Below are 140,861 nucleotides of genomic sequence, written 5' to 3'. Positions count from 1 at the left end.
AACATTCAGGCTTCAGCTAAACCAGTTTAACTGCTTTGAAACTCTCCCGATAAGCATTCTGAGGAGACGGCCCAAGAAATTAAAAAAAAAAAAAATGATTGGCAGGCTGACAGCTGATTTGGGCTCTCGGGATTTTTCTCTAAACATAGCTTAAAGTCTATCCGTGTAGGCCCCACCTCGGAAAGGCAGAAGCCGCTGCAGTTCAGCCCTAGGTGAAATGGGCAGTGCGCTCGTACCTTGTATGTAACCCACAATCAGCAATTCAGCATTTTAAACCTGTTTGGAATGAGCAGGTTCTGGCACCTTGGAGTCTGAAAACTGGAGATGTTGGTTCGCTGAACAAAAACTATATATACATACTTGTAACTGGAACTGGATAACGGAAAATCGAAACTGTCAATCAACTTCCCAACTTCAGAACCTTTAGCCGTAGAACTGTGGGTTAAAGTGAGACGTTTGTTGTGGGTTCCATATAAATATGAATACGATCAGTAACTGAACCGAAAGAAACACTCTACATGTGATAAATCCAACAAAGATATGTTTATATGAGAGAGATCAAGGAAAGACTTGGCAAGTTGCGAGCCCCAATTGCCATAAATGCAAAGGAATTATAACTAACGTACCATGGACATATTTGATCAGGATTTGTGATAGCCTACATGTATGATTAATTATAGTGCTATTATTAATGAAACCTGGCTAAATAATTCTTGAAGGCTGCCAACTAACATGTTTTTCCAACAATGGAAGAAAAGTAACGGTCATATGGATCAGAAAGATGATTCAACCAAGCAAATAACAAGTAAAGAGTTACTCATGAATCTCTGGTTACAATCCATATGTATAGCATTACGCTGGATCATTGTTATCTATACAAAGCAAGATGGCATTAGTACATCAAAAAGAAAAGTAGGAACATTGAACTGGCTGCAAAGATGTTACATGATACATCTACGGACATGGAAAGGACAAGCACCATCCTCTGCTCCGATGTTATCGCACAAACAAGCTCGAGGAACTTTATTTACACTCTCCTAGATAAACTTTTTTTCTCCCGGTACTTTGAAACCAAAGACCAACTAAATTTTATGGGCTTTCACAGAATTCCATCTCCTGATGTTCATGCAACAATCAAATAACAAACAAAAGAATTTCAGGTCATATGCCATCAAGTTATAAAGGAAACAAAACGAAAAGACTCTAACACGTCTACTGTCAAACAAATATTCAATGAACTTGTAAGTTGAAAATATGCAGCCAATAACCTGGTATCTTTCTCTTATTTCCTAAAAGTTGTAGACAAATTTGTCTAAATGCCTTATTGCACTACCCTCCTATCCCGGTGGAGGAATCATGAGGCCATTTGATCAGTCCCAGTTGATATCAAAACATTGTACCCTACTAGCCCATTCAAGGAATCATATAGCCAGTCCCCCATATGTTTGAAATTCCTCCATTGGTATTTGAGAAAAATTTAAATAAAAAAGCCAAAAAAAAAAGAAATTCAACTTAAAGTTGCTACACGAGAAAAGAGATAGTTGCAGAGACATGGAACCTTTCCCAGTCACCAACCAACCAACCATGTGCAAGATTCCTATCCCACCCAGTGCCTATTTACAAAATAAAGTGTTTCAACAAATATGAGCATTCCTTTCTATTGAATTAAGAACCTTTTTTTGGGTAAACGAATTAAGAACGCAATATTGAGGCATGCCAATGTGAGAAAAGGATAATTTTACATTGGGTAAACAACATGAAAAATGTTTATACATTGGGTAAACAACTTGTTTAGGCTTGAAAAATGTTTATACTTTATACCAGTGCCTATTTAATTGCTTTTTACCTAACGTGGACTTGTTTAGGCTAGCCTCAAGGGGTGTGGCACAAAGGCAGCTCGTAGAATCAGGAATGTAATATGTTCTAGATTACATTAGCTACGTGAAGTAATGCAATTGAGTGAAAAAAGATATTAGAGGTTTTAAATGCTTGAAAATGTTTTTGATTTTATTTTTAAATTCTCATTTGAATATGCTTTACACAATTACATCTTATGTTTATGTATTTTAATTTTAGATAATAGGTTTTTTAAAACATTATTTTAAAAATTAAGTTTATATTTTTTATTAATACTATGTTTAGTACTTTTTTAATTTTTTTATTTTTTTTGAATTTTCTGACATTTTTTTTTATTTTTTAGCACTTTTTTTATAATTTTGCGCCTTGCTTCAAAAAGGCACACGCCTCGCCTTGCGCCTCAGGTGCAAATTGACCCCTCCGCCTTTTTTGCGCCTTGCGCCTTTAAAACACTGATATGGCCCCCTGAAGTTCTCTGACATGCATATTGGATGAGAAAATATTGTCACTATAAATCAGAATAGAAGCATTGGATAGAACTGCCAATCAAAGGGACACTTTGACTCAATTATCCATCAAATTCATTACTCCTGACACAATCATATGGAAGAATCAAAAGGAGCCTAAAACAAGAGTGATATCTTGTCTCTGGACACATTGACGCCCTACTCTGTGTTCTTTCAGGAAAAGGAGGGAGAATCCATTTTGGCTGTTTTTTTCCAAGTTCCTCCTCACCTCCACTGTATATTTTAGATATGCATGTATTTCTTTATTTTCATACATTTTGTTTAAATAGGCATAGCCCTTTCAACAAGCTCAAAACCACTGACATCTAGACACAGTGCTTCATACCTACATAAAACTGGCATAAACTCTTCAAATCCTTGTGCATCTTATGAGATATGAAACAAAAATAAAGAATTAGTTTTTATAAAATTATAACTAACTTCTTTTCAAATAATATATCTAATTTGAAATTATATTACACGATGGAAAGTAATCTGATAGGTACCTTGCCACAGAGTGGACAATTTTCACTTCTTTCCATCCACTCATATATGCAGCCGAGGTGAAAATGATGAGAGCACCGTGCCACAATCTTGGGATTTTCAGGGGTATATTCTGCAAACAAGATACAAGTCATAGTTAAAATAAAAACATTAAATATAAAGATATGGTGCATTTTCCAGCTCTACAACCACTTAAGTGCAATTAAGCATCCATATCCAACAAGTTGAGAGGCCCACATATCAGAATATCGCTATATTAACATAATACTGTTATGAGATAAGAGTACATCCAAAGCATTAAAAAAACAAATGAAATTACCTTCAAGACATGTAGGGCAGACATCTTCATCCTCGGATGATGGTAGCATATAGGATAGTCCATGTGAGCCTTTAGTAGAAAAAACCTTTTCGGAGGACTCTGTACGGCCAACCTTACATTCTTCTTCAGACTCAATTCCATCCCATTTCTTCCCTGCACCCATTGGTTCTACACCAGAGCTACTGCTGTTTCTTCTAAGTGGCTGTGATTCCTCCTGGAAATGGGACATGGACTTCTCACGCCTCGATACTAATCCATCACGCTGCAAGCGAGCATACCTTTGTTCAGCATCATAAGATACTGGTCTAGTAACAGAATGGTACGTGTCAGTCAATGGACTGTCAGGTAATGGGCTGCCCACCCCAGATGATGCCAAAGAAGTAGCCCCTTGAACCGATGATGCCACTGGCCGCCCTTCAAGTCTATGGAACAATGTACTGTACTGCACATTAAAAAGGCAAGCCAGGTAAGAGAAAAATAGAGCACTAGATAAAATAATTATGTATGTTATACCTATCATAGAAAATAAAATAACATAATTAAATGATGGGTGTTGTTAATGTCATCTGTTTACAATTAGTGGTATTTTTGTCAGAATATTTACACAAACAGGGCTTTTTATGTCTTTGTATTTTTCATTTCAAGAATAATATAAAAATTGGAGAGAAGGATCAGTGGACCCAACTCTCACAATTGAACTTTCATTCTTACTCACAACTTGCAACTCGGTGCACAAAGTCTGGGAAGCACAAGTTGGACAAGGAACACACATGCATTCAAAGGTGAAATTCATGGTCAGAATAACATTGCCAGACCTTTAATATGAACAGCGATATCTATCAAAAAAATATAAAGTAAGCAACAAAATTAGCATCACTGCTTTTCCCCCTTCCTAGAAAATTTTAAGAACATTGATTACTCCCTCAGAATTTATATATAGATAGAAATAGATTCCCAAAGCATGTTATTTTCTAGGTTCCATTGCTTGGCTCCAAAAAGTAGGTTGCATGGAATATAAAAATAGCAGACTCTTTACCACATTTTTCATCGATTGTATTGATTTTAAAATGACAAGGGGGTTAATCACTGGAATCCATTAAACCATGGGTCCATCTTGTTTTCCACTTCCATCCAAAAAAGGCCTTATTCAATTGTTTTATTATAAGCATTTCCACGTTGTTCACTATAAGTTTTTTTAGTCCATTTCAAATTTTGAATTGTGTAAAAAATAAGAGAAAGAAAGATAAGTACAAATAAGCAAAAAGGCATAGTGGACAAACAAAATCTAACGTTTAATTTTCATTTACCACAATATTCAGGTGATTATTCATATGTCAAGGAATTTATTTTGAGATATGGTAGACAATGTAATCAGAAAGTGTCAACTGCATAGTATTTACTTTTTCTTTGCTATACAAAAGTGGGTAGCCTTCTTGCAAACCCCAAAATCACCCCAACCCTGGTGAAGGTGGGATCCACCCCCAGGTCTTAGCTTACCAGCAAGCTAGCTGTCACCTTCTAATAAATATTTATTACAATATCCAAATCAGTGCATATATCTCCCCTAAGAGAAAATTTATGGTTCCACCCTTGTGTTTGTGTTGTGTTTCTAACTTTTATAGAGCTTGTCAATAATTGTGTTATATATCCGATGTGTCATGTAATCACAACTATGAGGCGCATACATAAATGTGCCTATAATATGCATGTATAAATACATTATATACAGAAAGAGAGAAAAAACAGGTGCACATGCACAAAGCACATAAAGATCAAAAAATGTAAATGGTGTAGGTGTGAAGAAATCTAATTTCTATTGATTCCTTCACCAATAACACTTTTTGTAATTTTTGGGTGATAACTTATAGTCAATTTGAGTTTTCTAAGGTCAGTTCTAGTTTTTAGTGGTGTAGGAATAGGGTTAATCATTAGATATGCTGTAAGAATTTAAAGGGTCTTACCAATTCAAAAAAAATGAAAGAAAAGGTAGGGAAAAGTATAGAATTTCATTAAACCCAAAAGTAAAGAATACTATAGCATGGTACAAAGACAATGTGGCATACCCCCCCCCCCCAGTGGCACTTAGGCAAGTAGCCCTTGTTGCCTAACTCCAAACCCAATAATTTCAAAACTTTGACTTAATAGAATCAAAATCCTGATTAATAACAGCCCCCCAATACAGCTGGTTTCTAGTCGCATCTGTTTTGCTAGTGCATCAGCCAAACTATTGGCCGATCTTTGTATCCATGTGAAAGCCTCTCTTAATTCCCTGGCCAGCCATCTCACTTCTTTCATTGAGTTCCTGTGATGCCAAGTTCCAAAACTATCATTTTGTAGCCAGTCAATAATTACTCTAGAATCCCCTTCCATAAAGATTATTATTGTTTTTAGTTTGTATAGTTGTAAAACAATCAATAATGATTGACATAGGAAGGGCCTGCTCAATGATTATCCCTAGGTTTGAGAGAGTTATGTCTACTTTAGCAATAGGATGTCAGCCCAAAATGGAATGGATCTGTCTATTTTGGGTGTATATAATGGAGTCATTTTTTACTTATTTGATTAATGACTGAGACTTCTATGTTTATCTATGTGAAAGAATATGTGATTTGAAGTTGTTTTTTATTTAATTTACTGTAATAGGATTCGTAGTTGTTATTCAGAGTCATTGAGTTGAGTCCATATTTGAGCACTCCTATGGGTTATATATGTGGATTCATCTTAGTTGCAGTGCACTTAAGAGTTGTTTCTAGTCAGTTTTTGAGCCTAAATTAGAAATTTAGAGTTTGTAAAGGGAGATTTCAACCCTACATTGAGTCTCTAAATTGAGACATTCTAATGTTGATTTGATGAACAAAAGTAATTATTGTTTTTTACATAAAAGGAAATTTTTTGTTAAAATAGAAAAGCATTACAAGTTGATTGTTGATAAGGTATTACGTTCTTCTTCTTCCCTTTCTCAACCTCCTATCATTCCAAGTCAACAATTTCATTCTCTACTTCAAACTTCCCCCCTTCTTCCCTCTCTCAGTGACTCAACCCCCTATCATTCCATGTCAACAGCTTTGTTCTCCACTTACTCCCCCCACCCCCACTCATCTTCAACTTAGAACCAATTTCCTTCACTCGTCCACCACAATCCCTTCTTCCTGTCCTTATCCTTCCTCCAACACCTCACCCCCCTCCCAAGGAACTTTCTTTTGCTTGTCTTCTTATCTTCTGCTCCTTTCAAAATGTTCAATTGCTTTCTTAACCACCCTCTCCCCATCCAGGAAGAATAGACCAAGAGACTTTCCCACTGTCACCTGTCTCTTAATTAGTTGGTGAATGCCCACCCTTCCCTCATCAATATTCTCCTTACCTAGACAATTCATCTCCCTTAGGGTCCAATTTCTCCTCCTTGCCCCCATGTCTTCCTCCCTCAACTCCCCCTATTCAACGACTTCTCCCCCTTCAACACCGACCCCTCCACTTCTCTGTACTGAGATCCTCCTCTTCCTATTATGCACCTGATGTTGTTGATCAATCCTGACACCCACACTAGAACGTTTTCTCTTCAATCTGCTTCCTATTCCTCCCTCTTTACCAATCCTCGTCCCCCTACTCTCCTCTTCCTTATTAGAGTCACCCATTGCAGGTGAAGAAGACAAAGGGATAGAACTCATCTCAATGTTCAACAGAGTGGCATTATCAATAACCTTCAAACCAGACCGGATCCTCTCCACAATAGCCACTGTGGCTACACCGGTAATCAAGTTCACATGTTCACTCCTTCTAGCCCCACACCTACAGATTCACCGCTGTACACAAACGCCACCCCACTATCATCAGGGATGATCAAAGGTGAAGCTGCAGTCAACCCACCACTCTGATTCGAATCATTTTCACCCTGCCACTGAGCTTCCACTCTTGCCGATTGCGCACAAACTACATCATCCAACTTTGAATGGCCTCAAGACTGCACTTCTTCTACAAAGGAAGGATCACACCCTCAAATGGCCTTTCTCTTCTCTACAACTGCGAATTTCCTCCCATTCTTGAACCTCATAGGACCCAGACCCACTCCTCTTTCAAATCCTCAAATCCTATTCTCTTTTCTCTGCCAACAAATGAGCTCAAACCTTTCGAATAGTATTAGACCTTTCCAAAAACACCCCTCCCTCCTTCACCCACCAATGTGTGCCATAGTAAGACTTTCTCCTTGCAGTCCTACATCATTAAACAATCATTATGACATTAAACTTCAAAACAGGGCTTTTCTTTATATCATTTAGCCTGTCAATGAAATTGGTTAGGCAATCAATTTAAGATATGGTGGATCAATAACATGGTGGTGAAAATGTCGTCAATCAGTTCTTTAACAGCACATACCCCACTGAATAGCTGGAGGAGGAAGTACCGCACGCATATACAATGCCTGTATATGGAATTACTTGGATGAGCATACTCTTCGAACTCCTCACTGCATGGGCAGCAACAGAAAGCACCCATGCCTACTGCCCAGAAAATTTAACTAAAACACAGCCAATTAGAAGAATAAGTAATATGCTTCAGCAGTGCTGGAAACTAGGGATCTGAATGCAGCCTGCTCTTGATATTGGTGAGAAAGTTACTTCCAAATTTCAACTTCATCAACAGCAAACGGAATGTTGCGAGGGGTCAGTATATTCATACAAATTCTGTGATATCAAGGCCTCCTCAGCTGAATTTGTAAATGCAAAGGGACCAACTCAATGTATTATGCTAGACAAAAAATAAAACCTCTTTAGATACTTCCCATTAAGTAATGGTATCAACCGCACAGCCAGTCCTATAACTAGTGATGCAATGGATTGCCATACAATTCTTCAAACACGTGTCCTGCAATCCATACCAGGAAATAAAAGAAATTCATAAAACTAATATTAGATTACAAAGGAAAATTAGAGCGATTAAATAATCATCTTAATGAGAAGTAATAATACATAACTCAAGATATCACAAACTTAAGTGGAACAAGATGCATTTCTGAGTAACTTCTTCATTCTATTTTCTAGATCGAGCAAAACATAAGTAGCATAATTATTCAGAATATCAACATTGATGGTAGTAATATATTTTGTCCACCATATATTTAAAAACTAAGAAAATATGAGAATATAAACCTAAAGGATGGTAGTTATGCCTGCATGAATTCCAGAAATTAGCAGGGGAAAAACTGGTAAGATCAATTAACTAATAGGTGCAGGAGCATCATATATTGCAAAACGTTCATAAAAAAAAAAAAAAAAAAACAAAACAAAACAAAACAAAACAAAACAAAACAAACAAATAAAAATTTAAACAAACAAACAAATGGGCGTGAAGCATAAATGACTTCATTTAAATAGTGATCTTAATTTGCAGAATTTTAGTGCACCTGAATATGGAAATGCATATTTAAATGGAATCATCGCCAACGCCAACATGATACTAAAATTAGAAATGAAGTTACACATGTCCAAATTTTCCATCATTTTGATGATGGATCCATTCTGCGTTATGTACATGTCCAAATTATAAAAACCGGCATTCAGGTAAGAAGAGAAAAGTTTGGTTTATCATGATTTTCTATGTTAACTAAACACATTATGAATATCCACACAATGTGGATATACGACATAAACTCATCCAACTCAACCAGAAAGAACAAATATCGAGATAACCCACCAAGAAACCTAAAACCGATGAGTTGCTTTTTACCATTAAAATCGTTAATGCTGCACTAGAACCAATTCTTCTAGATAAAAGCACAACTATGAACAATATATCTGTCAACCATGGAATCGAAATCCAGAAGACCCAAAGCTAAAGATATTCGTAATCCGACATGATTCGTTACAATTCACACATTCCAACAGCTGCTTGCCCGCCTAAAACAAGATCAAGCCCTAGAAACCATCACGATGATCATGAATAATATCATTGGAAAGCATCAAATTTCGAGGCTATGCCCCAAAAAACCATTCAAAGGATATTTTTTTAGGGCTTTTTTATAAATTCCGCACACAATAAATTCTCGAAAAGCGTGAAAACAAAATGGATTTCGGATTGGTGAGACGGGATTCGATCTTCACATTTTACCTGCGAATGCAAATAACTGCAGGGGCTCCTCTGTTCTGCGCCTGGTAGATAAGGTCACCACTCACCAGAAACATCGGGTTTCTGGCTTGAGGAGACTATCTTGGATGAAAGGGAAGAAGGGGAAAAATGAGAAACCGGAACCGAGGAGAAGGAATACCGACTTACTGAGCGTGGATTTGGTGGAGTGTCGCATTGTTTTGATTATTTTAATTGGAAACCCGGAAAGTTTATTACCATTAGGTCCCTTGTTTAATTTCCATAATCCATACCACCTCTCACCGTTGTGCTGTTTGCATATTTATGGACCTTCTTGTCCCGATCAGGATCAGTGGATGAATTCCAGAAAGCTCTACTTTACCCGTCTGGTAAGAAACCAAGAATCTACTGTCTAATTCGGGTGATTTCTAGCAACCAAACAAAGTTTCAATTCCAAAATTTCAGGTTAAAATTAATTCGTTTTTCTCTCTTCTAATAAATTACATTTAAACGATGATTGCCTTCAAAAAAACATCTAAACGATGTTTACCACGATTGGAAATCAATTGAATTAAACAATTAATGAAACCTAATCATAAAATTTTGCTTGTACGCAATGGCACAAAGGGATTATGACTGTGAAACTTAATCACCAAATAAATTTCGGAGGAAGAAGAGCGGGAACCATCGTGAATCCCAAGAAAAAAGAAAAGAAAAAAAAAAAAAAAAAGAAGGCTTCTGTGTCTAGAACCATTAATTAAACCTTTGATCTTTCTGAGCAAGTGAGCAGAAGTGGAGAAATGGAATGCAATTCATTGCACCTTTTTACTCTCTTTTCTTCGTATTTTCAATCTTTTCCATATCTTTTTGGTGGAGTTGATCTTATAACAAGTCATCACTCTTCCATGTTGGGTTGTTTCAGATTTTGTGGCGGTGATGTAGTCTATAATATTTGCAACCCATACCACCTCAATGTTGCATCGTGTATACATAACCAATGGGTAAATTTGTCATAAAAATAATAACAACAATTCACTAGAGTAAATTTGCCTCGTATAGTAGACCGTTTTGAGCTGAGATCTTCTGCCAATAAAAGACGCTCTAACCCTCTACCAACTTCATCTAACATCGCACATTTCATTATGAGACCTGGACCCACCATTTATCGGTATAACTGTTTAAGATCATATTGATAGAGGGTCGGGATATCTTTTGTTGGCAGATGATCCCGATTAGATGCTTTTCTCATTAGACATTGATGATTATCTAATTCATGTATATAAAAGTAATTGGATCATATGAGATAGGTTTTTTGCTGACAACGTGCCAAACAGTTGTGATGAAGGGAAATTTGACCCGACCTCGCGATCACCCGACATGTGGCAAAGGCAAGCAGCTCGGGACAGTAGAGCGCCCAACGAACATCGGAAGCAAGTCCAAGCTCACTACCAAGCCCGAACTCCAGACCGCTGTACTTAGTCCGAGCTCCTTGTTAGGAGCGAGCTCCCTGTTAAAGGTTCGAGCTCCCTAAGAACCCGAGCTCCCTAAGTCCGAGCTCCCTACCAGGAGCCCGAGCTCCCTGTTTAGAGCGAGCTCCCCGTTAAGGGTCCGAGCTCCCTAAGTAAGAACCCGAGCTCCCTAAAATCCGAGCTCCCTACTAGGAGCCCGAGCTCCCTGTTAAGAGCGAGCTCCTTGTTAAGGGGCCGAGCTCCCTAAGTAAGAACCCGAGCTCCCTAAAATCCGAGCTCCCTATTAAGAACAAGCTCCCTACTGGGAGTCCGAGCTCCCTAGTAAGAGCGAGCTCCCTACTGAGAACCCGAGCTCCCTACAAGGAGCACGAACTATACAGGGCCCCAAGCCTCACAAAGCTGACCCGAGCTGGCCCATGGCAGCTTGGAACACTCCAAATCGAACTCAAGACACCTCGCTCGCCACTCCAACACCACTCCCAAAGCACCAAGCCAGCCAAACGTACCCGACACCAAAGACGTCCGTATCCAAGGGCGACGTACCTGACTGATTTGGGATCTGATGCCTGACAGCCGCATTTCAAACGGCTTCCTGCTACCGCCACCTGCAACCGTCGTCACTAGCCGCAGAGACAACTCCGACAAAAGGAACAGTGGCAGTTCTGCCCAGCCAGAGGAAATGACATCCGAACTGGCAGGAGTTCAGAAGTAATCATGCCCGACCTGATGGAAGCCTGGAAGTGAGTGCGCGAGGTGGTTATAAAAGGCTTCTACCCCCCGGGAACGAGGTATGCTAACTTTCACGCTATCTGGTTATTCTTGCCTTTGAAGGATTCTAACTTGAGCTTCGGAGCCCTTACGCCGGGTTCTCCCCGGAGCTTCTCTTCTCCTTCCGTTTCAGGTCCCTGTTACTCAGTTCAGAGGCAAGATCATCGACAGCTAAGACCGGCCAGATTGTGCATCATCAATTGGCGCCGTCTGTGGGAACGCTTCAAAAGGCCTCCCTCCAAAACTTTCATCCCCTTTTCTTCTTCTCTGAGAAACTCAATACTCGTGGCCTCATCCAGCAACGCCGGACGCGGCACAGAGACGAACACCACCGGGGAACATTCCCAAGTTCCCGTGGTGTGTGTTGGGCAGTTCACCATCCCCCTCTCGGTGGATGGAATCCCCAATCTGACTACGCCACAAGCAGTGGCGCCTGTAAGCCTACCTTCTGCAAACATCCCCTTCCCTCTTCCCCTCGAGACTACCTTCACTGAACCAACCGCCGTCCCCCTGGCAGCTAGCCAAAATCGGTTGGACGACTTAATGCAGTGCATGCGGGCAATGCAAGCCCAGATGCAGCAGTTTCAGCAACACCAGCTTCACCAGCACCAAGTGTTGCACAACCTCTCCCAATACCACTATCAACAGCAGTTCCCCCAACTGACACCGAACCAACCACTGCTCCCACCTCGCCACCCTGCCCCGAAGCCAGTCAAGGCCTCTCCGCAGGATGGGCGCCTCCACCAAGGAAAGGCCTCTAGGCCCCAGAATCCCCCAAACAACCAGGCCTCGTCCCCAGGCCAGAGAGAAAGAAAAGTCATCCCCGCCTCGCGCCTCGCAGGTGGATCAGGAACCTCGTCCGCAAGGTCGGCACCTCGGGTCTCCAAACCGGAGTCCCCACTGGTGGAAAACCGATTCGGCGCACTGGCAGCAGCGGACTACCAGCACTCCGAGCCCATCGAGCTCGGCAACACGGAGGCCAGCAGCGCCAGTACAAGGCCCACACAGCAGCGAAGGCGCCGTCGAAGTCGACGAACTGCCACCCGCGTCTTATCCGAGCTCGGACGAGGTAGGAGTCGCCCCGATTCTCTCAGTTCCTTCCCCCTTCGCCTCAGAACTCCTGGCAGTCCCCTTGCCCTGAGATTTCAAGCTCCCGCCCCTAGACAAGTATGACGGGTCCTTCGACCCCAACGATCACGTGGACACTTTCCAGTCCCAAATGCACCTCGCCAGAGCCAGCGAATCATGCATGTGCGTGGCCTTCACCACCACCCTCAAAGGGGTAGCCCGCACTTGGTACAGGAACCTGGCCCCCGGATCGATAAAGTGTTGGGCTCAGTTCATGCAGGTCTTCACTGCACACTTTGTCACCAGCAAAAGGTGCCCCAAAGTAGAGGAAAGCATCTTCGCGGTAGTCCAGAGGGAAGGAGAACCCATACGGGGCTACATCAAGCGATTCAACGAGACATGCTTACAGATACCGCGGTTAGACCCCGCGGTGCAGCTCGCTGTAGCAAAAAGAGGGGTGACGCACAAGGAGTTCAAATGGCACATGGTAGCCAACCAACCCGCGACCGTGGACGAGTTCCTCAAACTCGCGGACAAGTTCATGAGAACGGAGGAGGAAATCAACCAGCGAACCGAGGGTGGAAACGAGAAAAGAAAGAGGGATGGCGAGCCCTCTAACTCAGCCAACCGAAGAAACCCGGCCCGGGACCCAAAACTGAACCAGTCGTTCCGAGCTCCCCTGCCAGTTCGGACGGATTACACGCCCCTGAACACGAGACGGACCGAGATCCTAATGACGATCAAGGACGCCCCATACGTGAAATGGCCACCTCGCCTAAAGGGAAATCCGAACGAAAGAAACAAGAATTTGTATTGTAGTTTCCATAGGGACCACGGTCACAGTACCGAACAGTGCAATAACCTCCGAGACGAGATAGAGGGGCTCATCCGTCGCGGATACTTAAGAAACTTTGTACAGCACAACAATAATAGCAATAAAGCGGATCAGCCGGGCGAACACTTGAAAGACGCCCCGGAGACTAGCAGCAGGCCTGCCGAACCGATGCAGCGACAGCCTCCGGCAGAAAGGCCAGTTCGGGGAACCATCCATGTAATTATGGGAGGTTCAGTGGTGACGGGATGCACATCAGCGGCAGCCCGGACCTCAGTTCGTGAGGCGGTCCTCGAGGAGAGGAACCCCCCGAAAAGACCGAAGACCGAGGAGCCGATCCTCTTCACAGAAGACGACGCGCGGGGAGTTCGCTACCCTCACGACGACGCACTTGTCATTAAACTCAGGATCAGCAACTTCGAGGTTAGGCGCGTGCTCGTAGATTCAGGTAGCTCGGCGGACATCCTCTTCAAATCGGCGTTTGATCGGCTACAGCTGCCAAGGAGCGAACTAAAACCTGCAAGCACTCCCCTGGTGGGCTTCAGCGGGGAGAAAGTCAGGCCCCTTGGAAAAATAACGGTGCCCGTGGAAGTCGGCACGTGGCCTTGTGCGGTCAGACTCAACCACGACTTCCTGGTGGTCGCGACCCCCTCCCCATACAATGCCATCCTAGGACGGCCAATCACGCATATCCTGCGGGCGGTGGTCTCCACCTACTATTTGGCCATGAAGTTCCCTACGGACTTCGGTGTGGGGGTAGTGCGGGGCGACCAGTTCAAGTCCCGCAAGTGCTACGTTGCCGCCCTAAAGGGCAAGTCCAAGCCGGCCGGCGACCTCGATCTGGAGCGGCCTACGGAGCAAGGCGAAGAACGAGCCTCGCCAACAGAAGAAACAGTCGCGATCCCGACCTCACCAATGGACCCAGCTCGCGCACTCCAGATTGGTGCTTCTGTCAAGGAACCTCTACGGACCGAACTGGTAAGTTTTTTACTCCAAAATTTAGATATTTTTGCATGGTCCGCGGCCGATATGCCCGGTATTGACCCTAGTCTTATAACTCACAAACTTAAACTTAACACTGACCCTTTAGTCAGACCCGTTAGACAGAAGAAACGGAACTTAGCCCCGGAGCGCTGGAAAGCGGTCGACGAGGATGTCGAAAAGCTCCTCGCGGCAGACTTCATAAGGGAAGTCCATTACCCGAGCTGGGTGGCCAACCCTGTGCTGGTGAAAAAGGCGAACGACAAGTGGCGCATGTGCGTCGACTACACCGACCTGAACCGAGCTTGCCCGAAAGACTGCTTCCCCCTTCCTAGGATCGACCGCCTAGTGGACGCGACCTCGGGACATGAATTGCTAAGCTTCCTGGATGCCTACTCAGGCTACAACCAAATCTGGATGGACCAATCCGACGAGGAAAAAACCAGCTTCATAACCGAGTTCGGTCTATACTGTTACAAGGTCATGCCCTTCGGGTTAAAAAACGCCGGGGCGACCTTCCAAAGACTTGTAAATAGGCTGTTTCAGCCCCTGATCAGCACAAAGATAAAGTGCTATGTAGACGACATGGTCGTCAAAACACAGTTTTCATAAGAATTAATACAAGACTTAGATTCTGTCTTCCAAATCCTACGTCAGTATAAATGAAATTGAACCCCAACAAATGTGTCTTTGGCGTCACCTCGGGCAAGTTCCTGGGCTACGTTGTCAATCAACGCGGCATCGAGGCCAACCCAGACAAAATAAAAGCCATCATAGATATGAGACCACCTCGGAAAATGAAAGAAGTCCAAAGGCTAAACGGCCGCATAGCCGCTCTAAGCCGCTTCATGTCCAAGTCGGCAGATCGCTGCCTACCCTTCTTCAAAGCAATCAAAGGCAAAGGGTTCGAATGGACCCAAGACTGCCAGCTCGCGTTTGATGAGCTAAAAGGCTACCTCGCCAGTGTGCCAACCTTAGCTCAGCCCGAGGAAGGCGAAGTCTTAGAACTGTACCTCTCGGCTAGCGACGAGGTGGTCAGTTCGGTACTAGTAAAGGAGGCAGACCGGGTCCAACGACCCATATATTATGTTAGTAAAATCTTGCAGGGAGCAGAGACAAGGTACCCGCAGATAGAAAAACTAGCGTATGCCCTGGTGGTAGCAGCACGGAAACTCCGCCCGTACTTCCAGGCTCACACCGTCATCGTCCTGACCGATAAACCTCTGAGACAAGTTTTACTCAAACCCGAGGTTTCCGGCCGGCTGACGAAGTGGGCCATCGAACTCAGCGAGTACAATCTCCAGTACAAGCCAAGAACTGCCATCAAGGCCCAAGCCTTGGCAGATTTTATCGTAGAATGCACGTTTAGCCTCGAAGCCCCTGAGCCGGTGGAGCCCGAGATCCCCAGTTCGGGCGAACTCGGAGCTCCCAAGCCAAATGAGTCTGAACCCCGTGAAGTAGCAGCCAGTGTGGCATCCCTCCTGGTTAGACCAAGCGCGAATTGGGAGGAGGAGCCCTGGATCCTTCACGTAGATGGCTCCTCGAACCAACAAGGCAGCGGGGCTGGAATAGTGCTACGCGGCCCGAGCGAAACAAAACTGGAATACGCACTACGCTTTGAGTTCGCGGCATCCAACAACGAGGCGGAGTACGAAGCACTGATTGTCGGGCTAAACCTAGCGCACGAGGTCGGAGCAAAGCACATGGTTATCTGCAGTGATTCCCAGCTCGTGGTCAACCAAGTTACAGGCGAGTACGAAGCACGCGAGCTCACTATGATTGCGTACTTGGCAAAAGTAAAGGAAGCTCTGCTCAACTTCCAGTCACTTCATCAAGCAAATCCCGAGGTCCGAGAACACTGAGGCCGACTGGCTAGCACGAGCCACAACGCCAGGAGAACCGTGTACGTAGAGTACTTACCTCGGCCCAGCATTCTCGGTGGGGCAGAAGAGGTCGCTCCCGTCACCGAAGTAGAGCCGAGCTAGATCGACCCACTCGCGAGCTTCCTGTTAGACGGAACCCTCCCCGCGGACCGCAACGCAGCCAAGAGGGTGCAGCGCCAGGCAGCCAAATTCGTCATGATAGACGAACGGTTGTACCGACGATCCTACACGCTCCCCTATCTACGATGCTTGCGCCCAGCCGAAGCCGAGCTGGTACACCGCGACATCCATGAAGGCTTGTGCGGCGGACACCTGGGGGGCAGAGCCCTCGCCCAAAAGGCACTTCGACAATGATACTATTGGCCAACGATGAAGACAGAGGCAATCGAGCTCGTCAGAAAATGTGATAAGTGTCAGAAGCACGCCAGCATCCACCATCAGCCCGCCGCCGACCTCAAATACCTCACCAGCCCATGGCCCTTCGTCCAATGGGGGATCGACCTCCTGGGGCCATTCCCACCAGCGGCAGGCGGAAGAAAATTCCTAGTGGTGGCAGTAGATTATTTCACCAAGTGGATAGAAGCCGAACCCCTGGTAATAGTTACAGCCCGAAACATACAAAACTTCTTCTGGAAGAACATCGTATGTCGCTTCGGGCTACCTCGGGTACTGATCTCCGACAACGGCAAACAGTTCGAAGATATCAAGTTCCAAGAATGGTGCTGAAGTATGGGAATCAGTCAGAACTTCACATCGGTCGCACACCCACAGGCAAATGGCCAAACAGAAGTAATGAGTAGAGCCATCCTCCGCGGATTGAAAGCGCGATTGGACCGAGCCAAAGGTTTGTGGGCAAACGAACTACCAAGTGTTCTATGGGCACACCGAACCACGGAAAAAACTGCCACAGGTGAGACCCCCTTTAACTTCACCTACGGCACCGAAACAGTGATCCCGGCAGAAATCGAAGTGCCTACGTTGCGACTAGAAGCGTACGACGAACAAACGAGGGCGAGTTACGCACCAACCTCGACCTACTGGACGAAGTGAGAGACCTCGCGCACATCCGAACTGCGGCCTACCAGCAAAAGGTAGCTCGGTATTATAACGCGCGAGTAAAAAAGATGAACTTCCGCGTCGGCGACCTGGTTCTCCGTAAGGTCATGGTGCCTGAACCCGGCGTAGGGAAACTTGGACCAAACTGGGAAGGATCCTACTGAGTAAAGAAAGCACTCAGTGGGGGAGCATACGAGCTCGGAACCCTAGAAGGAAAACAAGTACCTCGAGCATGGAACGTTGTCAACTTAAGAAGGTACTACCTATAGGCCACCAAGGCATGTACTCCGAAGCCATTTCATGTTAGAAAAAAACTGAAGGACCGAAATGGTCAATTCGGCAAAAAACATAGCTCGAAGACAGGACAACCAGTACATGAACAGAAAGCCATTTCATTTCAGAATAGATGTGTACATTCAAAAAAAAAAATGAAGTGTACATTTCATTTCACAAGCCAGGGGCCACTTCATCATTATCAGAAGCCACTTCGACAGCGCCTGAAGGACCTGCCTCCCCCTCGAGGTCGGGGTACGTATTCCGGATCATCCACCGACTCAGCTTGAAACCCCTCCTGTAGGAGTCTACCATCAGGTCATCGAAATCCGGCGAAGCAATGTAATCGCTGACAGCCTTCTTCTTCACGTCTTCGATGCCTTGAGAGAAGATCTGAGTCCTCTCCCTAATATCCTCCTGAAGATACTCGACCTGGTGCTCCAGGTCCAGCTTCATTTCCGCCATACGCTGCACCACTACTCCCATAGCCTCGGCATCCCTCTGAGACCTCGCCTGCCTAGACCGCGCACGACGAGCAGCAGCATCAGCAGCACGAGCATTCTCCTCGGCAGTCCGAGCAGCCTCCTCGGCAGCTCGCACCTGCCTCGAGCATTTCTCCACTTGGTTCGCCAAGGCGTGAATGGAGGAGTTCACCTATCAAAGGAAAACGGGATCAAAGAAACGAATAAAAGAATAAAAGCCGAGCTCTAAAGAAGGGATCACTTACCACCATGGCATGAGTAACGGCACGGCAGGCCACTTGGTGCAGAGGGAGCTCGGTCCATGCCGCAGCTTCCTCAGGAAACATCGCCTCCTTACTCCGTTGAAGAGCATGAACAGGCGACAGCACACTCCTGAAGTCCCCCGGGGCCTCCGAGCCCGACAGCCCAGCTCGCATATGAGCGGACTCGGAATAGGCGGGAGCCCCCGTGTGTGTGGTTTCGGCATAAGGAGCCCCCGCCGGCTCTTGCATAGGAGGAACCATCTCGGGCTCCTCTGCCGGATAATCCGGCACCTCGGGCTCCGCAGCTCGGGATGGCTCGGCGCGAGCTCGCTTAGCCACCCGCTTTCTCCTCTTCATGCCCTCGAACAAGTGCCCACCTCGGGTCCCTCGAGAATCCATTGTACCTGCGAAAAGGAGTTCGGCATCAGTAAGACGTAAAAGAAGAGCAAGACAGGATCACTAGGGAAAGAACCTACCCGAACTCAGGCCCGCAGCAATAAGCTTGGCCTCCGTCAGATACCATTGGCAATCCAGCCCAAGCCGCGCCCATTGCCGGAGGCCCTTCGCCGTCTCCTCATCAAGTGTGATGCCGGAATCAGGAGCGGCCATCCCCCAGCCGGTCTGAAACGGCCACCCCAGCGCACTTCGCACCCCAAAATAGTCCCGCTTCCACGCCGGGACCTTATTGGGGAGTCCGTGTAAGAGCTTGAAGCCCGGGCGAGGGGACAGGTAGTATGCCCGCCTACGCCCAGGAAGGGGACCCACTTGCTTTTTCAACATTAAAATGGAAGAGAAAATCTCCAGATCCAGAGGAAAGTTCTCGTCGCAAAATAAAGAGATCGTTCCCACTAAGTTCCTAATGGAGTTCGGGTGAAGCTGGCCGACCGACACACCAAAGTGGTTTAGGACCTCGACAAGAAGAGGGTGGAAGGGCAGTCGCAGCCCCGCAGCGAGCTGTTCCCGGAAAATCACGATCTCCTCAGGACCATGTTCCCAAGGGAAGTTGCCCGTAGGGATAAAGTAACCGTACTCACTGGGCAAGTCGTAGTAGTCTACGAGGATTTGAAGTTCCTCAGGCGTCATAGTCGAAGGGCCGAACTGGTCTACAACCCGGCCACGACGGGAGGTGGACGCCGACCTACCCGAAGCACCTCGGGTGGTAGGCCCGACCCTTTCCTCAGGACCTACATCGGGCTCACTTGAACTACCGGGGAACGCAAACTGGTTCGTAGAACCTACATCAGACCCGCTTGAACAGTCTGAACCCTCCAAACCAGACATCGGGAAACGGAACGGGATTCCAAAAAACTCACCCGGGAAGAAGACTAAAGCAGACCACGAAAACTCGAACAAGCAAGGAAACCTGGGACGCGAGCTGAAAAGCCTGGACGCGAGCTCAAGATGTACAATAGTAGCAAGGACGCCCCCCCCCCCCGCGCGCTATTTATATCCATAGCGGCCGGAAAGCGACGGCCCAGATCGAAGCCAATCCAACGCCCCACAGCCACGCTAAGCCGCACGTCTTCCAAGACCAATCAACGCACGTCTTTCTGAAACTGACGGAGCGTCGCACACGTCTTGTCAAAGGACAGGTGTCGCACGCGTCTTCCCGAAACTGACGGGGTATCGGCGCACGTCTCCTCGCAATAAAAGCGACTGCAACGCAACTCCCGAACAACTGCCGCGCCAAGACGGGACCGTTGTCGCAGGGAGTGGGGGGCAATTGATGAAGGGAAATTTGGCCCGACCTCACGATCGCCCGACACGTGGCAAAGGCAAGCAGCTCGGGACAGTAGAGCGTCCAACGAACATCGGAAGCAAGTCCAAGCTCACTACCAAGCCCGAACTCCAGACCGCTGTACTTAGTTCGAGCTCATTGTTAGGAGCGAGCTCCCTGTTAAAGGTCCGAGCTCCCTAAGAACCCGAGCTCCCTAAGTTCGAGCTCCCTACTAGGAGCCCGAGCTTCCTATTTAGAGCGAGCTCCTCGTTAAGGGTCCGAGCTCCCTAAGTAAGAACGCGAGCTCCCTGTTAAGAGCGAGCTCCCTGTTAAGGGGCCGAGCTCCCTAAGTAAGAACCCGAGCTCCCTAAAATCCGAGCTCCCTATTAAGAACAAGCTCCCTACTGGGAGTCCGAGCTCCCTACTGAGAACCCGAACTCCCTGCAAGGAGCACGAACTATACTGGGCCCCAAGCCTCACAAAGCTGACCCGAGCTGGCCCATGGCAGCTCGGAACACTCCAAACCGAACTCAAGACACCTCGCTCGCCACTCCAACACCACTCCCAAAGCACCAAGCCAGCCAAACGTACCCGACACCAAAGACGTCCGTATCCAAGGGCGACGTACCTGACTGATTTGGGATCTGACGCCTGACAGCCGCATTTCAAACGGCTTCCTGCTACCGCCACCTACAACCATCGTCACTAGCCGCAGAGACGGCTCCGACAAAAGGAACAGTGGCGGTTATGCCCGGCCAGAGGAAATGACATCCGAACTGGCAGGAGTTCAGAAGTAATCATGCCCGACCTGACGGAAGCCTGGAAGTGAGTGCGCGAGGTGGTTATAAAAGGCTTCTACCCCCCGGGAACGAGGTATGCTAACTTTCGCGCTATCTGGTTATTCTTGCCTTTGAAGGATTCTAACTTGAGCTTCGGAGCCCTTACGCCGGGTTCTCCCCGGAGCTTCTATTCTCCTTCCGTTTCAGGTCCCTGTTACTCAGTTCAGAGGCAAGATCATCGACAGCTAAGACCGGCCAGATTGTGCATCATCAAGTTGGTTGATAAGGTCTCCTCTCCCACTTATATCTTGATTAGGGGGTTATGGGTTGGGGGATGGATTACCCCTCGTTATAAGAAATTCATATATACAATACAAAGATTTGCCTATTTATTTATACTCCTAAACTGAGCCATAATAAAAAAATAAAAATAGGGTTGATATGAAATGAAGGATCCAACACACTGATTGTATATTTCCAGTCCTACCCCCTTTCTGATTTCATTTTTTCAATCATATCTCCTGAAGAGAATGAGACAAGTCAACACCCTGATTTTATATTTTCAATCCTACCCCTTCCTGATTTCATATTTCCAATCATATCCCCTAAAGAGAATGGGACAAGTAGATTTTCATATTTACAATCGTATCCTTTGAAGAGAATGGGCCAAGTAGATTTTGGGCGAACACCCTGATTTTATATTTCCACTATTGCCCCTATACTCTAATTTTTATGGTAGATGGGTAATCCTATTATCTATTTCCTTTATTACTCTTCTTTAGTTATTATTATTCCAATTACATATCTATTTCTATTATTGCCCCCTTTAGTCATTGTCATTCCAATTGTATTTTATAATATTATATATAATATTTTATATTTCCATTATTGTCCCTCCTTAGTCATTGTACCCTAATTTCTCTATAACTCTATAATAAAAATGAGGATGATAACAATGTTTCGTCAAAAAGCTTGATTACACTTTCCCTTTTTTATAGGGATGCAAATGGATCGGATTGGATTCAAATCAGGGTAGATTCGAATCCGATCTGATAAATTATAGGTCTAATCCAATCCGATCGGATCTCACAAATATTGATTTAGATTCGAATTTGATAAGGATGTTGGATATTCAAATCTGATCCAATCATATTTGATTTTTTAAAATAATAAATTATTAAAAAAATAAAATTATAACAATTTAAATAAAGAAAAACAAAAAATGAAAGTATTTTTCAACTATTTTCATCATGTATACATGTTTTTTTTTATAAAAATATAAATAACATATTGGATCCTTTTGAATTGGATAGGGGTGATCCGAATCCGATTCAGTTTTTAATCGGATCCGATCCAAAAATCCGTAATGAAGATATCCAAATATGTTAAAATAGGATCAGATAGAATCATGATCCCTCTTTACCCTCTAAGTTTTTTGTTATTCCAATATTTATTAAATGTGATGTACACTGAAATAAAGCTTTTTCCAATAAAAATGAATGCTAACCATTAACATACTGACTATCAACCAAAGTTGCATCCTTTAATTTTTACCTTCATCATTTTTTTTTATGTTCCAATGTTTGATATCTCATAAATGTGAAACTATAAAGTGGGTTATACCCAACATAGCCCAGTCACTATAGCAATTGGGCTAAGTCCATACCCCCGAGTTGTGTTGCGTTTTGATTTTGAGGCTTGTGTGTCAACACGATATAGAACAAAAAAGTGGACCATAGCCCATCACCAAACAGGTATATATATATATATATACACACACTATTTTATTCAAATTATATTGTATTTTTTTTTAATTTCATGTATAAACAATTGTATACATCGAAATTCATAAGAATAAAATTTTAAAATTTTTTTTGAATTTCTTGTCTATTTTGTTAACTTATATATATATATATATATATATATTCATAAGTTCATTCTTTTTTCAAAATTGTAATAAAAAATTAAATCATGCCTCTCACACCTTGGCCTATGGTTGAGCCCGATTGGGCTTGTGCTACAGGCCTAATCTTTGAAGAGTTTCAGGCCAGGTAGGGCACGACCCACCTAGGACCACATGTTGGCACGGCACGACCTGTTAAAGCATAGACAACCTGCAAAATCGTGTCGTGCCGACATGACACAACCCACTTTATATTTTCTGATAAAGTAGTGAAAAGTGCAAATTAGATACAATACAAAAAAGGGCACGAAAGATAGTAGATAACACACATACAAATAGATGAGAAAGTAATAGCAAAGAAATAATTATAAATTGTAAAACATCAATCGAATCACTTTTTGATGGCCTAAATCCAAGTTCTTCCCAAATTGGGGTCAAGTCAATATTTTCATCCCAAATTGTATTTTCTTTATTATACTTGATTTGCATTAATGAATTTAGTTATAGTTTTAACTACTATTTTTTCATTCATTTTCACCCGTGCATCGCACGGGCTTCTCCACTAGTATATAAATAAAAAAACCATAAAAGTTGCATCTCAAAAAATAGTAAAAATCATAAAAGATGAAATATAAATATTTTAAGGAAGGTTGTTAGTATAATATTAAAAATAAATTATTAAAAAAGAAAATATAATAATTTAAATAAAGAAAAACAAAAAATGAAAGTATTTTTCAACTATTTTCATCACATATACATGCTTTTTTATAAAAAATAAATAATATAAAAATTTTATAAAAATATAAATAACTAATTGGATCGTTTTGAATTGGATAGGGATGATCCGAATTTGATTCAGTTTTTAATCGGATCCGATCCAAAAATCCGTAATGAAGATATCCAAATCTAATAAAATAGGATCAGTCTTTGGATAAGATAGAATCATGATCCCTTATTAAATGGGATGTACACTGAAACAAAGCTTTTTCCAATAAAAATGAAGGCTAACTGTTAACATATTGACTATCAACCAAAGTTGCACCCTTTAATTTTTACCTTCATCATTTTTGGATGTTCCAATGTTTGATCTCTCATAAATGTGAAACTATAAAGTGGGTTATACCCAACACAACCCAATCACTATAAAGTGGACCATGCTGGTATAGGTTTGTAGCCCATCACTAAACAGGTATATATATATATATATAAACTATTTTATTCAAATTATATTGTATTTTTTTTTATTTTCATGTATAAACAATTGTATACATCACATTTCATAAGAATAAAATTTTAAGATTTTTTTGAATTTCTTGTCTATTTTGTTAATTTATATAACTGCTCATTATTTTTTCAAAATTTTAATAAAAAATTAAATCATGCCTCTCACACCTCGTCATATGGTTGAGCCCGATTGGGCTTGTGCTACAGGCCTAATCTTTGAAGAGTTTTAGGCCAGGTAGGGCATGACCCACCTAGAACCACATGTTGGCACGACACGACCTGTTAAAGCATAGACAACCCACAAAACCGTGTCGTGTCGACACAACACAATCCACTATATTTTCTGATAAAGTATTTAAAAGTGCAAATTAGAGACAATACAGAAAAGGGCATGGAAAATAGTAGATAACACGCATACAAACAAATGGGAAAGTAATAGCAAAGAAATAATTATAAATTGTAAAACATCAATCGAATCACTTTTTAATGGCCTAAATCCAAGTTCTTCCCAAATTGGGGTCAAGTCGATATTTTCATCCCAAATTACATGTTATTTATTATACTTGATTTGCATTAATGAATTTAGTTATAGTTTTAACTGTTATTTTTTCATTCATTTTCACCCGTGCATCGCATGGGCTTCTCCATTAGTATATAAATAAAAAATCATAAAAGTTGCATCTCAAAAAATAATAAAAATCATAAAAGATGAAATAAAAATATTTTAAGGAAGGTTGCTATAATATTAAAAATAAAGAACGAAAAAAATATAAACAAAAATAATAAAATTGTTAAATTAATTAGATTAAAGAGTATTAAAAATTTAAAATTAATTAATTGATCTAGGTTCACTTGAGTATAATTTAAAAATTAAAAATTATTTATGTTATATGAATATAAATTAATTAATTAATCTAACTTATATTCAAAATATCACAACAGTGCTCCATTCCTACTCATTTTGCTTTTAGTATATATACATTCATACATACATACATATATATATATATATATATATATATATATATACATACAATTAATTGGCATGTATACTTGGATGATGATTCTAATATTTTGCAAGTAATTAAGCTGGGGTCATTGGACAAATCTGCCACAAATATGGATGGCCAAGCAAATTAAAGGTATTGCTTTTCTAAAATTGAAATGAAAAATCCAAATTAAAAGAAAAGAAAAACCAAAATTTCAATGTATTGTTTATCTATATGTATTTGCTTGATATATGATGTTATTCTATATTCACAATATTATAACTTAATTACCACTCTTAATACGTCTTGTATTTGAAAGGTCTTTGTGTGTTCAAAATCTAGTGTTCTTACCTATTTTATTAATTTCAGCCAATTATTTCTTAAAAATACAAGATAATTTTAGGTTGTACGTATTTGGATAAGATTTAATTTGTGTTCTTTTAAGCCCCACCCCCTAAAGCACAAACTCCCAACTTTAGGCTTTATAGTTTAGGCCCAATTTTTTTTGACTTTAGATTATGTTTTTAAAAAATACAAATAGCTTAAAACACTTTTTGTCACATTGTTATTTATCATAGCCGAAAACTCAAAAGCAAAAGCTTAGCCAAACATAACCTTAATGATTAGTTAACTTTTAAATGAAATTTATTTTGACTTGAATTCATAGTTTATTGTAGACAATTAATACAAAATCTTTCTATAACTGAAATTTACACATCATAGATCCAATGTAGGAGATCTACACTAAACCCAACTGAATTAGATACCTTTAAGCATCAAATAAATGGGCCATTTTCCAAAGAATATCATCCTTGTTTTCTTGACCATTAACCGATTAATTTATAGAATTGAATTGATTATTTTGTCCATAAACCATTAGTACACGGATCAATGTATTAATAGATTTTATGATATCATTGGTAGCAGTTCAAATATACTAGTCAGCTATCTATATTCTATAATGCATGCTCTTATTATTAATCTCTCTCTATCTCTTTTCGGATGGGGCTTGGGGGTCATTTTCATATAATGTCAGCTTTGTTTGTGTCCACAAAAATGCTGGTTAGGTATAATATTCGGATTTGCTCCTTGTATATTGTAAAATGATATGTAGATATGTTTTGTGGTTCCCGACTATTGAAATACACACAGGCTGTGTTTGGTTCGAAAGAAGAAGGTAGGGAAAGGAAGGAAAATAATAATTATTTTTTTTATGTTTTCTTTCAAATCAACTAAATGATTTAGGCCATATTTGGGAGTGTTTAAAAATAAGTGTTTATTTGAGTCATTAATCACTTATTAATATTTGTGAAATAAGCCCGACATAAATGCTTATTTTAAAATTAAGAGCTTATTTTTAAGTCCAAAATTTCAGCTTTTTTTAAGTGCTTATACAATAAACACTTATTCAATTTTTTTCTTCCAAAATTATCCCTAATTGAATTTTAAAATACCACTTATAAAATTATTACTACTTGAATTTTATAAAAGGACTTTTATGAAAACACCTTTACAAAAATATTATTATGAAAGCACCTTTATAAAAATACTTTTAAGAAAGTACTTTTATGAAAGCATTTCTATAAAAACACTTTTATGAAAGCACTTTTACGAAAATACTTTTATAAAAGCACTTTTACGAAAGTATACTTTCACAAAAGTGCTTTTGTAAGGGTACTTTCTTAAAACAACTATCGTAAAAGTGATTTCATAAAAGTACTTTCATAAAAGTGTTTTTATAAAAATATTTTCATAAAAGTATTTTTATAAAAGTAATTTAATAAAAGTGCTTTCATTGTCTTTTAATAAAAGTGATTATTCGAATAAGCACTTATTCAATAAATACTTCTTTTTAACTTAAGCACTCCCAAACATGACTTTATCTCTTTGTCTTTTAATGGATAAAATAATTAGATAGTAAAATGTTTAAGGGTGTAATGCTTTATCCAATTAGTGAGTAAGGAGCTCACAGTCATTTCATGGGTCGATGGTGATAATAATTATAATATTCAGTAACAAAATAAATTAGGGTGGATAAGTCCGAGCCATTTATGTGATTATGTCAGATTTGAAAATTCTTCTTTTTTTTTTTTGAAATCGCTCATAAGCATCATATTTCATTCAATCAAGAAAATGATACAAAAAAAAGGCCAATGACACCAATCAAAAAATCCAGGAACAATTTCTCAAGAGAACAAAATAAGACAATGGATGGAGGAGGATCAAAAGATCTTTTGCAAACGAGAAAACGGTGAGGTCAAATCACCAATAGAAGAAAACAAACACATCTACAATCCACCAATCCGTCATAGAATGCGAATGAAGCTCACAGAGGAGGAATCTAAAAGACTGCCATCACCAGAAACTCACTATGAACAGCATCAACTGGAGATCCGCGAACGAGATTCACCATGAACAACAACTGTTGGAAAACCGTGAACTGATAGAGGAGGAAACCAAGAGATTGCCTTCGCCTGCAGATAACAAGCTTGAGTGAGAACTTCGAACAAAATCAAATCACGAATAAAGCAAACAAAACATTGAGAAAACTCAAAAGAAAAACCTCAAGAAAATTTGAGAGGGAGGCTCTTTCAAAATAGAGAAAGAGGGAAGAGGGAGAAAAACCAGAAGGAGAAAGGTGAAGGAAAACTCGGATGGGCGACTCCCTAGAGGGGATCTCGAAGGGAGCCGCCCCCAACGAAATCCCTTTGAGAGCGCCTCTAACAACTAAACCCTAGCCTTAAACTTTACAAATTTGTATTATTTTCGATGGCTCCATGATTTGAAAATTTATTTAGTCATTAATAGGATCAGATAACAAAATTAACGATTTATCGAATTGAATTCGGACATTGCTTCATCCAATCCATCAATACTCGATATGATCCTGTAGTATATACATATGTAAAAATAAAATTCTTTTAGTATTAGAAATCTTTAAAATTATGCTAGATTTGGGATTTATATAAAATTATTTTCTTATTTATAATATATTTTTTTGTTTATGTTTATTTTTAGGCTTGTTTACAACTGGACAGGACTTGGGACATCAAACTGGTCTGGTCTTCTCTTGGTCTTTTGTCCCTAACCCTAATATCTCTGCTTTCGCACGTGCCAGTTCTTCAAAGTTCAGAAGTCCGAAGGGACCGGGCGTTACAGAGAAGAACTGAAGAATAAGAAGAAGACTAGAATTATTAGAAAAGAAAATGAACCGTATGTTATTGTGATGTCATAAAGGAGACAAATAAACGGCACGCACTCACTAGGGGAGTTTAACTCATCACTACATCAGTTAAGAGTTAGTGGCTTTAGTGCCCCACCCCCCCACAGACATTATTGTCTTTGCCCTGCCTTGTTTGTAAAGCATGAAATCAAAGGATTCCAAAGGAAACCCATCACTTGATCTGTCGAATTTCAGCTTTTAATCTCTCTTTTAAGCTCTACCATTGTCTCATTTTCAGGACTCTGAGGGAGACAAAAGGCTTTTTCTTGCTCCTTCTTCTGTGTTCTCAGAGATGGATAAAAATAACAAAGACGTCATACGCTTGGAGCGTGAATCGGTTATTCCAGTTTTGAAACCGAAGCTTATCATGACCTTGGCTAATCTTATAGGTACTGAATAGAAGCTTCGTTTCATTCGGTTTGCGATATTCGTAGTGATCTCTTCTGGTTCTGCTTCTGTAACTTCTATGCTGCGCTTTCCTTTGATGTTGTCATGTGGATAGTTGTGGTTTTCTTAAATTTGAAATGTGTCCTTGCAGTTTTCAGCGAGTGGCTGTGTTTTATACTTTTATCTGCTAAAGTTTGAAATGGGTCTCTTTGAGTTGATTTATATATGATAATTGTGTTCGCTATTCATACTTTGAAGTTCAGTGTTATTATGACACTGGCTAATGCTGTAGGTACTGAATTGAAGCCGCATTTCGTTTGGTTTACGATTTTTCTCTGTATCTCCCATTTTTTTGTTGTTTTTGCCATGTCGGTAGTCGTGATTTTCTTAAATTTGAAATGGGTTGTTGTGGTTTTTTGATGTTTTCCCGTGCTTGATTTGCTCAAAATTGAAACGGGTCTCTTCGAAAATCTATGGGTCCTGTTTGGTTCATATTTCTGAATGAATGTTGTTCAGGAGTATTATTACCGTTCCATCTTCTAATGGAACAATTCAGCATAATAACCCTGTCGAGAAGATGCGAGAAATTCTTGAAGTCCCACTCTTCAATTATTATTTTTTTTAAGTAATGGATTTTGTTTGATCTTTTGCTATTTTCTACTTCTACTTGCTTCTTTTTGTGTCTCTGTATATGAATGTGCTCAGATTCAAAATATCCTTTTAGTCAAAATTTTATTAGGTGTGTACTGTGGCATTGATTGGATTCTCAATGTGTATTTTATTCTGTTTTCTTGCAGAACATAATTCAGATCGTGCTGAATTCCTAAAGCTCTGCAAGAGAGTTGAATACACAATCCGAGCTTGGTATCTCCTACAATTTGAGGATCTGATGGTACAACCATTTCTTCCTTGGTCTTATTTACATAAACAAAACTAAGTTTTCTTATGGTTGTACTTCTGAATAATAGTGTTTCTATGTTGGATACTTTCTTGCTTGATGTTCCTGTTTCCACTGATCATTTGTTTTTCCTTTGTAGCAATTGTACTCCCTCTTTGACCCTGTTCACGGGGCTCAGAAATTGGAGCAACAGCATTTATCTTCAGAAGAAATTGATGTTCTTGAGCAGAATTTCCTGGCCTATTTATTCCAGGTCAAATGTCCAGTGCATATTCTTTAATTTCTTTATATTAATATGCCCTGATATGTCCTTGATAGCAAAGCAACAAGTTAATTTATTTCATGAAAATGTTGTCAAACAAAGCTAACAGTCTTAAGCTGATGTCAACATATTAAATTTCATGTTTGCAACTATTATTTGTGCTGTTAATAGTTTATATATTTGGGGGGATCATCATTTAATATAAATGCATTATTTTGGTGTTTGATATAAAACAATTTCAAGGGCATACCTTTGAATAACGGACTCAGCTGTATGGACGTGTTAGCAGATTGGTGTTTAGGGATCTTTGAGTATATTCATGTATTAAGTCAGATTATAGGAAGACCTAACTCCTGTCGTGGCTTGCAATCATTTGTTCATGATTCTGAGCTTCTTCTCTTCTCTTTTATATCTGCCTTGTCTTATCGTTTCTCCTGATGTGTATCTTTGAATTATTTATAAAATTTTACTTTTTTCTGGTAGAAGCTTCAGTTTGATCTACCTCTACCTCTTTAAATTCTTTGTGCCAACTTCTAATCCCCCTCCTGATGTGGCCACACACTTGTTTCTACTACTCACATCTGGTGCTGTAAAACTTGCAGCTTACAATTGAGGCTCATCTGGCTTGTTGCTAAGTTTTGACGAATTAACCTTGAAGTTGATGTTGAATAACTGATCTACCATGTTGTATGTTGTGCTTATGATGTTTAGAGTTCAAACATTTTAGCCTATGTAGGACTTGAACTTAAAAGCTATAATGTTTGTGTTAATAGCACAATACTTTGACTGGTTGATGTAATGAGATTTTTAAAATACTCTATTTCTTTCAGAATTTAGATTTTTATATTCTTGTGTCTTAAGTTCTCTTTTGATTTTTTTTTTTCAAAAGTGGCACCTCAGTTTGTTAAGACACATACCTTGCCTTGTGCTTCAGGCTCTAAGAACCTAATTGGCTTCTCACATTAAAACACTGGTCATATCTCCATTTTATACAAATTATGTACTATTAATAAAACTATAAATTTGCATAGAGAGGAATATGGAAAATGTGGCTTTCTCATTCTATTAACTAAAGGGGCATATTCTAGAAACCTCCAAAAGGGCCATTTTTGGTCCTGGCTATTTGGGGTTATGGGAGGTGCAGGCTGGATATGGACCTAACCTCTGGCATTTTTTGAACACAACAAAGTGGCTATTCTCAGACTCAAATCCACATTCTCATAGTTTGCCTGAAACTTTACTATTTCAGCAAGCAATGGTACATCAGATTTCTTTTTTTAAATATCAATTTAGCAACTAGAACCAAGTGGCATATCTGAAACTGCTCCATGACAAGATGGTCAGACTGTTTGACATGACCTGGTCCCAAAACTGGGTTTCAAAATGGATGGTTCTCTAAATTGTTGACTTTTTCAAAGCATTCAAAACAACCATACTAAAGGGTTTTATATTAGATACTATTTATTTAGGCTCTTCAGTCCCATGCCCAAATAAAGGAGGAGGGTTTTGTCAGGTTGGCAGCCAGCATACAAACCTTTAGCAATCCAATAAGAATATGGATCTTCAGTCAATTTTTCTTGACAGAGCAAAAGGGAAACAGAAAATTTCATTAGGCATTTTTCCTTATGCAAATGGAGAAATTTTTGGGGGAACGTAATTTTTGGTTTCATTAGGCATTTTGCATGTCCTACCATCTGTCCTACTGTCTAGATGTTACTGTTTATGATTAGGTCATTAGGTAATAGCTGTGCCTTCCAGTACCTCAGGTTGTTGGCCAGAGTCCTAGTCCTATTCTCCACTCACTGCCAAGTTATTCAAGTTCCATATTCGTGGGAGGACCCTTGTGTTGTTTCAAATGCACCTATCCTTCCATTAGCTCTTGGGTTTCCTTCAGAAACCTTGTACTGTTAAATGTGAAACAATTTTGAGAGGTGATTTATTCATATGACCAAATAGAATTAGAAATAACTGCATTAGGAATGGCATAGGGGTAGCCCAAGTAGGCGACAAGAAGAAGAAAAGTCAACTGAAATGGTTTAACAATATACATAGACAAGTACAACCAATTATTGCACTAGTTAGGAGTGTCTTAGTGCAAGTAGAAGGCTCTAAAAGAGCAAGGGGAGGCCAAAGAAGACATACACTGAACTCTGAAGTAATAAAATCTGATCTAAGGACTTGATAGAAGATATGGTTCGTGATAGAGTGAAATGGCTGGGTAGAATTTGTGTAGCCAACGCTAAATAGTTGAAAGTATGGCTTTGTTGAGTTGAAAGTATTCCACCAATCTGATATGCAATGCTCCTGTCTTTTCTTGGATTGAAATGCGTTTTTATTTTTATTTTTTATGTTTTTACCTGAGTTTTACCTTTCAGTTATTGCTTATCCAAAGTTGGGTCAAGACTTGTTTCTCATCAGAGCAAAATCATCACACCGATAAAATATTGGGATTTTCTTTTGTGTCTCATACTTATGTGATGAACAGATGATATTGAAGCTTGGTTACTTAGTAACACTTATTTAGACATTCACAACAAAATTATCTATTGAAAGAAATAGAAAATACATCAAACATATTTAATTAAAAATAGGTATTTTAATAACAAAGATGAAATCTGAGTTCCTAAATTAAGACATAATTTAGTAACAACATCTAATAGTATTTAAAGCTTGATTTTTATATTTTAGATGGGTTACAATTAAAAAATTCTAGCAGATTGTTATGCGGTTCACCACCATAGTTGAAATTTGAAGTATTTTTTGATTTTAAGTCACTTCTGAAATTCTTGGTTCATTCTCAGTATGAGGGGCTTAACATTTTCATCCTCATAGAATGTGGTCAAAATGTGTCACAGAATTCAAACTTTCTTATTTCTTTCTTAGTGAGTTCAGATACCTGGATAAATCAAATCGGTTAGGGAAATAAGTTGCACCAACACTCTAAGGTAGAAAAAAAATCCAAATTGGAATAAAAAAAATTGAAGGGAAAAGGAAATTTCATCTGGTCAAGTGGACTGGAAATGGATCTGTTGTCTCATGTTTCTTTGAGTTATGATTTTTAGAAAGATGGAGTTCTTTAAATTTTTTTATGCAGAAGGATTTCTTCTTTAATTTTTTTGAGCTTATTCTTTTAAAGCCTGCAATACTTTGAATTTTATTTTCTGTTTCTATTTGATCTTTTCAGGTAATGGATAAGAGCAATTTCAAAATAACAACTGATGAGGAGATTGATGTTGCTCTCTTTGGGCAATATCTCTTAAACCTTCCTATCACCGTGGATGAATCAAAGGTTTAGCTTCCTTTACTATACATCTCTATCGATATGTGATTTTTCATGTGCCCTCAAGTTTACTAATTCAGATAGTTTGTTTTCTGGGATGCAGCTTGATAAGAATCTCTTGAAACGGTATTTCTCTGAGCATCGTCATGAAAACCTTCCAGATTTTGCAGACAAGGTATTTCTCAATTCTAACTGTACAAATGGGGTGCTTATGTGTTTATTAATAATTAAATATTTTCGTTGCAATAAAGAGAGGAATATAAAAGCAAAGACTTAAAAAGGAGAACCTTCTACTTGAGGACAATCCGATAATCCACCCATTAACAACCTGGGAGTTTACCAAATTACCTCAACAACCACATGCTCAAAACCCATAAAGTATGCAGTTTGAGGCTCTTTAGGAGGTAAAAATAGACATATTCTAAGGTTCACAGAATGTTTATTGACATGGATCGGATGTTAATTGCAACTTTGATTGATAGATTAAGGTAGATTCCCCATAACTGAAAATTATACATTTTTACACACACATCTTGGATTATTTGCCACATATTTTTCCGTCTGTACAAAACCTAAAAAAGATTCTTCTTAGTAAGTCAAAGGTTTATGTGAAGAAATACTTTAGGAAAAATCCTTTGATGTAGAAAAGATGGTTTTTCTTCATCCTCTTAGTTACTGAGGTGATTTGCATTAGCATCTCTATGCATAAATCTGTACACAAAAATTTGCCCCATCCCGATCTCATCAAAGCAATCAAAATTGTCACCAACCTTGACAATAAGAGTGATCATAGTCCTGATAGAATTTAAAAGATGGGATGCTTATGATGTTCCCACTGATATGGCTTTGATTTCAGATATCTCGTAGGTGGATGTGGAGCACATCTTATAGTAGGTTATCCCTTTACATATATACAACTAAGAGTCTAAAACCTGCACTAGTTTCTAGATTACAGAATTTTCTAATTTCCAGTTTAGTACTTCATCTTGTTTTTGTGTTTTTAGGATATCAATTAATAATTAATTTGCGAAGACTACAAAGCAGAAAAAATATTTCTATCCACTTTATGTCTCAGGCCATATGTTTATTTCATTTGGTTCTATATTTCTTGATTAATGTTGATTATCTCTAATAGATGGGGATGTTTTGTTGATCAACATTGTAATAATAGAAATTCATGTCAATTGTGTTTTGGTGATCCCAGTAAACCAACTCAATCTGATATTTTCCAGTTAATTCCACACATGATGCCATGTTCCACTAGTTTATTATAATAAGAATTAAAAATGAATCCTAATTGTGTTAAAAATGAACTCTAAATTAATCTTATTATAAGCTCAAACACTTCTGAAACTATTCCTTTTGAAACTTTATATTCCATTATATATACCAATTACAATTAATCACATATGATCTTCTCCTAAAAGAAAAGAACCTATACTTGTATAAATAAAATATCCTAATGTACTTTAACAGGACATGATGCACTTCCAAAAAGATTTGGGAGTTGGTGGTGGAAAGAGTTGATAGGAAGTTGGCCTCCTGGAAGCCAAGATATTTGTCAAAGGGTGGAAAATGAATTCTGATCAAGAGTGTGCTTTCTTCTCTTCCTACTTATTTGTTATCCCTATTCCCCATCCCGGTCAGTGTTGAACCCGGATAGCCTTGCAAATTCATTCAGACCTAATTCTGGCTCCATTTTTTACATGAACATCAAAAGGAGAGATATATTTTGGTTGTAACCATCTGTCTAGTTAGGTCCACAGTGATGGGGTTGAGAGTGCTGCCACTGTTGACTAGCATTGATACTCTTCGGCTCATTAACAGGCCTTCCACCCTCATGGTTTTTTTTGGGGGGGGGGGTAATCCTCGCCACTTAAGGCCTGTAGGGAGATTTCTGGGCTCACCATACTCATTAAATCTTCCCATTCAGGTGTCTCAGGCATTTCAGCGCCCATTTGATCAATTTCAGTTTCATCAACTTGCAACATATAAGCACGTTGAACTTTACATTGATGCCTGGGCCCAAATTTCTTGTTGCAATTGTAGCATAAGCCATGTTTGCAACAGGCTTGTATCTCAGTCCATGTCAACTTCTTGTAGGGTACTAGGGCTTGGTTATGAAGGTAAACCATCTTTTCCTTGGGGGCCTAGTGGAGCTCCCACTAACTCGGGTGGGTCTTAAGTAATGGGCTGTGGAATGGGCCTAGAATTGCCTTGTTCTTTACATCGGCCAGTTCGAACCGTCGTTGGACTGGTTCGACTTTATATACTCTGCCAAGCCTTCTAAGTCGATTTAGTTGTTCTTCCTGTAGTCTGGCTATTCTGACAACAGCCATCACTGTGGTCGGTTGCATAACTTCCACCTTACACTCCTCTTTGAGTCCACTGATGAAACAGCCTAAGAGAGCCTTCTCCAGCCAACCTTGAACTCGAGTGGCCAACTTCTCAAACTCCTGCTGATAGTCCCTTGCAGAGCCTATCTGCTGAAGCTTAGACAAGGATTCATCGAAATCCTCCAATCTAGAGGGACCAAAATGAAGGCATAGGGCTTCTGTAAAATCTGCCCAAGAAGTCTGAGGGTAGGTTTGTTTGAACCATTGGTACCATCCGATAGCTTCTCCTTCCAAGTGGAAGGAAACAATCAGAACTCGTTGATGCCCAGGGTTTAATGGAATTCAAAGTACCTTTCTGCCCTGAAAATCCAACTCAGAGGATCGTCGCCAGTGAATGTTGGGAAGTCTAGTTGTGCTATGTAAGTTCTTCCTTTGCTGCCGTTGCAACCCTGTTCTCCGCCAACGCCTTCTTGTTCTCCTTCACGGTTGCTCCCTGTTGCTGCCTTGTCCAACTGCGCCACCACCATGGCAAGGGTATCCTTCAACTCTTGAATGTCACCTTAGACCTTATGTAGGCTGATTTCCATTTGATCTATCCTATCATCCATTGTTTCAGATTGAGTGCTCAGCATGTTTCCTTCTTCTGATGGCTCTGATACCAACTGTTGGACTCTGGCCAACACAGGCACCTCTTCTTGTTGCCCTTCTTTATTCATTTACTTATCATACTGTTACAAGATTGTTACAATTCTTAACAGCTCTAAGTGTTTCCAGTCAAGTTTTTATCTGCCAGTTGGCTCTTGCTGACATGGCTTTTCTTTCTTCGCCTAGAGCATGCCTTTTGTATTATAGGCTTGACCCCTCTGTTCTGGTCTCTAACAGTGCCCCACTTTTAGAAGGAACTTAAATGACTGGTAAATAGAACATTGGGTTGAATTCTTGCAATTCTTGAGCACTTTCAGGGTGGACAGATCAAGAAGTGACAAATGGATTTGGGCAGGGGAGAAATCTGGCCCCTTCACAGTAAAGTCTTTATAACAGATAGTGTTTTGAAGAGGGGGAGAGTTTCCCTGTGAACTGGGTTTGGAAATCAAAAGCTCCTCCCAAAGTGGCCTTCTTTATGTGGGTAACATTATTATTGGGGAAATGTTTAATGGCTGAAAATCTTGTGAAGAGAGGATTGCCGGTGGAGCCTAGTAGATGTGTTATGTGTGGTGAAGATTCAGAGGGAGTGGAACATCTATTCATAAATTGCAAGTTTGCAAAGGAGCTGTGGCTGAAGTCTTTGGGTTGAATTCCGGTAACTCCATAAAATTTTGGGAACAAACCTAGGTGGGGAGCGCTCCTCTAAAGGATCAGTTTCCGTCTTTGTACGCTCTTTCTGATTTGAAAAATGAGCTGATCTCGTTTTTCACCACCCCGTCCTCTTCCACTTCTGGGATTGGGTGGAACTTGGGTCTAAGAAGGGATTTGAGGGATTCAGACTTCGACTGTATTTCGAGCCTTCTTGCACTTCTTGATAATGTTGTCTTAGACCCCACTAGGGCGGATTCTAGAATTTGAACACCTAACCCCAATGGCATTTTCTCTTGTGCTTCGTTCTTCAAAGTCTTAAGTTAGTCCACCAGTCCTACCCAGTTCCCTTTTCCTGTTGGTGAGGTTTGGTGCTGAGCTATACCTCCTAGGGTTGGTAGTTTTTGTTGGGAAGCCTATCTGGAAAGAATCAACACTGGTGATCTACTCCAAAAGAAGAGACCCAATACTTGCTTGTCACCTCAGTGGTGTGTTCTGTGTAAAGCAGACGGGGAGACTGGTTTTCACCTAATGGTGTCGTGCCACTTCGCGAGGTCATTGTGGGATTGGGCTTTCTCCTTATTTGGGTGCAGCTGGAATCCCCCATCAAACATGCAGGGCCTTTTCGCCCCTCCTTCAGGTGGCGGTTAAAAAGGGGAAGGACAATGTGGAGAGGACTAAGGGCTGCAGTATGTTGGACACTGTGGGAAGAAAGGAACTTCAGGATATTCTCAGAAACTCAGAGAGGGACAGCAGATTTGAGGGCTATCATACAGTTTAGGGCGGTACAGTGGTTGAAATCTCTGGAAATATTCACAGATTACACTGTGGATGACATGTTGAGGAAGTGGGGTGAAATTGCAAGTTGCACGCAGACCAAGTCAGTAATGAGCGTGGCTTGACCCCCCCACCTAGTGGATTCTTGAAATTAAACTTTGATGGATGCAGTAGGGGAAACCCGGGACAATCAGGGATCGGGGGTGTTTTTAGAGATGAAAATGGGGTCATCTCTGCTATGTTCTCAGGCCCAATTGGAGTGGGTGACTCCCTTAGAGCTGAGATATGTGTAGTTATGGAAGGAGCCCGGAAAGCGAAGGAATTGAACATCAAGAAATTTATAATTGAAGGGGATTCAGAGGTGGTGATAGGGTGGCTGACCAAAGAACAAAATGATCTTTGGAAGTATAACAATGAGAAGCGGAAATTCAAATGGCTGGTGCGGGAAATGGAAGTTAAGACATATTGGATTAAGAGATCAGCTAATTCCCTAGCTGACGGTTTAGCAAAACAAGGGGTAGAAAGGGATTCCTTGTTTTGGGCTAAGTTGTAATGTTAGTGTCCTTGTATCTTTGTATTTTCTTCTTTCCTTTCTTGAAGTTCTTTGTGACTCTTGGAAGATAAGTGTGTTTGTCTTCCACTTGTAAATTTTCTTGATGAATTAATGAAAGTGTTATTGATAAAAAAAAAAAAGTCTTTGGGTTTGGTTGGGGTGCAGTTCTGCTTCCCAGGACTGATGGAGTTGCTTTGGTGTTGGAATTTAGCTGGTCTATCTAAGAAAGGAAAAGTTATTTGGGGAGTTATTCCACCAGCGGTGCTGTGGACAATCTGGACAGCAAGAAACAGGAGAATTTTTTAAGATATGTTCAACACAAAGAATATACCATACAGCTCTTTTTTTATTTTATTTTTATTTTTTATTTTATATCAGTAACCTTTTTGTATCTACTTGGTTGAGATGGGGTTTTTTTTTTTTCCAGATGTACAAAGAATATCTGTTCCCTGCCCAGTGTCTTATTGTGCAGGGTTTTCTATTTATCCTTATTAATGAAATACTTTACTTTTTCTTAAAAAAAGTACTTCAACAGGACCAAGTGTTTGTATGAGTGGTTCAGTGGTTCAGTGGTTAAAGATGATTAATGATTTAACTGGATTTAAATTATTCTAGGCTCCACAACACCCCTAAATCTTTCTGGATGATTTTGGACTTTGAATGGAATGAGACAATTGGGGTTTATATCTAGATTATGTTCTCACAATTGTTCCCTTACTCTTTCTAGCATTAATGGAGCCGAAAGTTGGTTTGTGCAAGTTTTGTGGTTTCTTAGTGTTGATGTTGGTGCCCAATTTTAACTATTGATTATTCGCTAGATCTGAAGAAACATAAGAAGTAGCAGGAGATATTTTGTTTATATTTAATATTGATACAATTATAGCACATGCATACACATGCATATACTACCAAATGCAATATAATGAATGTTTAATGTTTTCCATGTTGGAATTTTCTTCTAATATAATAATCGGTCTGTCTCTCTACACTCTATCCAACTCTAGAATTTAGAAGTAGTTATATACTACCAATTCCCTCCCTTCCTCCTACTTTGATTTTTTTTTTGCTTCTTTTCCTTTGAAGGATTTCACTAATTTTGATGTCTGGTGTGCATGGAAGTATGTAATCTTTCGTCGAGGCATTGGAATTGATCGCACAACTGATTACTTTTTCATGGAGAAAGTGGACATGATCATTGCTCGTTTATGGGCATGTATTCTCAAAGTAACAGGGTAAGTGTTTAACTGTTTCCTTTATTTAGTTCTTTATGAAGAAATAGAAACATCTCCAATGCTCTATGCTGCTTAAACCTTTTTCAAAGGGCTCCCATAACCACAATCTCATTGCAAAATATGGAATATAAATACATTTCTTGTCAAGTTAGATAAATTGAATCTGACATAATTGGATGCCTGTTTATTCCTACTTCAAAATAAATTGTGCCCCCTGCACCCCTGGTTAATTATCCAAGCTTGAACCCTTGCTTCAGGACAAAGTGCTAACACCTATTGATAAAAAAAAAGGGCTAAGTGCTAATACCCGAGATGAAAGCTTACCTGAAGTGCTTTGTTCATTGTTTGGGTTCTTTCTGGAACAAAATGGTAAAAATTATGAGATTATTGGACATCTACTGATGACTGTTTCCAGTTTTCATAGGGAAATCTCTGGGAATTATGGTGTTACAAACTCAATATTATTGCTTCATTTAAAAAGAGAGAAACAAATATTGTTGCTTCATTTGATGCTTCAATTACTTATTGGTTATAGTTTCTTTGTTCAATATTGTTTTTTTTTATGAATGAATAAATAGTTTTATTAAAGAAAACAAAAGAGAGTACAAACATCCTTGGAGGAGGCACGAGGTGCTACCTCCCCTTTAGGGTGAGTACAAACCCATATTTTAACAAGAACAGAATAAAACTATAGATTAGTCCAATACAAAGAAGCCCGAGAAACCCCTTGTTTGGCCAGAGAGTCTGCCAAAGCATTTGTTGATCTACTAATCCACTGGAAATTGATTGGCATATTCCTTGTGACCCATTTCACTTTTTTCAGGAGATCTCTGTAACCCCAAACAGCACTGATCAGATTCAGCAACCAGCTCACTACCACCTTGGAGCCACCTTGTACCACTAGGTTCTGCACCCCAAGTTGGTTAGCAATTTGTAGGCCTTGTACAGCTGCAAGTATTTCAGCCCTTGTTAAATCTCCAACTCCTACAAGACCTGAGAATAAAGAGAAAATATTGCCATCCTTGTCCCTCAAAACCCCTCCAATGCCTGAGGGTCCTGGGTTGCCTTGGCTGCTACCATCAAAGTTCAGCTTTACAACCTCTTCTGGAGGGGGTGTCCACCTTACTTGTTTCCTACTCTTCTTAGAGACTACAGAAGCCACCATTACCCAACCCCTCTGAATGTCATCAGAGGAATAATCCACAAACAAATCAGAAGTCTTTAGCCAAAAGATGGTGCTTGTTAAAATACACTCCTTAGCTTCTTCAAGACTCCTTTCTTTTCCTTAGGAATATCCTGGCATTCCATTCTTCCCAAATAGTCTAAACTGTAGCTGCTCTTATGCATTTCCACATCAGTTTTCCTCTCTTCATTGGCCACCGAAAAGTTGACGGGTCAAAGAGTATTTTTACTTCAGAAAGCAACTTCCACCTGCACCCAAATAAAGAGAAAGCCCAATTCCAAATATCTGTAGCAAAGGAACAGGATAGCAGCAAATGTAACAGTCCTCATTCTGCACTTTACACATTGTACACCAGTTTGGGGATAGACACAAATAAGGTCTCTTCTTTTACAGGTTATCCAAAGTATTAATCTTCCCATGATAACTCTCCCAACAAAAGGCAATTATTTGGGGGGGGGGGTAGACCTAGACCAAATTTCTTTCACTGGGAAAACCCAAGGGGAAGAAGATCCTAGGGACTTAAAAAAGGAAGCACAAGTAAAAAAGCCATTAGACATCAGGGTCCAAACTCTTTTATCTGGATTGAGGGGGTCCAAGCAAGCAGAATCCAACAATAATAAAAGCTCAGAGACACAAACAAGTTCCTCGTCATTTAGGCCTCTACGAAACCCAAGATCCCAGGCAGGAGATAAAGGGAGAACTGTGTGATGAAGAAACCTCGAAACAGGCTCCTTCTTGAAGAGGGAGATAGTATAAAGAGAGGTGTAAAGATCTTTTAAAGGTTGATTCCCCACCCAAGCATCTTCCCCAAAAGAACAGAGTTATCTAAGCAAACATCATACCTTACAAACTCGAGGAATTTAGAGAGAATTCTGGAAATTGCCTTCCAAGGAGTACTGTTCAATATTGTTTTTCTGCAATAAAATAAAATAGTAAATTTTATGAAAATTAGACATGTATCTATAACTGCTTCCAGTTTTTGTCAAGAAACCTCTGGGAATTATGTTGTTTCCAATGGTATCTTATTCCTTCATATGCTCCATTTGACAGTTAGGCTTGTGGGTTATGTGGTTTACAGGTTACAACGTATTCTCTCCAGAAAGCCAAGTGCACGCCATGCAAAAGATCCAAAGAAAACTGATGAAATAAGCACTGAAGTGGAGCAAGAACTATGTGTTCAACGAATTCGAATTGAAAATATGGAGCTTAGGTTTGACTAGCATCCTTGTGATGGATTTAAATAGTTAATGCACATTCTTTTGTAATACTCAAAATGTGGATCACATTGTTGAAGCTGTCTCTCCAAAATTCCAAGTAATGCCTGATGCAATATCAATTAGATGGTACTGGTAGGAAAAAAGGTTTACCATGTGAAATTTGTTAATAATGCTATTTGAGAAACATATTATGATGCATGTGTGTACATAAAAAACTAGCAGTCAGCTAAGCTCCTGGGTGACCACACTACTGACCAGGTTTCTGACAGTTGGTATCAATTCTTAAACCAGTTCAATGACAATAGAAACCCAGTAGGGGATTATTTTAGGTGTTCTGGAACTTTAGAAATAACAATGGGCAATGTCAGATATAAAAACATAAATAGAAGGGCAGCCCAGTGCACAAGGCTCCTGCCAATGCAAGGTCTGGGGAGGGACAGATGTACACAGCCTTACCCCTGCACATACAGAGAGGCTGTTCCCAAGATTTTAACCCTGGTCACCCAGGTCGCAATGGAGCAACCCAACTGTTGTGCCAAGGCCTGGCCTCATTAAAAAACATAAATAAGGGTACACAATAATGAGTTTTAGAGGAAGGGGCCACATACATCTAAATGTTGCCTGCCCGCAAGTCTGATGCATATATAGATTATATTATGTACCTAATTGTATAATATTTTGTCCATGATAACCTTTCACATGTTGATGGTGTAAATTGGGATTCTTTTGTGACACTAATATTTTTATGTTCCCAGCATGCGCAATCTGCTTAGCAAGATCACAATCCAGGAACCAACCTTTGACAGGATTATTGTTCTTTATAGGTACAAACTCTTTTATCTTTATTTTTTTATCAGCAAGATATCCAAAGGAATTCATTTTACAGAATAAAATAAAGTACAGTGGAACCAAAACAGTATAGACACCAATCATAAGCATACTATTGTAATAGCATTTACAATCATATTTCCTTCCCAGAGGCTTGACAGAATGGATCAGCCTTCCCCACTCTTTCCCTAGCTAGACCATTAGCTAGGGAGTTGATCTTGGGATCAAAATAGTACAAGCACCGACCTGACTGAGCTATTCAATGTGGAAGCCAACAATTGTGCTTCTCTAATCAAGTTTCTGAGTGCCCAGGGCCAATCTTCTGTAGAAAGCATCCATCTTATCATCATCTGCCATACTTCTGATGGCTGATTGGAAATTGTATCCAAATTCAAAGAGTTCTTTGAATCAATTCCAATAAACTCTTGTTTTTTTATGGGGATTGAACATAAACAAACATATATGTAGTCACTGTTGAAAGCAATGTGAGAAAGTTCACATTTTTACATGCCTTCTAGTTTCTTCACATAAAGAAAATGGTATTTCTTAGCGACTGAAGCCTTGAGATATCCTTGATATGTGGATTCCCATTTGACGAGTAAACAAGATTTCCAGGTAAAGAAATTCATAATCAGATGATTGTCATGATTTAAACAATCTTTTAGCATTAAGTTTTTTTTCCCTTTTGTTTTTGAGTTGAAGAATGGATGCCTGATGACTAACAAAGTAGTTACAAAGAATTCCCTATGGATCGGGCAACTGCAATTGCCAAGGACAATTCTTTACCTTGGTATTGCCTGCTGGTACACATTCAATACTAATCCTGATCTCTAGTTAGTTGCATCATGTGGACAACATAACAGCATATAAAAGTAATTTGTGACTTGTCTCTGATAAGGATGGTAACTTTGCAGGCGAGCAAGTACCAAGACCAAGAAAGAACGGGGAATATATGTAAAACATTTTAAAAATATTCCCATGGCTGATATGGAAATAGTTCTGGTGAGTGGTTTTAGCTACTTTTGTGTAGCTGACCCCAAATAGCTGGGATTAATCTGGGTTGAGTTGAGTTTTTAGCTACCTTAGTTTGGATATTCCTTTTTTTTCTTTTGGTGTGTCTGAGCTCCAATTTCAGTCTTTATATCTTACAATTTGGATTTGTTTTTTCAATAGCCAGAGAAGAAAAATCCTAGCTTAACACCAATGGACTGGGTCAAGTTTCTTGTTTCAGCTGTTCTTGGACTGGTCAGATATCTAATATCCTTGAAGATTGTATGCATTATTCGTTTTTCTCTGTCTAACTCTGGTGTGCCTGTCTTGTCTTCCTTTCCAGGTTGCACTTGTTGGTTCACTTGAAATGCCTAAAGCTGATATTTGGGTCATTATTGCCATTCTCTCTGCACTGATTGGTTACTGTGCCAAGATCTATTTCACGTTAAGTCTTTCTTTTTAATAAATTGAATTTATTTGGGCATGCTTGCATCAATTTATTAATCCATAGGAACAAAATACATGAAGGGAGGATGTCATCCACTATTTTTTCATGAATTATTTTATACTTATATTGGTTTATTGAGTAACAAAAAAACATAAGGGGGTGGAAGGCACCCAGTAATTGATAGTTGCCTAGGAGATCTACATTGCAATTTGACTTGATTGAATGATCATGAAACACATTTTATTTGGCCTTACCCATACATTTCTTGCTTGCAATGTTATAGGATAGATGGTTAAAATCATTAGATCAGCATGAGTTTTCGTGTGGTCCATTTCACCTAGTAGATGAACTGAGTTTGGGGGGTTTCAGGCTCCTCTATATATGCTGTAGTTTACTATTAAGCTATTGGTGGAAATTTGGATGTCCTTATGGTGTACCAGTGTCAAGATGCCTTAGTTTTGTCAGGGTGGATTTTTTTATACATTATACATCTGATTTTTCTGTTCTTTAAATTCTTGATTGCTAATATGGTTAATGTTCTCATCCACTTCATGTAGGTTTCAGCAAAACATGACCACATATCAGAACTTAATCACACAATCCATGTATGACAAACAGTTGGATAGTGGCAAGGGCACTCTTCTTCACCTGTGTGATGATGTGATTCAACAAGAAGTAGGTACCAAGCCAGGAAAATTTTTGTTGTGTTAATATAATCTGTAGAGAACATTGATGTGGGCCCCACAGCTGTGGTCCCACTCTGTCCGTAGGGTAGAATGTATCTAGTCATAGCTGATGGTCAATTTATTATTCAGTTATTCTAGTTGTTATTTACTTTTCAGTTTTATATTGTTATGTGTTATGATGTATACACCAAGGGCAGATGTGTCCTTTCATGTAACTAGCATAACATATAAAAATTAAATTGAAGTGGCGGCGGCAGAATATTGAGATTTTGTTCTTCTACTCAAAAACTGTGTTCTACTGCTCTCTCACCACTCTTTCTCCTTCACTTTTTCTTCTCTTCGAACCTGAAGTTTCTTAGTGATCAAGACTGATAGCAGTCTTGAACACCTACATGGTATCAGAGCCAAGTTGGGGTTTCTCATGTGAGCCTAATACCAGCCGACCACATGAGAATCTCCTAGGACTGGAAGCTGAAAAGGAGGAGTTCGCAGACTGATTCTTGGAGATCGCCAAAAGTGCTAGCAGCTATTGGAAGCTTGTTAGGGTTGCAGAGTGTTGGTGGTCAGGAAGGATCAGAGAAGACTAGGGTTCGGGTAACCCTAGAAGGCAGCGAACATTTTTTCCTTGTAAGTTATTTACTTTCTAAGAGAAGTTCTATTAGAGAAGATAGGTTGGACCTATCTGGAGGGGGAGGCCGAACCATTCTAGGGTTTTCTCTCTTCGATTCACTAGGGTTTTACAGCAAACCCTAGGCCGAACTGTCTCAACTTTGTTTCTCTCTGCTATAGGGTTTGAAAGTGATCTTGCGGCAAGCCCTAGTGTTAGATTGAACCTTGTGATCTACCTAGAGCTGCCCTCAAGTTTATTGTTAGCATTGATCAGATTCTAGGGTTTCTTATTAACCCTACTGCAAGTCTATCTATACGGTACTGATTGGATTGTGCAACTGAATTGTTCACTTTAAGGACTGATTAAAACCCTAACTCTGCCAAGTATATCAGACCTATTTTTAAGTTGTTTTTCAGAGTCCTAAGGGGTTAGAGCTCTACGGACAGCTACTGTTGTGTTGGCTAGTTGGTTTCAGATCAGAATTATCCCAGTTTTATGCACATACACTGTGAATATAGATCAGGCCTATACTGCTTTTTGATTGTGATTGGTAGTCTAAGTGCTGTTTTGAGACTTGACAGAAATGGAGTTTAAAAATTAGGCAGAAGGCAGCCTTGGGAACATCAGTTATGGTAGTGTTTCTGAGATGGGTGGTCAGATTACAACCGTAAAGTTTGATGGATCAAACTATTTGGAATGGGCCCAATCAACCATGATGGCTATTGGTGGAAGAGGTAAATTAGGGTACCTCTTGGGAGATATGAAAGAACCTCCCAAGGGAGACCCGACATATACCAAGTGGATCCAAGAAAACTAATTGGTTATGACATGGCTGTGTAATTCTATGCAGCCTCATATTAGCCAGAATTATTTGTGGGCAAAGACAACTAAGGAGATATGGGATGTTATGAAAGAAACTTATTCCCAACCCCTTAATGTTGCCAAAGCATTGAATTGAAATGTGAAGTGAAAAATCTTAAACAAGGAGAGAGACCGGTTTCAGTATATTTCTCTACCTTGCAGTCTCTGTGGCGTGAGATTGATCACTTAGAGACTCTTGAGTGGTAGAATCCCAAAGATGCACAGATATATAGAAAGCAGGTTGAGACAAACCGGGTATTTGAGTTTCTGGCAGGCCTAAATTCAGAGTATGATATTGTACGACAACAGATTTTGACTAGAGACAGTGTGACTCTCTCTCAGGCATACTCATTTGTACATAGTGAAGAGACCAGAAGGAAAGTTATGATGCAACCTCAGCCCCCCACACCAGCCTTTGTAGCGGTCACACCCAAATCAAGGGGTGATTCAGAGAAGGACAGGAGGAAGGAAGACAAGAAGGATGTGGTATGTGAACATTGTAAGAAGCCCAAACATACAAAAGAAACATGTTGGAAACTGCATCCTCACTTGGTTCCTGCGAAGTTGAGAAGCAAGAAGGGCACTGCTCATGTAGCCGTGAACACTGATTCAGCATCCTCATCTGGCACAAAAGGAACATCTTTAGAGACCTTAGCTGTAGTTCGGGCTGCCCTAACTACAGCCCCTGCCACATCTGCCTTCGCACATTCAGGTACTCGAGCTTCAGCCTATCATGCCTCAGCTCCAGGTACTACTAAACCTTGTTGGGTAATAGATTCAAGTGCATCCGATCACATGACTAGTTTGCCTTCACTGTTTACTACTTACCATTTGTCTTCTGGTAGGGATAAAGTATCTATTGCTGATGGCTCCCTGGTTCCTATTTCTGGGAAGGGTGACATCAAGTTATTAGATACTATCTCCCTGTCATCTGTTTTGCATGTTCCTAAGCTTGATACTAGCCTTCTTTTAGTCAGTAGTATTACCAAGCATATGAACTGCTCAGTAACCTTCTTCCCTGACCGATGTGTTTTTTAGGACTTGGAGACGAAGAAGGTGATTGGGACTGGCCGTGAGACGAATGAGATCTATCTGCTCGGGGAGAGGTTCCGTCAAGAAGAGTCAGTAGAGAAGATGTCTTTTGTTTCTCAGAGTGTGAGTCCGGTTATGCTTTGGCATAACCGATTAGGTCATTTGTCTTTTCGGTCTTTAAAGAGTCTGTTTCCAGTTTTATTGAGTCTATTGAGTTGTCTCAGTTACAGTGTGAAAGTTGTGAGTTTGCTAAGCATTGTAGAAAGCCTTATTTATTGAGTAATAAAAGGAGTGATAATTTTTTTGATATTGTGCATACTGACGTTTGGGGGCCTTATCATATCCCTTCCATGGGTGGGTACAAATATTTCTTGTTATTTGTTGATGACCATACCCGTTTTTCTTGGGTTTATCTCATGCATTCACGAGATGAGGTACATTCCCTGACCCAAAACTTTCACCAAATGATCCTAACCCAGTTTGATGCCAAGATCAAAGTTCTCAGATCTGATAACGCAAAGGAATACTTTGCTAAATCATTGACATCTTATCTTCTTCATCATGGGGTATTCACCAGAGCTCTTGCCCTCATACACCTCAACATGGAGTTGCCGAAAGGAAGAATATGCACATTTTGGAAGTGGCTAGAAGTCTCATGTTTACTTCCAATGTTCTTATCCGCTTCTGGGGTGATGCTATCCTCACGGCGGTATACCTTATTAATCGGGTTCCTTCCAGGGTCCTTGATATGAGATCTCCTTTTTCCCTTCTACACCCACGTGAGGACTTGTTTTCTATTCCTCTTAAGACATTCGGTTGTACTTGTTTTGTTCAGCTTCTCGGACCCCATCACTCCAAGTTCGAACCCAAAGCCTCCAAATGCATCTTCCTTGGTTATGCACAAACTCAAAAGGGTTATTGCTGCTATGATCTTGTCTCAGGGAGGATGTTTGTCTCCATGGATGTCACTTTCTTTGAGGGGACACCCTATTATCCTCGGGTTTCCCCTTAGGGGGAGAGTAGTGAGAGTGGGGGTTTGAGTCCTTGTCTTCAGGGGGAGAGCAGTGAGAGTGGGGCAGTTCCGTTACCTATTCCATTGGGTGATGAAAGCTGCAATGGTGAGGGTGGTCAGAGGGATCAGGAGTTGAGGGAGAGCTGCAATGGTGAGGGCGGTCAGAGGGATCAGGAGTTGAGGGTCTATCATAGGCGGTGGAGGCAGGTTGATCCTGATTATCAGCAGTCCAGGCCAGCTCCAATCTCATCTGCAGCTCTAGGTCCAGGTACTACAGTCCAGGGGCCCACAGAGACTTCCTCTATTGTTGCCATTTCACCTCCTACAGATGATCTTGACCTTCCGATTGCAGTCCGTAAAGGGAAACGACATTGTACCACATCTACAACCCACTGTATTTCCCATTTTTTAACCTATGATCGCCTATCTCCTACCTATAGGTCCTACCTTAGTTCCATTTCCAATGTCCCTATTCCAAGAACAGTGCAAGAAGCCCTATCCGTCCCGGAATGGAAAGATGCAATGCAAGTTGAGATGGATGCCCTGTTGAAAAACAACACCTGGGAGGTAGTTGATCTGCCCAAAGGAAAGAAACCAGTTGGATGCAGATGGGTATTTATGGTGAAGCATAATGCAGATGGATCTATTGAGAGGTATAAAGCTTGGTTAGTTGCAAGAGGGTTTACACAGACTTATGGCATAGATTACTTGGAGACCTTTGCACCGGTAGCCAAGATGACCACTATTCGAGTCCTATTATCCCTTGCAGCAAGTCACACTTGGCCTTTATACCAAATGGACGTGAAAAATGCTTTTCTGAATGGAGATCTGCAGGAAGAAGTTTACATGCATTTGCCTCTTGGATTCTATGATGCAGAAACAGGTAAGAAGGTCTGCCGGCTCAACAAGGCTTTGTATGGTTTGAAACAGTCACCTAGGGCTTGGTTCGATAGATTCAGACTAGCCCTTGTGAAGTTTGGTTATGTACAGGCCCAGTCAGATCATACTCTATTCATCAAGAGGGTGGAGTCCTCCTTGACACTACTGGCAATATATGTTGATAATATTGTGGTCACAGGGAATGATAGCCATGAGATTGAGTCCCTTAAACAGCTCCTTCATCAAGAATATGAGGTGAAAGACCTTGGTGTACTCTGGTATTTTTTGGGTATTGAGGTTGCTAGATCCAAACAGGGGATCTTTATCTCTCAGAGGAAATATGTCCTAGACCTGTTGGCAAAAACTGGAAAGTTAGGTGTCAAGCCTGCAGATACACTAATTGAACAGAACCACAGGATTAGTGCAAAGAGTGGGGAGCTACTTGAAGACAGAGTTATGTTCCAGCAATTGGTAGGAAAGCTCCTATATCTCTACCTCACTCGGCCAGATATTACTTATGCTGTTAGTGTTGTCAGCCAGTACATGCATTCTCATAGAACCACACATCTCCTTGCGGCAGAAAGAATCTTAGCCTACTTGAAGAGATGCCCGGGTAGGGGTATACTGTTCAAGAACAACAACCACATGAAGGTGGAGGTCTATACGGGTGCTGATTGGGCTGGGAGTGTTGATGACAGAAGGTCTACCTCAGGATATTGTGCTCTTGTGGGAGGAAACCTTGTCTCCTGGAGAAGTAAGAAACAAAGTGTTGTCTCCCGGTCAAGTGCTGAAGCAGAATACAGGTCCATGGCCAACGGAGTGGCTGAAATCCTATGGCTAAGATCTCTACTTGAGGAGTTGGGTATTGAGTATGAGAAGCCCTTGATGCTGTATTGTGATAATCAAGCAGCCATTAATATAGCACATAATCCAGTGCAGCATGACAGAACCAAACACGTTGAAGTTGACCGCCATTTTGTACGAGAGAGGGTCTCATCTCAAGAAGTATGCCTCCCTTACATCACGTCCAGTATGCAACTAGCAGACATCCTCACTAAACCGTATCAAGAAAGAAGCTAGAAGCGGATCTATCCAAGTTGGGAATGATGAACATTTACTCCCACCTTGAGGGGGAGTGTAGAGAACATTGATGTGGGCCCCACAGCTGTGGTCCCACTCTGTCTGTAGGGTAGAATGTATCTAGTCATAGCTGATGGTCAACTTATTATTCAGTTATTCTAGTTGTTATTTACTTTTCAGTTTTATATTGTTATGTGTTATGATGTAAACACCAAGGGCAGATGTGTCCTTTCATGCAACTAGCATAACATATAAATATTAAATTGAAGTGGCGGCGGCAGAATATTGAGATTCTGTTCTTCTACTCAAAAACTGTGTTCTACTGCTCTCTCACCACTCTTTCTCCTCCCTCTTCACTTTTTCTTCTCTTCGAACCTGAAGTTTCTTAGTGATCAAGACTGATAGCAGTCTTGAACACCTACATAATCCATCCTATCATAATGAGTTCACCACCCTAAAATTAAGAAATTAGGTAGTGTTTGCACCGCAACACCTATGCTAGAGTCTTGTTTAAGAAGGATCAGAAAACACCATTGGGTTGGTTCTATGTTAGAGATTTTGTAGAGTACAATTAGCACAATTTTATTAGCCAAGGATCAAAATATTGCAACGTATCAGGGTGTATCAGCCGATACGTATCATATCGGGGGCTTCCCGATATGCCCCTACAGGGGTTTGGTCTAGTTCAGAGGGTAAACCAGCCTTAAACTGACCCCTCTGAACCAGTTTCAAAGAAAAAATATTAAAAAAAGCTAGCAAAGATACAGGCCGATACACCCCTACTGGCGTATCGGCCTCTATCGATATTTTGAACCTTGGTATTAGCTATTAATGGTAAAATCTTGGGCTATCAAGCATGAGAATGTGAAAGGTTGGACCTTATCCAGTCCACCCCTCCCAAAACCCCAGATAGGAGACTGGATCTCCTGAAAGCAAAAAACTGAGAGCACAACATCCAGTTGCACATCGGGAATATATCCCATACATGTATGTTAAATTCATGGTGAGATGTTCCACAATGTGCGGCTGGATGCCCATGCTTTCCAGAGTGTTTGCAGAATTTTTGCTTTCAGGAGACCCCGTCTCCCCAGATAGTTGGGACCAACATTGAATAAGGGCCTTTTTATATTATTTTTAGTTAGATAATTTATAGATATATAGTTTCACCATCCAAACCAATACACTTAATGTAAGTTATTCGATTCACACAATCATGCTACTTTTTTTTCACTGAAAATTTCTCAGTGAGATCCATCCAATTGGGACTCTTGTTCCTCCTCTATACATGAGATATGTTCCAGATATGAGCCCTGAAGACTTGGAATCAAGATTTCTGAATTTCAATGGAAGATGTATAAGGCCTTGGTTTCCTGCCTATAAATCATTTATTTATGGGTAGCTTTGATATCAAGGCATAGTTGTCAAGCAACGCCTAGGTGGGTGCCTAGGCGACAAGGCGCCCTTGGAGGCTCGCCTCGCCTAGTTGCCTAGCAGTTTTGCATACTGTGTAATAAAATACTTTTATATTGTTATTTTTTTTGAGATTATAATTATAAAATAGACATTATTAAAGAAAAATATTCATTTTTGTGTTTATAAACTAATTTCTTTTTATTATTTTCTTATTTTTTAGGGTTTAATCAACACAAACATTGCTAACTGCTGTATTGAACCCTCAATGACTTCAAAATCTGAACCAATAAGTAAGGGAAGAACTTAAAATTTTGTCTAATCAACACATTTCTTCTTCCACCTTTTCTTTTCTTCTTTTCCTATAACAAAAATAGGGGTTCAGCCCCTATATTTTTTGAATTTTCTTTCCTTTCTTCTTTTTCTTCTCATAAATATGTTGATTTTCTAGACTTAAACATGAAGTTTATAATTTTCTTATGAAAATTATGGATAGTTATTAAAGAAAGTTGGTTATGGAACCTAGGGAACTACCCTAGGATATGTGATTTTTACTTAGGCGACTAGGTGACAAGCGCCCCCGTCGCCTAACCTCGCCTTGGCACTTTGAAAACTATGTATCAATGTAAGCTTTAGGGATTTGGATTACTTATTATTGATCTCAATTTTGTTATCCAAAATCGTTGCTTTTTGGGTCTGACGTGTGTATTATTTGTCTAATCATCTTTTGAAAATATAGCTTTGATTTCCTATTTAGATAATGCTTATTATTCTTGCCTGTATATAATGTTTCCAGACATCCTATGACTTTTATTTTTATTAACTTCGATAAATTTCCAAAATCTAATTCCATTTCTGTAGGTTATGATGTTTTAAACCTTTGTCATGGTCATGCTTGAGTTCACTTCAGATCTGTTTGAAAGCTTTAGCAGGTTCAAAGAGCTTATAATTTAATATGGTTTCTTAATTTGTTTGAGTATTCAACAAGATTTCTGATTCCTGAAATTTTCTGAATATGATGAAATTGGAGTAAATATTACCTTGATGCATATGTATATATGACTAGGGGATAGAAAACCAATCATGTCTCAAATAACAGTTTAAACATCTTGACTATGTAAGACATTGTTGGGAAAACCAACTTGTCTATGGCTCAATTGACTTGAATTTTTCTTTGGCCTACATTGTGAGAATATGTTGCGTCATCTTGACTATGCTGAAATGTAATCTGATAGCAGCAGTTTCCTGAAGTTTGTGTCAATTGGCGGCTCTTGTAGCCCAAAGTGATTGTGTTGGGTCATGGCATCACAGGTCTTAATCAGTGTTGTGTTATCAACTTCTTTTGGGTGATAATTAATTTTACATTTATTAAATGTTAAATAATGTTACGAAAATCAGGATCACTTAGCTGACTTGCTGAAGGAAGGTCTCTTTAGGGATGGCCCTTGCAATAAATTCAAGAAGATATATCAAGGTGGGGGGGGGGGGGATTGAAGCAAGAAATAAAAGAGAGAACTCATCTGAAAGAAAGATGTGGGTAGTGTCCTAAAGATGAAACACAAAATTCTATGCAGAAAGAAGAGGAGATGATGGGACACGGGGACAGGAGGGTGGTTCAGGGGAAAACAAAGTGGAAGAAGAGGAGGAAGGTGAGGAGAGGGAGGAGGATTTGGAGGAAGACAAATCTGCAGAGAAGGAAGAGGAAGGAGATATGTTGGATACAGTAAGGCAGGTAGAAAAGAAAGTAGACCTGAACAAGGTAGTGGAAACTGGAGTCCAAGTAAGCAAGGTTCTAGGGATCTTAGTGTTAAGAGGGGAAGAAATGATGGCGAAATTGTTTTGGGATTTGGAGAACAGATACCCATTGAATGAGGAAAAGGTTAAAAAGGAGTTGGATTGGCGATTTTTGTTAGGATTGTTAAGGGTTGGGATCTTTTAAAGGTGCTGTTGGATCTTGACTTGTCTTTGGGTATGGAAGGTTTTTTTTTTTTCATTGTGGTGGGTCTTGGTTGCTAAATTTGGGGGTGATATCTTATTACCTTTTTGTACTTTTTATCTTTAGTAAAAGTTTTCTTTTTTATTTATTACCAAAGAAAGTTCTTAAACTTTAGTTTTATTATAATTTGCATATGCAGGTCAAAGAGGTGATCATTGCATTCTTTATTTTGATGGAACAGGGTAAAGCTACAAGAGAAGTATGAATCATCTCCACACTCTTTCCCACTTCCATGGCCTACTTCTGTAATGACTAATGAATATGAAGAATGAAAATATGAAGTAATGTTACTCAACTGACATTTGACTTCTTATAATAATGCGATATAGGATCTTGACCTTCGCTGTGAAGAACTAATCCATGAAGAGTTTGGTGAGAAATGTAACTTTGATGTGGATGATGCAGTCCAAAAATTAGAGAAGCTAGGTATTGTTGGTCGGGTGAGTTTTTAACCTGCATTGTCTTCTCTCACCTGAATCTAAAAATCAATTCTCATTGATTTAGGTAGTTCAAAGAAAAAGAGTTGCTGCTGAGGTTGTCAATATGGATGCAAATAGATGTACAAAATAGAAGAAATTTGTTGCAAAATGCATGCTCCAATGAAGTCCTTATATATCGGAAGCAAAAAAAAAAAAATGAAGTCCTTATATATGGTGGCTCAGCCATTGGATTGAAATGACTGGTGCTGTCTGTGTAGGAATAGACTGCTCATTTGAATCGATATTCCTGCATAGTGGAACCACTATCACATGCAAATTTGCATGCGGCATGTATGAGCTTAGCAAATAAGTGGAGATTAGGATCCAAAGTCTTGAGTTCTATATGATTATGTTTTCATCTTTCCTGTTCCTGACGAATGTTAGCTCTGTGGATTCAGGATAGCATTGGAAGATATTATTGTGTAGGTTTAAAGCGTGCTAACGAGATCATTGGCACCACCACAGAGGAGATTGTACTGAAAGCAAAGCAGGGTGGCATTGCTTCTTAATTTCTCTTCAAAAAGGTATATTTCTTCTCTGCTTTGTATGTTTTCAAGTAATTGTAGCTGATGGCTAGAAAACATTCACAGGCAATAACCATGCTTTGTGGTTCTTCAAGATTTGGCGTCTCAAGGATGGTTTTCTTCAACTACTTCCATATGCGTTCCTTCTACTCAGATCGCTTGGGCAGCCTATATAATCCTTGTGAATTCGTATCCCATTCATTTGTATGCATGTCTATAACCTTGAGACTTTCTTAGTAGACAGTGTGTGTGGGTTAGTAGGTATCCTGTTTTATCAAGAAAGAATGTTACATGGGGCAGATTATTGATTATTCTAGCTTCATTTCCATTTGTTGATTGAAGGGGTTGTACAATCCGGTTGCTAAGAATAAAAAGAAAAGAAAAGATTGTATGGTCTGGTTTACAGAAGCTATTATTTTACTTGTGCAGTTGTGCTGACAATCTGTTATCTGTTTGGTTCTATATAATTGAAATCTTAATATGCAGCATGACGAGGATTAATTAAAAATTGACATGACAATCAAAGTCCTTTGTATGTGAAACCATCCATTGTAGTTGTCGAACTTCTCAATGCCAAGCCATCGAAAAAAAAAAAAGAGGAGAAAAAAATCCTCTCAATGTCACATTGTTGAACTTCTCAAAACGCCAATGTCCATCAAACTCTTCTAAGAATCACTAACAATCAGAGATTGTAGTTTATTGTTCTTTTCCTCTTCTTTCTTCTCAAAACAGTATATGGGAGCCTGCCATTTGGCATCCTCGAGGACAGCTCCCACCTCAAATGTCATCACATGAGCAGCCCTTCCTGTAGATACAATGAAATAAATAAAAAAAAAAATCAGGACGAAGAACTTGTATGACCTTGAAAGCAGACCAATCCCCCGCTCCCTCCCAAAAACACACACACGAGCATCAGAAAAAGAAGAAGAAGAAGAAGAAGAAAATAAAGGCTGCATTTTCTCCTTAAAATTGATGATTTTTTCCAGACTATATTTTTGAGCCTACTATATCTGCTTCCTTTGCAGCGAAAACTTTGTTTTCAGATCCTTTAATTTGTTTTAGTTTGATGTAAATTGCAAAGAAACAAAATCTGAAAACATGCAAAGCCAAAATATTACAGGCTTGGAGAATCAAAGTAAATTAGCAAGGCAGCTTCCTTATTGTGAAAGTTCTGGGTGGATGATGGCTCAAGTTCATACCTGTATAGAAGACCCAGTGAACAGGCCTCTTGTTGACAACATCTTCGTAGTACCATATAAAATCAACCTTCTCCCAGACATTACACAGGAACCCATCGACGTATTTTTGGCCCAAGTAGTTTGCACCATCGAGCCAGTTGGGTCGTAGGATACCCACTTCGAGCTGGGAAGTCTTGCATTCCTTGGACGAGTCCAAGGTGTACAGAAAGGAAGTTCCGTTGTTCCATTCGAGGTCGTACAGAAGATTACCCAGTTGATTTTGGATGATGTTGAAGTTACGACCGTTGGGCCAATCGTACCAGAGATCAATAATTTGGAGAGATCCACTGTAGTTCATGAAGAGGATGGAGTGGAATTGGTGAGGCCATGGCGTTGGTGTTGGAACTGGTTCTGTTGAATATGACTTTGAGGAGCAAACGCAGTAGGTTAAGAGGTTGATAAGGTGTGCTGCGATGATGGGTTTGGCTGCCATTATCGTTATCTACTTTACCTTTTCAGTTTTACAGGAGATGAACAGAGAGATCGTGTTCGTGGCGAGAGAAAGAGACTATTTATTGGTATTCACCAAACAAAACCAACCAATAATTACTTATCGCGGAACCGACGATTGCACGTTTGAATTTAGGGTAAATTACAAAGACCCCTTGTACCATGTAATATGGGATCAGTGACAAAGTCCCCTTGTAGTTTTTTTTGTGACAAAGATCCCTCTGAACTTTAACTGTTAGACAAAGACTCCCTTGACCGTTAAGTTAGATGATAAAAAGCATTAAATTACTAATATATCCCATTAAATTTTTTCTATTTTATTTTTCTTGCCATTTTTCTCTTAAAACATATTTAACCTAGAAAATGGATATATAGACCTGCAGAGTGATTTTGTTTGTTTTGATTGTTGGTTATTTTCTTTTTCATGATCAAAACATCATGGCCATGTACAAGAAGATTCCGTTGCCCTTGCTGGTTCACCGGAGCTTATTTAGCTCCTTCCTGGTCTTCTCAACCCAAACCCCTTCACCAAAATAACAATTCCAAAAATCATGGAGAAGACACTGACGACCACGTTGTCTGGGGCCAATCTTGCTAATGTTAACCAATTGAACCAGCAAGGGGTTTGAAACAATTTTATTTTGCTAGTGTCTGATATGAGGCCTTCCTTGATGATTTTTGTTTCTGCATCAATTTTATTTTGTATATGTACGTTTCTTTTAACTAAGAGAGAATAGGGAAAGGAGTTATTTGAAGAGGAAACGGGTACGATGAGTGGGAGGGAAATGCCAAATATGATGAGGGGGAGGGAAATATCAAATGTGATGGAAGAACAGCTCGCCCATCCCACCGAAACTTTTTCCCGAGTTTTCCTTGTCGACTGATACAAGCTCTATGGCAAACTTCTTCAAGTATCAAGGAGACAACTTCAATTGCCGGCGGCAAGTCAGATTTTGTTTTTTTTTTGGCGGTACTGAGATTTTTGGGTTGAAACCAAGTTCCTGGCTGTAACGGAATTTCTGTTTCAGTTTAAGTATTGGGCCAAGACTCTTTTATGCGGTTGTATCTTTTATGTGAGTAAGTTTTACAAGGACTTTAAAATAAAAAGCAATTTTTCTGAAAGTGAGGAGTAATTTACAGATCTGATGCAAATCATAACATCTCTGAGCTAATCTCCTCTGTCTTTTCCCTTCCTGTCTTTGGAAAAGAAAACAGAAACTTGTTCTCCATCGAAGATTAAACCGCTTCTTTTCAATCAGAGCGAAACACAGTTTTCATCACGGAATGTTTCAAATTCCGTTAATGTTCTCCATTGAATGTTTCAAAACCGTTGTTTTTATGCCATTTCACCTAACTTCAATGGAGAAGATAATGAACAGTATAAAAAGGGTAGTTTGGACATTTAAACAACTTTAACAGTCGGATGAAATTTTTTTCGAACTAACAGAACATTAATGAAAGGGGGTTTTTGTCTAATGGCTAAAGTTTAGGGGGGTCTTTGTCGCAAAAAAAAAGTATGAGGGGACTTTGTCACTGACCCCATAGTACAAGTAGGAATGGCAACGTCCCGTCCCCAACCCTAATTATGAAATCAACCCCGTCCTTGTTCCCGATCCTCGCTGGGAATAAAATTTGTCATCCTCCTTGATCTCCGACGGGGATGGGTTCCCCGCGGGGACCCGAATCCCTAAAATTTTTTTAGATAATAGTATTTATTTGAAAAATAAATTTACTAATTAAATAAAACTTTAAAATTATAAATATTTTTTAAATATATTTTGATATACATATATAATATAAATAATATATATATAATTGGGGTCGGGATGGGGCGGGGACCTCAGTCCCCATCCCCGTCCCCACCCTGCCAAAACAATCCCCATCCCCGACCCGATGGGGTAAAAAAGTCAAGTTCCATCGGGGATGGGGAAAATTGCCATCCCTAAGTACAAGGGGGGTCTTTGTAATTTACCCTTGAATTTACTTACGAAATGCCAGGAATCCAAAGAGAATTTCTTTTTTTTTAATTAATGTAGAAAATGCCAAGGTGGATAGTGTCTGCCATTGCTCAAACCTCTTCTGAATCTGAAGTTTGGTAATTACAATCGCGTCCTTGAACTTCTTGATATAATTGCAAGTAGACCCTCTATGTTAGAATCCTCTAACAAGAGGCACTAAAATGTCCAAAATACCCATGTGGTTATGATTGAGGCTGGTTTCTACAGAAAAAAAATACAAACTTCATGAAGAACAAAAGAAAAAAAGAGTTTAAAAGTTGTAACTTCACCTTTGAACAATTGATATGAAGGGTAAATTTGAAAAATAAATCAATTTAAGAAAAAAGAAATTGGAATGATTTGGTGATTGACATGGAGAGAAAATTTGGAAATAAACATTTTGATTAAAAGTATTTGCATAGGTATTTCGGACATTTTTGTGTCATTTGTTAGAGGATTCTAATAAAGGCGGTCTACTTGCAATTGGAGGAAGTTTCAACAATTTATCCAAAAAAAAATTTATTTAGATATTACGTTCTATCTCGGGGGTGGGGACCGTTTCCTTTTTTCTGGTTGTGACTTGTAGGGGTGCTTAAAGTAGGTTAACCTAACCATGGGCTTTTTTTTTTCAAACCGAACTAATCATTTGGTTTTTGAAAAAGCGAAACCGAATTAAAACCAATTAATTAACCAGTTGCCAGTTCGGTTTTTTATGGGTTTGCTTCTTTGGTTTTTTGTTATTTATAGTATATTATCTATCTATCTATCTATCTATATATCTATATATATACTCTTAAAATCTCTCTCCTAAAGTATCTCCTCCAAGCCATTAGGAACTTATCATATTACCCCACTCCCCAATCAAAAATCTCTCCCCCCAATCTATATCCACTCTCTCATTTAGAACATTCATATTAATTAATAAATAGTTGAATATGGTTAATATTTAACCCAACCCATATTCAATGAATATTAAATAGTGTTATTACCAAAAGTTAATAAATACAATTAGTAAATTACGAAAAATTAAATATTCTTATTAGTACAATTAGTAAATTATAAAAAATAATAAATATTGCTATTAATTAACTCATCATGACTTTTTAAAGTATTTTGGGTAAATACTGTTATATTCATGTTGATTAACAACATTTAATAGAAATTGAAAACTCTTTAACTAATTTCTATAAAATTGAGAATTATATTTAACAATTATCAAAAAGTATAACATTTTAGTTATTTCTATTATTATAATTAATAATCGAATGTAGATAGGGGAATAAATATTATAATGTTGGAAAATGAAATTATTAATTAATTTATATTAGAAAATAAAAGATAAATTAGTGTAATTTTGTTAGAAAACTATCTAATAAAAATAAATATTTAATAACAATTTAAAATAATTTTCAATAAATCTCCATAATTACACAAATGTAATATATTTTCAAAATATTTCATAAAACTACATTTTCATAAAATAACATTTTGGAAATTAAAAGATATAAAATTTTTGAAATTTTATTTAAAATGTATTAAATGATTATTGAAAAATATTATACTTTGGAAAATTTATTACATTTGGTAGATTTTGGAAAACTATTGACAAATTATATAATTTTCATTGTAAATTATTGAAAATTATTAAAGATAAATGAGTATGGGAAAGGGGAATTTGTAATTTAGTATAATATTGAAAAAAGAAAATTTATATTAGACAATATAAGATAAATTAGTGTAACTTTGTAAGTAAACCATTTAAAAAGAAAATAAATTATTTAATAACAATTTTAAAAATAATTTTGAATAAATTTTCAAAATTACACAAATGTAATAAATTTTTCAAAAATTTAATAAAATTACATTTTTGAAAATTAAAGACAATTTAGTGTACTTTTAGAAATTTACCATGTGGTTGATACTCAATATATCCTTTTGGTCATTTTTGTTATCAAATTGAATATTAGGTTGACAGGGAGTGGGTGCCTTACCTTGAACACACCCGACACTGGGGACAGGGCGGGGAAAATTCGAGGATTCCCCATTCTTAATGAAGAGTGGGTCCCTTACCTGAAACTCGCTCAACACTAAGGAGAGGCGAGGAAATTCGAGGATTCCCCGTCCCTAACTGGGAGTGGGTGCCTTGACTTGAACCCACTTGACACTGGGGGTGGAGTGGGGATGGGGCAGAGTGTCTTGACTATGGCCTATGGGGTGGGGTGCCCTACCCCGAACCTGCCGCATTGCCTTTCCTATATAATTGTTAATTATTAGTGAGATTAATAAAAATGTTAGTTTTTGTAATTATTTTTATTAATTTAAAGTCATTCAAAATTTCATTTAAAAATAATGAAAATAATAACAGTTATTAAAATTACTACAAATGATTAATAAAATTAAATTTATCAAAAAATATTTGTTCATATTAAATAAACAATAATTATTTTCTGTAAATCAGCATTAAATGAAAAATACAATTATTAAAGTTTTAAATATTAACAATACTTTCGGTTAAGTAACAACAAATTTTTATTATTAATTTATCAATTAATTAATAATAAATAAAATTATTCAATCTTTCAGATTTTCCTCTCCATTTCGGTTTTTTATGAACAACCCTAGTTAATAGGGAGATCGGTGGGCACTCAGGATCCAATGCATTTGGACTAGCTGGATTTTCCCTTCAATCGGCTAAAGATGAAAACACCATCGTCTTCACCGTCAGACCGCTCCCCTGCTCCATAACCATGACCACTAATGGTTTCATCCTACATGGTCAAGTAATCAATCCTCTCTTTTTTTCTGTTTCATCAGCTTGTACCTTGTAGAGTAGCAGTGTAGCACGTTAAACAAAAGGCTGTATAACTCCGGGTATTAGCAAATTTAAAAAAGAAGTCAACAAAGTAAAAAACATGGAATTCTTAGTCCAAGCTCCAAGCAAGAAATTGGTTCTTGGGTCTTATAAAAGCTAGCTTTTTACAAGTATCCTCCACAGGCAAAAAGACAGACCAAGAATAGTGGCCAAGCTTATGAAAACTCTCATGCCCATTGGTAGGAATTATTAATGTGCAGTTGATCAGATCAGATGAAGTCAAGAACAACCAACGATTGAAATTTGAAATAGCAAAGCAGAGCCATTTGAATCCGAATTGAAACACCCGGTCTACACTTTCTTCTCAAAGGAAAGATGCATGAAATTTATTAGTTTTAATGATAGACATATCGGGACAGGGAACACCATTAGATTATAATCAATACCATCCCATTAAACCTCTGAAAGCCCCGCTATCCGCCAAACCCTTTTGAGAACCACCAGGGATTACAGATTGTAGCTTGTTCCTTTCCTCCTCATTTTTAAAGCAATATACTGGGGCTTGCCATTTCTCATCCTCGAGCACTGCTCCTACTTCGAATGTCATCACATGGGCAGACATTCCTGAAAAGTGAAATCAAACATTTTAGGTGAACGGAGAGTCAAATAAATCACCAAGAGAGCTTTCAACTTCCAATTCGGACAAATTCCCTAGCTAGTTCATGAAAAACCAATCTGGGTTTTCCATGCATTGCCAGCCATACCTGTGAAGAAAAGCCAATGGACGGGCCTCTTGGTGACAACATCTTCGTAGTACCAAATGAAGTCGACCTTCTCCCATACATTACAAAGGAACCCATCAACGTATTCTTGGCCTAGGTAATTTGCACCATCTAGCCAGTTGGGTCTAAGGATCCCCACTTCGAAATGGCGGATCCTGCATTCCTGGTTGGAGTCCAGGGTGTAGTAGAAGGAAGTTCCATTGTTCCATTCAAGATCGTAAAGAAGCTTACCAAGTTGATTCTGTATGATGTTGAAGTTGCGGCCGTTGGGCCAGTCGTACCAGAGATCGACAATTTGTAGGGTTCCACTGGAGTTCATGTAGAGGAGGGAGTGAAACTGGTGAGGCCATGGCGTCGGTGTTGGTGGTGGGTCTGTTAAGTATGAGTTTGAGGGGATGGAAGAGATGCACAGAGAGGAGGTCAAGAGAAGGATGAGGCGTATTGAGACGATGGATTTCTTCGCTGCCATTTTCCTCATCTTCAGTTTTACAGAGCAAAAGATAAAAGTGCGAGAGAGCGAGAGAGAGAGAGTCTGCAGGTCCTTATCCAGTTATCCTTGATGAAAAAGTAAAGGTAAATTGTTAAAACCTCCCCTGTAATTTCTGACAATTTCAGTTCAATACTCTGCTTTATGCTACTGTCACTGCCATTCCGTAAAGTTTCTGACACCTGTGGCAACGACACTCCTTCCAAACTCGGCGTTAAAATGTTAATCAAAATTGTTGCTGTGAGCCTGTGATAATTGCAACATTTTTAAATGCCAAGATTACCCTTTACCCTGGTGGAAAGGATTTAGAATTTAACTGATGCTAACTGTAGTCGTCTGATAAAAATTTATCTGACGATCTTCACTATTGATTCTTAATCTTTGTCGGAGGTTTCGAGTTATGTGCCACCATTGATGAATGATGACCGATTACAGAGGTGTTAGAGCTACAGACTCTCTCCCTTGCACCAGCTCTGTCTCTTAAGACGCTGTGTTTCAAAGCTTCGTATGCTTTTTCCCTTTTGGCTTTTTTCGGTGGTTGTAGTAGTGTAGTAGTTTAATATGATTTTCCTTTCCAAGGGCTCCTCTTCCATCACGATTCACGAAGCGAAAACACATGTAAACTTTCTGGACTCGATCTTTTCCCAACCTTAGCCCTAGTTCCTGGCTTCAGTCTGTGATTTTTGATTTGATTAAACCCTAATCAATGCACACATCGAGAAATCCCTTTTTCTTTTTTTTTTTTTTCAATTTTATTGATGGAAAAAGCTCAATCTTTTACGCTTTCATTTTCGTTCAACACTCGCGCTTTACATTTTTCATGGTGAACATTAGGTTTGTAATTTCTCCGCTTTCGTATTAATGGAAGGGGTGTCGATGACACTATGTCAGAAATTAAGGGGAGTACAATTTTTTTTGAGAAGTTATCCTTTGAGTTGGAGCAAAATAAAAAGGGATTCTAGGGCACTTTTTGTCTCTAATATCAATAAAAAAAAAAAAAATTCAATTAGTACCCTATACTTTAGGTTTACTACTACTTTGGTTCCTGAACTTTAAAATACAATATTTGAAAAAAAAACAAATGCCCTTTCAGTGTCATCCAATTTTCTTTACCAACCATCATGTTGACAAAAAAATTAACAGTCCCAAATCTTTGTATTTTCCATTCAAGAAAGTTAGGGTCACGTTTGAGTGGGCATTCTGGTGACCCCAATTTTCTTGAATAAAAGAAGCAAGGATTTGAGATTGTTAATTTTTTTGTCAATGTTGGATGGTTGTTAAAGAAAATTAGATGACACTCGAAAGGTATTTGTGTCCTTTTCAAATGCCACTTAACAGCTATTTAACAATAAGTACTGAATTGTTATGTTTTGAAAGTTCAGGTATTGGATTGTCGCATTTTAAAGCCTGGTGACCAAAATGGCAATAGACCCTAAATATAGGGTACTAATCGGGAATTTTTATTAAAAATAACATTTTTAATATAATTTTTAGTATAAGATATTTTTTTTTGAAAAAATATCCAATAAGGGCACGGGATATTGTTCACCTCTTCTTCACATCATTTTTAGGCCTTCCCTACCTCTGTTTTCAGTTGCGAAAGCTTAGATAATGTCGAGTTGAAAGAAAGGCTGACAACTTGAAACAACTCAAATGCGAAGAAGAAGAAGAATGGAGATTCAAAAAAGTTATCATGTTTTGGAAATTATATTAAAAGGGTTATTTTTATTGATATTAGGGGTAAAAAGTTGCTCTTATCATCTGGAATCCCAAATAAAAATCTTATCATAATTAGATTTTTTTTTTGGATAAATCACATATAATCACCATGTACTTCGGAATAGTTATACTTAACGTCCATACTTTGTAAATTTGTTTTACAGCAAAGACCCTCTAAACTTTTGGATTCCAATACTTTGCCTTGCCATTAGCATTCCCTCAATTAACTTCATAAAATATTTCTTTAAATATTTTTAAAATTCTAAACTACCCTTATTTATGTTATTTTATTGGGTAAATTACAAAGACCCCCCTTGTACTATGGGGTCAGTGACAAAGTCCCCCTATATTTTTTTTATGACAAAGACCCTCCTGAACTTTATCCGTTAGACAAAGACCCCCCTGAACTTTATCCGTTAGACAAAGACGCCCTTGACCTTTTAGCCATATGACAGAAAGCATTAAATTACCAAAATACCCCATTAAACTTTTTCTATTTTCTTTTTCTTACCCTTTTTCTCTTAAAACATATTTTACCTAGGAAATGGATATCTGATTCTCCGGAGTGATTCAAGCACATTAGATGATGATGTTGAATCCGAAACAGTTACTGGTCTCGCCCTCGGGAACCCGGATTGGCTAGTTACAAGGGTGGGAATCTCACTCTTGCTGGAACAATCACCCCTCTCATCACCAATCTCTCTTTCCTCCGCCTAATCGACTTGCAGAACAATAGCTTCAGCAGTTACCTTCTAACAGACTTGGGCAAGCTCTTTTGGCTAGAGACGCTCATTCTAGCTTCCTATGTCATCCATGGAACCATACCCTCCTCGCTTAGCCTCTGTTCTAAGCTTCGGCTTCTTGATTTGTCTGATAATCAGTTTCACGGGTCAATCCCACCAGAATTAGGTATGCTATCCAACCTTCAAGATTTGACTTTTGCAAAGAATAACCTTACGGGTTCAATCCCTTCTTCCTTTGGAAACCTTTCCTCTCTTAACAACCTTATCTTTCTCTCAAACAATCTACAGGGATTCATTCCAAATGAATTAGGTCAGCTCCATTTCTTGTTACAATTAAGCTTAGCTAATAACAATCTCTCAGGTGAGATTCCCACCTCTCTATACAATCTTTCTTCTTTAATAATCACGAGTTTGGCCAAGAACAAGTTTTCAGGTCATTTTCCATCCAATTTGTTCTCTACTTTACCCAATCTAGATACCTTGTTTGTGGGTAGTAACTTGCTACAAGGACCAATCCCGGCATCTCTCTCCAATGCTTCAAGCCTGAAACGACTTGATCTCTCATCCAACCAATTCACGGGACAGGTTCCCCTGCTCTGTAATCTTCCATAGCTTTTAATTCTGAATCTTGAGATGAATGGTTTGGTAAGCAACGGTAAAAACGGATTGGATTTCATCACCTATTTGCAAAATTCCACCCTTCTACAAGTTTTTCCTGTTGCTACAAACCAACTCACTGGTACTATTCCCCCCTCGATAGGTAATTTCTCAACTCAGCTTTCTCTGCTAGTAATGGGTGAAAATCATCTTCAAGAAAATATACCAAAAGAAATTGGGAATCTACATATTCTCATAATGTTGTCTATAGAATCAAAATCCTTAACCGGGAACATTTCTTGAATGTTTCAAAACCATTGTTTTTATTGTAACCATTTCATCTAACTTTAGTGGAGAAGACAATGAACAGTAATAAAAAGGGTAGTTTGGACATTTAAAAAATTTTAAACAGTTGAATGGATTTTTTTTTAAAGTTAACTGACAGAACGTTAGAAGGGGGTCTTTGTCCAACGGCTAAAATTTAGGGGGGTCTTTGTCACAAAAAAAGTACAAAGGGGACTTTATCACTGACCCCTTAATACAAGGGGGTCTTTGTAATTTACCCTATTTTATTAGACCATTTTATCTTTTTAAATTTAATTGTTCTAAAATCTTAAGTCTCATGTATTTCTCTCAACTTTCTTTTAATAAAGTTCATCTTCAGAATGCTTTTAGAATAATTGATTCATCACACCTTGAAAGTGATTTGTTCTTTAGAATGGTTACCTCATTTTTTATATTTATTGTTGTCAACCCATAGAATTTTTGTGGCTAAGTGTCATCACCCTTTTTAGGTCAACTATTCGTATTATGTAATTTATCCAAAAAAAAATTCCCTTCCTTTTAACTATTAATATTTGTACCCAATAAACTAAAATTTATTTTGGAAACCCCTTTTAAAAAATAGGGAGAATGACCGGTAACCCCAGGTCAGAATTTGTAGGCTCAAAGTACATTTGGAGTAGGTGTCAACTCGGAATTGATGTCAATTCATAGGTGGGTATGGGTGCATAGAGTGTGATTTTTGGATATTCTGATTGTTTATAGCTTTGCAGTGGGAATCAGAAATCTGCATTAGGCCTGTACGTATTTTTCCGTAAAAAATATACTACTTTTACCATGGAACCAACTAGGCGATGACTAGTAATAATATATTTTACTCGATGTTATTTTTTTATACAAGTTTCATCCTTTTCCCTAAATTCTCGAAATTATAGATCCATTCTTATGCTTTGATTATTTACATTTGTACCTAACAAATTAAATATTCAAACAATTTTATTTTTTATATTGTTTGGTGAATATCAAGGGCTCTGGTGTTCAAATCATGTGAAACGTGCTCAAATATATAATTCAACAATTTTTCTAATATGCACATCTATCTATACTACTATAAAAAGAACCGATGAGGCCTGAGATTTCTGGATTTTTTATTAACTAAAATGCCCTTCATTTTGAATTTGGGCACTCTTTATTTTGGGAGCAAAAATGTAATTTCAATACTAGTATTCAATTCATTCAATTCCCTTTCATTAAATCTCATATTTAAGGTGTTAATTCCTATTGATTTCTGAAAATTTTATTGACTAAAATACCCTTCATTTTGAGTTTGGACATTCTTCATTTTGGGGGCAAAAATGTAATTTCGATACTATTATTTAGTTCATTCAATTCCCACTCATTAAGTCTTATATTTAAGGTATTAACTCATATTCTCTATCATTGAATCCTATATTTAGAACATTTTTGTTTTTTATCATTAAATTTCATTAATTAAGTCCATAAATAATGATTTTTCATAGTATAAAAACCTATATTTTAAAATTAACTCATAAATGAAACCATTTTTTTCATTTAAGTGGTAGGTAAGTAGTTCAACCATTTGAATGAAATGGATCAACCCATAATGCTATAATTAAATAATAAAAATTAAGAATAGATAAATATGCAAAAACATAAAAAATCAAAGGAAATCTGGAATCTGCAGAAATTTTTGGGCACATCACTATTATTATATAATTCATCATATTTAATGCAAGTATGATATTCTTTTGGGTCAATTTACTAGGCAAAAACCCAGGCCATGCAATGGTAACTCAAAAAAGAAATATGATAAATATGAAGTATTTATTAATGATGGAATTAGAATATAAAATTTAAAATCAACCAAAAATGAAACCATTTTTCTATATGGGTGGTAGGTCAGTGGTTCAACCATTTGGGTCAAATTGGTCAACCCATGGTGTCATAATTAAAGATTAAATATTTAAAAATAAAGAATTATGAAAAAATAGAAAAAATAATAGAACAATTTTCTACACATGTCTAATATTATATATTGACATATTAAAATTAAGTGTGACAAATAAGAATTTTTTTTATTAATGATAGAAGTAGGATACAAAAAATTAGAAAAATCCATGATACCACTAAGTAGGTCAAATGGTTCAATTAGGTCATCATGTTGCTAACCAAGTAAGTAGTTTGGTTGTAAATTGACTCAAAATCATTGTTAGGTGATAGGCTTACTTGTTTGACCATGAGATAAAACCAATGTTTTAAAAGTCAATTGCAATTGCAATTTCCTCCAAATTAAACAAGTTAATTTGTGATGTCATAAAATAAATAATAAAGATATAAAATATAAAAAATTATAAACTATAAAATTTATAAAAATTTTGAACATGTCTTTAATATTATATATATTCTTCATATTTATGATGCTATAAGGTATAATAATACCAAAAAAGTTTTAACCGATGAATATCACTTGATTAGTGGCATATGAAGGAACCTAAGAGTAGTTCCAAAAGGGAAGAAATTAAAAAAAGTAGATTGACATGGTTTGGTCATGTGCATGCAAAATCATATATAGCATTTGTTCAAAAAATAGCAATTTATTGTTGAAGGGGCTAGAAGAGCCGTGGGTAAATCATAGAATTAGGTGCAAGTAATAAAAAATGATATAAGTGCCCATAATTTAATGATTGATGTAAAATTGAATAGAAATGAATGGTGGAAGATGATACATGTAGCTGATCCTATATAATTTAGACAAGGTTCTTAGAAATTGAAATAATCACTATTATATCATTTTTATGATATTGGTTACACTATACTCTGATTACTTTTCTTTGTTATATGAGTTCACATAAAAAAATTTAAATTTTATCATCATTATATCATTAGAAGTTGTCACATGCAATACATGTACACATTTACTACTTTCTATATTTGTTATTTGTTCAATGGAGGATCATTTAACCAGACATTTCCTATAATTTTATTGTTTATAAAACGTACTCTCTAATTAATACATTATGGAAACACCCCCTATGATTTCCTGTTGCCTTACTTAATCGACCTTCCGACATAATCATTTATATGTGTTCGAGAATAATCAGTGCCCTCTCAAAATGGGTGGAAAATATAAAAGTCGGCATGGGTTCAAGGGATTTTTTTATTAGAAAATATCTGCAACAATTCTCACCTACAGCCTCACACCACATCTCCAATACTTGCCATTAGGAGATGTTCTCAATACACGGTTGAAATGTGCTGTGGGGGCACAGATGTAAATCCCACACTCCACTCCACACCTGACACCTGAATCGAGTCCGGATCACTTATAAACAAAAGTCATTCCAACGACCTACCAACATGATTTTACACCACACATAAGATATATGTGATGTCAGATCAAGATGATAGAGGGTTAGAACGTCTTCAATCCCTAGCACCTTAGGATTAGGGTCCAACTCTCTGCCATTTGAGTACCACAAAAAAAAAGACTACCACAAAAGTTAATGTCATGAAATGATAAGGATTTATTTATTTTAACTCCGAAAAGCAATGGAGTGGAGGGGAAAAGCTGGAAGTACTTCTGTGACCGTGAGAGGGAGGACAGGACATTCACCGGAGTGAGGAGCCGGAGAGAGAGAGACGTCACCATGAGGCAAATGAATAAACTCGTTGTCTTGACTCTCTTCCATTACCAACTATGGCAGGTGACCGGGACGGTCCAACCGGGCGAGTCAACACCGGTTCCCGTGGCCTGGCCAGAACGATTCCACGCGCTACTGTACATGAATCTGAGCACCGGGCACCTACAGATAACGGACCTGTGGTACGACTGGCCAAAGGGGAGAAACGTGAATATAATGCAGAAACAGCTGGGAGAGCTGTTTTACGACATAGAGTGGAACAACGGCACCTCCTTCTACTACACGTTGGGCCGGAAAGGCAAGTGTGAGATGATGGAGTTTGAGGTGGGCATTCCTCGGCCGGACTTCTTGGACGGGGCCAGCTACCTTGGCACCGACTACACGGATGGATTCTGGTGCAATGTGTGGGAGAAGGTTGATTTCATATGGTACTACGAGGACGTTGTCACTAGGAGACCCGTTCGATGGGATTTTTATGATGGTAAGTCGCCTTTGACGAGTGACGACTACCCCCCGATTTACGTTTACCAGAAAGCTCCTCAGGTAAACCGGTTGCCGGTTGCTTGATCAACTAACTAACTAGAGAATCCTTGATCCTTTCACGACTGCACTGCAGTGTCACGAGACCGAGTTAACCTGTGAACATATTAATATTTACACTGGGTTAACCCGGATATCAGGATTGGATTTTATGGATAAAGAATCTGTGTCCATCTTTTTATTATTATTATTATTTTTTTCAATGTTCAATTTTCTTTTACTTCTGACACAAATCAACGTGGCAAAGCAAACATCCGAAAGTGAGACTACCCTCAATAAATATACGGGGTGAGCTGTCGCTGGTTTGTAGAATAAGATGAATAGTAAAAAAAGAGAATCAGAATATAAGCATTTTCATAATTTTACCCCTCCTCAGAATACTAATTTAATAGATTTGGACTTAAATGCATATTTCTGAAAGTTCAAGTACTAAAGTGACATTTGAAACTTCAGGCGGCCCTTAAGCTGAGAGTCAGTCTGAGAATACCCCAAAGTATAGGACGTATAGCCAGGCTACCTATGATGATACGAATTCACATCTCCCGAGAACGTGCATGTGGGGCTCAGATGTGATGCTTGATGATACATGTAATGTTGGCTAACTAGATGTGTCCATACCTGGCAGGGATATCCACTCATGTGATGACATTTGAGGTTGGTGCAGTGCTGGAAGACTCTCAAACTCAAGCGCCAGCTTACTGTTTCGGACCAAAGAAGAGCCCAGCAGTGGACAATAGGGATGGGCAGAGCAGAGGCTTCATCCCTACAAAATAAGCAATGCGTTCTTTTAACTGAGGTGCTTGATTTTGGGTTTTCTGGAACGTTCTTATTTCTAATTTCTATCGCCTTTGGGCCAGCTGAGGGAGGAAGATGCATTTGCATATTGTGCATCTCGTGCACTTGTAAGGGTAGTGATAGACACATAGGCCATACTCCACAGCGTTGCTTCTGTTGGTGCTGGCGATTGTAATTAGTTTTATGTTTCCAAGAAAGCACTCGAGGCAATCTATCTGTATTTTATTACTAAGAAGGAAGCATTTTATCTATAATTCTTATTACATACAATTGGTAAAAATATAATAAATGTGTTTAATCAGTGAAATCATGTATCCATCACCCTGTGTGAATCCCACTTAAAATGTTGCCCTGATATTTACAGGAGACGACTCTGTGCCAGCATGGAATTGATGGTTTGATTAGCAGCATTCTTTATGTTTTTGGGAGATTAACAACGGTCTAGTAATTCAAAGAAATACATTGGGTTAGGTTTTCCAGGGTTCCCTGCTATAATTCACCACCATTGGGTTTATGAATGGGAATTTCTGTTGGTAGTAGGCCAATGCCAGGCTTGATAAAAGAACAAGACTAGGATGTGCTCCAATATGGGTGTAATTTATATCAAGTCTCTCTCTATATAAGAGGAAAATAATAGCAAAAGAAGTTCTATTGATCAGCATGAATAAAAAAGGCAACTAGTAAAACATGTAAACCAAGTGATCACTATATACAAAATATACATTTTTACAGAATACGGATATGCAGAGACACAAAATATACATTTTTGCATACAATTGATCACTATATACAACTTTAAGCTTGAAAAATGTACATGCAAACACAAAAAGGATTACTGACCTGATTAAAAAAAGGACCACAAACGGATCTAGTGCATGTTTATAGAAAACTTTAGGCTAGCCATGTAATCATTTTTGAATTGCAGATGGATATGGCATTGTAGCTCCAATAGGTGATGAAATAAGAGAAAGTAGACTAAGACAGTCTGGTCACGTGCATAGAAGACCATCAACAGCACCCCTAAGAAGTGGTTTATTGCAAGTTGAAGAGGCTAGAAGGGCTATGGGTAGACTAAAAAGGACATGGATAATAGTAAGCATGATTTAAGTGGCAATAATTTAACAATGAATATGACATTAAACAGAATAGAACGGCAAAACAGGACTCATGTAGCTCACCCTATATAGTTGAGATAAGGCTTGGATGATGATGAGATGGATATGGCAATGAACAGAACAGAATGGCAAAAATTGGATTCATGTAGCCAACCCAATATAATTGGATTCATGATATCATCATCATCAGTGTCATGCAAACTAAGAATTTTTTTTGGTTCTCTTCTTTGATGCCATTTCAGTAATTGTTTTGATTGAAAAGTTAGGTTTATTAAAAATAAGATAGGATCATACAATGCCCTCATAATTAAAGAGGGCATATACCCAAGCCATCAAACTATTTGCAATCAGGGACAATAAAACTTGCAAATAATAATAAAGCTCACACCCTGCTGCTCACAGAAGCAGGCAACAGGTCAATACGTACAAATCAAGACTCCCAAAAATGGACTTTACAACATAATATGAAAAAAAACAACAGTAGAAACACATAACCTTTTACATATTACAGCCTGATCCTTGGCAATCCCATTCTAAAATTTCCCCTACAAGGCTACAACCCCAGCTCTAGACAGAGCATCAGCCAGTTCATTAGCATATCTAGGTACCCACCACTTAAAGTAAGATAATGACCACTCCTCTGGAGACTTTCAGCAAAAGAGTGCTGATTTATTTGTGATGCTAATGATCAATCTACCATCATGAATACAATGAGCAGAATCCATGATCCATTATCAATTTCTCATATCCAGCGGTCCAGCCAATCCTCCACCATCTCAAATTGGGATAGATTTTTTCCTGTTGCAATACCCAGACAGTTCTCCAATATGAGGGCAATGTTTCCATTAGGACAATAATCTTAAAGGCCTTGGATAAAAATCACAGAAGCATTTTCTTGAACTGTAAGGTAAATACATTTTAGATAATAAATACATTCATTAATGCATATGCAAACACATCCACAAGAACAAGGAGACATGCATCAGTCATCAAAATGAAAAAAAAAATGTGAATGGAACATAAGGTTGGAAAACTGTACAGTTATGTTCATGCAGGGGTTATGAAATAAAAAGATAAATGCACGCAGGTGCTCATATTGATTGCTCATTAAAGATGAGAGGCTGAATGAAAATAGATATTCATACATGCACAAATATTATATGCAAGCATTTCATGTTAGAGAACTCTGTGGATTTGATAATTGATCACTGTAACCATTAGTATTTTCCACACTTAAAACTAATGTATGAATATATATTTTTTAAGGCAATCAATTGTATATCGAAGACAAAGAATGGAATCACTTGAAGATTTTCAAACTGCTACAAATTGTGATACCTTTTGTTCTCATTAAAAATCTTCAAATTGCACAATGACACCTAATCAGACTTGCAATGATTTCATAGATTGGCAAGGTAATTGATAAATTTTCATGAAGGACAACTTCGCCAAGGATCAAATTTCTGTAGCTTTACAAGGTCAAACTCGGAGCACCTGCATGGTACTCAACAAATTTTTGGTGCCAATACCAGTAACCCAGATAAGATTTTATGCCCTGCAGTGCCCATGCATTGCTGATTGTTCTGCACACAAAAGGTGAAAGAAAATCTTCAATAACTTAACCAGATATCATGTCAGGAGCACAATGAACATTGTCATTAGATTCACTACTAAAACCAGAAGGAAGAAAAGAAAAGAAAGAAATTAAATTAGTATGTACCCTCAGTAATGCAGAGAGAACACTGTCATTATCAAGCAACCTGAGCCCATCTGGTTGATGCCTGTATACAAAATAGTAATCAGGGAACGGTGCATAAAATGCTTTTACTCAGTAACAGTAGTTAGGGAACTTTTGTAAAATGGCTATACAAAATGGTTGTCAGGAACTTTATGCAAAACCAAATGCAGCTACTGTTTTTTTTTCTCTCCATTACCTCTATATCAAAACAACAAGTCCAAGTCATACAAAATCCAAACCTATCAGAACTATATGGGCACAATCATGCAACTGCAAACATATTTGGTCGTTTGAGCTTTGAAAAAGTAAAACAATTCTGAAATTACTTTGACGTTGTAAGTCCACATTTGACTTGCTAAAATAAGTTCATAAGCATATAAGTTCCATAAGAGTATACTAGGAGTGATAAATCCTTGTCTAAGACAGTGAACAATGATTTGGAACTTATATAATTTATATTAATGAAACCGTCCTTGATTAATCAAGGGAAGAAAAGATGGGAATTTGTCATCAGTTATTATGATTAAGCTAATGAGCTGACCTTAAGGACATCAGAACCATGATTTATCACTGTCCTGGCAATTCAGAACTGAGAGTAAGATCAGCTGTCAGTTGGTCTGTAACTGCTTCAGTTTCTCTACAACATGCTTCATTGATGGTCTCACAGAAAGTGCCTCCACTGTGCAATTTGATGCCAGGCTTAATATGCCTAATAGATTCTCCTTTGGCCCTGCTTCCCACAGCTCTAGTGAGAAAAGCTCAGAAGCACGCCCCTCCATAATCAGCAACTTGCTCCAGGCAACTATATTAAATCCATTCCCGTACTCTGAAAATGATGGATCAAGAGATCTCTTCCCTGACATCAATTCTAAGAGAACAACACCAAAGCTATAAACATCTGACTTGTCAGACACCCTGCATGTGGTTGCATACTCAGGGGCCACATAACCAAATGTGCCGGCAACATCTGTAGTTGCATGGGTTTCTGAGACCGCTAGAAGCTTTGCCAGTCCAAAGTCTGATAGGTATGCATTAAGATTCTCATCAAGCAAAATGTTGCTAGGCTTGATATCCCAGTGAACTATCCGAGGAGCACACGAATAATGAAGGTAAGCCAATGCCTCCGCTATGTGAAGAGCTATCTTGTGGATCACTGGCCACTGTACATTCTTTTCTGATCTGTCATGTATGAAGGCTTCAAGATTTCCACCTGAGAGATAATTGTAAATTAGGAACATTTCTGCTTCTCCCATGTAATATCCAATAAGAGTTACAAGATTTTTGTGTCGAATCCTTCCTAATGTTCTTATCTCCGCATCGAACTGTTGAAGACCTTGGAGCCTGCCAATTGAAAGCCTCTTAACTGCTACTAGGAAACCTGGGACCATCTCTGCCCTGTATGTTGCTCCAAAGCCTCCTGTACCAATCAGGTACCGGACGCTAAAATTCCCTGTTGCTCTGACCACATTATCATAATTCAATGCAGTTGGAGTATCTGTAAATGTCACGAGCACTTTCCTTCTTAAAGTGGAGAGCCTGCCAAGCTTTTTCCTTCCTAAAACCAGGAATACAACCAATACTAAGAGAATAGAGACCACGGTGGATGCAGAAGCCACTGTTACAATTACCAACACTTTCAGTTTGTTCTTTGGACCACCCTGTTTATTCACTGGAGCTGGAATTGGAAGCCTTTGTCTTTGTGGGTATACTGGGTAAGGATCCTGGCATGGCTGTAGGAAGTTATTTTCCTTGAAGCAAGCACAGTCACTGAAGTGTCGAAGGTGGGGTATATGACCAGAAAGGTTGTTGAAAGAAACATCTAGTCTAGTAAGACTAGAAAGATCTGAGAAAGCTGAAGGGATCTCCCCTGAAAGTCTGTTGTGATCCAGCAGCATGACTTCAAGGCTAGTTGCATTTACCAAACTTACAGGGATAGATCCAGTAAGAGCATTTCTGGATAGATCCAAAACCATAAGAGAAGCCAACTGACCAAGCTGAACAGGGATTTCTCCTGTTAAATTGTTCCCACCCAGAAGAATCCATTTCAGATCCTTCAAATTTCCTAATTGGTCAGGGATAGATCCAGTTAACCTGTTTCCCCTCAAGTCAAGATGTTGAAGCATCTGTACTTTGTTAATGCTAGGAGGAATTGTCCCGTCAATCTGATTATAGGCTGCTTCAAATGATATTAGCTCCAAGCAACCAAAAAGCAATCCCTGAGAAATCACACCTGATATCTGGTTGACGCTCAAGTTCACAGTAAAATCCTGTACATCTTTACAGGCTGAAAAAAGCTCATCAGGAAGGGATCCGTTGAACTGATTATTGTTCAGTAATAATCCATATGAGGATTTTGGGCTGCTTGTTAGTAACTCGTCTCCGAGTGAAAACGATGGTAGTGAACCAAAGAACCTGTTCCAACTAAAATCATGGAAAACCACAGAATTCTCGCCCAACATCCACCCAAAGAGATTATTTATCTGAGACCACCAATGATGGATCACTGAACTGCTCTCAGTATTTTTCTGTTTCATCTGGGAGAAACCATGACATTTACTTCTCATAAATTTGGGTAGAGATCCATATAATGAATTCCGACTGACATTAAAATATACCATACATGGTACCTGCAGGTGGAGGTAACCCTGCAAGCCATTTGAACTCAAATCCAAAAAATACAGATTCTTACACATGCCCATTGTTTCTGGTATCATACCGGTCATATAATTCTGGGCCAGATTGAGAACTCGCAGTCTACATGAGTAGCTCCAACAATTCGGCAATTGACCGTGAAGGTTCGCTCTAGGCGCCCAGAAAACCTCAAGGTTTGGAATCAACCACACCTCCGAAGGAATTTCGCCGACAAAAGCATTGAATTCTCCTCTAGTAACATCAACCAAGTCATCATCAGCAGACACAAAATCAACCAGATTCGTAAGCACAAGAATAGACAGTTTCCGGCAGGATGCTAGCTCGTTCGGGATGGTACCAGTGAGACTATTTCTAGAAACATCTAGAATCTGAAGTTCCGATATCCTGCCAATCTGGGGTGGAATCCGACCTTCAAGAATGTTCCCATCAAGCAAAAGAGATTTGAGACTGGAGCAGTTTCCGATCTCTGGCGGGATCTTGCCCACCAAAAAATTACCGGAAAGCTTCAAATGAGTAAGACTCTCGCATCTATTAGAAGGGTCGACTTTAATTCCTCCAGAGAGCTGATTATACGATAAATCAATAGCTCTGATTCCGTTGAAACCGATCAGTTTGTTCGGAATCGGTCCGGAAAACAAATTGCAAGACAAGTTAAGCAATTTTAGTGACGAAAGTTTTCTTATCTGGTTAGGAATCCGTCCGGAGAAGTTATTTCCCTGAAGCTCGAGGATTTCAAGAAACGCAAGTCTTCCTATCACGGCCGGAATCTCGCCATGGAATGCATTATAAGGAATGGACAGCACCCGAAGTTGCGTCAGGTTTCCGATTGACGGAGCCAGGGTTCCCGCGAGCCTATTGTCTCTTGAGGTTGAATTGTACAACTCCCTCGAAGGGGTAGTCAAACTCCCCGTAAGATTCAGAGCAATGACTCTGCTAGAAAATGGACTGCACTGAACTCCGTACCAATCGCAGTGGTTTGTCGCAGGATTCCAGTCGGAAAGGAGGTTCAACGGATCGAGAGAAACAGAGCTCTTGAAGCTGAGAAGCGACATTGCATCAGTAGGCAAGGAGTTGACGGATTCCGAAAAGAAAAATTCCAGTGAGACAAGGAGAAAGATGAAAAGCGCCATTTTCGCCGGAAAAAGTTCATTGCAGAGGCGTGACATTCGGGTCCGGAGCTGCGCGACGCGCCGGATGCTGGTTTAAGACGAAATGTTAAGAAGAGGCCCGCCGGGGGCCGGGATTTAGCTGTAAGAAATGAAATATCTGTTCTCGATGAGTGAAGACTGATGAGTGATTTTGCAGAGAGACGAGGCAGAACGAAAACAGAAGGGTTAAGATTTGTTTGTTTTTTTTTTCTGTTACGTTCAGTCGCAATCGATTTCTTTCTTCCTTGTTTTTTTTTTTTTGAAATAATAAAAAAAGGGCATTATCAATTAATAGGGTTTAATAGTAGTTTTTGTAGGGGGAGGGGGGGGGGGGGGGCTGGAATTCAGAATTCTGCATCGTGTGTCTCCGTATTTTTCCCTAGTTTTTATAGAAAGCGAAACCTACTAACTACTATTGCCAGACAAAAGTTTCTCAGACGTAAAAGACGGAGGACTTTGGAACGTTGAGATTCACGTGCTATGCTACGCTATTGCTCGATTCCTATCCTCCTCCTCCTTCGTTTCTACTTTCTTCTCGCTGGGTCATTGGGTGTAGAGTGGACACTGGACACAGAGAGTAGTGCGCGCTGGTCGGCAGTCGCTGCTCGCTGAAATTGAAGCGGTGCTGACGAGGGCATTTCGGTAATTGGATAAAACTTGATGAATTTATTGGATTATTATATTATTGAACGATTGTCCACGTTAGGGTTTCCCTTTTTTTGCCTCCCGAGTCCGAAGTCCCATGAGGTCCTCTTTGTGTAGAAATATATAGAATAGATTCTCATTCCTTCCCCCCTAAGTCAGTAAACCCAATTTATTTGCCGATTCTCGTGCTGCTCCCCAAAACCCAATGTGGTATTTCTTTTTAAACTAGACAAAACTAGCAGTAGCCACTGGGAGGAATTTGGAAACATGGAGCCAAACCATAGATTATATAACATGCTAAGATTCACTGCCACGTGGCTAGATATTCACTCCTGACATGCTTAATCATTTATTAATATAAGAAGAATTAGGGTATTAATAAATAATTTATCCTTGGTTTAGGCTTGAAGGCACCAGTGACAGTGAGGTACTTCAACTAGACCAGGTTGTACGACGGTGATTCCCCAATGCTGTGCTAAGTCTCTAATGCTGTACGTCAGTATGTGTGTGTATTTGAATTGTGCAAGTGAAGTGAGTGAGGTGCAGCAAGCATGGCCCCGCTGCACTGGGACTGTCACTAGGCCCAATAGTTTCTTACAAGTTACCAATGTTAATAATGACTTAATTCTTAGTTGTCAGAACTCAGAATCAGATGGGTTGGGTACATGGGCTGGGTGTGGGTCCATTCATCCGAATCTGGCTGCCATTAATGACCCATATCATCCTAACGTGGGAATATAGAAAACTGGGTTGGATTAAGTAGGTTGGGTTTTCGGGGTTTGGTCATTACTAGGCTTAGCTATGGCCTATGGCTAAAGCTACAAGTCTGAATTCTGAATGGAGACATTTAAAGCAGTATTTACTTTCCAGAGTGGCAAACGCATGGTATGCCATGTCCAATTCCATCCCAGGCACAACTAATTGGCAAGTGTCTGTAGTCTGAGCAGAACAGGAAAAGAAAAGGTTTCATGTGTGAATTTTGTGCTCATAAATAAATAAAGCAAAATGACATAGATATACTATACACCTTTCCATTTTGTCCCAATTTTCTTACACAAAACACACACACACATATATATATATATATATATATATATATATATATATATATATATATATTTTACATATTTTCATAGATAAATCACAAAGCATTTTTTGCTCACAATGTATATTTTCATAATATCCCCATATAAAAAGAAACTTTTTTTTTCCCTTCTATTTGCACTTCTGAAATTCTTTTGGTCATTTGGTATGTTTTTTCTCCTAAGAAGATTGTTGTGGTTGTTTAATCTTCTTCTTTTGTATTATTGGAATGGTGTTAGTTTCTGGATTCACAATCAGCACAGCACAGTATTCTATTTTTCAGTTTTCACCATCCACTATTGACAACCAGGTAAGGTAGAGAGACCTTAAAAACTGAGCCAGAGTAAGAAAGCATATTATCGTGGATTTGTAATCTGAGCATTTATGAGATGGAATTTGCTTTTTCTGGGCTTAAAAAAAAAGAATGTAAAAGGTTAATTATATGAAACATTGGAATCATCCCATCTAAGCTATGAAAATTTAATTACCAAATGAATGACAACTGACGAGAAAAACGGGTGGTGAAGAATTATGGGATGAATTGGAATAAGGTAGAGAAGAGAAACTAATAAGATGAATCAAGGAGATTAGGGCACATCAAATTGAAAAGGAGAAAAAAACAAGAAACAAATGAGATACACATGGCACCAATTAAAGACGAATGCTGGCCTCACTAGGGCAAAATAATGAGTTGACTTGACAGCCTGACTAGATGGTTAAGGTCTTATCCATAAAACTGTTAAAAATTAATTAAGACTTAAGTCAAGTAAGAAGTTGGATTATCTAGAATCTTTCTTACTTTTTGTTTTCTTTCAAGGACAAAAGAGAGGTGTGGCCCTACAGAGTCCTAGTCCCAGGGAAGGTTTTCATCTCTGCATTTATTTTAATGCAAGTGGGTTTCTTCTTGTCACGAAGAACCCATGGATTTCTTGTTTGGAACCTTCACGATTCACATGGACGGACCACCAAAAAAAAATAGAATAAGTCTTTTCCATGTAATGGGCCCAAGCCCAAAGAGATAGATGGAGATATAGTACACACCTCTCCCACACATAAATCCCATCATATATGATAATACCACTGTAGTCTCGTAGATGTAGAGTGGGCAAATCGGACAACCGTAGCCACCAAAATTGTCCCCACCACTGAAAAAAGCTTCATGTCTATCATCGCATCACTACTGGTTGCGCCTATGTCCATGCACATATGGATGAAGATTGAAGAGCCAAAAAACCCTAAAACAGTGAAATTGATGGAAATATATGAAATTAAATAACACATGGGGTGATGGGGGTTATACCAATTACCAAAAGCCATGTGAATGGGAGGGACCCACCTATTTCTCTCATCACATCACTGTATGTGTGTGTGTTGTGGATGGATTAAGGAAGGTAATTAAATAATATAATAATTTAAATGCATGGAAGTGTAGATGAGATGACCACAATTTGGGAAGGGCGACAAGAGATGAGAGACCAAGCGCCAAGAATCCAGCTGAATGTCTGTAACTCTATATATATCAGGCGTCTTTTTTTTTTCTGTCAAACTAGCTTGTGTAGAAAGAAAGATTCCTCGCTGAAAAGAAATTATAAGAAAATAAAAAGGAACATATCGATGTTCTAACCAACTACAAACCCCAACAATATCAAGTTTACCAAGTAATTAAAAAAATATCAGGATTTAGGAGAGTCAGATTAGATTAGATACAAAAGAAGACTAGGCTGTTGGTTTTGACTTTTAAATATTGATTAATTCAAAACCATCAAAGATAAATTGGAATCATAAACATGGTAGTCAATCAGGTGTTATTTATCAAAATTCATCAGGGGTTTTGAGTGTTCAAAACTTTTCCCATACCATATCTTTTCTGTATCATAGAATTTCCCAAACCTAAAAACATTGAAGAATGAAGGAAATGAGTCCCAAGTCTCTACTTTCCAGGCACACCACATCTAAAGGGAGTGTTTTGTAATGTCGATAAGAACTTGGGTGATGTGTATGGTATACCAATCCACACCACACCTAGTGGCAGGGACAAATCCACATTACACATTTACACCATAGTTCGTAACTGTTTTAAATTATGGACAAACTATGTGGATTAAACCAATCCACACCTATAGTGGCATTCTGTAAGCGTGGTGTGGACGTGTCTATGTCACACTTTTTGATTTCACGTATCGCGCATATATAATTTATAAACAATCTCATTCGTCTCGTTAATTGCAAGGATTGATCCAACCTAACAATCTCAAATGGGCTCCCAGGCCTGGGAGATGGATTATTTATGATGGTTCATCAATTGGTCCAAAAGCAGAATATATAATTGACATCTGTTATCTGGGTTCTGCTCTTTGGGGCCTTTAAGTGTCCTTTCAGTCTCTTATTCCACTATTTAATTAATGAAACGTTAGATTAGTTTGGTTTCTTATATGTATATAATACGAGTCCTGATTTTTTTTCTTAACTTGTGATACGTTGATAGTCATGCATAGGTCTTGGATTTTGACCTCAAGTTTCCCAAGATTCCCATTGTTAGGTTGCCTACCATGGATAGAAGGGGAGAAAAATATATAAAAAACTTCATTTGTTCCTGGAAGCAACTGGACCTGCCCATAGAAAAAAGGTGTGGACAAAGAGTTATGAATATCCTTTACTTTTCATGAATCATGAAGATTTGAAGAAGCTTTCTTTGGGAATACAGTACAAAAGCCCTAGCTAGCAACAGTAGTATCCTTGCTTTTTTTTTATTTGTAATTATATACACACTCTCTCTCTCTCTCTCAAAACTTCCTGCCCGATACATCTAACACATACAAAACTCAAATTACACACTCTCTCTCTCTCAATACTTCCTGCCCGATACATCTAACACACACAAAACTCAAGTTATGTTTCATTATTTTTCTTTTTCTCACAAATAATTGGTTACATTTAAATCTTTGTTGATGTATCTAGTCATTCTGTAATGATTTATGTTAATAAACTTATAATTATATATTTATATGAACCCTTTTCTACTTGTAAGTCCATTTTATCAATGTTAAGTCCAAAGCTGATAAGTAGGGGTGCTAACAAATTGAGCTTTTCATGAACTGTTCGAGCTCGGTTAGTGAAAAACTCGGCTCGACTCGGTTTCAATCGAGTTCAAGCCTAATTCAGTGGTTCAATTATTAAATGAGTCGAGCTCGAGCTCGAGCTTACTAGAGCTCGACTTGTGAGGCTCACGAGCCAGCTCGAATATATATATAATAAAAATATTACAATTATTAATTATTATAATTCTTAATTTTTGAAATATAGAATTTTTTTTTATATACAATTTTTTATTTTTATAAAATAATTTTTTCTTAAAATCGAGTTCAAACTTATGAATTTTTTATTTGAACCGAGCTCGAGCTCAAGGTTCTGGCTCGAAATAAGCTCGAGCCTTGTAAAACAGTCAAACCAAACTCGAACTTAATACTATTCTGCTTGGCTCGTTCGAATCCACCCCTACTGATAAGCATGAGTATTGGGTTAAAGTTTAAGAGCAATTACTTGATATAAATAAATAAATAAATATGCTGAATGTAAAATTTTGATTTAACCCATGAGTTTGGATTTGGTGCAAAACACAGGTGTGCGGCTATGTAACCAATTAGGAGTGAACGAATCAGTCCTCTGTATATATAGGGCCCACCCAGATCCCATGGCCCAATCCACCCTCCCTCCCAAAACCCCAGATAACTGGGACCAACGTTAATTTTGTCAGGGGATATTTCATTGGTTAAATTGTGAACTTTTAAATAACTTGTCACAGCTTGGTTACCAAAGATTAAAAAAAAAATCATTTATTTGTGACAGCCTCCTCACCTTTGACCTTCGACTTCCCCCTAGCTACGTTAGCATCATTATAATATTCTCTCTTTCTTTTTGACTAGGCGTGCCACACTGCCACTTAGTGGTTTGTCTTGAAATATTTGAAAACTTATTAACTTGTTTGTGTGCCAGATGAAATGAATTCATTTCTGATCAGTCTCTCATGGCATTTGAATCCACAAAAGGAAATGAATTCATTTCAGTTTCTCATGTCTTTACATCATTTGAACTGTACGATGGCATACGGTGCACTAATGAAGAGAACAAAGATAAGATGTGAGAGTGAGATACCCTAGCTTTATATTGATAATAACGCAGACGCACGGCCTATTGTACAAGTCCAGTCCAACCCCATTAACGTCAATGAAGATTGAACGGGGGGAAGAAAGGAAAAACTGAATGAGACAAAGATTTTATTTAAAAAAAAAAAGAAAAGAAAAGGAGAAATAATTAAATAGTCAAGTCAAGAAGAAGAAGAAAAAGCTTTCCGTGTCAGAACTCAAAACTTCAAAAGAAGGCCTTTTCTGGATAGGATAGCTTATAGGGTATAAATAATAAAAACATAGCACCCACAGCCACAAAAAGGACGAAAGACCCTCTCTTACAATGCTTTCCCAAGAAAGAATATTTGGTTGAACTTGGAGTCTTGTGAGACATGATGAAAAGCACCAATATATATATATATATAGTGTAATGTCTGGTTACATAGAAAATGTAGATTTTTCACCCACCTACATTTCTATCTTGTATGCATGCATTCTCTCTCACTACGGTACACCACTAATGTCTAATGTCAATGGTTCCAACTTCTAGCAAGTTCCATCCATCAAGGAGAATAATCCTGTTATCGTTCCTTTCTGTTTCACACAGCTTCATCAACATCTTTCTTTCTTTTCTTTTTCTTTGTTCTCTTAGCTAGAAAACTGAAGCCAGCAAAAAACACCCAATCAGGAAGATTATCAAACCATCTGCATTCACTTCAGAATAAAAGGTTTTTTTATTCCATCATCTACTTGGGTATCTAGAATATGCCATCCAAGAGATGTTGGAATCCTCACCCCCATTAGACCAGAGAGTCCGGACTGCAGTGCCCTCATATAGAATGAAGTCATGGTATGGTTTGTTGAAAATTACCTCATTGGTTAGCTTTTATCTCATGCCTATCCACTTAAAAATGTCTTCCTTTTACTATTACTATTATTATTATTATTATTTTTTATTTTTATTATGTTCTCTCAAATCCATTTGAAATGGGAAAAAGCTATGATTGGACACCAAAAAAACTTGGGTATCTAAGAAATAGGACCTTTGATAATTTATGTGCTGGTTACTGGTTAATGTAATAACAATTAACAAATGGCTGTTAAGTATGACAATATTAGTACCAACATGATAATCCCATGCTACGGTCTGATACTAAATTTTTTATTGATGTGATGTTTAGATTTATAACAAACAAGTAACAATCACATTTTGCTGCTTTGATATGATTTGGTGATTTCAGCATCTGTACCATAATGGTATCATTACACTTCGCTTCTAAAGATGTAAAATACACTTTCACCATTATTGACTTTATTTAACGCCCATGATTTATTTAATCTACACATATGCCATGCCAGGTCTCGGCTGAAATCTGACAGGCCCAAAACCTCCAGAGACTAGAGTGACCAACCGATTCTGCCCATGTGTGTATGCACAGAACAGCAACCGCCTGGAGCTGGAGAGTGGAGGCCCCCCAGCACAGATGAATGAGTTGGTGAAGACCAAGAGATCTGGACAAGTAGTTGAAGGATAAAGGACAGGGATGCATTATTCGGTAAATTCAGATAATACAAGATACAACCCTTTCATACCTGCAATTGTTGTCTAAGACTTTGGTGGTCGTGGACACTGGATAGATAGTAGCACGAATCAATCTAGCCAAACACAAACTAGTGTTTGGCCAGGCCAGTGTAACATGTTCGGATTAACTTGGGTTGTTCCAAGTTGCAGTATTTTATTGTTGTTGCGCTCTGCAAGTAGGTGGATTTCACCCTTCAGAACCCAAAACTAAACTGCCGCAGTCGAACGCTACCTACTTACATGGCCCTTAGCAACTTTAGAATAATAAAGGAAAGTTTACTCAAGGGGGGCATGCACCTTGGATTGGCAGATCCAACATCTTTCACTAGTCAGAGAAACATTACATTTTTACAATTACATGATAAGACATTCAGAAAGATGCATTATTTTAGCCCGAGGGGTCAAGTCTATCAGCTTCTTATAACCTTAACTCATTTTACTTCCACCTGAGAGTTCTAAGTCAAAGCTCAGCCAAGGGAAAATAATACCCTTTCGTTATTTATTAATTACATTATAATAACTCCTTAAGCATCCCATTTTAAGGGCGTAATAAGGGTTACTGGTTCCCAGATATGGGGCTGTCTCGTCCCTTCTTTATATCATCCCATCCTCTAACCCATGGCTGCCCAGGTATTGCTCGTGTCTCAGGGGCAGAGTGACTGTTGAGGTTGTTCATAACCTTGTCACGAAGAGATGAAAAGACCTATACAAACAGATTAAACATATAAAAACCAGAGACATAGCAAATATTATTTGATCCTTTAAAGTATACTCACTGGATTTTGGTTCACTGCCTCTGGTGGTTGATCCTGGCCAGTCAGCCAATTCCACAGGTCAGGGTTCTCCTGAAGAATTAGGACAGAAATAGAAAATATAAATGAATAGATGCAAGGAGAAAATTATAACAAAATTAACTTTTACAACAATATATAAAAAAACAATGGTTCAAAAGAAAACTTTGTTGATCCAAATTTGATTTGTTTATAATTAATTGGATTGATTCAATATGAACCTACCCTAATCCAATCTGACAATACTTAAAACATTTATGTCAATTCTTTTTTTTTTATGAATAAATGTCAATTCTTATATCTACATAAAATTAACATGCATCTATTAGTAAATTCGGTTTAGGTTCAAGTCTAACAGAAATTATTTTGAAGTCAATTTCTCCATGATGTACAATATCAAATTCATTCTTAGCTTTTTATTGATATCATCTTTGGTTTAATCTATTAATGGTATTTAACATGTAAACCTAATCCAAGTCCAATCTTATGATATCTACCAAAAAAAATCTAAGTCCAATCTAAATATAATGGAAATGATTTGACTTTTGAATATTAAAAAAATCAAATTTAGATCTAGGTATATCAGATTTGATATGTTCGTTTGCATTTTTATGTGTGATATACACAGCTTGAAAAGAAAAATCAATCAACAACATAGCTATGCAAATAGGTCCAAATTACCAGGTCAAGAACATCTATGAGTGCTTTAATTCGAGTCTCATCCATTGAGGAGATATGCTCCTCCACCCAGCTTCCCAACACCAAATCCAATTCAAGAAACCCTCGTTGTCGGCTTCGATACAACAACCTGTAAAGCTCAAAAGCCGAAATACAACTTTGTTTTTGGTATAACAAAACAAAGTATGACTTCTGTGAAAGAATTAAAATAGAATTGGGTTGTCTGGGATCAGATAGAAGTACCTATTAAAGGTGCGTCTTTTGCTTTCTTCATTTGAAAGATCAATATCATATGATTGGATATTAGAAGAAAAAGGAGAAATTGAACCCACATGATTTCTGTTGGGAAAAACAAAATAACAGGTTATATCCTATATTATTGGTGAAAAATACCTTCACACTTGAAACTATGAGAAGAACAAGATTATAAAGTTTTGTACCTGTAAGACGTTTCTGAGAGATGTGAAGTGATGGAAGCAGTGGTCCACCTTGGCATGGCACTGGAGTTCAGAGTATGACGAAGACTAAGCAAGGCTCTTCTCAACGTTGACATGTTTGTAGAGGGAAATTTGCCTTCCTTTTTCTTCTACCTAAATGTTGTAATCCGTTAATCACATGAGCCATATGTAAGAAAACCTTTTTCTATAAAAATTCCACACCCAGTATCCAATACAATGGTCATGCTGGGCCACCATTTGCTGATAATACTGCTGCATACCTTAAGGTGCAATACATACAAGAAGTAATATGGACTACAACTATCTTCATCCATCAGCTATAATACACCAAGAGTTCAGGCAAACTTTGTTAACCCACAAATATAACAACATCACATGGGTCATGTCCAGAATGATATGAAACAAATCAAGTGCTTTTACTTTGAAGGAAAAAGCTTTGGCTGTTTGGGGGCTTCCTGAGATGACACATTACCCCACTCAGTTCCTTTCCTGTCTTTTTGTTTAAAAGAATATTGGTTGCAAATATGGGGAATTTGATCAAATGCGAGAATGGGGAAGCTGGTTTTGGGTGGGAGTCAGGTCGAGTTAGTGAACCCTATGGAACAAACTTGTGGAAGGAAATCATGCACATCAAAGGTGCTTTCTTCAAGTTTGTTCCTTTCAAGGCAGGTTCAGGTGAGAGAATCTTGATTTGGAAGGATTGGTGGTGACTGTCCACTTTAAAGTGCCTTCCTCTCCATCTCTGCATTGTCTCAAGATAGAGATGCCCAAATTTGTGATTGCTTTGAGGTGAGTGCAAATCAAATAATTTGGACTCCCCATCTGATAAGGAATTTGAATGACTGGGACCTGGATTCTTTGGTAACTATGCTGCATTTCCTAGAACAGATCAAACCATAGCCACTGGTTGAAGATAGGCTTTGATGACCTAATAAATCTGGCATGTTCACTGTTAACTCAGTGCTTCATATCTTGACTTGGGTGGAATCTGAATCTCCCCCTTGGGTGTGGATTTGGAAGCAAAAGATGCCATCAAAGACTATTTTCTTCCTTTGAGTAGCTCTTAAAGGCAAAATCCCTACCATTGATGTGTTGACTGTTGAGAAGGAAAGGAATGGTTATTGTTAATCGGTGTTGTCTATGTGGGGTGCCTGAGGAAAAATCCAGCATTTCCTAGTAAACTGCAGCTTCTCTTATGGCTTTTGGTTCCATGCCCTGCAGCCATTCAGCCTGAGTTGGGTAATTCCCCCTGATTTTGGATCTTTGGTATCTCTGTGGAGGGTACAAGCTTTCAGGCTTTCAGCAAAAGGGATATTGCCCCTTGTGATCTGTCTGTGCTTATGAAAGGAGAGAAATGGCTACAGAACACAGAGACTGTGGTTTGGTGCTTTAAGGATGAACTTAAAAAATTCAAGTGGCTGACAAGAAATCTATGTCAGAATACAATGGGTGGGGAGATCTGCTAATGCTATGGCTGATTGTTTAGCCAAGCAAGGGGCATTTAGGGAACAGTTGTTTTGGGCAATTGTAATCTGCTTTAGTTTTTGATTGTTTGGAGAGGTCGCAGCTTGTGCCTCTCCATGGGTCTATTATAACTATTTTTCTCCTTTCTATAATAAAATTTCATCAATTTTATCAAAAAAAAAATCCCATTGAACCAGTTATTTGTTTAGCATTTAAACTAAAAGATTACATTTGAACTTGAAGTAGGCTAGGTTCACTTAAACCTTGTCCTATACCGCACCAAAACTATCCTAAAACAACAAATCAGCCCCATATTTTGATTAACTATAGTGGATTCTGTTTTTTTTTTTTCTTTTGTTTTTGGTTGATGCCTCATCACTCAGACTTTGTTTTATCTTTTGAATAACTGTAGTGCAACAATTGAATAAATCATTATTCCTACTCTATATTGGTGGTAATAAGGGATTGAACAAATCATTGCTCCTACTTTATCACTTTATGGTGCAAAAATTCTATTATATGGATTTTAAGTTCTATGGTAACTTCTCAAATATTTCTAAAGAATGTACATTTTGTTGCTAGATCTTAAAAAACATAAGAATTCTGATCTCTCTATAGATGAATCATTTCTACTTACCCATAGACTGGATTTCATTAACAGAAACTAATATAAAATAAGCCCTATGCTATGACCCAAGAAGCAGATCAACATAGGCAAAATTTCATTACCAAAACCAAGTATTTAGCAGAAAAATGAAATTCAAAACCCATCCCCAAACTAGTTTTCATCGGAAACAGTAAATTGCAAGCCCAAAGTCAAATATGGAATTATGGATCAAGCAACTAAGCAGGCCCAAATCAATGCACTGATACTCTTTCCCAAATAGTTCCTTCTTACATGGTGAGTGGAAGACACATGCCATGGGAGGAAAAGTTGAACGGATGTAACAATGCATTCTGGTTTGGTTTCTTGTCATATAAAATATAAAAACAAAAAAAATACATAAAAGTTTATAGAAAAATTTGGATATATTATTACTATCATTATCATCATCTAGAATTGCCACATGCAAAGCACGTGTATGCTTACTAGTTAAACTAAAATGGGGCAAAACACCAAAAATGAAACAAAGCTAAGGATTGTCTCTCTCACGATTGTCACGTGATAGATACAGGCTAGGTCAACCCATATACACAAAAATAACTTTAAGAGAATCTCCTCGTTCACTTCACTAATACGGGTTGGGTTAACCTGTATACCCAAAAACAATTTTAAGAGAACTGTCTCGCTCTGATGATTGTCATGTGACCAATACGGGCAGGTCAACCCATATACCTGAAAAAACAATTTTAAGAGAACTGCCTCGCTCTCGTGACAGATATGGGTAAGGTCAACCTGTATGTCAAAAAATTGTGAAAACGAAGGTTTTTTAAAACCGAATCAGACAACAAATCATTCAGGGGTCCAGTTCCTGGGTCGAATGGTCAGACAGTTCGAAGCGAATGGATGGCCCGTTCTAACAAAAGAAATAAAATAAATAAATAAAAGGCCAAAAACCGTTGGACGGTTCAAACGGTTCAACCGCCGGGGTCAACAGTTTGCTGACAGGATAAGGGAAGTAGGAATGTAATGAATGTACCTTCACATAGATAAAGTTTTGGCAAAACTGGTAATCTTGGCATGTTATTCTGTCTCTATCACTCGAATTTTCCCTCTGCATTTTCTGCAGACTGTGCTTAGCTGCCAATCTGGACTTTATCAATATACAAGCACCAAAAAGTTAAATAATTGAACAATCTAACCAATCAAGGGATGGGCATGACTGATGGTGGGAGAAGATAAAGCTTCCACAATTCAAGTCGATATTCCCTCTGAATAGGATAGTTTGCTGAGTCCAAGCACATTTCGGAATATAGCTTCTTATACTTGTTTTTTTTATATATTGTTACCATAAGAACTTCTTCTTATACTTCTTTGTTGAAAATACAAAGGGAAAAACACGGTTTAAACAAGTAACCATCTAAAAGGGTTCTTTTCTGGTAAATGTTTATGGCATAATGGACTTCAAAATACCAACACAGTAGGATTATTAGGTCCACCACAGTCCATGGTAGTTGAGAGGTTATTTAGCTTTATTATTTCAAACTCATGAAAATAGCAAAGTCTCAAAGCATCTACTTTAGAAGGATCAATTATCTTTTATAAATGCAGAGGAACATGTTTGATTGTTCTGATTCTAAGATTAGTATCTAATCACATTAGATAATAATCATGGCTTTAAATTATCTACTTGTAACTTATTGAGGGTTACAACTTCTAAGGGATTTGAAGACAACAAGCAAAACTACTAAACGACCGAGTCTCTCTTGTTCCAACCTCCAAGCTCTCTGTTACGCTTAGCGGCAGGCAGAGACCATTTTGCTTCAAGCAACATTCCATACTCTGCAATTTATGCATCGAACTCAGTGTTGCAGATATATGATTTTTTTAGCGCGGCTACCCATGACCATGAGATATTCCAACAGCTGATCCTGATCATGGAGGGAAGAACAAGAGGAGAGACAGGACGCATCATGACTGAAGGACAAACAGAGTGTCGGTTTCTGCTTATATTTTCTTAATTCTTTTCACAGGTATGTCTCCAGGTCTGTGTTTTTCTTTTCGAAGCTTTTGTAGCTTATTCCGTGAATTTCTTTTTTCTTTTTTCTTTTTTGTCTTTTGTCAACTTATAAAGAGTTGTCTGTAGCATGATTGAACAGTGATTTATGTCATAATGAATATGAGATTTCACAAACAATCAATGGATCAGTTTCAGGTGTGCAGAACAAGTACTGCTTATGTGGATTCAAAAGGGAGAATGAACATAGCAAACACCAAACGACGTCTGAGAAACCTTCACTAGAACGGGAGAGGTGAACCGTGAGAGTTTGAGAATGGAGGATAATGGCGGAGAAACTTCTGAACTTTTGAATCCTACGTCAACCTCACTGATGGTTTGAGAATGGCATAAAATGGCAGAGAAACCTTCGACCCTGAGAATGGTGAAAATGGCAGAGAATGGCAAGAGGAAACCATCGAGCCTTAATCAGAAAGCCAGAGGGAAGGGAACACAGACCCACCTGACTTGACTAATCAAGAACAACACTTGTGTCTATTGATAAGTCACTAATAGACAAAAAAAAGTAATATAAAATAAAATATCTAAGTAAATCAATGCAAAAAAGAAAAAGAAACTATTATAATTGGGTCGAGGCACAAACCAAACCGACCCAATTTATAGGTTTTGACTTTGAGTGTGTATTATGTATTTATGTATGCCGATTATAATTGGGTCTGGATTATTTCGAACCGATTATCATATTATAAGGATACCCCTAGTACCTATTTTTTTCTTCTTCACTGTAAAAGAAATGGGATATTACAGGTTAAAAGTATAATTATGAATTATAAATATTGTTGGATCAGGCCAATAGTCCTAATTATAGACCAATCCATATATGGTTTGATTCGAATCTGACTCTACACATTTATTTATCGGGTTGGGTCTGAGTCTTCCATGAACCGAATCTGGCCTGCCAATTGATAGCAATCGGTTCGAAAAAGAAACTAGTATTATAATTGCGAAGCAAGCTCTTAGAGCATAGCAATCTTGTAAGATATGCTGAAAATTTTAAGATGGAGTTCTTGGAAGCTGGTTCATTGCCTTCATCTGTTCCACGGTCTCCATTTGACCCTTCATCATCAACACCAAGAACTCGTCCAAGTTGGAGTAAGATACTTCAAATTACCTTTCTCTTCAAACTAGTAAATAGTAATGAATGCATGCATTGGTAAACTGGGATTAGACCTTTCTCCTAGTGGCTTAGCTCCTGTTGCAGCTTTAGGCCACTGGACATGCAAACATTTTGATTAGGTTGAATCAACTTTAAACCAAGCTTAAAATGAGGAAGTGGATGAAGTCTTCAGGATCTTTTAGAGAATGACTTGGGTTAGCTAAGTCAGCAATTTATGGATGAAAAAGGAAAAAATTTAATTACTCAGTTATGTGATATAAGTTGCAAGATGATGGCTAATTATTTCAAAAGGCCAGGACAAAATTGATTTTAGGCATTCTGGACCAAGTCTCGGTTGTACTGAGACTGGGGTATCATGTCATGAGTTGCAGGAATATGTGCCCAAGTTGATATTACAGTAAATGTGTACTTGGGAAGCTGCTTATTTATGAAGCTGTTTATTTATGTTTCTAAAATTAAATCCTACACTAAAATTGGGAAGCTGTTTATTTATGAAGCAGTAGATTGAATCTGTCATCAGTTCTTTCCTTTTTAACTTTTTTTGGTTTATCTTTAATTTTAGTTTTATGATTGTTGTTCTTTTCCTATTCTGAATTTTAATACACACCTTATAAAAGTACTTTTCTTATATGCTTCAGAAATTTAAGGTTCTAGTTTAGAAGTTCATCCTGGTTTTCATTACATTGTCACAACAGTTCTGCTTATCCATCCTTGAACTGTCTTGATCTCTATTTCTCTATACTTCTCTAGGTGTCCAACCTTCAGGAAGACCAAGAAGTGGCAAAGTGGCCCTTGCTTTTGGGTCAACAAGCTTAGGCTGCGTCTGTCTGCTCATTATTGGATTGGGATTTCTTTGGTGGAGGCAAAAGCACAACCAACAGATATTCTTTGATGTTTAATGATTAGTAAAGAAAAACTGAAATAGCATTACCAGTAATATGAACTGGCTGGTCGTCTCATCTTACAAAAGTTCAATCTCTTCCAAAATTTCAGAGCAACATCATGAGGAAGTTTTCCTTGGAAACTTGAAGAGGTTCCAATTCAGGGAGCTTCAGATTGCAACAAACAACTTCAGTAGCAAAAATATACTTGGAAAGGGTGGCTTTGGGATTGTCTACAAAGGGTGTCTCCAAGATGGGACCATTGTGGCTGTAAAGAGGCTCAAGGACGGAAATGCCATAGGAGGGGAGACCATGTAATGTTGATGGGGGCAAGGATGATACAATTTCAAAATTACCAATTGGCAAACATGATAATGAAGGGCATTGATTCATCCAATTCAATCTACTTCCACTACATTTCTTCAAATCTAATTCAGCAGCAGATGGAAACCTTGGAAGACAAGTCAACTTATCACACCTCCAAATCTGTACTCGTTTAACAGAAGGAAGGAGAGGGGACAGTTTGCTTAATTTGGGAAAATATCCAATAATAAGTTCTATAAGACGAGGAAATTCACCCTTGTCTGCTCCCCACCATTCTTTCAAAATACTCATACCCCAAATATCTAATTAATTTCTCCAACATTTGAAATCCTCTATTATTGTTATTGCTGCATCCATAAAATTTCTTATCCAAATATTCCACTTCCTTCATGTTTGCCATAATCAATTGTTTCAATGATGGCAGACTCCCAAAAGGAGGGAGGAACTTGCACTTATTGAAAATTTGAAGTTCCACAACAGTTAGGAGATCATAGCACATGATGAATTTCGGCATAATCATCAATGTTGGAAATCTTAACCTATCATAACCACAGAGAGACCATCCTCAAAATTCTAAATGTGCAAATCACATTCTGAAATAAAATAAATAAATAAACATCTATTTACAAATAAATCATTTGAACTCCCATATTTTTGCATCAGTACAGATTAAATTACAGTTTAGCATGGAGGAAACATACCTTGCTGTGGTCTAGTCAGATCTGCAGCGAAAAAGAGTGTGAGAGAGAGTGTGTGAAATCTAATAGCAAAAAGAAATCACCCGGTCTGGTCTGGTCTGGTCTGGTCTGCAATATAAATACGGGGGAGGAATGAAAAGAGTATGAGAGAGAAGGAGAGGAAGAAGAAGAATAGGAGAGGAGAAATAGATAAATCGACGGTGACTTACCTTGCCGTCGCCGGAGCTTCGGTCCAAATCCGTTTTTCTTCAGCTGCAAGGAGAGAGACGAAAAATGAGTGAGAGAGGGGTATAAAAGTTGGAATCGGGTAGTGAAAAAGGTTTAGGGCTTTAATGTAATGTAATTTTGTTTTTTTTTTTTTTAATTTGAAGAAACGGGAATGGGATTCCGATTCCTGGGAGTGGGTCGGAAATGGCCATACGCTAGGGGATTAATGGGAATCGGATTCCGATTCCGCCCAACTAAACGTCTGGAATCGGAATGACTCGATTCCGGACCCTTATTCCTACGAAACAAACGGACCCCTTTACTTAAAAGAAATTTTTTGAAGTAGATACAGTCCTTTTATATGTTGTATGTTGTCGGGGGATGAGAAGAAATATGAAAATCACCGTCGTCTGCATCAATAGAGGAGAGGAGGGTGGAATTGCTTTGAGAAGTTGTAGAAACTAGAAATAAGAGTCCTTTTACCATATCTAAGAAAATCCAAATCTGAGATATTTAACTCAAGTCGGTGACAATATTCTTTTTACTAGGCCAGCCGCCAGCCATCGTTGTTGGGAACCAAGGCAGCCACGGCGGTTATAGCAGATCAAAGAACGAAAAAGAAAACATATACAAAGTAGTGAGGAAGTCACAAGGAATCTAAATTTAGTTTTACCTCGAAGAGATGCGAGAAAGAAGCTTGTTCTTGTTCAAGCTCTTTGCACTCGACGCACAAAATGGAGAAGATGCGCGAACCCCTCAATTTTCCTTTCCCCAAAAATTAAAATAGACTCTCGAAACTGCCCCTCCTCAGAGTCAGAGCTCGAACCACAGTCCTCATTTCCATATATTATGGTAGACGGTTCTCGAAACGACTCGTTCATAATACCCCACGTCACCATGTATTATGTAATATGTGGGGAGTCTGGGGACCATATATAGAAACTGACGTGGTGGTGCTTCACGAATCACGATCGAAACTCAGAGGATTGAAAGTAGAAGTGGTTCAAGTTTCAGCAGGGATGTATAATGAATACGCTAAATTACCAAACTACCCATCAAAACTAAACTTTCTATATTTTTTCTTCCATTGCTCTTTCTCTTAGAAAACTTTTTCTCTAAAGGTCATGTTTGGTTTGAAGAAAAAGATAGGGAAAGGAAAGCAATTACAAGGTTTGTAAAGATTTTCCTATCTTTTCCTTCAAACCAAAGATAGCATAAATGATCAATCCAATCTAATAATTCTTAAACTATTCACCGCCCACCAAGTTCAAAATATTAAAAAAATCCGATCACATTAGACATTTAATATCTGTTCGATCTTACATAGTGGATTATCTTTCTCGAGCCAGTTAGATTTGAAGATTATCTCCACGATGTTGTAGTACGAGATCAAATCAGCCCCCCACAACGTTCCATATCACATCCCCATCATGTCTTGGGAACATCTCCCGGTGATAATATCATCATCGAGGGATGTTCCCAATACACGGCGGGGTGTGCTGTGGGACATTGTGGGGTTGAATTGAACTCTTGCAATACATAGTAACAAGGAGTTAATGCTCAAAAGAGAGCGGATTGACATGGGGTTTGATCAAATCTACTGAAATCATCGCACAATAATTAAGAAACTAGAAATGAACAAGAGTTTAAATGCAATCCTAGAGGGAAGAGGGAAAAAAAACTCAAGTTCACCAAAATCAATAAAAAAATTAGTAAAAATACTCTTCCATATAGGGATGACAATTTTTCCTATTTCTCTAATCTCTGTGGGGATCAGCCCCAAATGGGGTGGGGATGGGGAAATTTTCCTCCCCATTAGCTAGGATGGGGCAGGGATGGGGAGAACACTCTTCGCCCTATGGGGATCTCGATTCTCGTCCCATGGGATTCATACTAATATATATATATATATATATATATATATATATATATATATATATATATATATATTAATATTTTTTAAAATATGGTTAGATATATTTGAATCTTTTTTAATAAGATTATAAATTTTAATTATTTTATTTTTATTTTTTAAATAAAATAAAATAATTAACATTATAAAAAATTACAGAATATGGGGATCCCCATAAGGACGAGAATGGGGATAACATTGTCCCGTTAGCCGGGATTGGAAACGAGAACAGGGACGGGGATGGGGAGAGTCCCACCCTGCCCCGTTGCCACTCATACCCGATATTGGAATTCCTAATTTAACGGAGTAAATTGGGATGATGATTTGACAGAAAATGTGGGTGTTGATAGAGCACAATGCGGAGCAGGATTTGTGAAGCTGACACGCACCAAATAGTTTGGGATTAAGGGAGAATTGAGTGGAGAACATAATTAGGAGTCCGCATTTGCGGCAACCATGGTCAACCTGCCATTAGGTTAGGGTTCGGGTGAACTGATAAAGGCAACATGGATCGAAGGTGGATAATAATCAGAAGATAGATTCCCATTCCGACCAACGAAGCAGTTGGGAACATGGAACCAGTTCTCCTATGGATGGAGGCCCCTTTGTAGTAGAATATTGTTATGTGCTTTAGGAGAATTCATTCCTAAAAGTTAGTTGTTAGAGGGAGGGAATTCAAGTATATATATATATATATATATATTCCATAAAAGCATCTCATACTATTGATTACTATTGATGTTCAGCAGATTGGGATCCATCCAACCCTTGCTAGTGGATGGTCGAGGGTGAATGGGTTATCACAAGCAGATCTTATCTGTTTCACCAATCTCACTCTAGGAGTCTAGGGGAATTTCTAAAAATCTGGCCTGAGTTTGGCTTCTCAGCATCTAGGGAAAGATGCGACAAATTTTCAGAAGGAAGATAAAAAAAAAAAAGAGAGCAAAAGGCAAGAAAATGTTGAAACAAACTAGGAATCAGAGTCTCTTAGCAATGGAAGACATAAGTGAATCGTCGTTTAAAGAGGAGGAAGGAGATTCAGGGTTTCTATTGGAGGAAATGCTTTAGAATCTCTCTCCTTCATTAATTCCCCATTGCTCAAAATCTAGCAATCAACAGTGTTACTGGATTTGTATTGATACGTCGGTCACCGTTCTCCTAAATAAGAAAAGGGTAATTTAGATAGTTAATTGAGAATCTTTTTTGAGGATAATCGACAGAACACTAACGGGAGGGATTCTTTGTCTAATGGCCAAAGTTTAGGGGGCCTATGTTGCAAAAATAAAATATAGAGGGTCTTTATAATTTATATTTTTTACGGAGAGATATTCCCAATGCAAGGGATTCTACAAACAGTATAAGCACAATATTGTGAGGATCAAATCTGATTTCATATATAACAAGAAATTGAGATCTCCCATTTCAACACCCTACCAACTTGGTGGGTCCCAGTATCATGATGAGAGGCTTAGATCTATTACCCACAAGTTATTCCCACATCCTTCTCCACGGGACATTACACTTGTGTAATGAGAATATCTCTTTTACTATTCATGGGGAGATATCCCTAATACACGACAATGGTGTTCTATGAACAGAGATGTGAGATGTGGGAGCAATTTGTGGGTAAATAGATGGGAGTGCATGACGAGATGTGTAGTGTCAAATAACGTACTTAAGGTGTTGAAACGTTTTTCATTGACAGGAGATCGGAACTCTTGGCTTTTCAATCATTCTTCAATTGCGGACTGCCATTTAGAGTAATCATATTTTAACTCCCCAAACTTTTTTTTCATTTGCGATAGACCCACCCTAAACTTTCAATTCTATCACTTTATTTCCGTTAGTATCGCTAATTAATCTCATAGAAAGATTTTTGTTAATGGTGATTGTTATAAGTATGTTCAAACATTTTTTAAACCCCAAACTGGGTACATCATTTTTAGGAGATCAGTTTTTACAAGATTGATAAGATACAATAAAAAATAAAAAATAAAAAATAAAAAAAAAGTAAGAAGTTGTAAAAAATATTAATGTTTTAAGGCTCGAATCAGAATAACAATTGGAATGCCCAACAGGTACTGGTTTTACTTGTTAATCGAGCGGTTTGTCCATTCAACTCGTAAAAACTGCCAAAACCATCATTTAACCGAACCAAAAAAGACCATCAGAGACCATTTGAACCAGGTTGAGTCTTAAAACACTGGAAAAATATAGAAAATATAACAAAAGTGAAAAAAAAAGAAATACAAAAAACAAAATTATAACAAAGAAATAGAGGAAATACAGAAAAACACTAACAATTGCAAAAAAACAACAAAAAAGAGAATTAAAAATATAACAAAAATATATAAGATTGCATACAAAGAAAAATAGGAAAGTAAAGAAAAAATAATAAAAAATTACAAAACTTTGAATGGATATTTTCATAATTTTACTTTTACTGTCAAGCCAATTAATAGTGTTGGAATCTAAAATTTTAGGATGGGTCTTTTGTTGTAAATAAAATTCTAAGGGGCTAAGTGTCATTACCCCCAAAGTACATAGTGGTGGTCTATAATTTATCTTATTTTTAAAATTATTTTCTGTTTTAAGCCTGAAAAATGATATGGCTAAAAAGATTTTATGAAAAATCTAGGGAAAATTCCCGATTAGTACCCTATAGTTTGAGCCTAGTGCCACTTTGGTCCCCGAACTTTAGAATGCGACAATTTAATGCCCAAACTTTTAAAACGTGGCAATCCAATCATGTTGTTAACTAGGTATTAATTAGTGGTTAAGCGATATTTGAAAAAGACACAAATACCTTTCAAGTGTTATCCAATTTTTTTTATTAACCATCTAAACATTGACAAAAAATTAATAGTCACAAATCCTTGCTTTTTCTAAAAGCAACTTTCTTAAATAGAAGAGGCAAAGATTTGAGACTATTAATTTTTTGTCAATGTTTGGATGGTTGGTAAAAAAAAATTAGATGACACTAAAGGGGCATTTGTATTTTTTTTAAAACGCCACTTAACAACTAACAGTAGGTACTGGATTGTCAGGTTTTGAAAGTTTGGATACTAAATTGTCGCATTTTAAAGTTTGGGGACCAAAGTGGCACTAAGCCCAAAGTACACGATAATAATCGGGAATTTTCCCAAAAATCTATGATGAAACATGAAGAATGAATGATAAAGACTCCTCATAGTAGCATCTTTAATGTTGTTATAATCTTTAATGATAAATACAACTTGTGAAAACCCAAATCAATAAAAAGTAAAGTGGTGTTTGGATAAGATTTGCCTTTTGAACTTTTCGAAGTCCAAAGTAGAAAGCTAGTTTTCAACTTTCTACTTTGGACTTTCGGTTTTGGAACCTGCTTGATAGAATCTACTTAAGAAGCATGCTTTTCGAAATAAAAGCCTAAAACGAGTGTTTGGTAACACCAAACCATTTTCTGGCTTCAACATACATCAATTGATTGTTCAAGATATGCGATATACATCAATCGATTGTTCATGATCATATTTCTTATTCACAATAAAAGGATTATATATGCATTCGAAGGGGTACATAAATCAAACAAGGATTAGATCAAATAGGGGGATTAACATTCAAAGGGTTTTAATCACATTCAAAGTGGTGCACAAAACTAAGCAAAAAAATATTAGCTTTGAAGATAGGTAAATGGGGGTTTAAGAAGAAGAAAATTGAAGACAAGATAAGGTTGACCGCTTCGATAGAGAGTGGAGAGTGTCAAGAGTGTTTTTAGGTACTCCCGAAGTCAAATTGCGGAAAAAGCCCAAAGCCAAAAGTCCAATTTCTATTTTTTGGGCTTCCAACTTTTGGACAGGAATTTGGCTTTTGGGGATTTGACTTCCCAAAGTCGGTGTTACGCCTGTTACCCAGTAAAGAAAACAGATTTTTGGCCTCTAAATATATCAAAATGCACCATAGTTGAACTTTTGATGTAATGTGCCAAGAAAATTTCAAAATGCATTTGGACTCATTCTTCCAAATTTAGCTTTAAAAATTTCCTCACAAAAGTAATTGGGCCGTGTTTAATTTAAAGGAAAGGAAGGGAAATCTATGCAAATCCCATCTTTGCTTTCAAACCAAACATTAGTTTTTACCTGCCCACAAGTATTCTGTCCACATCTATAACATTGCAGACATACACGAAGAATTTTTATCTTCTTACATAATATGTTGTATGGGGTATGGGGGTAGTGTGTTGTGGATAGACATAAGTAGAGTTCTTGTGGGCAGAAGATCCAGAGTCCAATTAAACAGACTCAATGCCCTCCCATCCAGGAGTTGAGGTCTTCTGCCAACAAAACATGCTCCAACCCTCTTCCAATTTGAACAAACACCACACATCTTACAATGAGACTAGGGACCCGCCATGTATGAAATATGCAGCGTGAGATTATGTTGGTAGAGGTTTGGCACGTGTTTCGTTGGCAGGTCATCCAGGGAGAGAGTCTCCATGCATGAGTCCCAAACCTAAACATGTGAATGAATAACACCTCTTTTTTTCTCAAAGCCCTACCCTAAAAGATTGAATTCAAGTTCATTCCTCTGGTCCTGTTTGAACATCTCATGGGTGATCACAAAGCGTTCAAGGTTTTGCCTTTAGTAGCATTGAAATCATCATTTGAGGCAACATTTTCCAACTGCTGTTGACCCGGACGGTCGGATCGTTCGACCCGGGAACCATCCAGACAATCAACCGGTTCTGTTTTACCCAAAACCCAAAATCTGATAAAAAACTGTTGAAAAAGTCAATAAATCATTGACCCGGGCGATCGAACCGTCGATCCATTCAACAATTTTGACCATTTTTTTTTATTTTTTTAATTTTACTGTTAGAACGAGCCAGATGATCAGACAGTTGACCCAGAAACCGGTGCCCAGAACGGTTCCGTTTCCGGGTCCTTTTTAAAACGTTGATTTGAGGCACACCGTTATTACACAGGATTGAAACATTCTCTGTCATCAGCCTCTGTGAAGCTTGAAAATGTCTATATCAAGTGCATAAGAACAACGAATACATCAGTCTGTAAATCACGCTTTTAAGAAACTGAAAGACAGACGATATTTACTTCTCTGAGCAATGCCCCAGTTTTCTCTGTTAGGTTGTCGATGCTACATTAACACCGATTTCATTCAAGGTGAAAAGTCCGAAAGATCGACTGACAGTAAACACACAAATCATTAGAGACACTACTATATCTTGAGCCGGTTTACAAGCAATGGAGATTTGAAGACATGGGATGAGAGAGAGAGAGAGAGAAGCTACATTACTGTCGTTTAGTTCTAACCTCCACCAACTTTAATGCCATTCTCTTTTTTGATACAATCTAAGTAGATAGGTTGACTCAGTTCTGATTTCAAGTCAACTGATTGGCAGCTCAGACGATTGAATCTTTTATTATATTTTTTAGGTTGAGTTTATTTTGGCCTTTGGGTATAAATGATAACCGGAGTAAATTTTACACCTGGTTTTGATTTTGCCTGCGTTTGCTTGAGTTGTTTTCCACCAATAAAATCAATGTGAAACTCCATCTTTGGTATAAAAGTCCTTGCTCACTCCTCTTCTCAGCCGCTGCAATGGTCAAATAGCCACTGCATTGTCATTATCTTTATCCGATACTCTGTTACACTCAGCTGTTTCCGGGCAACCATTTCGTCGGAGAATGGGGTCATTCGAATCTGGTCTGTCACAGCGCTGAGGCTGAAGTGCGAAACTTTGAGATTGCCATTATCATCCAGTAGGAGATTCTCTAATTTCAGGTCTCGATGAAAGACTCCATGAGAGTGGCAATACCCGACGGTGGATATCAATTGCTGGAGGTAAGCACGACTAACGTCTATGTTGAGACAACCCTTGGCAACTTGGAGAAAAGGTCACCGCCTTTGACGAGCTTCATCACGAAGTACATTATGGTCTTGGTCTTGATAGATATCTCTGTTTGATGTGTGAGACCAGTCCCCCTTTGAATCTTTGATGATTGTTATGTGTCTTACTGCCTTGGGAGAACTCACCCCTAAAAACCAACTGTTAAAGGGAGAGAACCCAAGCACATATATACCCCACTAGAGCACATCCCCACCTCGTATTGGGAACATCTCCCTATGATGTAAGTCATAATTAGGCCTTAAAAGTTGTGAATAGGGTTGTTCACCGGTCAGGTTGGGTTGGTTTATTGTTGTTTTTCCAACTGACCCGATCTGGTCGGGTTGTCTAAAAATGAAACCAAAACCGACCCTGTGTTAGGCAAAACCGATCTGGTCGGTTTGAGTGCTTGAATTGAGGGGCTAAAGGAGTAAGGGCGGACTAAGTTAGAAATTAACAAGAAAAGAGAAAGTCAAATTGTGTTAGAAAAAGAAAACTGAAATTTGAAATTTTTAAGAAGGCTTCTAATCTTAATAAAAAATACACCTAATTGTAATTACCTATTTTGTGTAAAGGACTTTAGAGAATATGATCCTTTCTTTAAACCTTCCAAAAAAATGCAAAAAGATATTAATGACATTTCGTCTTGCAATGCTTGCCATTAATGGCATTCCTAAAGAGAAGACTAAAAAATAAAAACTATAAATAACTAGAAAGTAGAAACTAAGTTAAGTACTAACTAATAAGTACTAACTAGGAACTAAGTCAATTCGGTTTCGATTTTCACAGTAACTAGAAAGTAGAAACTAAATTAGGTACTAACTAATAAGTACTAACTAGGAACCAAGTCAATTCGGTTTCGATTTTCATGTACCGACCCATCGATTTATACTTTTTAATAACCCAAAGCCGACCAATGAATAAAGAAAACCCAGACAACTCGAGTTGGGTCGGACCAGGTTGGTTGGTTTGGTCGGTTTGGGTCTTCTTATGAACAGCCCTAGTTGTGAACTCCTCCAAGAAACGTTTTGGGAGTTGGGTGATGGGGTGGCAAAATTCTGTCCCATATAACAAATATCATTGATTCGGCCTCACCATTGAATTGAATGGGTTGCAACTAAAACAATGGCTATTCCCATTTCCCAAAATTAGCCTAATCAGATTTGATTTAAGCCTTAAACCATCTGATCTGCCTTGAGCATTATTTGTAAATTGTTAACGCTGCCTTCTCTTTTTACTTCTCGAGTCTTCTCCAGCCCTTCACCGACCAGTCAAATACAGTAAAATCAGAAGGTAACGGTCAAACATCAAGTAGGTGTAGGTCCCATTGGAGTCCGGTATTTGCATATCGATGCTCAACAAGCGACGAGTTGTGGAGGCTCCAGGCCCATGTACAGTCCTTGTCCTTGGACACAGAAATGTAGTTACTAAGAGAACAGGAAGAAGAAATTTTTGCAGCTCACATGAAAAATTGCCCGAACATAAGTTACAGAATGTATGTCTATCATTTAAATATACTTCAATCCGCTAATATGGAGTTGTCTAGAGATTAGATACTGAGCCAGGGAATATATGATTCCTAATAAACCCAGTATCTTCACCTTGATAACATCAGTTATAACAACGGATGGTATGTTGAGAGGAAGTGTAAGCAACTGCATGGAGTCTACCTGCTTTCTGTAGCTCCATACAAACCGGTTGAAAAGGATATGGCTAGGGAAGGTAAGGATGAGGAGAGCCGCATTCTTGACTGCAAAAAACCAGTCTGGCCCTCCAATTTCCAGGCCCCACCCAGCATTTCCATTCCAGACTTCCTCCCAAATCCTATAAAGAGAAGTCAGTACCAAGTAGACTGAGATGACAAAAGTAACTGGGAAATATCTTTGCCTGTCACTGAACCCCGCAACAATGTCTGAATCCTGGTTGAGTAGGAGCAGGATAGGTGCCAGGAAGAATACTGCTCGATCTGATCCGCCAGTGAGCTTGATATTAAGTATCAAACAGATGGCAAAACATATGACAGTGGCTACATTACCCACAGCTGGCATCCAAGCCCCCTCAGCTGCCAACCTCTTGACTGTGAAGGTTGGCACAGCTGCCACTCTCCGCTGCTGCATGAGCCTCAGTTTTGGAGGAAAACCAGCAGAACTACTTCGGCCAGACTGATTGTGCATGCCTCCTCTGTCATGGGCCTTCTCATGCATCAATGAGGCCAGCTCGAACTTTATCTCTAATGCAATAAGCATAAAGATCGCAGCATACAATCCCAGCAATGAAGTCCTTGCTCCTTCAACCGCCAATAGCATAGTAAGCTTACCATCTTCCTCTCCAGTTCCACCTTCTGGAAAGAAGTTTCCAGCTCTTACCTGTCCTTCCAGTAGGTAGGTAACTGGGAAGAGTGCCACCAATAGAGCAAACACCCATGGCAGGAGTTTTGGGCTTGAAGCAGATGGGAGATGAGTGAAGACCACAAAGACGGAGGTGCAAACCACAGATACAACAATGAGGGTGTGGAGAATTGTTGCTTGCAGGAAGTATTCAGCAGATATATAGACACCCAGAGCAATCCCCACACCAACAGCATAGAATGCCCTCAGCTCAACAATGTACTTGATAGGAATAATAGAGGTGACTGCTGCAAGAGTGAGGAGGATTGCTGTCATGAGCAGCCATGATGGCCATGTAGGCTTTGATGCCACAAAACCATAGATTGAGACGTCATCAGTAGAATGGTGAGCTGCTTTGATCGACTCTGAATGCAAAGCCCATGACAATGGAATTGGAGGCTGCATTAGGATAAACAGCAGACCCATTGCCACCACCAGAACAAGGCATCTCTTGGCCAACTGCACAAAGATAAGAAAAACATTTTTTGTTAGATCAACCCCACATGAATTGGTAAGTTGCAAAGAATGAAAGATGACAAAACAGGAGCAGTTGTGAACAAATGCTGTGTCTTATAACCAAAAGTGTTGATTTTTTTTTTTTTTTTTTTTATTTGAAGTCTTGTGAAGCATCTTACCATGTACCAAAGATAACAAAGATCATGAATTATAATAAATGAAAGAGGAAGACGTCAGGGTTTTCTAAATTGGGAGACATTTCTGGTCAGTTTCTGTACCTAAATTGGAGTCTGTGAAGGGAGCCCATAGTCCTCCTAGTCAGTGTATAAATAGGCATTGGTAATTGAATTTTAAAAAAGAAAATTAATGGATTGAACCTTGCCAAGTTTATTTGGTTCCAATATTGACGTTCCCTAAACTCTCAAACCCTAAAACCATAAATTCTAGTTTTAGTAATATTTTCTCTATTGCTTATTCTTTTATTTGTCTATATTCTCTCTCATTTATTACATTCTTTCTTTTTTTGGAAGGTTATCAAATCTCATTTGACTCATAACTTAACCTAGTTGCATTTTATCTTGAGTGCTTCTCACAGTCGTTAACTTTCTTGAATTTTCTTCATTCCTAGGTTTTTCTTGCTATTTTCTTGATTTTCTACTGCCTTAGCATCAGGGACCATTTGATAATGGCTTAAATGGCTGAACCAAGTGACTTATTGATGGATAAAATAATTAATAATTAAATAATAAAATATTTGAGGGTAGAGTAATTAATCCAACTTCAGTTTCAATAATTAAGGAGATCACGGCCTCCTCGATAATTGATTCACTAAGTGACGAAGCGATAGGTCATTTAGTTCAACTATTTATATTGTTATCAAACAGACCCATACCCAATCTGACACGAAAGAAAGAGATATACCATAGGAACATCCACAAATCATCTCTAGATATCATGGTTGCAATCCTAAAGTCCTCCCTGCTCTGTAATCCACACTAAGGAACTCAATCCATCCAAACCATCCACCACAAACCCTATTGCATCAAGTACCTAATCTCACATATATTCTGATCTAGCCATACGAAACACTAGAAAGAAGTTGTAAATTATTTGCCTTGTCAAATCTCAAGTTAGAAGGAAAGAGAGACAACATGAAAGGGCAAGCTCATTATAGTAAAGTTTATACCTGTACATGAGAAAAGTGGATGGCAACTATAGGTATGCAAGCTAAACCCGTCAAAAATATACAGGCACCCAAAAGTAAGCCATCTGATGGAGGCCTTCCATTCCACCATTGGAGGACTTCAAAAATTGTTTCACTGCAAAGCCAGGCAGAAAAAGCAACTATACCAGCATGTGCATAACCCTGCCAAGGTTTCATCTTTGAAGCTGCTTTAGATCTATCCCTGCAAATTTAGACAAAAGGGATTAAGCAAAAAAAAAATTGACTTCATCTGAATTAAAGAAGCAGGATGTAAAGGAATATAATAGTGAAACACTCCATTAAGTACTTGTAAAGAAGCAGTGGAGGAGAAACAGCCAACAACAGAACAGCTGTCACCCATACAACAGATTTTGATACGACAAAAAGCATTGCCAGCTTTGAAGAATAGAGGCAAGTTAATATCCAGACTGCCTTTGGTCCAATACGGTGATCCAGAACCAATCTCCTAACCACAGCCAATCCCACACAGGTTGTCAAGATAACCATGTAGCTTGGATACATCACCTCATCATCCAACCCAAAATAGTATATACTAGAATAATTGAAAAGACGATCTTCAATGTAGCATAGCAGAAGAGTGTGGCTGATAAGCCCAACTTCAGTCAAGAGACGAAGTTTTGAAGGAAGGAGAGCAAAACCTGGAACAGCCATAGCTAGGATCACATTTGCTACTATCAACTTACAGAAGGACTTCAGGGACATGCCAGCCAACCAAATGCTGAGATTCCAGAAGTTGTGCATAACAAACCACATAACCATCAGGCTTGCAAGCAGGACAAATGCAAAATATGATGACAAGCTCTTCTTTGTAAAAAATCGAGCAATATAGAAACCAGAGATCAAAGGAAGTGGAACGAACTGCAAAATACAAGGCAATGAATGACTTTTTAGTCACTATTTCAATGGATACTCAGGAGTGACTTTATCTGATACTGTATGTATATACAGGAATTGCATAAACAATATCCAACTTATACTATCAATTGAAACACTAAGAAATCAAATAATTTTGAACTTCAGGATTAAGAGTCACATTAACCTCATTAGGAACTAAGATTAACCCAATAAGTGATAACCATTAAATAAAGTAAATGATGAGAACTACATTCCACATTTCACTTTTTCTCAACTGGTTATCTCCTGCATCACCAAGTAGACATTAACAGTTTAATGACTAACTGTTATAAAACAGTCGTGAATAACAAAACAAAAATTCATTCCATCAGTGAGACTTTCCTATTAAACAAACATAAAACAAAGGTAAGCAAACAATTGGCATGCCAATTTTGCTACAAGACTACAATAAACAAAGATAAGTGCAAAATCACACATACTTCAAAATGGGTTTCCTTCTCAGTGTTCAGACACTTGAATTTTTTAATTAATTGCCATGTCCAACACTTTGTCCATGCTTTTTCATTGACAAAAATGAGTAACAAAGCACCATATTAATAAACCAGTGTTACACGGATTCCTTAGTTTTCTATGGTCACCTCAAAGTGTTGCCACAACGATTTTGTACAAGGCGGCACTCACCTAACCGTTTAAACAACCACCTAGGCAAGAGGTCGTGAGTTCGATTCTCACAACACCCCTTAATATCATTTATAAAAAAAAAAACAAGGCAGCCACCTAGGCATCCAAAATGACTAGGTGGATACTTCACACTATTTTAATACTGGATGCCTTATGGTATTAAGTTACATTTACTGCACTATACCATTATTAATATAACACCTTTAACTTATTTTTTAGTCCTTCCTTCTGTTGTCATTCTTCTTCTAAACGAGGGGCTCTGTTCCTCTCCTTTTGGTTTATCTTTTTCCCTTTAAATAGGGGGATTTTGGTGCTGAACTTCTTTTGTTGTTTATTTTTTATCACTAAGATAGGGGTTCTTCTCCTTCCTTCTCATTGCCCAATTACTTTGCATCTGCAATAGCTGTAACAGGGATCTCTGTACTTCCCTTACATGCTTTTTGCCTTCCTTGCTCAACCCCAAACAAGCTTCCCTTCAATCCGGTGAAAACTGACAGCTGAACTATCTGATTATTCTTCTGCGATATGAACCTTCTCACTGCATTAGGAATGATCACATTATCCTTCAAAGCCTTGAAGTTAGCGATCCTTTCTAACTCTAAGACCACATTTTTCTCAAAATTTTGGTCTGCTACCAACTCTTCTCCCTCCAAACCAACCCCTTCAGATTTAGGTGAATTCCCATTATCTTTCACCACCACATTTCTTATGCTTTCAATAGCCTTGTCTGGGATCAAAGTGTCTTTCTCCCTACCCTTCAAAGGCACCCCAAACTTTTCTTCCAACATCCTAAATGCTTTCATTACCTTCACTATTATCTTGTTGCTGCCTTCAATCACTTGAGCCTTCCCTGTTGTTTATATCTTCCACAAATAGGCTGTTCCCTTCACTATGTCAACCCTCTGAAACCTTCACATTCTGTCCCAAGTGATTTCCTTCATGCCTTTCTTTTGGAGACAACTCTTTCTCCTTGTAAGAATATTGTGTTTGTACCAAACAAATCCTTCCTTGTCCTTCAATGAAACCTCAGTTACCTTTGTTAAGGGCTTGTTTTCTTTCACAAGCCCTACATTTCCTTCATGGCTTCATCCAATTCCAACGGAGACGATGATAGGCCCAAGGTTTAAAGTATCGGAAACGCAATGTGTATCGGAGAGACAATTTTAAGAGACGTATCGAGATTCGCATGGAAACACTAAGAAACTCATATAAATCCTAAAAACCTATGTTAATTACAATAAATGAGTTTTATATCACAATAAATAAGCTATTTAAACATAAAAATCAATATTTCAATGATTTATACAAAGTGTGAAATATTGAAACATAATTGGAAACTGTTGAAAAATGATGAAAGATTTAAAATGTTTGTGTATGCATACATACCATAGTATTTAAAGAATCAATATAATTTGTATTAATATTTACCATTTTTTAGAAAATAGGACTGATTGGCCTTTTGGGCCGGTTGGACCATGACTAGATTGGGTTAAAATTTTGCCAAAATTGCCAACCCGACTAGTCAAACTCGAAAACTAGTGAATCAGTCTTGATTTTAGAAAAACAACTGATTTTTTAAATTGTTTTAGCACATTAATGCAAACTTCTAAAGGCCATAACTTTTTGCTCAGATGTCCAATTGTGGTTACCTTAGTTTTTATTTTGGGTAACTTTTCGATATAGGTGCCTTATAAAAAAATTGAAATTAAAATAAAAAATATATATTATAAAAGAATACAATTATATAATTTGAATATATTAGAATCCAATATATAATTTATAATATTGTATATATGTATAATATATATATTATAATATATATAATAAATTATGTCATCACAATTTGACCTCGGTTGAACCTCTAACCTATTAACCTCTCCCTTTTCTGGGTTGATGTCCAGCCCGGTTTTCTAAACATTGATATTTATTATATATTTTAATGATAAATTTTAGCTTTTATTGGTAGTCATCCACTAACAAACAAATTTAATTAAGAATTAAAATACAAATTTATATAACAAACACTTGTGGTATGGCATAGTGGTGGACTTATAGTTGTTGCAAACAAATGACTAGGGTCCAAATCCCTTTGTCCTCTATTTATGATTTTTAATAGGCAAGTTAGTGGCATGTCAAATTCAAATTCGAATTTGAACATTGCCTTAAATGCACTATTCAATTTGCCTTTAATAGCATGTTATTAAATGTGATAATTAATTAAGAGCCATTAAATTTGAATTTGAGTTACTAATATTAAGAGAGAAGGAGGGAAAATAAATTATTAAGATCATTAAATTCAAATTTGAATTTCGATTTGTATTGGTCGATACATACAGTGTATCAGACTATATCAGGATTGTATCGGCCGATACAGACCCAAAACGGACCGATACGGCCCCGTATCAGACCGATACGGCCCCGTATCAGACCGATACTTATGAAAAATACACAAAACATATAGAATTTGTATGTTCCGTGTATCGGATCTTCAACGAAACGCAACGTATCGGCCGATACGAACCGATACATTGCGAAATTTTAAACCTTGGATAGGCCCAAACTAAGGTCTACCGCTCGCCCAAATAGATTCAACATCAGACACCTAGGACTAAAAATTTGATTTGAAGTCTTGACTCGATAAGGGCCTGTTTTTTGTTACAATCCCTCCATTTCCTTCATCCAACTCCAACAAAGATGATGATAGGTCCAAACTAATGGTCTACCACTCACCCAAATAGATTAAACATCACATGCCTAGGACACAAATTTTGATTTGAAGTCCCAACTCCATTACCCTCCCACATGACTACTTAAATGGTCACAAGTATTTATTTGGCCCACCAGATCAACTAGCTCATCTCGAGTTGGTTCACAAGCTCTTACCTGACCTTTTGCATTCCCCATGTCACTTCCATTTTTCAAACCCTTGTCCCCATTATTACCACTAGTGTGAATGACTTGCCCTATCTTCCCCTCCTTCGGAATTAATTCCAAAATTGGAAACTCTACCCATGCCTTTTGCTAATCCCATTCCTTGCTCCCCCAAATCCATGTAGGGTCTATTACTATTTGAATTTACCAATCCACCTCTGCCATGTAGTGCCTCAGTCTCCACTAGGGGTGCTCACAGTTTGGTTAACCGAACTGGTGGTACCAGTTTTTGGAAAATCGGTAACCAAAGCCAATCAGTTAACCGGTTCAATCAGTTAACCAGTCGTTTTGTTTTTTTGGTTTTTCTTGCTCACCCCTAGTCTCCACCCTCTCATCTTCCTCTCCCCTGTGTCCCTCCTTCCACAAGGTTGTTTCAATGGAGGTCACCAACCTACAAAGAACATTTTTTCCTCTGAAAATATCTCTATTTTCCAAGGAATGTCTTCAAGTCTCACACCATCCAACTATATGGCCATTGAATCTAAATCTTACATGCAAACAAAGTCTCAAAGGGCAAACGAAGTCTCTTGCCTCCAAAAATGAAAAGGCAAGCCCAAGACTCTCAAAGGGCAATAGAGGGCAATAAAGCCCTCCTTGTACCGATAAAATATCCATAGAGGGAAATAAGGCCCCCCTAACCATTCTTCTTTCTTTCTGCAACATACCTCTGATCTTCTAACACTTTCATGCTCTTCCATTCTAAATCCCTTCTTGTATCGATAAAATGGGATTCCCTACCAGCCAAAACTCTGCACATACTGTGAAAACATGTGAATCCCACCACACATTGGAAACATCTCCCCATGAATTTAACATACATGTACGGATGATATTCCTAATGTATGGTTGGATGCTATGTGAACAGGGTTTTTGCTTGTAGGAGATCTGAGCCATGTATCAATTGCTCCAATCAAGAAACTTTTGAAACAAACAATTGCTTCACCTATCATAAACACCATAGCCATCTTTTGCTCTCTTACCACTAGGATTTTTTATTTCATTTTGAACCACCTGGTGTTTCTTGGTGGTTATTTGATGAATGTGATGATTTTCTATGTTTTGATATCAAATTTTTAGTTATTTGATGAACACTATTCCTAATTGTCAAAATAGGAAAATAACCTAGGATTTAGGGAATATTCTTAGAACCCATTACCTAGGTGCACTCCCCAGTCGCCTAGCTTTGTCTTGGCACACAAGCACCAGATCCAGGTGTCAAGAGGTATCTGACACATTAACCTCTAAAAATCCCAATACAGGGACACAGCTATAAAATTTATATAAGTGTAATAGAAATTAAAATTAAGAAAATAAATGATTGCCACTATTTGGATTGTTTAGAAAATTAAGTATAGCTAAGATAAAGATGTTGACATGGATGAGTGGAAATGAGAAACTCAGGAGTAGCTCCAATTAGTGACAGATGAGAGAAAGTCATCTGAGATGGTTTGTATATAGATGACAAATAATTGCAACCATGAGAAGGAATGAATTGATGCAACTAAGGTTGCGTTTGGAAACGATGCAAATAAGTGCAAATGCAAATATGTAGAGTGTAAAACGGTTCACATAAATTGCAAAAATGGGTTAGTTTTGCACTAACAAATTTACCTTCTTACCAAACAGACTTTTAGCTATAATGGATGCAAACTTGAATTCCAGTAAAGATTATGCTTTTTTTATCAAAAGCCCACTTGAATGCAAATTTACTTCTTTTTTATTGATGTACTTTTACATCTTATTATCAATGTAAATATGCATTGATCTGCCATTTGTCAATGCATAAATGTAATGTCGCCAAACACAGGCAAAAGTGAACCAGAGTGCAAATTTACCCTGAACCGGGATTTACACTCCATTTGCATCGTTTCCAAACGCAGCCTAAAAGTCTCTAAAAGAGCAAGGGAAAGACCAAAGAACATGTGGTATGAAGATCTAAAAATGATTTAAAGACTTGCAATTTGACAGAACATGGCTCTTGATAGAGCTCATGGCAGGACAAGCCAGCCCCAAGTAGGTGGAATTAAGGCTGAATTGGTCGAGTGGCTACTGTTGATTTATAAAAAATAATGGTTATTAAGCAATTAGAAGAAAATTGGGTAGCTTAACCAGTAGAACACTCACTTTCACGCAAGAGTGTTGGCGTTCAAGTTTCCATATCTCCATCTTGAAATTACTTAAGGAACATAGAAATATCCCGTCATATACAGTGTGTAGGTTGCTCATTCTAGCTATACATACTCACTTTAATTTTCGCTAGCAAACCCAAGACTAACCAAAGGTTAAAAGTTCCAGTGACTCTTGTAAGGTAATATACATAGGAAATTTGGGAAGCAACCATTTCACATATGTTAACTTGCACTGACCAGTGGTTATAACTTTCAAGTTAAGGACCTTTCTATGTTGAAAGTTTAGGCTCTAATTCTCCATTGATCCCGATGCTACAATTCTAAACCAGCTTTTGGGAATGTCCAACAGACAAAAGAACTAAACTGTGGGGACATTTAGCAATTATACTAACAGATAGCACATGAGTTTTATAGCTATTAGCCACAGATTGGGTTTTAAAAGCCATTGGACCTAAACAAGATGGCACATGAGTTTTTATAACTATAAGCCACAGATACAGTAGCATACCAATAAAGGGAAGCCCACAACGATCGCCCCGGCTGCACTGACTAAGACAGACAAAACCGTGAACACGACTGAACTGAACCAATCACCAACCACACCAACTGCATAAGCCCCAGATGCAGCAGCACCGCCCAGCATCGTAATCGTTACAAGAAGAAAATTTAGAGGCGGGGGTACCTGAATGTAGCGGCTGAACGAATGGAAAACAACCCGAACCTCCAAACAAATCACAACCACCACCAGTGCAACCGCACCGTTTACGACCCGAATGCTATGCAGCTGCGACGCATTCTTCGTGACCCACCACAATGCGCCTCTCGTCGAGGCGTAGAGCAAGAACAAGAACGGAACAAAGAACAGAAGAAACAAATCACAGACCGAATTTGCCGAGGAGAAGATGACTGCGCGGTGGGAGGCAATGTGGAAGAGCAGAGGGAAGAAGAGGAGATACAAAGTATGGATACAGCTTTCAAGGGGGCTTAGAATCAGAGTTTCATCGGGGAGCTCTCCGCCATGGTAACCAATGTCTTGCTTCGATTTGAAGGACGACATGCGAGGAATCGAGAACAACCAGTAGAAGACACAGTCGAAGATCATAAGATAGTAGGAGGCGTTGCTCATGCCGACTGCCAAGATGCTAGCCCACGTGAAGAGGACCGAAGCAACGATGGGAACGCAAGCAAACAGGAGTCGCTCGAGAGAGAGGACGATGGAAGGATATTCGATCTGGATCCATTTGAACTGGAGGGAGGACCAGGTTCCGATCATGAAGTTGGTCAGTGCGCAGAGGAAGGCAGCGAGGAAGGCGAGAGGGAAGGAGGTGAAGGTGGAGAAGAGAGAGGAACTGAAGAAGAAGGCCAGCTGGGATGCAACGAGGGAGAGCCAGATTGAGAAGAAGGAAGCGGATTTGAAGGCGAGGGAGTCAAGGATGTAAGCGATCATGAGTCCTAGGGTTAGGACAGCGGCGACCGGAGTTCCGCCGAGGTCAAGGAGAAAGGCAGCGCATGGGACGAGGGCGAGAGCGATTCGAGGGTTATGGATGAAGGAAGGAGAGAAGCGAGGGTTATTCAGGGATCTGATGCTGCTGCTGCTACTTCTGTTACTGCTTGGGTTAGAGCTGCGGTCTGGTGAGAATCCACCGGCATTGAAGGAGGAGAAGGTGGGCGCGCTGGCGGAGGTCGAGATGTAGGGGCGGTGGATTCGAGGTTGAAGCTCCGGCGGCATCATTTTCGCCGAGTCCAAACTCGGAGACTCAGAAAAATAACTACTAGTGTGATGTCTTTCCTTTCCCGTCTGCAATGAAATACCGGTTAATAACTAATAACAACAAACAAACTAGATCAAGATCAGGACCCGGTGTTTTAACGTTTAAGGTTTAACAAATAAAACTCGGACTCGACTCAAGCGGTCATTATAGTTGAGCTGATTTTTCCGAGTTTGTAACGTTAATGCTAGTTGAGTCCTGTCAACTCGCCCGACACCGAGGCAACTCGATGAATTTTGGAACCATCCGAACCAGACAGCGCCACAGCGGGAGCTATGAAGTAAAAAGATAAAAAGAAGAGGGAAGGGGTGGGGAGAGATATCTCTACGCTATAGCTAGTCCACACGAGTAGTAGTAAGAACATCAGAGGGTTTAACCTTCTTATCGCCATCCATCTATCATCATACGGTTAGTTTGGGATGATTGGCACTTAGGCTGCGTTTGGAAGTGATGTAAAACGTCATCGATGTAAAAGTTTATGTGGGTTTGGTTTTTGTCGACATTTGATGGAGTGTAAATCAAGGTCGATGTGAAACTCCACTCCAGTTTAGAATTGTCAGCATTTGGATGGAGTGGAGTTTTACGTTGTAAATCAATTTTAAACCTCATCTAAATTAAAGTTTTACATTGATTATCGATATAGATACTACGCCAATAAAATCAATATAAAAACCCCATGCTTTTGAAACTCAATGGTAATTTTTTTTTTATGGTTTAGTGTAAAACATCATCAATGAATTTTTACATCGATGACATTTTCCAGCACTTCCAAACGCAGCTTTAGGGGGTATTCAATTTTTTTTTTTTTTTGAGAGAGGGGAAAATTGGTCAATAGAATTGTATACATTTGAACATAAAACCCAGTTTTTTTTTTCAGATTTGTGTGGGATTAAGGAAATTTAATTTTCAAATGTAAATAACTTTTACGTAATGGGGAAAGTTGCCAATACTTAGATGAGAAATGGATTTTTATGACTAGAATGGTCATTGTCTTATTTATATAAGAAATAAAAGAACATGGATAGATGCACTTACCTAAATAAATGTTTTGGGGTAGATAAATACATTTACCCAAGGTTCAAAGTATTGACACGTATCGGCCAATACGTATCGTTCCGGGACCCCTCCGATATGCCCCTATAGTGGGTGTATCAGGGGTCTGACCGGTTCAGGGGATGGAGGAGACCTAAATTGCCCCCCCTGAACCAGTTTCAAAAAAAAAAAAAAAAACAGTATCGATTTGCCCAATATGCCCATACCAGCGTACCGGGCATATCGATATTTTGAACATTGCATTTACCCAAATAAATAATTTATGAAAGCAAACAGGGCCTTAGTTGTAGATTTCAAGTGCATGACAACCCTGCAACAGATGAGACGAAAGGACAAAGAGGTAAGTGAGGTAAGAAGATAACCTTCCATTCCATGAGCTATTGAGTTGAGCTCCCAAGGTCTCAGTAGCTGCGTGCAGGCTCCAACCCCAAGTGACTATTTGGGAGGGATTTTACCCGTTTGCTTCTGGCTTTGCAAGGTGGGGCCTCACACAGAAAACCAGCCTATAGCTGTATTTGTGAAAAAACCTAGAAAGCCATGATATATTTTCATTAAACCCAAAATCCTACTTTTTACTGAAAATTTTGGCTTTTCATTTTTTTTTGGGAAAATTCCTGATTAGTACCCTTTACTTCGGGCTTAATATCACTTTGGTCCCTAAACTTTAAAATGCGATAGTTCAATACTTGAACTTTTAAAGCGTGACAATCTAGTACATGTTGTTAAGTTATTGTTAACCAGCTGTTAAGTGGCATTTGAAAAATACACAAATGCCCTTCGAGTGTCATCTAATTTTCTTTATCAACTATCCAAACATTGACAAAAAATTAACAGTCCCAAATCCTTGCCTCTTCTATTCAAGAAATTTGGGGTCATCAGAATGCCCACTCAAATGTAACCCTAACTTGCTTGAATGGAAGAGGTAAAGATTTATGATTGTTAATTTTTTTTTGTCAATGTTTAGATGGTTGATAAACAAAATTAAATGACACTTGAAGGACGTGTGTGTCTTTTTCAAATACCACTACACCCAAAGTACAGAGTATTAATTGGAAAATTTCCTTTTTATTTCACCTAACATGAGTTCATAGCTCTCCGTTCCAGGTTTGTTAGCTCATGTATGATGTAACACCTTCATGAAAATCCTCCCAAACGGGCATTTAGTAGCTTCTTGAAATCTAATGGATGCAGTTTAAACTTTAAACTCGAGACAGGATGGGAATACGAGAAGCTCATAATCAGTGCCGAAGCCCATAATAGAACCCACTAATAAGTAACTTTCAGTTCATCTAAGATCTCACCGTCGTTTGTTAATTGCTCTGTTAATTATCTCCTTTTTTTTTTTTCTCGAGAAGCAATGAAATATGAGAAATATGATAAAGGTTTTAAATTACTTGAAATTTGAGAATTTAGAAACTGAATGAATTTTTTTCGCAATTTCTAAAATTTAACTAAAATATCAGTGCATAATTCATGTCCAGTCTTCTCTAGAAATTCCACATATCCAATCAGAAGTAGTGTTAGTGTCAGGATGAAACATAAAAATTCAAAATTCTCTTGATTGTTGCACTAGAAAAGACTATTGAAAGAATAAACAAAGACACAATAAAAAGTATGTATCTATATTTTCTCTATTTATTCCCTTATAAAAAGAAATACAAGTCCATATTAAATTGCTTAAAGGAATAAACGCAATGCAACCGTCAGTAGCCAACCCAGTCTTCTTCCACCAGGCACCAGGCAGATGAATGGCATGCTGGATCTTCTCTCTCTCTCTACAATGGTTGTGAGTTTGATGAATGATAAATAAATCACAGATGGATGCTACTCCCCCCAAAGTGGATTTAATTCCGCATCAGCGCTGGAACAAATCAACTAACATACCAATGAACCAGCCCTCGGGTCTGATGCCATTTTAGCTTACCAAATACTACAAAGTACAGCTCGGGTTGAGATGTAGTGCCCAACAAATTATTCCCCCATCTTTTAACCCAAACCGAAAGAATTCTAGGCGGAAAGTTCCAAGCATCTACCACATACCAGTCTTCAGTCAGACTGGTAAGGAGTGAAAACACATATGTCTCAGCCTCCTGTGAATGGCAGCCATATCAGTGGAAAACATCCTTGATAACCATAAACACAATGAAACATGTAGATATTGATGGAGCTAGGAACTCAACTCTCCAAGAATGGCACGAATCTAGGACGTCTGATATTTGGAAACTTACCAATAATCAAGGTTCAAAATATCAATACACCCGCTCAGGTGAATCGATACCCTTTTTTGCTTTTTTTTTTTATTTTTTTTCAAAATTGGTTCAGGGGGGCCGGTTTAGGGCTCTTTCACCTCCTGAACCAACCCCCAATACACCCACTATAGGGGTGTATCGAAGGGGTCCCGGAACAATATGTATCGGCCAATACGGGCCGATACATGTCGATACTTTGAACCTTGCCAATAATGAGAGAATATTGAAGAATGAGAAGAATTTTGTAAAAAACAGAAACTATTGATGATGCATTATTTGTTTCCTTTCGCAGCTTGTGTTATTGCATCCTTTTGTATTCTCCAATTATTATAAATAATATTCTTGAGTGGCCAATTATTATAAATAATATTCTTGAGTGGTCAGTCGTCTTACGCGGTTACTCGCACTCTTCTTCACGCCTTCTTCTTACACTCTTACTTTTCAGAGCAGCTGCAAATCTGGCATCGGGTATGTAGGTTACTACTCTAAAACTGATTTCGTTGTTGGGTAAATGAGGCTTGCCCATTGTTGGTAGGCCCAAACCCACGACCTCCTCCTTTATTGTAATTGGTTGCTGCCTTGAAATTCGGATCAGCTAAATGCTTTAGCTGTTAGTGGAGCCCATGAATTTATTACTGGCGTGGCGTGGAACCACATCATTGGTTCCACAGCCCGCTGAACGGCTAAAGCATTCGGCTGGACATTGCTCGCTGCCTTGCTGGTACAAAGCCTCTTCCTTGAGAGTTAAAATTTTGATCCTGACCCTGACCCCTACCACAACCACCACCATTGTTGTCGCGGCATCTTCCTTGTCCTCTTTGAGAATAGAAGACATCCTCATGATTCATGGGCTTGCTAAGTTCTTCTTCCTTCCTATAGCTTCATCTGCTCTGCTCTTTATACCCTTGGACACTCTCTGATCAAGTGGAGGATATGGGGCCTGAGACAACATTGTGATATGCAACATGTTATACTTGGGTCCCAATCCTCAGGAATATTGGAAAAAATGTTTCTTGTTTAAGAAAAGGTTGTTGAATAGCATCAAGACTATCACTCAGGTTCTTAAAACTTACTTGTGTATTCCTCAAGCGACAAGGAGCCTTTTTGAAGTGTTCTGAATTTGTCCTTGAGAAGCATGTCTCTTTCTGTAGTAAATAGTCTTCAAGATGCTTCCATATCTGCTTGCCTGTCCCACACCCAACAACAAGGGTGACAACTTCAGTCATAGTCCCAAGGAGCCAGTTACAAAAAGCATGTTATCATTATGCTCCCAAGCAGCTATCTCAGTGCTTGATCCCTGTCATCTTCCTTCGGTTTCTCCTCATCAAAATGATGTTCCTCTAATTAAGGGCATGACTTTAGACCGCCATATAAGAAAATCGGTTTTGCTCAGTTTGATTGAAACCAAATTAGCCATTTGATGAAAGTGTTTAAGGGAGAGAATGGTTGAATTCTTTGCCTCCATGGGATTTGGTTACTGAAGCAGAGTCAACATGCTCCGATACCAGAAAACATTTGTGAAAAGTAAGAGAGTAAGAGGAAGGCGTGAAGAAGAGTGGGAGCAACAAAGACAACTCACAACTCAAGAATATTATTTATAGTAATCGGAGAATACCAAGATCGAATCCTTCTAGGATCCAATAATACAAGTTGTAAAAGGAAACAAGTAATGCATAATCAAGAGTTTCTAATTTTTACAAAATTCTTTCTTTCTCCAATATTCTCTCATTATTGGTAAGTTCCCCAATATCATATGTCCTGGATTTGTACCATCATTGGAGAGTTACATTACTAACTCTATCAGATATGTCCATCTTAATCATGTATTTGAATCTTAGGCTGCGTTTGGAAACAATGCAAATATGTAGAGTGTAAAATGGTTCATATCAATTGCAAAGTTGGGTTAGTTTTGCACTGACAAATTTACCTTCTTACCAAACAGACTTTTAGCTTTAATGAATGCAAACATGAATTTCAATAAAGCATATGCTTTTTTTTATCATAAGCCCACTTGAATGCAAATTTACTTCTTTTTTATTGATTTACTTTTACATCTTATTATCAATGTAAATATGCATTGGTCTGTCATTTTTCAATGCATAAATGTAATGTTGCCAAACACAGGCAAAAGTGAACCAGAGTGCAAATTTACCCTGAACTGGGATTTACACTCCATTTGCATCATTTCCAAACGCAGCCTTAGGGTCATCTGAGAGTTTGAATTGTGGTCAGTAACCTAGCAAAGGTGGCCTTTACCAATTCAGTAGGTCAAATCTGTAACACAGAAACTTAATCCATCTGTAATCTGTTGGTTCTAAACCCAGATATGGTGGAATGTGAACTAGCAGCAAGGCAGCCAGTGGATTTGAATATTATAGTAAACAAATCAGTGGCATTACCTGCCAAAAGACGCCAAGTCAATTTCAGAACAGGGGGCACATTACCTGTAGAACAGTCAATGCCTGCACGCCCATTTTCAGGCTTGCATACTCCCATTAGGAAGACACTTTCCATGTCCATTGCAATAATCTGGACAGGATCCTGCAAATAAAAGAGTCCAGGTAAGATCTGAAAAGTACAATACTGTCATAAAGCCCATGCATGTATGGTCTGAATGACGGAAGATAACATGGTGGATGTAATAATTTTCTAAAATTATGTAATGGTATTATCATAATTGAGGAATAATAATTACACCACATGGTTGTGACATGGTTATGACACCACATGGTTCAAAATTTTCTGTAGGTAAGGTCAAGTAAAACTTATGAGTTATGACCACAAGGTTGTGACACCACATGTTTTACCTTCATTTCAATTCAAGACCAAGGATGAGAACCATAGAAAGCAGTGGCACGTTCCCTCAATACAATCTCCATTGAAATTACATGAACTGGGACATTGACCAAGGATGGGTGCTGATATGGTGTTACATAGTTCATGTTAAGCTGGACATAATAAGTTCCCCTGCACACGGTAAGACCAAAAATCTTCATGAAAATAAAAACAGTAATATCTTTCCCCTTTTCCTGCATGCTGCATTGATAGGAGGTGGGGAGAAGGGGGCTTGCAAACTAGATTGGGTAGATAACAGGTCCTGCATCTAGTCCTTTCCCTCATTCTCAGGATCCAAGGGAGGCTAAATCATTGGCTTCCAACCTAAGTATCTTGTTTAGGTGGATCCAAAGATCTCCCATTTCCCTACTTAATTCTTTGGCTAAAGAAGGAGAAAATAGTGAAGGGGGAATGTTTTAGGGATCATTACTTGGTGAAATGGTATCTTGGGCTGACAAGCATGAGAATAGTGCTCCACTTTTTAGTGGGTACAAAAGTTATATCTACAATGAATAGCAATTAAGAATGAGGGTGGGGTCTGACATGCTTTTAAATTTTTAACTACTGAAAATTCCTTATAATTCTAAATCCAAAGAGCTAAGGACGGACAATAAAAAGTCAAGTCAAATTTTAAAATATAAACAAGTACTCATCTTTTTTCTAAAAGAACAAATAATGGGAAATCAACATGAAACCACTAACCACTAAACTCATGAATCCAAACTGTTACACTGTGTTCTATGAATAATAATTAGTTGTGACATGAAAATTTAACATCTTACTCTTACAAAATAGATCCCATGCTTAGTTCAAGAAATGCTAATCCTAAGCAGGGAATAGGTGGTCAAGAAATCTCTAATCTGGGTTCACAAGAGTTCCCACTAAACTCTAATCCAAATGCTTGTGAAAAGATGACTGTTGTGGCTACAATCGACAACAAACCTCAATAAGGAAGAAAAATAGATCTCACGGAGTTGAGAAATTTTAGTGCTATGATCCAAAAAGTGTCTTGGTGCTAGGCGTGCGCCATTATGAAATGAAATAGTGTGGAAATTCAACCTTCCAACAGGTTCGGAAACTCAAATTGTAGAGTAAGAGGCTCCCTCTGGTGAAATAGATGCTAGGATGGATGATGAACCAAACAAGAGTGAGGTAGAGGATCACAGTCTAGATCACGGCTTCATTACTATTCAAAGGAAGAAGAGGGGTTGCAAATCCAAAAAGGAACAAGATTTACGTAAGTCCCTGGCTCCAGTGCATAAATCATCAAGGCCAAATAAAGGATATCATCCACTATATTCGACCTGAGTTTTTTTTAATTGTATATCCTGTAGGATTTTATGCTTAAATGTATTGGTTCTTTGAGGGGTAAGGTCTATGTCCCCCCCCATCTTTTGATTAATAAATTTTCTCTTTTCTTTTTTTTTTTTTTAAAAAAGAAGATCCCATGCTTGGGGGATGGGGGACATTGTTCATGAAACTTCTTTCTGGCAGTAAATTAAAAGAAAATTTATAAAGATAGAAAGAGAGAGATTACAATACAGGTGATAAGGAATCACCCAAAAAAGAAGAAGAACCCTCACACCATTCCCTCCCTCTATTCTTTGGACTAAACTCTCCAAAACCAAAGAAAACAAAAACAGAACTTCCAGACCTAAATAAAACAAAATCCCACCACATACACCAAAATGCTACTCACCCACAACTCGTAAAGCAAACTCCCTAGCCACCCAATCTTCCAAAATCAGTCTTAACCACTGAAACAAGACCCTACACCCAAAGAACAAAAACTCCAACAAGGAAAACTATTCTACACTTGCCTGATTACTCAACATCTCTAGTGACTATAATAGGATTGTCTTTTCTTCTCTTGCTCACTCTCTGTCTTCCTTACCTTCTTATTTGGCCTGACCCCAAATAAGCCCCCCCCTCCCCGGCCCCCCTAAATCTGGTAGATCCTTCTAGGGATTAATGAATAGCATTGAGCAGAAACTTATTAATTGTAAACATATATTGGCTGGGGGAGTTCATAACCTAGATCTGTGATTAAATCTCCTCTTCGGAAGTTTAACCGCTGATTATTGACCAGTTTTTCTGTCTAAACATAAATAAATAAATAAGAGAATTATATGAAAACTGAGAAGAGCTAGGTCCAGCATAGAGGAATATGGGAAACACCTGAGGTGAAATCTGTTTCTCAACTAGAGAATGCTCTATATTTCTACCACAAAAATAGTGAATATGATTTCAAGACTACAAAGATAAAATAAGACTAGAATCCAGGTTTGGGTCCAGTGAAGACAAATATAAATTTTCTGCATGATAGAAAGACCTACAGTTTGGATATAGTTGATAGTTAAAGACATAAAAAACTAGCACGTGTCAATGATCACTACATTCCATCTCTGAATGATTCTGTCTGTGCTAAAAACCTGGAATTCTTATACTATTTTTAGTACAATGCAGCAGAAGTGCTTCTTTGCAAAATTTCCTATTTACTTTTAGATTGAAGTGTGGTTCAATCTGGACTAAGCTAGAAACTTGGTCTACTTCAGTCTGCACACATGAGAAATGTGTTCAAGTCTAAAAACAACTTTTTTTTTTTCCCAAAAAATACCAAAGATTATGTCTGTATCCAGTTCACGCCTCCCAAAACCCCAGATAGCTGGGAGTCTGGGACCAATATTAGGTATTACCTTTTCTACACAGAAAAGGGATCTACGAAGTTCTGGAGATAGCATGTTCCCAGCAATCTTCAACAATCATTTTTTTTTTGTTTTTTTTGCTTTTGATAAGAAAAGAAACTGTAATGTTATTAATAGTAAGATAAACAGGAATACAAAAACAAAAACACAGTAAACAGGAAGCATTGCACTCCAACTGAAGCCCACTTAATCTATCATCTACATCAAATAATCAATAGAAAACAGTCACAAGAATTCCCCTGCACCAGGAACACCCCAAACTAAAATGTCTTTGGAAACACCTCCAGTTAAACCACTAGCTATACTATTTGCAGCTCTTGGGATCAACCTGAATGAGTAGTTCAAGTAAGGTGCCAAAGGTTTGGTTACCAACTTCTTAATTACCATGTCACTAACCTTCAAAACAGAACCAAATAAGAGAAAATGAACCATGGATAAATTTACATCATGAACCAATATTGCTATTTCTATTTCTCAGGCAAAGTAGTGTAAACATTATTCTGTCCGCGCATCAACCAAACTGAGAAAAAATGAACCAAACCCAATTCAAACACAAAAGGGGCAATATTTACCTATGATCTCTCCGAACTAAATTCCGTTCCTTTAGTTGATTCATCCCTCCAGAACTGCCTTGCAATAGCATTGCTAGATTAACTTACGTAGATCTCCAACATCGTCATTTTGTTGATTCATCCCTCTAGATCTGCCCTGCAATAGCACTGCCCTACAATAGCATAGATTGTTAACTTGCATGTAAAGAATAAGAATAAGAGCCCTACCTGGTTCGTAGGTCTCTTTCATTCTTTATTTTTGTTGAGAGGCTAAACACAAGGTTGAACCCGCATGGGAAAGTTGCTCGCATCCTTTTAAAGTTCTTTTACCCCTTTTTTCTGTTTTTCATTTTCATTAAACTTAAATCTTCATTTTAGTTTAATCTTAACCATTGAGATAAAATCAAAATAAAAATTATATAATCAATGAGAAAAGTATGTCAATAGAGGCAAATATATGACTGTCACTGTAAGGTAACGGCTTTTGTGTAAAGCATTAGAGGTAGTTATTATGATTTTCTGCTAAAAGGGTTATATAGTGGTGGATAAATTTACTTCCACTAGAAAATCCACCACTATAGCTCTACTTTGTTGTAGTGTATTAATAAAACTTTATATATCACCTCTTTTCTCCAAATTGAAGCATCCACTTGTTAATGTATCTAAAATCACACCCATCCCCACCTTCAGTATGGTATTAACAAATAATGTTTTACAGAATGATGTCTCGAACAATTATGTGAAAAAAATTAAAACAACATCAACAACAACAATAGAACAGCTGTTCTTTTATACAATTATCTAACAGCTGAATGTTCTACTCTACATTAAAATTGAAAAAAAAGAGGGCAAAAGAGAAGAAAGAACACACAAGCAATTGTATAATATATCCAAGGGTCAGCTATATCATATTGCTTATCTGGTTGCTGTAAATAGGTGACTCCCAAGAGTCACCGTTGTGGTGCCTTCTCCCATGATTGTTGTCAAGCTCATTTCTTTTTCAAGTATTCGATCAAGTTCCCCTACCACAAAGTTCATGCTTGGCCTCCTCTCACTAGAATGGTCTAGACAACGGACAGTCAATTGTATAAACTCTTTCATGCCTTCAGTTGTGAAACTATTGCCCAATCTGGGATCAATAATGGTGGAAATATTACTGGAATCATCATAGTTTCGTGCCTGCAAGGCAGAAGCAATAGGAAGAAAATCAAATAAAAGGTACTATCAGGTTACCTAAAAAGAAGCTGATCAATAGGTATTAAGTCCATGCTCTGATTTTATTTTTATGGCCAAAGTCCCACTAATGCTGTAAGAATACATAGAATTTTAGAAGAAATAGCATCTACTGACTAAAGTACAAAAAGGAGAACCAACATATTCACAAATCCATCTCTGTCCATGACTATGAGGATTACTTCCATCACATAAAGGAATCAATAATCCTCCTACTTGGGATGTAAACATTTTCAGGACAAGTCTATATCTTGGATAGTAGAATCATCTGATTATAGGTGGTGTCAAGAAGGTTAATTACCCATTCAACAATGTTTTCACCCGATTCTGAGGACTGTGATTTCATAGCTTCATGCCCGCTTACTAATTCCAGTAGGAACACTGCAAAGCTGTAGACATCACTTTTTTCTGAGAATCTTCTGAACTCTCTCACCCTACACAAGTAAATAAAATATGGATAAACAAGTTAGAATGCATAGCCAGAAATAGTGACTGCATATAACCTCCTATTTTTAATAGTACATCTAAAAGTACAGATACTGCTAAACAATAAATATCAAACAAAAGAAACTAGCAAAGTTTTGTTACTCTTCTAGTTTAAAATCCCTAAGTAAGATTTCAGCTTTTGAGTCTGAGTTGGCATGGGTGGTGGCTTATCTTGAGTCATGTTCCTTGTTAACAAGATATCCAAGTTTGCCAAGTTACATGATATGTAAAATAGTAATATCATACCTTAGAGAAATATCAGGAAGAAACAGAAAATTCATTAGTGTCACTGACTCTGCCACCATCTTATAGGACAAAGGAAGTGAGTGACCTTTTGATAATCCAACATGGTTGCAGCAGCCACTTGGATGGCAAGAGGCCCTGTCACAAGATAACCTTTTTTCTTTTTCCTTTCAAGTGCAATGCAAAAGGAGGTTTGCCTTTAGGTTGCTTCCTAGCATTACTTGGTTACCAAAGATAGTATTTTTGGTTATATTACACTATCTTAAGAACACCTCAAATACAGAGATATTTGTGATATTCAAATGTTATATAAAATGGTTCTAAATAATTCATACTCTGGGGCAAGGAATGCATCATCTGCCATTATTCCAAAAGATGAACCTGCAACGTCAACTCTAGCAAGTAAGTTGTAGAGCCCTGCATCTGCAACCTTAGCTATGAAATTTTCATCTACAAGAACATTGACTGTTTTAAAACCCTTGTGAATCAAACGAGGGCTTAGAGCATGGAGGTGGGACAACCCTGCAGAAAAAAAATGGAGATCATACAATCAATAATCACTGGAAAATAGATATGGGATACTTTGAGGATTAAGGAGATCACTCCAAGTATTCCATGAATTCAGATAGGCCAATAATTCACAAACTAATGAAATTTTACAGACTAACAAAAACCCCACATGTGCATGCTAATTATATTATGATAATTCAGGCAATCCTTATCTTAGAATGTCTTGGGTATTTGGAGGTATTATCAGGTCTTTATGCATTTTATTGGGTAAGGTTAAGGGTCTTCTTACCTTTTTAACAATAAAGTTGAAAGAGCCCCTTCCCCCCTTCTAGCTGGATTAAATTTAGGAGTTCAAAAGGGGAGGAAAAGAGGATTCCAAAATATTTTGGGAAATGTACAAGAATGTTGTAGGATATATTAGTTTATAAGAGGCTTACAGGACCCATTACAGATCTTTGTACATTTTATCTTACTAAGGAAACAAAAACTAATACCAGGAAAGCCACCAATGCTCACTGATTTTGCAGAGGATCACCTTTAGCTGCACCTAGAGCTATTGAAAGCCTATGTTTGAACTCTAGCTTCTCACGGGAAACCTGACTTGTCCCTGCAAAAGAAGAAACCAAAAACAGTTCCATAGTTAAGCATAGAATGGTATATCATAGAAGTACAGATTGTTTTGGATACCAATTGAAGAGTGCTAAAATATTTTATACATGAAACATATACGTAGATTATGTTTCCACATGCATAGCATGTATATTTGGATAATACATGCCTTCATATAGGTAAAGAATAAAAGCTAATATAAATAGAATCGACCTGCAGTATTGATCCTGCCATGTCAGTTATCCACTCACTATCTTTACTATACCTGAATCTGATAACTTAATATAACATATACCATCCACCCACCCACCCACAAAAAAAGGATATGACATTAAACAGAATGGAATGGAAAAACAGGATTCATGTAGCCAACCCCATATGGTTGGGATAAGGCTTGGATGGCGATGATATATATAGATAGATAGATAGATAGATAGATAGATAGATAGATAGATAGATAGAGAGAGAGAGAGAGAGAGAGACCATATAGGTGACTGGAAACACTTCCATTGGGTATATACTCATAAATAATCATTTGTTGATCATTTTCCTGGCAGTAACCAAGAAGGCTAACAATATTCCGATGCCGAATAGATGACAGATACCGAACCTGATAGAAAAAGGAAACCCAGTCTTAGGTATATATTTCAACCTGCTTATCATTAATAATGATTTCTTTTCAAGCTTATATAGCTTTTATGAGAAATAGATGTTGCAATTACCTCCTCAAAAAATTCCTGACTAGGTAAACCATTTCGTTTTTTGATGGCTACAATCATCCCATCATGAAGTAAACCCTTATAAACCTTCCCAAATTTTCCTTCTCCTATCAGATTTATATCGTTAAAATCCTTTGTAGCCAAAGCCAATTCTTCCATCAGGAAACGCCTTGCTTCTCGTGAATCAGGTGGAAGAGACCCAAATGTCCCTGTTAAAGGCAACTCAACTCTCCCTACTGACAGTAACCAGAATTTAAAAAAGAAAAGAAAATGAAATGAAGATCAATAAAATCTTTACTTGCAAAGTAAATGAGTGCAATCAAATTCAATAACCTCTTCAAAAAGAATTCCAGACTACCTTGAATAGATGGATCAGAGGAACCTGTCTCAGAAGTTCTTGAAATATTCCTGTCCCGAGACAAGCAGAACCATAGAAATATAATTACTATTCCCACCAAAGCCACGGCCCCTGCAGCAGCTCCAAGCAATGCTGCAAGAGTCCTTGACATTTGGTATGGGAAGCACTTCAACAACAAGAAATAGTACCGTCTGTATGTTCTTAGTAATATGAATTCCTACACATTGACCCTGAAATAAAGGGAATATAGACCAACATAAGCAGAAGAGATGGGACACAAGAAGGTAAATAGAGAACACTGGATAGAAAAAGCAAGCATCAGTAAAAGCCATTAGAGTTGTGAAGGATTAGGAATTAACAAAAATATCGTTATACAACCTGAGTTCAGAGGTGGTAGTGTGGAATTATAAAATAATTTAGAATCTTTACATCTCTAAAGGCCTTTCGTATTCAACGTAAGTAAACCAAACGTCAAACAGATCGCGTTGTCTGGTAAAACACAATCCTCATTGAAGCACGGTCAGATCAAGAATCAACTTAAGGTTCCTGTGTTTGGAAGACTTATGCCAACATTACATTATATACCTGGAAATAAAATTTTATATGGTATGCTATTACGAAAATCAATCATGCAACACTAGACCAAGTTCGACAACCAACCAACCAACCATAGTTACGTAACTACGAACTAAGCACAAATTTTCCCTTTTTTGGGTAAGAGGATGGAAATGAGATTCCAAAATTCGACAATAAGTTCATTTTTCAGGCCGGTTTCTGTCACTCAAAGTTCGATGTAACGATATTGTAGATCCAGTGCTGAGATGCATTTTCATTTGAAACCAATAAATAAAGAATTCCAATATAAAACTGTAATTGAGCTAAAGGATGGAGAGAAATGAACGCGAATATCAGCTAACCTCAAGTTCAGATTGTACACTTCATACCTGCAATCTCTTCCCATGCAAAGAAGGCCAAAAGAAGTACAGAAAATCTCTTCTTCATTCGCTGATAGATGGTTCAGCCAGTTTTGGAATTACCATCACGGCATCATCATCATCAAGACCAAAATTTACCCACATTCCCATCTTGAATCCTCTCCAGCAGATCCAAACAAACTTCAGGTCAGTCAAGAAACCAGTACATACCCAGATTAAGAAAAGGGTCTAGGCGTCGAAAAAAAAAATATATATATATGAGGCCCTCTTGTGATTACAACCAATTTTGAAGTCCCCAATTAAAAAACAAGGTAGAATTGCCAGCACCGAATTGAACTTGCAACAACTTCTGCTTTCTGAGGTGTTACTGTAGAAAACCCAGGTGTGCTAATGCCAAAAGCATCTCCATTGTACTTCGAATAATTTAATTAAAAATCTTCGTCTCTAATATATGTCATCGTTGAATACTGACAATGCCGACAGAAAGTGACCTTCCGCCGACACACACACATACACAACCAAGAATTGATTACCTCCCTAAAAACCATCAATTCAGGTAAGAAGGGGAAGAAGATGAGTGTTATGATGTTTAAAGGAGAACCGTGCAAGAAAAAACTGAAATTGAAGAGGCAGAAGCCATCAAATGCAGAACAGCAGTAGAAGAGAAGAAACAAGTAACATTACACGGAGAGTGAGGTAGATTTCCATTGAAAATGGGTTTATGGGCTGTAAAGCAGTCTTATGGGTTGTCTGGAACGTACTGCAACTTGTATGATTTTCGGGTTTTTATTTTCATCCATGACCCGTCCAAGGCATCTTGTGCTGTAACATACTAACAGTATCCATCCTAAAAATAAATAATTTTTCCACGAGTAAACTTATAGACAACACCAACCAAATGAAAAAAAATAATAATAAATGTATAAATTTTAGAGAGAGAGAGAGAGGGGGGGGGGGATGTTCCATCCAAAGCGGTGGGGCTATCATCCCTACCAGCCAGCTACGTTGACGTTGCTCCCACTGAGAAATCAAAAAATAAAAGAAATAAAGAAATAATAACGGCTACCTTTCTATCTCAATCTCTCTCTCTCCTTCTCCCTTTATTAAAAATGTGAGTCTGTTTGTTTGTTTTATTCTCTCGACTGGACTGGCGTTGGATTCTTTTTACACTTTAATACAAAAGGATGATTACATAAAAATTATTCTCATCAAGTTGGAAGTTAGATGCGTTGTTGATGGAACAAATCTTGGTATCTTAGTCTTTATATGAAACATGAGACCCCATTGATCATTATCATCTCATTTCAAGACAATTCTACCTACTCTTCTCTACTCTCTAAGTTAACTAGATCTCTTCTTTCTACTACTACTATTACTCAATTAATTTTGTGATTAGACTGGCTACCTCCTCAACGCCGATCCATCCCCTATCCCCACCCCCACCACTCAATCATCAAAAGAAAAACTATAAATTGGCCCCACTCCTGTAGTTGAAACAAATGCATCATACACCAGTTAGTGAGGAATGTTATGGCTTATGGGACCAGCTAATTAAGGAGCAAATGATAGTGTATGAAGGATAGATTAGTTGTTAGAGTGATTTGAATAAGGGTAGATTAGTCAATTCACCTTGGTTAAGTTATGAGCTTATGTGGCAGTCTTATTAAAGGTTTTCCGTCCCATACTCAAGTAGAGACAGTTTAGTCCTTGTACATTTAATTAGAAGCCTAATCACTATTAAGAGGTCGACTAATAGGGTTTAGCTATCAGGTTCGATAGTTCTTTCATCTTCTTCTTCTTCTTCTTCTTCTCTTCTTCTTCTTCTTCTTCTTCTTCTTCTTCTCCTTTTCTTTCTTCTTCTCCTTATTGGTTCGGACTACTGTAGCTACAGTAGAAACATGGTATCAGAGCGTGACAACTTCAGTTCGTGACCTGTTTCAGTTCGTGACAACTTCAGTTCGTGCTTCAGTTCTCTCCTTTTCTTCTCTGGGCTGTCAATGGAGAAAAGTGGTTCGTCCCAAGCCTGAAACATCACAGCTCTTCTTTTTTCTGGTGCACAGAACCTCCTTTCCTAAGAAAACAACTTCAGCAGTGAATGGTTGGCTGAAGCTCTCAAATGAAGGTTGGTTATCTCTCCTCTATGTGCTGTTGGTATTTCTGGGTTGAAAATCTTCAAGAACTTGAGAGGACTGATCAGAACCTAGAGAACTAGGTTGGTTATTGCCCTGGTTCTTGGAAAAATTCCAAGAACAGGCTGTGTTTACAGTGACCAAATGGTGTAAGGGCTGCTATTGTAGGTGGCCGAATGGTGCAAGGTGTAATGCAATGGTACTAGTTGAGTTTTTGTTGGTCTTGTGGTGCCCTCTTAAAAGCATTAAAGCAGGTCTGTATTGTGTGTGACAGTTATGGCTATGTGATGGTGCTTGTGATGCACAAACTCTGTTGAGTAGTTGTAAGAGAGCTTACATGTGGTTAGTAAGTGCTGAATTAATGTCGGTGTAGTCTGTGTTTTTTTTTTGTGAAATCAGTAGTGGTGTGGATAAGAACAAAGGCGTGTGTATCTATCATTGTGTTTAGGGACTGCTGTAGGTTCTGGAACATCAAACTCTTGACAGCAGCACTTAGTTGGTGATTGGGAATTCAGATTAGAGGCAGCATTGAAAGAGTATCATGGCAGCAATGGGAGATGGTTGTAGTGATCAGAAACCTAGTGTGGTGGTTTCCTCTGACTATCTAGGTGTACAGATGACCTCAATTAAACTGAATGGTGAGAACTATGTTCCATGGGCCAAGTCGGTGGAAGTTTTTCTCAAGACAAAGAGAAAAGTGAAGCATGTGAAAGAAGATAAACCACCGGCTGACTCTCTAGGGTTTGATGATTGGGAACAGGAGGATGCTCAAATTATGACATGGCTATGGAACAGTATGGAACCCAAAATAAGTGTCAACTTCATGTTCTTAGATATAGCTAAGGACATATGGGAACATGCCAAGAAGCTGTATTCTGGGCAAGATAATACTACAAGAGTATACCAGCTCTATCAGGAGTACTTTGGTCTGCAACAAGGAAATAAAACCCTAGAAGAGTACTATGCCAGTATGAAGAACCTCAGAAATAAACTCAATGTCTATCATCCTCTCACTCCAGATGTTAAGGTTCAGCAACAACAGAGGGAACAACTAGATGTCACAAGGTTCTTAGTGGGGTTGAAATCAGAGTATGAACCAGTTAGGGCCCAAATATTGGGGGGCTCTACCCTTCCTACACTTGAGGAAGTGTTTGCTCGGCTTCGCAGGATTTCTTTGGGACAGACAGAGAATCCCACACAGTCTGATAGATCAGCTTTTGTGATAGCCAGAGAAGGTGGACGTGGTACGAAAGGGGGAGGACATGCCTCCTGAGGAGGTCGTAGTGGTTCCATATTTGGCCGTGGTGGTGGTCGTGACTCAGGGGGAGGCCGTGGCAAAGAAAAAGGCAGCTCTACAAGGAAGTGTACCCACTGTGGCAGGGAAGGACATTCCGTAAATTTCTGTTATGATCTTCATGGCCGCCCTCCCTCTAAATGGGCCAATCATGTTGTTGCTGGTGGGGTTGATGTCAGTGATGATCAACAGGCAGACCTAACTCCTTCCACATCTACATCTGTTTCCGGAAGGGAGATGGTGAGTGTACCGCGTGATGAGTATGAGCGGTTCCTTCAGTCCACTCCAGATACTAGTTCCGTCTTTGAGTCATTTGTCAGTGTTACAGTGTGAGTCGTGTCAGTTTGGGAAACATCGCCGTGTTTCCTTCAGTCCTAGAGTTGAAAGTCATATGTTGAGTCCTTTTGCTTTGGTTCATTCAGATGTTTGGGGCCCGATCAAAATATAGTCTTATAATGGTTACAAGTATTTTGTCACTTTTATTGATGATTGTTCAAGAATGACATGGATTTATTTAATGAAAGAAAGGAGTGAATTCTTTTCCATTTTTCAAAAATTCCATGCTGAAATACGTACACAATTTGGTGTTCCAATCAAACAATGCCAGGTTGATCACTCAGTGTTCAGCTATGACTCAGAAGGTGGAAAGATTTTATTAGTGGATGATATTGTCATAACTGGCAGTGACAAATTGGGGATCGACAAACTCAAGGTCTTTCTGCAAAATCATTTTCAAACAAAAGACCTTGGGACATTGAAATATTTCTTGGGTATAGAAGTTGCTAGATCAAGACAAGGTGTAAATCTGTGCCAAAGAAAATATGTTCTCGATCTATTGGACGAAACAGGACTGTTAGGTGCAAAACCGGCTGAGACTCCTATGGAACCAAATGTTAAGTTCAGCAGTGATACAGGGGAAATATTTGATGATCCTGGAAGGTATAGACGACTAGTGGGAAAGCTGAACTATTTGACTATCACGAGACCATACATCTCCTTTGCAGTCAGTGTAGTGAGCCAATTTATGCAGAACCCTCGTATATCTCACTGGGATGCAGTTCTTAAAATTGTAAGATATTTGAAGGAAGCTCCGGGCCGTGAGCTATTGTATAAACCAGGAGGAAAACTTGAAGTAGTTGGGTACACGGATGCAGATTGGGCGGGCTCTGTGTCTGATAGAAGATCTACTACAGGTTACTGCACATTTCTTGGAGGAAATCTTGTGACGTGGAAGAGTAAAAAGCAGGCGGTTGTGGCTAGAAACAGTGTTGAAGCCGAGTACAGAGCCATGGCACACACTACATGTGAATTAGTGTGGTTGAGGAATTTCCTACAAGAAATCGGGTTCTATATGGATAAATCTATGAAGTTGTACTGTGACAATCAAGTTGCGCTCCATATCTCATCCAACCCTGTTTTTCATGAGAGAACAAAGCACATAGAGATTGATTGCCACTTTGTGAGGGAGAAGGTTCTTACCGGAGAGATAAGCACAGAATATGTAAGCTCAGGTGATCAGTGGGCAGATTTGTTTACAAAAGCCTTATGCTCAGGGAGAGTAAACTATATATGTAACAAGCCGGGATTATATGACATATATTCTCCAGCTTGAGGGGGAGTGTTAGAATTAGCCGAATAAGGGTAGATTAGTCAACTCACCTTGGTTAAGTTATGAGCTTATGTGGCAGTCTTATTAGAGGTTCTCTATCCCATACTTAAGTAGGGGCAGTTTAGTCCTTGTACATTTAATTAGAAGCCTAATCACTATTAAGAGGTTGACTGATAGGGTTTAACTATCAGGTTTGACAGTTCTTTTATCTTCTTCTTCTTCTTCTCATTCTCTTTCTTCTTCTCCTTACTGGTTCGGACTACTGTAGCTACAGTATAAACAAAAGTCAATAATTAATATTGAACAAACCGGCTTGTTGGCTTGCTGGGTTGGGGTCCAAATGGTCTGCGACTGTGTGCGGTTTGATCTGGGTTAATTTGTAAATTATGATTCATTTTTTGTGCGCGCGGTTTGTAGTTTGACCAACTGCCATTGGTTTGGCAATTAATCCTGATGAATGGCTGGGTTCACTGCAGATTCGTCATTCGTGCATGGTGATATCAACCTTGGATATTCTGCACAAGGCCCAAGTTAATAATAAGAATTTATGTGGGAAATTTGGTTCAATCTCTTTCTCTTTGTGTGTATCAATTTTATTATAATAATAAATTAATAATTAAGTGGATTTTATAGTTTAAATCAACAGATTGTACTTTCCCTTAGAAAGATCATAATCCCACAATGGGTACAAAGAAATAAGAGCAAAATACTGTATTGCATGATAGAGGGTCGTAAGGTTGGAAGAGTGTTTTAGTGGAGATGAGTTTAATTGAATGCAATAGCTGTTCAACAGGCTATGACACTCCACAACCATTCAACCTTTTGATGTGGACTCATGCGTGGGACATTATCATTGGTTCCACGGTTACAGTGTTCAACAAACCCGAATTAGTTTTAGTGGGGAAGCAAATTTTGCAAAGATGCAATATGGCTCATTTCTTATTGGTTGGTTTTTCAAGGAATGAGTTGTTGATGTCACCGATATTCTTATTGAATATCACGTTGATGATTTCAAGTTTGTGTTTTAGATTTTTCTCAAACTTTATGGTCTGTTTGGATATCATCTGATAATGACTTTTGTTGTTTTAATGATATATACTAACCTTGATTTGAATGTTGTTTTTGTTTTGCATTGATAAGTGCTTTCAACTTGATATAACAGCCATTGAGCAAATTAAGTGTAGATAAGGAGAAGTACCAGTGGAGCCCCCCTGTTTCAACTTGAATTTCAAGGGATGGTATGTATAAAGTTAATGTAGAAGGGGATAATGAAAGCAGCTAGTGACACTTGTTTTGGGGTGCATGGTTATTAGCAAGGATGCATGAAGGTGGTTTTGTTGCTGCAAAATGTAAAATGTGGTTCAAGTCAAGAAGCTCTTTCAGTGTTCTTCAAGGAGAAGCTTCCACTGCTTGTTGCATGCAGAGGCTAAAGTTTGGAGATTGGCCCGAGTCTTTTTAGTTAAAGACCTCATGTTATGTGGTTGGGTTGTACTTGTAATGATTTCAAATGTGAACTTTAATTTCTTTTGTAACCCCCGCTCAAATAATGGGGTTATTCATGAGGATCTAGTCCGCGGCCCCCTGTTTCGTTTGGTTTGCTTCATCAACTCTTAAATTATTAGCTGATGTAGTTGAAGCTGGGTCGAACTCTACAACCAGGCTAGCTAGTAGTAGTAGTAGTAGTGTCATAATTCATTAGTTAATTTCTTTTCTTTGTGTTGATTTAGAGATTGTATTCTCACTCTCTTAATGAAACGTGTTTCCTTTAAGTTGTAGTGATGAGAAGAGATCGACCGACTTGGCAAGTTGCCGTGGAACGATGAGGACAACCACGTGGACTAATAGTAATTGACATCTCAGCTGGTACAAGAATAAAGATAGAATCTGTCAGTCAGCAAAGGAGTCACGGGTCACGAGGTGATCAGTCAGAGTGTATGCCTCCCTCATTTCTCATAAGTTTCAAGAGGATTCAATGCCAATTAACTTACATTAATCCTACTGCCAATTAATTCCCAAGAGTACGTAATAACGCTATAAGAAAGAAATTCATAGGATGATGAGATGACTATCAGTAGCTTATGGACAATTAACTTTAGCTGCTGATCTTCAAAAGTTGATCCCACCGTCCTCTCGGCTGCCATAAATAATAACATACAAGCGGAAGAGATGATCGTTCTGAGGAGCAGACCCCCCGGGGCCTTGGGTGAGACCTACCTGCCGTGCCAGACAAATGTTCCAACAACTACGATATACATGTGTCCTTGCTACCTACCATCTCCCATCCACAAATTAATTCACACACAAACTATTATCATTCTAAACGAACCAACTATTTTATAAATACTTGGGAGTTGGAGAGATGCGTTATTTTGACTTACAAATAAGGGTGTTAATAAACAGATTTTGGATTAAATAGACCAATAAGACATATTGAATTGATCAGTTTAGATTTAATGAATTTATATTAAACTAGGTTTTGGGTTGAATCAATATCTGGTTTACTGATAGAAGATAAGAATATAAGTGTCAACGGCCTAAATTTGGGTTAGAATTAATTCAAATTAAAAGAAATTTAAACGGTTCAGACATTAAATTAGATCAACCCAAAATATTCATGAGATTGGATTTGATCCATTTATAATATTGGACCAAATTCAGTCCAATTGACACCCCTTACTTACTAAACAATTAATGCCCAAATGGTTGTTTGTACACAATGGATTAATGCTGCAATCTGACGTGGACTGGAGAGTCCAGTACACCACCCACCGACTGATCCACTTGTTGTGGTTGTGGGGCTGAATATAAGCTTGTGGTAATGTGGGGACATGCTATCCTTGCTTTGGCTAATTTACTACCTACACCATTCCTGGGGGCAGGAGAGTCCTAACGATTTTAATTAACTTTATAGGGAGGGCCGCATGCAATGCAAATGCTTGCATTCAATACTTAATAGTCCTCGAGAGTATTGACAGTTGGTCCACGTGAAAGAGGACGTTGTTCCAGCTAGGCCATATATATAGCCACAAGGTAACAAACAAGCCCGTATTGCACCGCAGGCCAGACCAGGCCAGGGCCCCTCCTAGCTCTTCGATGAGTTCAAATCAGCTCCTTACAATGTCTCACAGCGCATCCCCGCTGTGTATCGAAAATATCTTCCCTATGATAATATCAGAAATGATAAATATCATCATTAGGAGATATTCTAAATATACGGTAGGAATGTATTATGGGACGTTGTGGGGGCTTGACTTGATCTCCTCTTCGATCAGTCTTCAGTGTTCACTCTTCAGTCTTTTAATTTGTATATATGCAATATGCATGTGGCAGCTGAATTGGTGGACCCCAATGTTTCACCGCATTCACCAAATCCAAAATGTTCCTTTTGTCTATTTACTCTTTATCTTAACTTCTTTCGTCATGATTTATGAAATGGAAGTAAGCTTTTTGTGTGTCTGCGACCTGCAAAAGAATATGTTCACTTGTTTTTTTGTGATATATATATATATACATATTTATTTGTTAAGCCTTGCCTTGCCTTGAGCCTACAACACAGCGCAGAGGGTAGTAGTTCTCTTGAGACTTCTTGCCACGTCACACTCTGACACTCACTTAATGGAACATGAATGCATGGCCCAACCCCCAAACTTATGGGCCCCTTTCATAAGCCACTTCATTCCTCTAGCTAATTTAATTAAGAGAAAATTTTTGATAAATACCTTATACTTTAAGTCGAGTGTCAATTTAGAACCCGAATTTTAAAACATGATAATCTAGTATCCGAACTTTCATTTTGTGATGATTTAGTACTCAGCATTGACTTACCATCAATTAGAAGAATCACGTGATATCAGGTGTGGGTTAAATATTTTTGAAATACCAAAACTAACCTATATGAAAATATATGGACCATTTTACCCTTTTCCCTTGCTATTTCCCTAATCCCCTTTTCTCTTCAATCTAGGTTGAACGAATGAAGAGGAGAGGAGACTTCACTCAACTCCAGCAGTGATAAGTTTTCCTTGTCCCATTGAAAGTTATAAAGATCATCATCAATTCCAAGTAAGAAAATGAGATCATCATTCTATTCTGTTCCTGAAATTGGTAAAGAAGAAGAAGAAGAAGAAGGTCAAGGCGTAGGCATGCTCAGACCCTCTTTCCTCATTTGCAACTGATGATGATCCTGATCAGCAATTTGGGTGATTGAGTCATCACATGCATCCTTTATAAAGTATCTCTTACCGAAATGCTTCAGTCGACATCCTCTCTCAAATAGTCCTTCGACTGCACGTAGTCCACTCTTCAAAATGGTCCTGTTGGCCTTGTGCATAGACATTCAGAGGTTCTACGACAAAGATAGGAGTTTCTTGATTCTCCACCGTCATAGTTGGATATTCTCAAAACTCCTGTACCGACTGGCTTTTACGTGTTTTCAAAGACTGATCACGATCAGACCATATTGGTGGCTTTCTTTTTCTAATCATATTGCTTACCCAGATTATTATTCTTGTGATGGATGATTCCACAGAACACCCAATATTCGAACTGTGATGATTGGGAATTATCAACGAGGTTGTATTTATGCATGATCCAGCCCGTCTTGGTTGCATCTTTGCTACTTTTTTTTCTCATTATTGAACTAATAGAACGTGAGTCTTCACCCATTCCATTAACGTTCCATTCTCGTAGATTTCTTTATCCATCATGGTTGCCTTCCAAAACCCTCCTCCTTCTCATGGACTCTTGACCACTCGTTTGGTTGTGATCCATTCTCCGATTTCTTTGACCTGTACGTGAAGTAGTAGTGTTCTTTGATCTCCTCGCCACCACCATTCATGTATGGAAGAAATTGGAGTTCAACATCATACACGTCCATTTCCATCACAACATCTGGACTAAGTCTCTTTCTGGTGACCTTGTTTCGTAAATTATGGCAGACAAGTTCTTACTTAGTCGAAAAGAACCTGTATCCCATTGGGATTACACCATTGCTAGTAGAACCCATTAATTTTTCCTATAACAAGGAAAGAAAGTTGAGTATCAGTTATGACCTACAGAGAAAAGAATTAAGTAGAAAAATCTTGAGTCAATGCTCAGAAGCTTTGGTACTACAACCAGTGATGGTGATTCTACATCCATATACTTACATAGAGTAGAATTAGAAAGTTTACATGTTATCCACTTCTTCTTTCTTGCAAATGCTGAAACACATCTTCCGAATTTGAAGAGTTTTGCATCCAAGTTGGACATGAAAACCAACTCTCAAGTATACACACTGGTTAAGAAATATAATCATAAGAAGTTGAGACACTTACTCCGAGTCCGGACAGATGCCGAGCAATCTTCTCGAGCCACACATTCAGAATATCTCCCGCACTATGGGAAATGTTCCAAAAACACGGTGAGATATGAATCTGAGGAGATCCCAATTCCTAAAACCACTCCTTTCTTACTCAAAGAGGATAGGATACAACATTTGTTGTTGTCATTAATTCTAGTTTCAGTTAATAGTTGGGTCGGGACTGAGTTTTGTTATTTCCAACCAATTCCAAATCAAGAGTCAAGCTTGTAAATCAATAACTAATTCGAGCTTTCCTAAAAGTTCGAATTCAATTACGATTTAGTCCTAGCGACGGCATTCGCTTGACAAGATTTCAGTTATTTTGTGCATAGTTTGGTTATTTTGCGCACATTTTCCGATGAAACACTTTGCACACAGTTTTGATCTTAAAATGGTTCAGATCAGAACCACCTTTCGGTTCAGATTCCGCCAAAACATTTTCAGATCAAAACTATGCACAGTTCTGAAACTAAACCTTGGTCCCACCATCTCTGATGCCTCTGACAAGATGGCTATAGATGAAGTCTATGCGTAGAGTGGAGTCCGTATGAAAACTCCATCAAAACTATGTGTGGTTCTAGAGTGGAGTCTGAATGAAAACTCCATCAGAATTGTGTGTGGTTATAGAGATGTTGGGGAAGTTGGGGCAAATAGATGTTGAAGAGAAGGGGTGGAATGTGTAATTAAGTCTTTTTGTCTTCTAACTGGCGATGAGTTAACGTCAGGTACTAAATCGTCGCAAAATGAAAGTTTGGGTACTAGATTGTCGCATTTTAAAGTTTGGGTACTAAATTGGCACTCGGCCTAAAGTACAGGGTACCTATCGGGAATTTTCCCTTTAATTTATGTGCATAGAAATGTCATATCATTTGCACTTTGCAGTCTCAACTACCATTTGCTTGCTGCAACCCTACCTGCTTTCTGTGAATGCCCCCAAGGTTCAGAACGACAGTTATTTGTCACATTGGGAAGTAATAAGAGTTATATATAAGGGAAGTAATAAGAGTTAGGGGCAAATGGAAAGTTCCTTAAATTAAATTGAAGTAATAATAAATGATTCAAACACCTATAATCTAAGGGCAAATTTCTTAAAATATTCTTAAGTTTTAGGAAATTGACTAACTCTACCCCTACTATTTATATATTGCCTTAATCACAAAACAAGATTAGAATGATTGAAAGTTAAAACAATACTTGAATAATGACATGATGATGAATTTGTGGAGTTGGGAAAAACTTCTTATGCTATTTTATTATTACAATATGAATATTAATAAGTATCCAAACAATTTATTAAATCAAGAAGAAATGGGATTAAATCAACTTGAACTGTATCGGAAGGATGCCCAATTTGTCTTCCTGAATCCTCATTTTAACCGTAAGAGAGAGCTGATCACCACCAAGACCTAAACATTCAACTTCTTATGCTACAACAACAACAACAACAACAACAATAATAATAATAATAATTGTAGTAGTAGTAGTAGTAATAATAATAATAATAATAACAACAATAACAACAACTCTCTGTTTCTGCTCTGGAACTCTCCCTATCCTGGCAACAATTCTCTCTCTCTCTCTCTCGATATTCTCTGCCTGAGTCTACTTCACTAGCATCCTCTTTCTCCATGAGGTCCCACTGTCCCACTGTCCTCCGGCTCCGGCTCCATGAGGTCTCACTGTTCTCCATTCTTTACGTCGCTTTTGCCATTGTGCTTCTCATCCTACTAGACGATGGAGATGAGGTTGTCATCGTGTTTCTCTGGCTTTGGCTTCTCATTGTGCTTCACATCCTGCAACAAAAGCCACAGGTGAAGATGGGGGAAGTGGAGATGAGGTTGTCACCCCCTATGATCGGAAAAGACATGGAGAGCTTTATA

The 140,861-nt window shown here is 38.5% G+C and overlaps 9 protein-coding genes across 17 annotated transcripts; 2 read left to right on the top strand and 7 right to left on the bottom strand.

Annotated features, from left to right (window-relative positions):
• Window positions 1–785: 785 nt before the first annotated feature.
• Window positions 786–9,558, bottom strand: LOC104592732 (E3 ubiquitin-protein ligase At3g02290-like). 2 transcript variants are annotated; one of them, XM_088900866.1, is made up of 6 exons: window positions 9,289–9,517; window positions 7,558–8,046; window positions 3,902–3,925; window positions 3,187–3,628; window positions 2,870–2,979; window positions 786–1,116 (listed from the first exon to the last, which is right to left on the bottom strand). In XM_088900866.1, exons 2-6 carry the CDS (start codon window positions 7,675–7,677, stop codon window positions 1,090–1,092), a joined length of 723 nt encoding a protein of 240 aa, XP_088756992.1. In that variant the 5' UTR covers window positions 7,678–8,046; window positions 9,289–9,517; the 3' UTR covers window positions 786–1,089. The 2 variants fall into 2 exon arrangements, with proteins under 2 accessions (XP_088756992.1, XP_010250499.1); XM_010252197.2 differs by lacking the exon at window positions 3,902–3,925 and having other exon boundaries at window positions 9,289–9,558.
• An 18,580-nt stretch (window positions 9,559–28,138) lies between these two features.
• Window positions 28,139–54,818, top strand: LOC104592731 (uncharacterized). 2 transcript variants are annotated; one of them, XM_010252196.3, is made up of 16 exons: window positions 28,139–28,542; window positions 29,338–29,432; window positions 29,578–29,691; window positions 32,885–32,989; window positions 33,084–33,155; window positions 39,059–39,171; window positions 41,433–41,564; window positions 42,327–42,395; window positions 43,314–43,401; window positions 43,573–43,644; window positions 43,733–43,833; window positions 44,395–44,512; window positions 53,543–53,602; window positions 53,733–53,843; window positions 54,281–54,406; window positions 54,502–54,818. In XM_010252196.3, exons 1-15 carry the CDS (start codon window positions 28,446–28,448, stop codon window positions 54,389–54,391), a joined length of 1,458 nt encoding a protein of 485 aa, XP_010250498.1. In that variant the 5' UTR covers window positions 28,139–28,445; the 3' UTR covers window positions 54,392–54,406; window positions 54,502–54,818. The 2 variants fall into 2 exon arrangements, with proteins under 2 accessions (XP_010250498.1, XP_010250497.1); XM_010252195.3 differs by having other exon boundaries at window positions 28,195–28,542; window positions 54,473–54,818.
• A 69-nt stretch (window positions 54,819–54,887) lies between these two features.
• Window positions 54,888–56,166, bottom strand: LOC104592730 (uncharacterized protein At4g14100-like). The gene is made up of 2 exons (XM_010252194.3): window positions 55,606–56,166; window positions 54,888–55,211 (listed from the first exon to the last, which is right to left on the bottom strand). The coding sequence occupies exons 1-2, from the start codon at window positions 56,075–56,077 to the stop codon at window positions 55,072–55,074; spliced, it is 612 nt and encodes a 203-aa protein (XP_010250496.1). The 5' UTR covers window positions 56,078–56,166; the 3' UTR covers window positions 54,888–55,071.
• A 4,807-nt stretch (window positions 56,167–60,973) lies between these two features.
• Window positions 60,974–62,230, bottom strand: LOC104592729 (uncharacterized protein At4g14100-like). The gene is made up of 2 exons (XM_010252193.3): window positions 61,668–62,230; window positions 60,974–61,527 (listed from the first exon to the last, which is right to left on the bottom strand). Exons 1-2 carry the CDS (start codon window positions 62,161–62,163, stop codon window positions 61,343–61,345), a joined length of 681 nt encoding a protein of 226 aa, XP_010250495.1. The 5' UTR covers window positions 62,164–62,230; the 3' UTR covers window positions 60,974–61,342.
• Window positions 62,231–68,987: 6,757 nt separating this feature from the next.
• Window positions 68,988–70,818, top strand: LOC104592728 (uncharacterized protein At4g14100-like). The gene is made up of 2 exons (XM_010252192.3): window positions 68,988–69,656; window positions 70,341–70,818. The coding sequence occupies exons 1-2, from the start codon at window positions 69,182–69,184 to the stop codon at window positions 70,487–70,489; spliced, it is 624 nt and encodes a 207-aa protein (XP_010250494.1). The 5' UTR covers window positions 68,988–69,181; the 3' UTR covers window positions 70,490–70,818.
• A 1,169-nt stretch (window positions 70,819–71,987) lies between these two features.
• On the bottom strand, window positions 71,988–77,378 carry LOC104592727 (LRR receptor-like serine/threonine-protein kinase RPK2). Its single transcript, XM_010252190.3, has 4 exons — window positions 73,905–77,378; window positions 73,346–73,406; window positions 72,964–73,208; window positions 71,988–72,423 (listed from the first exon to the last, which is right to left on the bottom strand). The coding sequence occupies exon 1, from the start codon at window positions 77,179–77,181 to the stop codon at window positions 73,972–73,974; it is 3,210 nt and encodes a 1,069-aa protein (XP_010250492.1). The 5' UTR covers window positions 77,182–77,378; the 3' UTR covers window positions 71,988–72,423; window positions 72,964–73,208; window positions 73,346–73,406; window positions 73,905–73,971.
• A 7,517-nt stretch (window positions 77,379–84,895) lies between these two features.
• Window positions 84,896–94,778, bottom strand: SDHAF2 (succinate dehydrogenase assembly factor). 3 transcript variants are annotated; one of them, XM_010252188.3, is made up of 8 exons: window positions 94,567–94,778; window positions 93,896–93,938; window positions 93,690–93,794; window positions 86,507–86,656; window positions 86,310–86,405; window positions 86,070–86,196; window positions 85,374–85,442; window positions 84,896–85,300 (listed from the first exon to the last, which is right to left on the bottom strand). In XM_010252188.3, the coding sequence occupies exons 4-8, from the start codon at window positions 86,617–86,619 to the stop codon at window positions 85,154–85,156; spliced, it is 552 nt and encodes a 183-aa protein (XP_010250490.1). In that variant the 5' UTR covers window positions 86,620–86,656; window positions 93,690–93,794; window positions 93,896–93,938; window positions 94,567–94,778; the 3' UTR covers window positions 84,896–85,153. The 3 variants fall into 3 exon arrangements, with proteins under 3 accessions (XP_010250490.1, XP_088757960.1, XP_010250491.1); XM_088901834.1 differs by having other exon boundaries at window positions 93,690–93,779; XM_010252189.3 differs by having other exon boundaries at window positions 93,690–93,710.
• An 8,360-nt stretch (window positions 94,779–103,138) lies between these two features.
• LOC104592724 (uncharacterized) lies at window positions 103,139–114,387 on the bottom strand. Its single transcript, XM_010252187.3, has 4 exons — window positions 112,862–114,387; window positions 106,044–106,615; window positions 105,719–105,938; window positions 103,139–104,535 (listed from the first exon to the last, which is right to left on the bottom strand). The coding sequence occupies exons 1-4, from the start codon at window positions 114,083–114,085 to the stop codon at window positions 103,198–103,200; spliced, it is 3,354 nt and encodes a 1,117-aa protein (XP_010250489.1). The 5' UTR covers window positions 114,086–114,387; the 3' UTR covers window positions 103,139–103,197.
• Window positions 114,388–117,271: 2,884 nt separating this feature from the next.
• LOC104592722 (putative serine/threonine-protein kinase PBL21) lies at window positions 117,272–129,378 on the bottom strand. Of its 5 annotated transcripts, none has more exons than XR_016083813.1 (12): window positions 128,618–129,378; window positions 127,674–127,903; window positions 127,319–127,551; window positions 127,080–127,206; window positions 126,523–126,594; window positions 125,813–125,999; window positions 125,050–125,182; window positions 124,387–124,694; window positions 123,537–123,688; window positions 119,869–119,965; window positions 118,498–118,610; window positions 117,272–118,364 (listed from the first exon to the last, which is right to left on the bottom strand). XR_016083813.1 is itself a non-coding variant. In XM_010252184.3 (8 exons), the coding sequence occupies exons 2-8, from the start codon at window positions 127,822–127,824 to the stop codon at window positions 124,431–124,433; spliced, it is 1,164 nt and encodes a 387-aa protein (XP_010250486.1). In that variant the 5' UTR covers window positions 127,825–127,903; window positions 128,618–129,378; the 3' UTR covers window positions 124,169–124,430. The 5 variants fall into 5 exon arrangements, 3 of the variants coding, with proteins under 3 accessions (XP_010250486.1, XP_010250485.1, XP_010250484.1); XR_016083814.1 differs by having other exon boundaries at window positions 123,537–123,683; XM_010252184.3 differs by lacking the exons at window positions 117,272–118,364; window positions 118,498–118,610; window positions 119,869–119,965; window positions 123,537–123,688 and having other exon boundaries at window positions 124,169–124,694; window positions 127,319–127,548.
• Between the last annotated feature and the right edge of the window lie 11,483 nt (window positions 129,379–140,861).

The sequence above is a fragment of the Nelumbo nucifera genome, chromosome 3 (genome assembly GCF_055504915.1).
Source record: "Nelumbo nucifera cultivar China Antique chromosome 3, China Antique-T2T, whole genome shotgun sequence".
Classification (NCBI taxonomy): Eukaryota; Viridiplantae; Streptophyta; class Magnoliopsida; order Proteales; family Nelumbonaceae; genus Nelumbo; species Nelumbo nucifera.
Note: the sequence above shows the minus strand (reverse complement) of the source record. Positions and strands in the feature narration are given on the sequence as shown.

Coding starts and splice junctions, on each gene's coding strand:
- LOC104592731 (XM_010252196.3), top strand. CDS start 28,446: ATGGATAAAAATAACAAAGACGTCATACGCTTGGAGCGTGAATCGGTT. Junction 32,990..33,083: donor TCACCGTGGATGAATCAAAG/GTTTAGCTTCCT, acceptor TCTGGGATGCAG/CTTGATAAGAATCTCTTGAA. Junction 33,156..39,058: donor TTCCAGATTTTGCAGACAAG/GTATTTCTCAAT, acceptor TGTGCATGGAAG/TATGTAATCTTTCGTCGAGG.
- LOC104592724 (XM_010252187.3), bottom strand. CDS start 114,085: ATGATGCCGCCGGAGCTTCAACCTCGAATCCACCGCCCCTACATCTCG. Junction 106,616..112,861: donor TTGTGGGCTTCCCTTTATTG/GTATGCTACTGT, acceptor TGTATTTTGCAG/TTCGTTCCACTTCCTTTGAT. Junction 105,939..106,043: donor CCTCCACTGCTTCTTTACAA/GTACTTAATGGA, acceptor CTAAATTTGCAG/GGATAGATCTAAAGCAGCTT.
- LOC104592728 (XM_010252192.3), top strand. CDS start 69,182: ATGAGGCAAATGAATAAACTCGTTGTCTTGACTCTCTTCCATTACCAA. Junction 69,657..70,340: donor TCGATGGGATTTTTATGATG/GTAAGTCGCCTT, acceptor CATACCTGGCAG/GGATATCCACTCATGTGATG.
- LOC104592729 (XM_010252193.3), bottom strand. CDS start 62,163: ATGAGGAAAATGGCAGCGAAGAAATCCATCGTCTCAATACGCCTCATC. Junction 61,528..61,667: donor CCATTGGCTTTTCTTCACAG/GTATGGCTGGCA, acceptor TTCACTTTTCAG/GAATGTCTGCCCATGTGATG.
- LOC104592722 (XM_010252183.3), bottom strand. CDS start 127,824: ATGTCAAGGACTCTTGCAGCATTGCTTGGAGCTGCTGCAGGGGCCGTG. Junction 127,552..127,673: donor CTCTGATCCATCTATTCAAG/GTAGTCTGGAAT, acceptor GGTTACTGTCAG/TAGGGAGAGTTGAGTTGCCT. Junction 127,207..127,318: donor GTCAGGAATTTTTTGAGGAG/GTAATTGCAACA, acceptor TTTTTCTATCAG/GTTCGGTATCTGTCATCTAT.
- LOC104592732 (XM_088900866.1), bottom strand. CDS start 7,677: ATGGGTGCTTTCTGTTGCTGCCCATGCAGTGAGGAGTTCGAAGAGTAT. Junction 2,980..3,186: donor CTGCCCTACATGTCTTGAAG/GTAATTTCATTT, acceptor TCTTGTTTGCAG/AATATACCCCTGAAAATCCC. Junction 1,117..2,869: donor ATTGTCCACTCTGTGGCAAG/GTACCTATCAGA, acceptor CATGAACATCAG/GAGATGGAATTCTGTGAAAG.
- LOC104592727 (XM_010252190.3), bottom strand. CDS start 77,181: ATGTCACGCCTCTGCAATGAACTTTTTCCGGCGAAAATGGCGCTTTTC.
- SDHAF2 (XM_010252188.3), bottom strand. CDS start 86,619: ATGTCAACGTTGAGAAGAGCCTTGCTTAGTCTTCGTCATACTCTGAAC. Junction 86,406..86,506: donor CTCTCAGAAACGTCTTACAG/GTACAAAACTTT, acceptor TTTTCCCAACAG/AAATCATGTGGGTTCAATTT. Junction 85,443..86,069: donor TCATAGATGTTCTTGACCTG/GTAATTTGGACC, acceptor CTAATTCTTCAG/GAGAACCCTGACCTGTGGAA.
- LOC104592730 (XM_010252194.3), bottom strand. CDS start 56,077: ATGGCAGCCAAACCCATCATCGCAGCACACCTTATCAACCTCTTAACC. Junction 55,212..55,605: donor TCACTGGGTCTTCTATACAG/GTATGAACTTGA, acceptor TTGTATCTACAG/GAAGGGCTGCTCATGTGATG.